The following is a 144179-nucleotide window of genomic DNA, read 5'->3' as shown; positions in this document are numbered from 1 at the left end:
GATGCAGTGCTCTTCATGTTGGGTTTGAAATTGTTTTTCTCCTGTTCCTTCAAAATGTGTTGGAAATTCTGCAAAGGGACACAAACTTAAAAACACAGCTGGCACCGTGAATAATGACAGTATGCTCTCATCGTCAGTCACAAGGTAATAAAACCTGTCTAAGCACTTCTAAAGGTCACCAAAGATTGGCTGGCAACCATCAGATGCAGACTTTGGACAGGTAAAGACTGGTTGTCTCCCAATTTTCTAGTGTTTGTACTGAGTCAAGATGTAGCCTTATATTTAATGGACACATTATTGACTATATATAAAAGATAGAACATCTTCAGGTCTGAAAAGTTCAGCCAATACCAAGTGCCTTGAAAATTCATTCCTTTTAATGGCTGGCAGGACGTGACTCTTCCTGTGAGTCCTGGGTTTAGAAAAGAAGACCATTTATATTGTCTGCAATAGGCTAGCAACCAATCACGGTGTATCTGCATGTTTCTCAGTGAGAGTTGGGATGTTCCTGAAGTGGATGGACGGATGGATGGACTGACTCCATGACACAGAGACCTACTTCTGTCATGATTTATGACCTCAAACACTTTCCTGAGAGACATGGTCTGATGTCTCATTTATTACAACATAATGTTTATTTTGTAAATGATGGATCCATGTAGTGTAAAATAGATCATGAAACATGGTATGCTTTAGCAAAATTCTTTGCCTATCGTGTCCAATTTTTAAAAAGTGGCAAGAATCAAAATGCTTATTTTGAGTCCAAAAGCCAATGGGTGGCATGTTGGGAGCTTCATCCATCTTTTATCTAGACTATATGGGACAAATATGACTCCATTCATCATAATTAAATATGATGAATGGAGACAATATAGTTATCTAGGACTCTGAAAGAGAACCAACCACCTTATTTCCCAGAATATCAAAATGTTTAACTGGGGATGGAATGCTTCTTTTGGTCTCTATATGTGCTTGACCCAATACATCAACAGAAAATAAACTAAAAGCTCCACATTTTCATTTAAGAAACAAATACAATGGGTTTATGAACCATATATACACCATATATATTTATTTTTTGTCAACAAGCCCGACTTTATTAGTTTGAACACGACTATTAAATGTCTTCAGTTAATCTTGTCAAAGCTGTTAACTGTTTTTATGTCCACAGCTTTTTGTAAAATATTTACTTCAAAGCATTAACCCACATTTGCTGTGAATCAAACCTGGTCTGGGCTTGTCTCATTGTGTTACTTTGTATAACCTATAAGGGCCAGAATTGAATCATCCTAGAGTCTAATTTATTATCAATTACTTGATTTCTGTCTGGTCCTGGTCAGATTCATTGGTAAAGTTACATCTGACAGTGAAAGCAAATCTGTTCAAGGAGTCAATACAGCTTAAAGGCTAAAATGGAACTAGTTGGGACTGAGGACACACACTATAAAGGTAGCCCATCAATTAGGTCCAATAATCTACTGTATTATCAATAAGTTGACTGATGATTGGCTTGAGACTTTTTTTTCTGTTCTGTGCAATGAATAAATGCAGAGTAAAGGGGAAGGGCAAAAATGGCTGTGATTTCCACCTGATGTATCTGCTTGACGCATGGGGGGGTGTAAGAATACCCTGATGCTATAAAAACAACTGCTTGTGTATTGTTAGGTGGAGATCGATGCTGAGTGTGTAACGGTGTTCATCTCCCCACGCGTGAGTTCATTAAAATCATCGTTTGATCTAACCCTCCTGGTCCAGTGTTGTTTTGTTCTCATTCTCAATATTCTGAACACGCGACAGTTTTGGTGATCCCCGACGTGATATTGAGGAGGGGATTCTGGAGGTGTGGACGGAGAAATCCGGGGTCCGAGGGTGGTCAGACGGACAGGCATGATCCGGCAATCGAGCTGAGTGGACAGGCGCCTTTATAAAGAGAGGTAGGCACAGGCCTGTTGATTTTATCCGAAGTGTGCTGAATTGGACGACAAAATTAAATGTTTATTCAGTAAAATTGCCGGTGAATGTATGTTTTGATTTTGGTGAAAGTCTCATGAGAATTGAAAGTTGAAATAATGATAATGATGTGTTCATCTCCCCACGCGTGTGTTTATTAAAATCATCATTTGACCTAACCCTCCTGGACCAGTGTTGTTTTGTTCTCATCCTCAATATTCTGAACACGCGACAGTACAGCAAGCTCTTTGGGTTCTGTTTTATCATATGCCTACGCTGCCAGTCATCCACATACTTCAGTGTTGAGTCTTGTTCAATGTTTGTTTGTTTTTTAATTTAGAACGTAAATAGTAAATACATTAATTTATCAAGTTACCACCTTGTCACATCTCCCACTACTTGTAGCAGTATTTAAGCCTGCTGTAACGAATGGGGGCTTGTCTGGGATTGATCTGGACCACTTTCCTTTTTTTTTTCTTTTTCTTTTTTTTTTACTTTGACCATCCCAGCTTTGCCATAATGGTCCATTTGATTCACCTTTTATTGTTTATTTTATTTTCACTTGTTGAATATGGGACAGACTTGACTGGGGGAAAGAAGGGGAGAAAGAAAGAGGGAAAGAGAAACAGCTGAGAAGAGGGACGGGGGAGAAGGGCAAAAAACAAAAACCAACAGAATGGGCAGAAAAAAAAAGAGAAAAAAAATGCATATATCGATCACCTGGATCACCTGCTGAGAAAGAAAAAAGAAAACAAGCAGAGGAGAACAAGAGTAATAGAATAAACAACATCACAATGATATATGGGAATATGACAGTAAATACTAAATATTAAACATTATTGTGCAGCACATAAGATCAACAGAACACAGTGTGCTTTGAGGTAGGAGCCAAAAAGGGTGTAGTTTGTGGGTGTGATCACCCGTGTGTACACCTGTGAGCATGGACGCGCTTGTTTTTTTTAAAAGGTTCCTTCATGTAATGATCTGCTAGAGGGTGTGGGGGGGCCACAGCCCCGTCCTCCAGGGTATGAAGCAGGTATGGAGGAGATCAAAACTCCAGACATCCAGAGGCCCCCAGAACACAAGAGACCAAGGAAGACCAACAGAGGGGCAGCCGCGCCACTGTCCCAGAAAGAGCTGAGGAGAGTCCCAGATGAGGGCTCACTCAGCAGCCGCGGAGCAGAAGCCAGGGGGATTGCAGTGACGCGCCCGTGAGCTCCGCCGGCAGCCAGCTGTGCCTGAGTGACCGAGCCCCAGGCCGAGAGGCCGGGGGCACCCCACCTCCAAAGGGGCCCTAGCAAGCCCCAGGCTCCAGGCATGGAGTGTGCATGTGTGTTCTAAGGTGCATTTAAAACCCAGGAGGGCATGGAGCTACCTGCCAGAGAGCAGTAGGTAAGCGCATGGTCCCTCCTGCTAGCCCTCAATGTCTACGTGTATTTAAAATTGAGAGGTGGGCAACGATCTGGACCACTTTCCAATTTTCCACTTTCAGTGTTTTTCACTTTGTTTCACCTGATGATTGGTTTTCACTTGAATTTAAATTGTGCTTTCATTCACCAAAACTATTACATTTACATTTGTCTCTGGGACAAATGATCATAATTGGGTTAAAATATGCCACTTAATGAAATGAATACTGCACACGCCTATAATTACCAACTGAGTTGCCAAGCAGGATTTAAGAAACATTCATATGTGATGAAACAATAACACTGATGCCAAAATGCCAACTTGTGATATTTCTTAAAGCTTTTCATTTCTCCAAGATACTAGCAAGCAATATTTGGTCATGAAGAGTCCCAAACAGAAAATCAGACATGAGGTACAAAGACCAAGACAATCTGAAAAATACAAAGGGAGAAGAAAACTATATACACACACACGCTTGGGTAAACAGAAAATAAGACAAGTGCAAACCTTCAGGGAAGGACAGAAAACAAAATTTTAGCCTGCTTAACCCAAAGTTTTGAGGAATAGTTGTATACTGTGGGATTTTAATTGGACTCACATTTTACTGAATTTAAATCAACCTTGAAAAAGTTTTTTTTTCTTTCTAAACTCGGTAAAATAAGGGCAGCATTTTAAAAATGACCAACATTGGTCAATGCAGTTGTTCCTTGAAATGCCATTCCACTGATTGCAGGACTGAAGCAAGAAACTCACTTTACTATGTATGCAAAAATGTAAATGCATAGACGGAGGCACACATGCATACATGTTTTACTTTACAAACACATCTAGTCATGTTTAAAATCACATCACTGGAAAATACAGAGGAACACACATGGAAAAGACATTGTGAAAATACTTCTGATAGAGCAGCAGGGATGCTTGTGTCTGTGGCACGAATTCCACAAAGTAATTTTCAGCCCCTTCTCCACATGCACATGAAAGCCACTGGAATAAGAAGCTAAATCGTTCCCTGCTAATCAATATGGAAACGATCACTTTGCTCATTTTTCATGAGAAAAAGTCACAAAGGAAATAGAGGCAGAAAGAAAAAGGCGGAATGGGAGAATTCCCTTATTCATGAACTCATTCTGACCATATCTTCCCTCGCTTGAGCAATTCTAATCTCTGCCCTAATGTGGTATCATGCAGATGGGGATCTAAAGCTGTTAAATGCAAAAGAAGCTCCACGAGAGAAAAAAGATAGTATGAGTTTCATTCTCATGCTCAATCAAAAAGAAGAAGAGGATTTAGGAGCGCCTGTAAAGATGTCAATTCAAGTAAAAAAGAAGATATGATGGGAATTTTGCCAGATGGAATGGAATATATGTTTGCATATGTATATCACTATTTAGTGTCCCTGCAAACACAGAGACAGTAAGTGGGTAAATGCACTGTTAGTAGAAATTTTACAAACAAGCAGTCAATAAATACAAATGCAAATAATATATAAAGAAATACTTTAGCTAAATAGAATTTACGATTAACAAATAGCATAATCGCTGTTATTGGTTGTTATCAGTGACATACATAGTATCACCAGGTCGCTCTTGCTCATTCAGTAAGAAATTATTGCTATCCCGTGTTCCATCTCTCTTAAAAACAACCACACCTGATGCAAACTAGTGTATATTGGAACTAAATAAAAGCCAAATAAAAGAAAAAAGTAAAACAATCAATTCGTTAATAACTAATTTACAAGAAAAAACCAAGTGTCACTGAGGTCAAAAGCCAAAGATTAAAAACGGTTTTTAAGACGTGTTTTAAGAGTGGACAATGGAGGGGCCTCTCTAATGTGCAAGTGCAAGTTATCCCACTAGAAAATGCCGTGTCCCCTCTGAGCTTCCTCCTGGATCTCTGTACTTCCAGGAACAGCTGGTCAGCTGACCTAACAGACCGACAGAGTGTTTAGGGAAGATGCATCTATCGGAGTATGAATGTGTGTGAGTGTAGTTAGAAAGCACTCAGTATAGAGGTAGTGCTTGTGAGAATGGGTGTGACTGGGTGAATGTAGCGTGTTGTATAGAGTGCTTTGAGTACTCCGGGAGAGTAGAAAAGCGCTATATAAGAATCAGTCCAGTCCAAGAAGCTCAGAGGAGTAAGGCAGGGCAAGATTGTGAAAGCATTTAAAAACAACAGGTAACAGCTGTATTTTGTTTCCATTTCTTTTCCTAAACTCAAAGTACTTCACCTAACCAGTAACGCTTAAAACAAGAGAATACATTGTACAGTACTATTTCCACTCAGCAGGGTGACACAGCCTCCATTTAATCGTTATATAATGTACTTCTAGTAGGTGGAGGAGGCCACCAACTGTTGATATGTATGGGATTGAAAATGGCTAGTAACAGCCAGGTGGTGGTTAAAAGCATGTGAAATCGATGAGAAACAGTCACAATGCCATTGATGAATCTCGAATCAGTTATACCTTTTAAACATGTCATTTAATCGGCTTGTCTCTCTCCCTGAGTGTGCGAGCCTGTCAGTGCTTGTGTCACATGCCCAGTCAGGGTTCGCATTATGTGTACCTCCACCTGTCAATGAATCAATGAAAGATGTGTTGCCCTATACCGCAGCTGTTTTTTAAAATATGTTTGACAGCCGGAGAGCGAACACAGCCACATGCCAGAGAGCTGCACTGCAAATCACAGTCACTCTGGGCTTTAAAATGAAGCTGGTAACTTGTCGAGCTTATGAAAGTATAACCATACAAGAAGCAGCACCATCTCTTACACACTGAAAAATCAATTATGTATTGTAGAATTTACTGTGGGATAAAAAAAGAAATCTATTGAGTCTATTATTTTTAAACCCAGATTTTCTCACCTACAAGTGGTGATGAATAAAGGTTTGATAATGCTCTTTTATTCATTCACTAAGAGCTCTTCATGATCTGTTTGTGAAGCGCATGAGGTGTACACACTGTCTAAAGTGAGTAATGAGGTGTTATTCATGACTGAAAAGTCAATTATTGGTTTGATAATTAATTATCTTGATTCTTAAATGTCCAACACTTCATTTACCTCATTTCGCTGCAGGCAGGTACACTGGCTCCTCCATCTAGTTAAAGGGCACTTGGCTGATTTTACACATCAGTTTACACATTGCAAGGACCTGTGAAGTCTTATCTTTAAACCTATTTCATAGATATTTTAGTTCTGTGTTATTCTATATTTGTTTGCTGTGCAGCACAGGACGATGTTTAAATGTGCTGTATGCAGTCTCAGCAAAGAGAAAGTTAAACCCTTAGAATGGAAGGAGAGGGGACTATCACGATGTAATAAATATATTTTACAAAAACAGATCAGATCACTAACTGGTGTTAAAACTAGTCAAATACAGCCTCAGATGAACAACAACACATGCAGTATCACACCATCAGGATCATCTTGACAGAGAACTGAAGACAAGTCTGCTAACATCCAAAGATTGGGATGGGAGAACTATCCCTGAAGGCTAAAAAAAGAAAAAGAAAAAAGAAATGTACGAAGCTTGTCTGAGACAATTCAGGCAAAAACTGATTTTCATCCTCATTAGAAATGTGAAATTTCCTTTTGTGCCTTATTTACTGATTTCAATGTATGCTTGCACATGTTTCAATAAATCACTTCAACTGTTTCCAATTTTCGTAGAACAAAAGATGAATGATATAAAGAATTGATGGGTACTTTAAACAGTATTGTATGTGGATGTCAGTTTATTGATTATTGCCACCTTATTTGGTATGGAAAATGTCTTAATTAAGTTGACATGGCATCAATAGTTGCTGTCAGGAGGACGTTTCACAGAGAACAGGAGTCAGTGGATTTTCACTATAAGATAAGATAAGATAAGATAAGATAAGATAAGATAACCTTTATTAGTCCCACACGTGGGAAATTTGTTTTGTCACAGCAGGAAGTGGACAGTGCAAAAGTTATGAGGCAAAAATTAGAATACAATAAGAATAAATACAGTACACAACTGTACAGAATAGAATAAAATAAAATACTATATACAGTAGAATAAAATAAAATAAATATACAATAAGATAAAAATAGAATACAAATACAAATACTATATACAACTGAGTAAAAATGTGTATGTGTGTATGTGTTCATTTATTTCAAAAAACAAAGCGGGGTTTTATCAAGGCGCACCATTTTTAATTTGGTGAAACTCAAAGATGACCTGGAACCACCTAGAAGGTCCCAGGTCATCTTTGAGTCAAGCAATACCACGTCCACCAAAACTTCTTGCACTTTTTAGCCTCGGTATCTTTTCTGTCAGAGTTTCAATTAAGTATTAATTTCATCTAAATGCCATACGGCTCAACTCATCACTCACACACACGCACACACACTATAACTTAAATTAACATGACATCTTCAGCTCGGTAAAATTCAAATTTCCTCCTGCCCCAGGGGCAGTGCACAATGTTTCCCCCCAGACTGCTGATGTCAGGCCTGTTCAAAATTTGGTGCCCACAAATATAAATGTTCTGTTATGTATATGGTGAGGTAATATCATAAACAATCAATCATCCTTCAACAACAATAGATGTGCAGATAAAGAACCATGCAATGCTTTCTTGTCTGTGCATCCATTTTCTTTTAAGGTCGACTTAATCTAAGGCGTTAGAACTCTTTGCATCTTTCCATCCTATGGAAATTCACAGTTCTGAAGTTGACAAACACTATATGCCAGTTACATTAAGGCCACGGATTCTTCAGATGATTAAAGTATTATGGTAGCACTTGGAAGAAAAAAAACTTAGGAAATGAAAGACAAAGCAGATGATCGACAGAAGAGTGGGAGGCTTTTCAAGGGTGTTTGGAGTGCAGCGAAGCAGACATATTTGTTTGGCTGTATGATCAACACTCAATGTGGTTCATGAAGAATTAGAAGGAGACAAACAAAGGAGACAGAGATGAGCAAACAGAGGGGGAGAGACAGCCTTCTAAACACAGCAAGATCAAAGTATTAGAGCTGCACGGTTGAAATTGCACTTTTTTTTCCCCCGGTGGTTATAATTTTGAAAATGGGGATGCGTGGCTGAAGTGCATTGTGAGGATTTACAGCACAGAGAAAAAGAGCTGCAAAAAGTCAGTGAAGAACCACGTTGCTGAATGCAGGCACTCTCACTTTTGTTCCTAATGGAGGAAGATGAAATTGTTCACATCAAACTCTAGGTCCTCTATTGTCAAAGGTGAAACTCAAGCCCCCATAATGGGAGCATCACTTTCAGTGGTGCCTGTATTATGGAGTAAAAAGCAGGAAAAGCTCTCAGTGTAATTGTGAGACTGTTTCACTGAAAAGCTCCAAGAGACAATAGTAAAAGAAGCATCTGTTTGATGGTTGCACTGATACTCTTATTTCACAGCCCATGCATTACTATGAGCTATGAAGCAGATAGTTCAATTCAAACACTACAATCAATGATGCTTTCTACAACATTCAACATTCCAACACTAAACCAAAAGTAACAATGCTCACTTGGAGAGAAACAACTTCTTGTAGATGTTTTGCACAATTATTCACCAATTGCTGGGATCACCACAACATTCTTTCATTTGGAGCATCTTTGAAGGCTACTTTGCATGTACTGCCCCTTTTTAAAACCTTTCTCTCCTTCTTGATGAGGCCAAGGGTTTACTATGCTTGTGGGGCCAAAAGCCCTTATGGGGACAAAATCCCGGTCCTCGCGAGTTTGAAAGCATTTTTCATTCTAATGTGGTTTTACCAACATTACGTGAAGTACCCTCAGAAGGTCTGCTAGATGATGTTAATGCAGCACTACGGGCAATACTCAGTCCTCTGCTGTTCACACTGCTGACTCATGACTGTGTAGCAACACACAGTTCAAATCACATCATTAAATTCGCTGATGACACGACCGTGGTGGGTCTCATTAGCAAGAACGACGAGTCAGCGTACAGAGAGGAAGTGCAGAGACTAACGGACTGGTGTAAGGACAACAACCTGTCTCTGAATGTTGACAAGACAAAAGAGATGGTTGTTGACTTTAGGAGGACACGAGGCGACCACTCACCGCTGAGCATCAACGGCTCCTCTGTGGAGATCGTTGACAGCACCAAATTCCTGGGCGTACACCTGGAGAAGGACCTCGGCTGGTCCCTCAACACCAGCTCCCTGCACAAGAAAGCCCAACAGCGTCTCTTCTTTCTGAGAAGACTGAGAAAGGCCCGGCTTCCACCACCGATCCTGACCACCTTCTATAGAGGAACTATTGAGAGCATCCTGAGCGGCTGCATCACTGTCTGGTTTGGGAGCTGTGCCATATCAGATCGCAAGACCCTACAGCGGATAGTGGGAACAGCAGAGAAGATCATCGGGGTCTCTCTACCCTCTATTGAGGACATCTACACCACACGCTGCATTCGCAAAGCCACCAGCATTGTGGCTGATCGGACACACCCCTCTCACACACTCTTTACACTCCTGCCATCTGGAAAAAGGTACCGAAGCATTCGGGCACGCACATCCAGACTGTGCAACAGCTTTTTTCCACAAGCCATCCGTCTCCTCAGCAAAAAGGGACTGACTGATAAACACGCACACACACACATACACTAACATTATCACTCAGCTTAACTCAAATACCTCAAAACATTGAGACTGGACTGACTAACCAACACAAGCGCAAACACACTGACCTACACCACCAAACCATCGCACACACCAACCTGTAAATGCTCTTTTGCACAATATTATTACTAGATATATTATATATTATTATTTTTTTTGCACTAACTTGTCTTGTAGCACCTTGGTTCCTGGAGGAACGTTGTTTCGCCTCACTGTGTATTTTTAAACTGTATATGGTTGAAGTGACAATAAAGTTGAACTTGAACTTGAACTTGAACCTACAACCACGATTACCGACACTAACAAGCTGATCTACAATACGGCAGCAGTGATCAGTGAGATGCTTGGCTACAAGTTGAACAGCGACAAGGGGCAGTACCCTCCATGGAGAAGGAGGCTAGAGGGCAAGATCAAAGTAGCACGGAGGGAGGTTAGCCAACTAACGGAGTTGCAGCAAGGTGCGACAAATAAGGTGCCTAAGAAATACAGCAAGCTGTCCATACTGAGGCCTTGGAAACTGCCAAGGAATGACTCACAGCCTTGGCCAGCCGCTTGAGGAGGTACACCAGAGAGATAGAAGGCAGGAGAATAAACCAGCTGTTCTCCACAGAACCAGCAAAGGTGTACTCTCAGTGGCAAGGGAACAATAAGAGACGGAGCAATACTGGAAGAGCATATGGGAGAAGGACGCAACCCATAACGGCAATGCTCAGTGGCTAGTGGATCTGAGGGCAGACCACAGCGACCTCCCTGAACAGGGTCCAGTAACCATCACAGTGGCAGATATCCAAGAAAGGGTCTCCAGTATGAAGAGTTGGACAGCACCAGGCTGGCTGAAGAAGCTGACTGCACTCCACGAGCGTCTGGCAGCACAAATGAACCAGCTGCTAGTTAACGAGAGACACCCGGAATGGCTAACCGAAGGCCGGACGGTCCTGATCCCCAAGGACCCCAAGAAGGGACCGGTCCCCTCCAACTACCGACCAATAACCTGCCTCAGTACTACATGGAAGCTAGAATGCCTAGAATTGCACAAGATCAATGGGACCCTAAGAGCCTTCATCAGGAACTCAATGGGGATGTGGCGTACAACACTAGAGGCCAACTCCAAGCCCATAGCACAAGTCACCATCAAGTGCGGGATCTACCAAGGAGATGCTCTGTCCCCACTGCTGTTCTGCATAGGCCTGAACCCCCTCAGTGAGATCATTAACAAGACTGGCTACGGATACCGACTACGGAACGGAGCAGTTGTCAGCCACCTCCTGTACATGGATGACATCAAGCTGTATGCCAAGAGTGAACGAGACATCGATTCACTGATCCACACTACCAGGCTATACAGCAATGACATTGGAATGTTGTTCGGACTGGAGAAGTGTAGTCGGATGGTAATGTTGAGATCACCCAATTCTTTGAATCTTTGGGCTGAAGGAAGGACAATACTCGGTGTATCAATGCTCAATCAACAATCATTTATTTCCATACAATTCAACAGTCAGAGCATTACAACGTCCGGACGGGAGAGATGCTACCAGAGGGTCAGGCACATGTCTCAAAATGGTGACGGGTTGCTCAGCTTTTTATAGTCTCTAGTGGCCCCCAGCTAGTCGTAAAAGCCAAAACATCACCTTCTTTCTCTGTTACAGCGCCTAAGTTATGACCTCGGCAGTTGTTTCTCTGCTTTCTGTAAGGTGGGGGTGTGGAATGTGGTCTGTCTCTTCTATTATCGGCACAAGGTCCTCTGCACACAACATTCTCTTCATGATTCAGCAGTATGAAATGTCAAGAAACAGTGTAACACATTCAACAGTGTCGAGTAATACAGGTCAATCCAATAGATCTAATGATTTTCACACTCTTTTAGGTCAGAAGTATAATGCAAACTAAGACTACATACTGATCACACACTCTATGTTAAAGGGTATAATATGATCTACAGCAGTATCATACTTCAACTACTTTTGATTACATATATAAGGTAACATATGATAACAGAATAATATCACAATTCCCCCTTTGATCTCTTTTCTTCAAAGAGATCACTTACAACATACACTCCAGCATTGCAAGGTCCAGTTCTTCTTGGTCCTGAGGCCCTCTGTCCCCCTTTAACGGGTGGACCATATGTGGGATGACCTCTGTGTTCACGCAGTTCAGATGCAAGCAAAGTTAGATTTACAACCATAACAGCAGTTACAGATGACACTCCCATCACTCCCCAATTCTCCCACAGCTTTATTTTGGTGCTCCAGTTTTCCACCCCCTTTTTAATGCCCCCTTATACCTTTCAAATGTACTTAGACTAGAACCTCTGTCTAAGGAGCTTTTAACCTTTATTTTTATTGCTGCAGCTACCAGTGTCTTCCAGTTGGGTGATTCTCAGCTTCTTTCTTCGACCTCCGGGGTTAGACCACCCTTTAGTCATTGCACAGTTCTGGGGATTATTCTGCCCCGATTTCAAACAAAGATCTGTGTGTTTTGGGGTCACCGCCGTGTCCCCCTTTTTGCCAAGAGCCTCTCGAACCTCGTTGGTCTGGTGTTCCTGGTTTTCGCCAACCCCTTCATGGTTATTGCTGTGTTTGTGGGATCCATCTTCTCCAGGAGCCCAAACGTCATGACACTTGACCCCAGTTGCTGTCTCGGCAGTCCCCACATCTGTCTCTGCTGTGAAGGGTCCTCACATCTCCGTGTCCCCGTCTGGTGTCCGTTCCTTTCTCTGCAAGAGACAGAAAACCAAAACACCTCTCTCCCTAGGCTTAATAATCTAATATTGTTATCCATTGTTGTTCTAATGATTCAAATTTGGTTTAAAATATTATGTTCAGGACCTATTCTAATCATAATCTATGTGTGTGTAAAAGTAATCAAAAATTAATGAACCCTTTCTAAGTCTAACACATTATAAGCTTAAGTTTTACCATAGCTAATTTATTAAACACAGAAATAACGTCTTAAGATGTTCATAAAACCATTGTTTGATGTTCGGACTCAACTTCCCCCTTTTTGACACACTCCCATGTGTCAATTCACCGGAGCTAGGCACTTAAAAGAGAAGGTTAGTGACATCATATCTCAGAAAGTATCTTCAATCCCGGACATTTCCCTTCTCCTTATGTAATAAAGTCTGTCATCCTTCCATGCCCAGGTAACTGGTCCATCCAGAGCTGTAACCTTTTGAAATGTACATACAACAAGCCAAACCACACCTTGGTCACACCAACCCTTTTCTGCCCTGAAGATGTCCAACGCCATCTTAGTCTGGACCAGGGTTGTAATAGTTTTGCAATTTTCATCAGTTTTTATTTTTATTTAGCTTCGACTTCAGATTTTCAATTTTATATCAGTTTTAATCAGTTTTTACCAATTGTTTGCTAGTTTAGTTTAGTTTTGATTAGTTACAGTTCTAGTTTTAGTTGTGTCTGCAATAATTAAGTGTAGCAAAATCCCAGTCCCATCATATCAGTCATGCTCTTGTGCTTATCCTTGGGTATTGTGACTATTAACTCTTGCAGCACCGGGTGCTCCTAATTTTGGTTCAAGTGAATTTATAAACTTTGTGAAGGGAATTGACTCCTCTGCACACTGGAATAAACATAATCAACATGATCCACATTTTACTGCGTGTTATTTCACCATCTTATTGATTCAAATGCTCCATCCTTATGTGGTTTGCGACATTATGTTTATCCACTCTGTCTCTAAATGTTTGAAGAATTTTCCAGTTTGGGGTCAAATTTTAAGAATTTGACCATAAGTGAAAGTTATGGTGTCATCACCCCCTTCAGGGCTTACCTTTCCCAGTTTTGATGATATTCCTCCCTATTCTTTGCAAATACCCCCTGTTGGTGGCGAGAAACTGTTGGTGTAGTCAAGTGGGTGCTATAGAAACAAAAGCTCAGGACAGAACAGTTATCAGTCATGTACTTCCTACAAAATTAGCATATATTGAATTTCATATTGATCCTCTGAGCATAATGGTACATTTTAATCTGAATTTATCCAAACTAAACACAATAGGTTTTCTTTCTTTACTTTGCTCTTGTTCTTTTGCAGTACCACATCCTATCAAATGTCCCTGTCGATTATATTCTACATCTAATAACTTACTATTTCAAATGAGAACCTAAATCACGTGGACCAATGTTTGTTATGGCATATCTCTATTCTGAATGTGGCCAGTCATTCATAGGTATTGTTAAGGTTTTGGCGATTTTCCTCTATAAAATTTAATTGACTTTTTTACAGTGGCCTGCTGTGGTTAATAGTAACATATTCGAGTCATGAGTGATATCAATAGTTATCTCCACTGTAGCATTTGGCATTCCCAATAATATAACATGATACCTTAATCAAAACACAGCTAATATAGCACAGTTTTCTTAATGCAAACATCAGTAACTCAAAATCAGCAACCACAGTGTTAAGTCTGCAGTTCATACTTATGTGAAGCTACAGTCTCCTCCTCCAGTCTCTCTTATCCTCCTGCTCCTGAAAAAACAAAACAAAACAAAGCGAAGCATCCACCCTTCTCTTGCTGGCTGGGTGAATTGTTTATTGGCATTTACTAATCCTAAAGTTGGTGCAGTCATTGTCTCAGTATCAAGTCAGTCAAAGCTTTTAGTCGTCAGTCCATCACAGTCCATTCACATGCATACCTCCACACACATTCATACCAGATGTTGCTGATAACCGAGTCTCACGCGCAACCTATTCGAGCCTCCATCACCAGCAAGATGACGTCATCATTTTAAAAGGAAAACAATTCCTTGTTGTTTTTTGGACCGGATTGACTCGGTGCAATCCTTTTAGATCAGTGTTCCCTATAGGTGAATTTCTCCCAAGCCAATTACAATCATGGAGAAGCGCACTTTGCAACTGTTTACAGTAATAATATTTTATAGCGCTTTAAATTTCAATCTTTCAGGCCTGGTTTAAAGAGCTGATTGTTAAATCATGAACTCACAAAATATCAACATATCACCACCGGTGGATCACACCTCTCAGATTTTCTTATCTCAGTGCACTGTAACAAAAACGAAAACAGACATAACCAACAAAATACTACTAAAATAACACAAACTAGGGCCCGTTGCAGACATGTCCAAGCATAAAGCTATCCCTCTCTCGCTTACGAGAAAGAACACAAGCCAAAGCTCACTGATAACATCAAACTAGCGCTAAGCAAAACCAAAAAATCAACCAGAAATTCACAGGAATGTTTTGCTTCCTGCCGGGACAATATTGTGTGGGAATGAGAAGCTCAGGTGCCGTAACACCTTTTGTTCCTCCTTGAATTAATCTCAATCACAGAAAATGCCGTACTCCAACCTAAACTTACACTATTAATTCATCATTTTCACTCTGTGCCACTGTTCCTCATCAGGGCTGTGTGAAGCACAGCAAAGAATTCAGTCAAGGCCTTGAGCCATAAACAGACATCACGCACAGACATTGTTTTCATAACCAAACCGTTTTAGACCTTATTCCTAAAATCTACATAAATGCCCTCTGGGTGACATATAACACATTCTAAGTAATCAATGGTAATCAATGGCTCCTCATAAAAATTATGCATTGGGATGTTTGTGTGCAGCATTTTGCATATCAGCATAAGCAAAGCATTCTTCATTGCATCAGCGTGTGTGTGTGTGTGTGTGTGTATGTGTATATGTGTGTGTGTGTCATTTCTCACTCACTCAACGAGTGCACGTGTTCATGTGTGTATTTCACTTCATTTTGAATCTGTGTGTTTGGAGACATGTGTGTGTGTGTGTGTGTTTTTTCATCACTTTCCTGTTCTGGTGTTCTGGGTAAACCACTGCCTGAAGCATGCCCTGGGGTCCTGCCCCCCTCCTTTTCAGTTTGTTTGCGACCATTGCTGCTGCTGCTGCTCAAAGTTCTGTCCGTCCTGGTTCTGACCCCAATTGGGGCAGTCCTTTCTCCAGTGTCGATGTTCACCGCAGGTGAAACCTGCATCTTCTTCTGTGTTTTTTGTCCATTCTGAGGTGCCTTCTGTCCTCAGTTACTCCTCCTGTCTCGGTCACGCCCTTTTTGCCGCCCGATCATCCGTGTTGGTCCATCACTGTCCTGCACAGTGTGAATGCAAAGTTATCAAGGTCAGCATTCTTTCGCTCGGCCTTACTTTTCATTCGGGCTTGGCGGGCGTCTCGTCACAGCTGAGCTCTGTCAGCTGACGCAGTCTGGGAATTTTCCCCCGTGTAGTGAAACGGGCCTTAGGTTTAGTGCTCTCCGTCTCGGCTGCATGAGATCACATTCCTGCAGGTCTGTTGACATTCTCAGGTCGTTGTTGTGGGTCCAGCTGTTGCAGCATTTGGTCAGTGTCACGTATGGGGGAGAGCAGGAGTCCAGTCAGCCTCGGCTTTCAGGGCCGGCAAAGCAGCCTGTAATTAAATATATATAGAGAAAAAACAAAAAACAAAAACAGGCAAAAACAAAAGCAAACGAACAGGAAAATGATGTTGTGTTGGCTGTATTACAACGAGAGGGGAGAAACACCGGGACCAGGCCCTGTGTCAGCCTTCTCTCCCCCTTTTTTTGTTTTTGTTTTTTCTCTCCCGATATAATCAACTCCTAACCCACCAAGTTGACAGGACAACATGCACCTGTTAAAATTCTTAAGATCATGTTTAAAAGCCCAAAAAGAAATTTTCTTTCATTCAGTAATCACTTGTATCAATCAATCAGCAGAAAACATGTCACAATTTGAATCTTTTACCACTAAATTTGTCATGTCTTCACTGGTTGGTCAGACCAGTGTCTTTTTCTTTGAAGTTAAATTGTTGTCCTGCAACCCAGAGAGTTTGTCAGTAATGTATTTATCCTTTAACAACAGGTGTATGTTAAGTTTCGCTGCTTTAGCCTTGCTGGAAAATCTTCACGTGTTCATGAGTGTAAGCTGTTTCTTCATTGCGTGTGTGTGCATTTGTAGGCAGGCAGGTTAATTTTATCTTTTCTCAAACTAGGCGTTACCTTAAAAGGAGCCTTTCTCTCAGATTTCTCTGCTTGTGCGTGTTTTTGTTTCACCTTTTTGTTGTGATGCTCCGGACGCCTTCCCAACCTCCACAAGTCCGTTGGCCCCAATTTTATGTGTTAAAACTTCTCTTAATTTCTCCTCTAATTCTCTCCTTGCTGCTGTCTGTTTCACAGGTGCTGATTCGTGCTGGGTGTGGTTCCCATTACCTATAATTTTGCTTCAGCCGCTGTGCTTGTGGGGGCAGTTGGTCCAGGTCCGCAGCTTCCTGTATTAACACACTAAGAGATTTATTTAATTTCATTTTCATCACATGTTAAACAGATAAGCAGGCCACACGCCTACCTTGACAGCGTAAACTGTACGCCAGTCTCCCAACACATTCCTCTCTCTACTCCTCCATAATTCTCCACTGCACACCTCTTACTATCTCTCCTTTTTATTTTTATTACACCACAGAGTAATACACCCAATTATGCCCGTCTATCTCTATGTGGCTCCAAATTCCCTCTTTATTTTAATTTCACACTCGTCAGGGGACAGGCACACAACAATTTCAACCACTGAAATGAGGAATTCAACCTTTTTATATTTCTTTACTAATCTAGACTCAACCTTTGTTCGCAAAATGTGTCTTGTTCTAGTCCGGAATAAATGTGAACCCGCGATTACGCTGCGGTCCCAGTGTTATTCCGTAGCTATGCGGGAGTCCTCAGTTCCCAAGTCGCCACCTCGGCACTTAACCTGCCTGCACATCTACAGACAGGGGGGTTGCCAAACCATGAACAAAATTATTTCCACAGGTACACTAGGCATCAACCTTTGATCCTAAAATGTGTCTTTGCTCTAGCGTCCTCCTAATCAAACACATCAACCGTCACTGTCACTGTGTTCAGACTTCACACACACAAAAAGCACACTCAGAGCGCGCCTCACCCACAGCCAGAGCGCGCCTTACACACACAGCGCGTTACACCATCAGTGTGACACACAGAGAGCACCTCTCATCAGCAGAAATTTGCACAGAAACCTCTGAGCTCAACTATTAGATCTTCTTAAAGCACACTGCACCATAGACCAAAATACCCCTTTCTCTGCGCTTATGACCGCCACAACGGGGCAAAGTCGCATCATAAAAGTGATGCTTGCATCCCCGAAGTTATACCTGACATCATAAACCAGGTTTTGCTCTATGTACTTCTTGGCAAGTAAAATTTTACTTTGTTTTATGACCGCAGCCCTTGAGACTCGACTGACGCCACAAACCACCGTCAAACCTCTATCCAATGTACTAAAACTAGCACCAACCACTACTGCACTCCACGGCCGTACCACCGGAACACGGCCGTATCATAAACCAAACCTACGGACGTGTTTCGCTTCCGCGTTGCCAGTGTTCAACTGCACCGTGAGCCAGCATCTGCTTTTCCTTAAATCAACTTCTATTTCATAGCCGGCAAGAGCCAGGACTTTACCGACACCATAAACAACTCCAAAACCTCGACTTCAATGTACTGAACTAATGGCCGCGTCTTCAGAAGAAATTCTAATGTATTATTGCTACAGAAGCCAGTATTAGACAAAATTAAATGTGGAAGGTAAAGTGGCTGCAACTAGTCCAACGTAGTATCTTATTAGTTTCTCGGTAGAAGCAGTTTACTGCAACTAGCTCAACGTAGTGTCTTATTAGTTTCTCGCGCCAAAAACCAGACACCGACAAATTTACTGTGAAAATACATGTGACTCAGCGAACAGATTAATTTGGAAAGCCCAATATGCACATTTGGTATTTATAATACAACAGGCTGTGCTTACCTTTCTGTTTTAGGCCGGCCTTCTGTTCACTTTGCCCCACGATCTCACCAAAGGCCAAATCTACACCTCCTCAGCACACCAAAGATCCGGGTCACACGGCACCAAGTTGTTGAAATCTCCCAATTCTTTGAATCTTTGGGCTGAAGGAGGGACAATACTCGGTGTATCAATGCTCAATCAACAATCATTTATTTCCATACAATTCAACAGTCAGAGCATTACAACGTCCGGACGGGAGAGATGCTACCAGAGGGTCAGGCACATGTCTCAAAATGGTGACGGGTTGCTCAGCTTTTTATAGTCTCTAGTGGCCCCCAGATAGTCGTAAAAGCCAAAACATCACATTCTTTCTCTGTTACAGCGCCTAAGTTATGACCTCGGCAGTTGTTTCTCTGCTTTCTGTAAGGTGGGGGTGTGGAATGTGGTCTGTCTCTTCTATTATCGGCACAAGGTCCTCTGCACACAACATTCTCTTCATGATTCAGCAGTATGAAATGTCAAGAAACAGTGTAACACATTCAACAGTGTCGAGTAATACAGGTCAATCCAATAGATCTAATGATTTTCACACTCTTTTAGGTCAGAAGTATAATGCAAACTAAGACTACATACTGATCACACACTCTATGTTAAAGGGTATAATATGATCTACAGCAGTATCATACTTCAACTACTTTTGATTACATATATAAGGTAACATATGATAACAGAATAATATCACAGTAACAAAGAGAGGGAAGGTAGTCAGAACTGAGGGGATTGAACTACCAGAAGGCAACATTGCAGACATAGAGGACAGTTACAAGTACCTGGGGATCCCGCAGGCGAATGGGAACCATGAAGAGGCCGCTAGGAAAGCTGCAACCACCAAGTACCTGCAGAGGGTCAGGCAAGTCCTGAGGAGTCAGCTGAATGGTAAGAACAAGATCCGGGCCATCAACACGTACGCCCTGCCCGTGATCAGGTACCCTGCTGGGGTAATAGGCTGGCCAAAGGAGGAGATAGAAGCCACTGACATAAAGACAAGAAAGCTCCTTACCATGCATGGAGGGTTTCACCCCAAGTCCAGCACCCTGAGGCTGTACGCTAAGAGGAAGGAAGGGGGCCGGGGACTGGTGAGTGTCAGCACCACAGTCCAGGATGAGACAACGAACATCCAAGAATACATTGGGAAGATGGCCCCAACTGACCAAGTGCTCAGTGAATACCCCAGGCAGCAGAAACCCAAGAGAGAGGAGGGAGACGAGGAACCATCATGGAAGGACAGGCCCCTGCACGGTATGTACCACCGGCAGATAGAGGAGGTGGCTGATATCCAGAAATCCTACCAGTGGCTGGACAAAGCTGGACTGAAAGACAGCACAGAGGCACTAATCATGGCAGCACAAGAACAAGCTCTGAGTACAAGATCCATAGAGGCTGGGGTCTATCACACCAGGCAAGACCCCAGGTGCAGGCTGTGTAAAGATGCCCCAGAGACAATCCAGCACATAACAGCAGGGTGCAAGATGCTAGCAGGCAAGGCATACATGGAACGCCATAACCAAGTGGCCGGCATAGTGTACAGGAACATCTGTGCCGAGTATAACCTGGAAGTCCGAGGTCAAAATGGGAGATGCCCCCAAGGGTGGTGGAGAATGACCGAGCTAAGATCCTGTGGGACTTCCAGATACAGACGGACAAAATGGTGGTGGCTAACCAACCGGACATAGTGGTGGTAGACAAACCGAAGAAGACGGCCGTAGTGATCGATGTAGCGGTTCCGAATGACAGCAATATCAGGAAGAAGGAACACGAGAAGCTGGAGAAATACCAAGGGCTCAGAGAAGAGCTCGAGAGGATGTGGAGGGTGAAGGTAACGGTGGTCCCCGTGGTAATCGGAGCACTAGGTGCGGTGACTCCCAAGCTAGGCGAGTGGCTCCAGCAGATCCCGGGAATAACATCGGAGATCTCTGTCCAGAAGAGCGCAGTCCTGGGAACAGCTAAGATACTGCGCAGGACCCTCAAGCTCCCAGGCCTCTGGTAGAGGACCCGAGCTTGAAGGATAAACCGCCCGCAGGGGCGTGCTGGGTGTGTTTTTTTTGTTGTATTAAGCTTTGCTTGTTCCATATTCAGTTTTTCAGCAAAACTTGTTTGAGTCCATAAGAAGAGATTCATTCTTAAATCTGGAGGAAGTTTTTTTTTTCAATAAATATTAACGTTAGCCCGCGACCTTGTTCCAGTTTTGAATTTTGGCCCAGTGTGTATTTGAGTTTGACACCCCTGTTCTACAAGGTCTAATCTTTGCAGATATGGTCAGTGAGAAATTAGTTTTTCCCTTTTTGATAACAACAGTTGCTACAATAATAGTAACAATAATAATTATTTATATTTAAATTACTTCCCCACCTCGTCTGTTTTTTTGTTTGTTTGTTTTCTTAAGGTTCAGGAATGATGGCAACAGACACTCTGGTAGCAAAGAGAATACCAGACAAGTGAGGTTTTAGGAGAACACAGTTATTTCAGCCCACCCAAACAGGGTGTCGTGTCCACTCAATTGAGAAAACTAAACATAAAAAAACCTCCCGACTGGGCAGCCAGCCTACTCCCTCCTCTGGAGTATCCCGCCGCCCACTCTCTTACGTGATCAGAGGTACAAACACAAAGAGGTCCAAAACAGACTGTTGTGTGTCTGAGCGTGTGGAGGTGTTCTGCTCTCAGCTCAGAGCAAGACCAGAAAAGCACAGACATATGGCTTGTAAAAAATAAACAAATGCATTAAAAAAATAAAAAAATGACATGCTTAAACATCTAACCTGCTGTAACTCCAGCAGCTGAGTCAGATCGTTCATTTTTCACTCTCCTCTGTGCAGTCTGTGTAGAACCAGTCTACCTGTGTAGCAGTTGTGTTGCTGTAAGATGTGTTGCAGTGCTCTCTCTCACTGGGTTAACATTTCTCATGAAACAGTAGATCATTACTGTTGTGGTCAGAAAAACAAACGAGTTCTTTAAAAATCAGTCAGAGATTTTTCCTCATTTACATTTTTTATGACTGTGCTGAAGCCACTGAGAGGAAACCCTTTGTGTCAATTAAATGTGCATTATGGCGCTGAACTGTTATTCATTACATTCTCATGTACTTTTATGTAAGCAATGTTTTTTGTGTAGCAATATGGAAATGAGCTTTTCTAATGAGAACCTTGATTTTCCCTCATGGAGAGATGCTTATGTTTCTATGCGAACTGGAGGGTGAATATAAAATTTAAACATTGACTATCACCTTGCTTTTACTGCAGCTGTAGTAGCATTGATGAAAGCAGTATTTGCAAGAATTTGGACACAAAAGGCTGGAAAGGTTTTGTTCGGAGGGTTTAAAGAGACTGCCTCTCAGTGTGTATATTAGTCATGTTATTCTTTTAAAGAATCAGTGTGAGCCCTGCCCACCTATTTTTGTTCTGGTTGACTATAGTAGACAGGAACCAGCCCTGATCCTCAATGTCAGAGGTTCCACCTGTCACTCCATAAGGGGGCTAGCTTTAGACTCTTTAGCTGAAAAGTCAGGTTCTGATTTGAAGCTGTTATTAATATATGTACACTGAGCCAAAACCAATGCACACTATCATTTCAGTGATCAGCCATGACACCAGAAAGCGGATTCAGTTAACTCAAATACCCACTAGCTCAAAAAATATCATCATCCCCTCAGTGGGCCTGCACCTAGACCAGAAAACATAGCGCCAGAGCAAAGGACTAAATCACTGGATTCCTGGGACTTGTCGAAGATTCGTCAAGCTTCACACATTTGTTTTTTTCCCCCCATCACCTATTCTACCATTTACATTCACTTTTAGGATAGGGTCTAAAGACGGGCTCTCCCCCATCTACAAGAACAAGGTGTACTTGGCTGTAGATGACAAAGGTGGAAGTGTGAAAACAAGAAAAGATTATTTCTAAGACAGACAAATGACAGGTACATGAACGCATGCTGAGAGGGAAATAAGAGCTGGGCAGGCCAAGTGACAGGAGTTTGTCTCCTTTTACGCAGGTTTGTAAATGTGGGAATGACTGGCAGCAGGAGGCAGAAGTTTCTTTGCAAAAGTACTCGCCTTACTAGAAATAATGATGTGGAATAAAAAGGTTACACATTCTGATAATGCATTTTTTTAATGAATCAGTGAGACAACATAAAAAAGATGGAAAAGAGATGATTCAAACACACAATGATGTAAAACAAAGACTGGGCGAACCAAAATTATTCTGGAAAAAAAGAAGCTGGAAATACTGGAATACATTAATATAGAAACACATAAACATTGGACAACACTGCATGGTGAGAGAACCACTTTATGACTGGGTTGGAGTCCAGAAGTGGCTCACAGGAGAGCCCCAAAAAACAACTACAGGCAACAGAAGTGTGAGAATGGGAATAATAGAAGCTGCAGTTGATGATCTCTCCTCTGATCCCACAGCTGGCATTGAACAGAAGCTACTAGGAGAGACAGATATATGACTGCCTGGCAGCACCTGTGATTTTTCCAAAGAAGGTAGGAGAACTACAGCCAGAGCTATAAATAAGGGTATATAAACAAACACTGAGAGACTTAATGTGATGTAAGGGATGTAAGTGATGAGGGATCAGAGAATATAGAGGGCACCGGTCCAGGAGAAGCTCTAGGAAGGAAACAATCTCATCTTTTTTTTGTCTGCTAGTTACACCATGAGCCTGAGGAAACACACATAGCAGATAATTATTTTAACACAAAGAGAGCAGACTCCATTATTGTCAGCACAGAAGGATCCCTGCATGGAAAATGTTTAATTTGGCTGGCACACGCCACTGAACAAAAGTGATAATGTTTTAATAAAACAAAAAGTCCAGCTGGAAGATTTTTAGTGCCTAAATGAATCCGTTAAAGCAACAAATTTGTTTTTTTTTTTATAGAATTCAGTGCAATCAAAGAGTTGTGGCATAATTTAATGTTGTAGGCCACTTTATTGAACTTTCCATCAATTTGCTTCTGTACAACGGTCATATTCATTCGTGAATGCATGTAAGTGAAATTGATTTTACGCACGTCATCAGTGACATACCCTATGAGTTATCAGGTGTTTTCGGTCTTTTCAACATCACACACCTGGTCAGGTGAGCCAGCTTAGGGCGATGAGTCACTAGCTTCTTTGTCTCATGTTCAGCTTGATGCCTCCCCAGCTATATAAGTGATGTACCTGATGGATCCCTCAAGTTGCTATATATTCCTCTGATCCTCAGCAACTTGAGGGCCTGGTAGAGTGACAGGTTGGAAAAACCTCAGCAACCAAAATCAGTGGGGTAACAATTGGTCTTCCATCTCGTAATTGGCCACTTTCTCCTCAAGCGCTTCTCCCATCCAGTTTTCCCAGGGGGCACTCCCTTCCACCAGGACCACCTGCCTGGAAGTTTGACATTAGAACCATGTCAGGCCTGAGGGTAGCCTTGCTATGATGTCCTCAGGTCGACCTTAAGCTGTCAGTCCTGTGCTGTTCCCAAAAACCTCTGTAGGGTTTGTGTCTTGTTGCATCTTCTCCCCAGCCTTGATAAAAGCAGCATTGCTGGAAAAAGACCCTTGTTCTGATAGCCTTTGCAATAACTCTCAGCACCTGGTAGTGGCGCCACTGATAACACCCCTCATCCACTGCTTTTTGAGCAATAGTTTAAGATCCTCTTCCCTGGCACAGCAGGCCTGTGGGGTTTCATTAAGATTAAGAAAATCTGGGGAAATCTCTGTACACAGAACATGTGGCTGAAACCTGATATCAAACAGCTGCAATCTTTGGGACACCACGGCCTCCACGAAATCACAGCATGGTTTTCAAAACTGCTTTTGAAAATAACTGGCAGAAGTTGCTTTTGAAAACCAGTGGCAGAAGATCCACAAATATAAGTTAAAACTCAATGATGCATTTAAGGGAAAAAAGTGCAAACAACTTAAAGATGAACTAAAACGAAGTAGAAAACTGATCTGTGGTCTGTCCAATGACCTGACTTGATATCAACTCACAGTTCAAAAACTAGCATCTATGAGGGTATTAGAGGTATATGTTACATTACATAACATGGAGAACTTGATCCATCTGCTCTGATTCCAAAGACGCACATATGAGTGGGAAAAAAAGCACTTTACGCGCCATTACATTACACGCACATCCACGCCAAATAATGGGGCAGGTACTGGGCCAGAAAATTAACAGCTCGCACACTGAGAACAGCACTTTTAACCCTTTTATTGCATTTTGGTAGTTCCAAGTTCCTGCATTTTTCAAACTAGTGTAAGTGTTGATATCGTACTTAGCGACTCATATGGGAAGCTTATACAGATGATGGCGTTTTAAATATCATGAACCTGAAATTAGAATCACTTTTTAAAGATAGCAATGAAATAGAATTAAAAAGTAAAACACGTAGAAAAATGCAATACTGACTGGAGTGGACAACAACACTAGAACTCTGTAGAAGGTTTTTACAGAAATAACTTTTGCTTGTTACAGCATGACAACAGTACTTCATTGCATTCTGCATGTATACCAGCAGCATGGTACCAAGTGATAAACTGACCTGCCTTATATCAGGCCAGAATAGGAAAACATTCAGCCTTCAACTCTTACAGAGTGAAAAAAGCGGTGATGCAATCCCGTTGCAATCATACACCTGCCCCAACCTTTTTGAAAGCTTTGGATCAAGTTCAAAATCACTGTTTTAAAATAATATAAATACAATTCATGCTTCAAAATGTGACATGTTGTCTTTTTACCATTTTCTATTAAATCTGTTTAAATAATTTGTCAATTATTCTGGCTGTATTTCATTGTTGCACGTCATCAAGACAGTTTTGGAAATCTCATTTGCAAATGGTTATAGACTTTTTCCACACACACAGTATATTTCTTTGCACTTGTTTGAGTTTAAGATCTTGTGGATGACTTTGTCCCTTCCCTCCTTGTTCCGGTGTACAGGACAGATAGTTTCAAACGAAATAGTGTATTTTAAAGTATATATAGGTTTTATGGCTTCCTCTGTGGAGAGATTCTTCTTCCTAATGTCTTCTGAGCTTCCCCACATGATAGATTGCTGCACTGTGCAGATTTCGCTGGGGAAGCTGTGCAATTATATAGAAAGCATCAGATGAGAATAGTAAAGTGGAACCATAAAACAATTCTGCTTCAGTTCTACTCTTCCACTCAGCATACCAGTAGTGCCTGATATTATTTCGCCAGTCTTGCCATGTGCAACGGTAATTTCTCTAGTGAATTACCACTTCTTGACCTTTCACGGCATTAAGAAAGGGCACTTTCATAAATTGTGTATGGAGTATTCCATCCAGCCTCTTTATCACTGATAGAAAAAAAGCAAAGGCAGCAAGACAGTTTTAGTCTGGGAATTTTGCTCTGGTCATGTAGGCAATATTAATGATTAAATTCAATCTTTCTTTTTTTTCCCCCCCTTTAATGTGCCTACAACAAACAGTAAAACAATATTTACAATAGCACCACTGACATTCATTAGTTGTGTTTACATGGATGAAATACATTTTGTTTAAAGCAAATAATATCAGTTCTTCAAATCCTGCTGACTCAGGTGCTGTATATATTTAATTATTTTTAAATAATCAAAACTCATATGCTGCTCAAATTTTAACTTATAATGTTGCTTTGGGTTTGACTTGTGTAGAAATGCCATTGTGTTGACGGTTAACCAACAGTCTGACTGACCGAGTTGGAGCCACAAGACTTGGAAACACAAGGGGTAAACTAAAAGTGGTTTTATTTAACTTAAACTAGGTGGTAAACTAATGTGAGCCAGAAAACTTGGAAAAACCAAATCAATGATGTTCAGTTAAACCATACTGCAAGGGCGAACACAACCAACGTGTGACAGAGGATAAAGGGAAACTCAGACAAAATATACACACCAGGTAATTAGGGCAAGAGGACACACCAGGGAACACAGCTGAACAAAATCAGGCTAACATTGAGCAAACACACAAACTCCCTGAGCGGTCCCTTGGACCACTGTGAGCGACAGCAGACGTGAGCACTGTGGTCACGCCAGCATCGAATCCATCCAAGTTACATGTTTTATTAAAATAATTAAATTACAGCATTTACATTTATGTTAGACTACTTTTAATTAACTGCTACAATGAAAATTAAAAAAAAAAAATCTTGTTCATGACCTGTGTAGTATGTTAACACTATTGGAAGTAAAAATAACTTTAACTCCAATTTTGAAAACACAACTTTATTTATTTATTTTGCTCTGACTTGTATTATGAGTATGAGTCTGTGGTCTGGGAGATAGTCCTGTAACTCTCTGTCTGTAAAATACAGTATATAATGACCAATGTTGGGCAATTAATAAATTGTTACTTCTTCAAAAAAGTTTTGCAAACAAAGTTTTTTGCAGCTGTTTACCTAAAAATGCTGCCAAGACTTTTTTAAAATAAACATTTCAAACTATTTACAGAACAATCAGCTGTTCTGCATCAAGTCTGATGCCACACAAATTATTTGTGCCACTCCAAAAAATAATTTCTGTCCACTATGAGATAAAGGAGAACAACAGCCTGATACCTGCAGGCCTGACAGCAGGAGATGTATCACTCCTGTAACACCTGTAACATTCAGCAGTCCCCTCTTTGTTCTGACACACACACAACAAAACTACTGACTACACTACACACTAACTACACAAGATTTGCACTAAACGTTGCAAATCTCTCACATCTCAAAACACCTCCGTCACTCCTAAAACCTCCCCCTTCCTAGTTGTTTTTGGGGGTGTTGTTTTTGCTCACAGGCAATGAGTGCTTTTGAGCGTTTTCCTTATAAAACACAGTTTTTACCATTTCTTCCTGTAGTAAATATAAACAACGATAGTATTCAGGAAGAAAACAAACTGTTAGTGTTCTTAATTTGTGGTATAGTCCACACTTTTTCCGTCTGTCCTGCTCACATCTCCAATGGTTGTACACGTTGTCATTAACGTGGCTTCTATGGGCTCAAACTGTAGTCATAAATATTTTGTACTTGTAAATCAGGATTTGTATGTGTAAAAAAGATTTGTGTGTGGACTTAGCCAAAAAAAAACCTCTGCAATTTACAAGTACGAATTTTGACTCTATTTTTCTTCCTTTCATCTGATTGGTCAATGTCATGTCAATCACAAATGTAACAATCCAATCAGAGAACAGATGGGTTTGGCTGTCCGAGGGGTGCTTTTTTTTTTAACTTATTCTCGTGAAGGACAAAACAAGACAGAACATCTTTAACTGGTCTTTTACTTGCTAGCGAGGGAAGGCAGCTATTTATTCCCAGTTACAGTTTACACAATACAACACAAGCACCTCCCATCGTAGAACCCCCTTGGTTACAAAAGACAAGGCACTGTGTGTGTGTGTGTGTGTGTGTGTGTGTGTGTGTGTGTGCCTCCTGCTCACCAAAAGGATCATAAAAGCAGGACGCTTACAATAAAAAAGGATCAAAGGAATGTCTTTGATCCTATACTGCTTGAACTAAGACTTTACAAATTTAAGAAACACAATGACAACATTCAACAATTTGACTTAACATGGCCCATGTAGACTGTGAAGGCCGGGTCCTCAGGAGGATGCAACCCATGAATTTGGACACGACCCCAGAAAGAGTAATAAGAATAATATTAAAAACTTAGGAGCTGTTGCATTGTTGAAAACTGGAATTGGCTGAGCCGCGCTATGAATTCTGGGATATGGTGGGCCATGAAGCACACGCCCGACCCATCCTTCAAATTCGGGGAAAAGGAGGACGCATTTGTCAGTTGTATTCGGAGGAGTCTACTGTCATGAACCGGCTGTGTGGAGGCAGATGAGGACCCAAACGCAAAACTCACGGAGGCAGGAACTGAACTCAAAATCACTGCTTTATTGCAGGTTTCACAAAGGAACAGAACTAAACTGGGAATGCTAATAGAAAACCATGGGAACACAGAAAGACACACAGGTTCGGGGAGAAGACATTGATGACGCGACACTGACCTGATGGAGACATGCACATAAATACACAGAGGGTTAACGAGGGAAGTGGGAGCACATGGGGAACACAGCTGACACAGATAATCGTAACGAGACAGGGCGGGGTGAACACAACATGACGCATACTGACGAGAGACTGTCAAAGTAAAACAGGAAGTACACAGAGGTTCAGACAGGAGGAGAGAGAGCACGGGGAGAACACAGACATAACAGGCTGGGGGAAACATGGAATAAAACACAAGGAGAGACAAGGGCTCACAGATACACAGGGGCACACAGGAGGTAACCAAATAAGGAACATCTTAACTAAATAACCTAGGAACCAAGGCATAAATAGGGAACAAAATACAAAAACACACAAACTAAGAATATTGGGCCAACATGGCTCAGGACCATGACATCTACGAATTTGGACAGCCTTCGTCGCGTCACTGTGACTTAATCGGCCTACAAATGCGGCCTCAGGAGGATGCAGCCTATGAGTTTAGACACCCCCCCAATCCGAAGTGTACTCCAAATGTGGTCGCCAAATGCACCGTCGATTTCCCCAAATTTCCCCAAACTGTTAATGTCAGCTATGTTATATTGCTGCCTCTGTTCGGTGGTGTCGAGCCAAACGGACTTTAACGTGTGTTTGAACGAGCTGACGGTTCACTCGTTAAGCTGAAAGAAAGATGCTTTAATCACAGGAGTCACACATGTGTCCACTGCACCATCTGGGAACTCTTCTTGTTTAGCACTCGTAATAACACAAACACTAAATCCTCCTTCTCTTGTGCTGTTTTGTAGCAGTGTGTACACCTGAGACTGTCACCTGTCTGTCTGTCCTGCACTCTCTCTTTTTCTTTCTCTCTGATTGTGTAATAAAAGTATGAACATGTGTTTATAAGTTACACTTGTGTTTTAATCCTGCAGCTTATCACACATTTGATTTCCATGTGTGACAACTGCAAGTGTCCAGAGTGAGGACAGACTGAGGGACCCATTGCTGCACATCATCTGTGAGGCTTTGCACCCCTGATGATCCACCAGGAAAACTCAGCAGTGTGTGAGGAAGAGGAGGAGGAAGAGCCAGCAGCAGCTGACAGATGGAGAGAATAGACAGACTGTTCCCTGTTTGTGAAGGACTGCTAGGAAAGTTTAGAATAACTGTCTGTCCTGAATCAGTCTTATTAGGTAATGTTCAAATTTTTTTTTATCATCCCAGTGTTTTCAGTGTGCGAGAAAGTGCTCAGGGCCTTCAAGTTACACACTATGAAAGGCAGAAACAAGTTTAATATTCAGAAACCTAAAGTATGTATCAGTAGCAGAATGGACCTAAAAATAAATGTTTGTTTCAGTTCTATCTACTCTTCATTCAAGACTTGAAGAAGAGAGAAATATGAGAAAAACCCCTGATAACCCTGGTTCAAGGAGCCAGGCACCTTACGTGATAATTATTGCTTTGCACCTTTGCTTGAAAATAAGCTAACAGTCAATGGATCATTATAGCATCTGCTGATTAATGAACAGTCTCACTACTTGTGTCTCTTGTTTTTTATTGCCTTTTGTATATTTATATGTGCTGTTCTATGTTTTTTAAGGAGTAAAGCTCAGAGGATACCTTTTTTTTCTGATGATTCAGGAAATTGGGCCTAAAAAACCACCAGGGCTGAAGGATGAGACAAAATCAAACTCCAGGATTTGGAGATGGTTTAAAAGCCCAAAGGTGATCATACTGGAGGGAAAGCAGAGAGGTGGGAGTGGCAGGTCTGAAATGGCAATAGAGTTAGTACATGGTTAATAGACCAATAGAGTTTGATTGAATGGACAGAATGGAATGGAATAGTGGCAGTTTTCAAGGCACTCATGGGTGCTTGATGTCCTCCTACATCTATATCCTACATCAGTCCTGCTTCTAACCACTTTGGTGCCCTAGGCAAGATTTTAGGTGGCCCTCCATTGCAAGAGAAATAAATTCCTCTGCCCATTTACATACACTCACACAAGAAACTGAATAGCTTTGCCTTTGACATTTTCTGTACTGTACATGTATAAAATACAATGGATTTTGCTTCTGACATGAAAGCTAGATTTGATTCAAATTCATGTCATTGCAGTGAAATGCTGATTAGCAGAATGCAAAGATGCAGTGAAATGCAGTATTGACATTGTCATGATGTGCATTTTAACAGTGATTTAAAGTTTGACGCTATAAACACACAACTAGTCTAACAACTATGATGCATAAAGGGGTAGAAAAGGAATAGCACTGTGACTGACTGTTACAGGCAAGGCAAACATTAGCTAACCAGATGGCAATAAAAACGTAGATAAATGTAACAAATGTAATACCTGCTGCCAATACGTGCTACTGTGTCTTTGTACATTTGTCTGTTTTTAAGGAGGTTTGCTGAAAGTATTGATTCGATCGATTTCAAGCTGAGCTGGCAGATGAGCTCCAGTTGCACCTAAATTTGTAATAGCTTAATTGTCAATAGCTTTTATTTACTATTATTATTATGTAAGCTATCTTGCTTTTTGGTGCTTAAATCTAACGAAAGAGCAGGTTTTAAAATGAACAGTGAAAATAAATAAATAAATAAATAAATAAATAATAGTTCTATATTAGAACGATTACATTATAAATGAGAACTATTTTCTTGACTGCTTGTCCAATTCAGGGTTTGGAGAAATGTTGACTCTTTCCATCTATAAAGCAAAATAATCTTGGCAGTCACTAAAAAGTTGATGTAGTGAAGTAACAATGACAATTAAAAAAACTGCAGGAATGCAACAATTATAGAACTAATATGTTTTACCCTGTGGACTAATGTAGCTATTACACATCTTAATGTGAGACTGGCTTGCCTGCAGACATCGTAAACAGCTGACAATAGGATGCACTTTGCAGACTGGAGACAGTGAGGTAGTAAAGCTGATGACTCATTACCCAAAAGAAGCAGTTTTTGAATCACTTGTATCACTCAACAACCTTATCGAATCCCTGCAGATAGTGTGCATTGCAGTTGTTATATTTTACAAGCCGGGGAGGGAAAGAGAGGGAGCGAGCGAATGGATCATCTTTAATTTTCCCCAGGTAGGATTTCAGTTTCTCGCTTACAGAAAGGTGAGATGGTACTTTAGCTAAAGCTGCTGAAGCAGAAATAATTGCCTACATTTATCTGCTTTTGTCTCCCGGAGAACAGCGCCAGCAGTAATGCTCGGCTAATCACTGTTGGGCTCGAGTAAAAACAGCACTGTCAATTCCAAAGGCAGACACAAAAATAGTACACACATGGCACAAGAGGCAGCATTCATCATTTGAAACATTGTGGTTCGATAGCTGTATTGATGACCTAACACACATGCATACACACACCTACTATAGAAAAGAGAGCTTGTTTTGTCAACAGTGTGTGCCCTCATGTTTTATATTTGTGCTACAACTTTGTCAAAAGTAACCACCTATTCATTTGTTTTGCAGGTCATGAAACACGGTTCTAGACTCTAACTGAATAGAGTGAAACAAATAAATAGTATAGGTATGAAATCTATGTAAAAAGACATAATGTGTGTGAAATGTTTATATCTCTGAAGGTCAAACACTCTGCATTGTTGGAATCCCACAATTTCACAAAGATACACTAATCTAAAAGATCTTTAAACATAGTAAACATACCTTGTGTGCCACAGACTGCTCCCAAACACGAGGGGACAAGTAATACCTCTAAAACACTTAAGTTGGCTTTATTAAACATTAGATCTCTAGCTGGGAAAACATTTTTAATTAATGATTTAATCACTGAGCACAGCCTTGATTTTATGTTTTTAACTGAAACTTGGTTGGACCAAAGTAACAGTGGAGCTGTTCTCATCGAGACGACCCCTCCTAACTACAGTTTTATCAGTGAGGTCAGGGCGAGCAGGAGAGGAGGAGGGGTTGCTGTCTTATTTAATGAATCATTTCAATGTAAGCAGCTATCTCCTGGAAGTTTTCAGTCTTTTGAATATGTGGCTTTACAGCTGAAGGCCCCATCCAAAGTTGTGTTTCTTAATGTTTACAGGCCTCCCAAATACTGCACAGACTTTTTTAATGACCTCAGTGAACTGCTGTCTGTGATCTGTGTTGATTTTGACTGTGTAATTATTGCTGGGGATTTTAACATTCATGTGGACAACCCTCAGGACAAAGGGACTAAAGACCTGAGTAACACTCTGGGCAACTTTGGGCTGACTCAGCATGTAACAGAGGCCACACATAATAGAGGACACACTCTTGACCTACTGATCTCCAAAGGCCTGAGCATTTCAAAGGTTACTGTGTCTGATGTGGGCCTGTCTGATCATTACTGTGTTTTCTTTGAAAGTAAAATCTCAGCCCACACAAATATATCAACAACAGTGATCACAAAACGGTGTATAACTGAACACAGTAGTGCAATTTTTAACCAGGTCTTCCCATTAACACCTGACCTGCCCAGAGGGTCAGTCAATGAGCTCGTCAATAGCTTCAATGCTAACATGTTAAATGTAATGGACACTATTGCTCCCATTAAGGTGAAGGTTATCTCTGGAAGGAAAAAGTCTCCATGAAGAAACTCCACACTGGTGAAAAATGAAAAAAGAGAGTGTAGGAAAGCTGAGCGCAGATGGAGAAAAACAAACCTCCAGGTTCATTATGACATTTATAAAGAGAAACTTCACAATTATAATTTACAACTGAGGAATGCAAGGAGGTCCTACTTCTCTGACATCATCACTAAAAACAGCCATAATGCTCGGGTCTTATTTTCTACAGTTGACAGGCTAACAAACCCTCCTGTGTCAGTGGCAGCTGAACTTCATTCGACCATGGCCTGCAATGACTTTGCCAAATTCTTCACTGAAAAAATCCAAAAAATTAGACAAGCAATTGGTACATCAACAGCAGATCCAGGATATGTACTGTGTCCACCGAAAAACTGTTTAAACACCATGAAACAGTTTCAACCTATTAACAGCAAAGACCTGGAGGACATCTTAGGTCAACTGAACTCCTCCTCCTGCTGTTTAGATGTCCAGCCAACAAGTTTTTTCAAAAAGGTCTCAAAGACTTTAGAGTCAGACCTGTTACAGATCGTCAACTTTTCTTTATTATCAGGTGTGTTTCCAGAATCACTAAAAACTGCTGTAATCAAACCTATACTGAAAAAGGACAATCTTGACAAGACACAAATGAAAAACTACAGGCCGATCTCAAATCTCCCGTTTTTAAGTAAGACCATTGAAAAAGCAGTTTCTCAACAGCTCAATTACTTCTTAAAACAGAATAATTGCTACGATGCCTTCCAGTCAGGTTTTAGACAGAACCACAGCACTGAAACCGCTCTGACCAAAGTGTTTAATGACATATGTCTGAATACAGACAGTGGAAAAATGTCAGTCCTAGTTTTACTGGATCTCAGTGCAGCATTTGATACGGTTGACCACAACATATTACTCAAACGACTGGAGAACTGGACAGGTCTTTCAGGAACTGTACTAAACTGGTTCAAAACATACGTAGAAAACAGGAAATACTTTGTATCAATAGGTAACTTCACATCTGAGCAGACAAGTATCACATGTGGAGTTCCCCAAGGTTCCATCTTGGGACCCCTTCTGTTTAACATCTACATGCTCCCACTGGCACAGATTATAAACAACAACAAAATAAACTATCACAGCTATGCAGATGACACACAAATATATATTACAATGTCACCAGGAGACCGAGGCCCTGTACAGGCTCTTGGTAAATGCATTGAGGAAATCAATGACTGGTTGTGCCACAATTTTCTCCAGCTAAACAAAAACAAAACTGAGGTAATAGTCTTTGGCGCCAAAGAAAAACGATTACAGGTCACCAGAGAACTTCAATCTATACATCTAAAAACCACAAACCAGGCGAGAAATTTGGGTGTAGTGATGGATGCAGACCTAAACTTAGAAAAACACATTAAGACAATAACAAAGTCAGCTTACTATCACCTCAAGAATATATCAAGGATAAAAGATCTGATGTCTCAACAGGACCTGGAAAAACTAGTCCATGCATTCATCTTTAGTAGGCTTGATTACTGTAACAGCATCTTTACAGGTCTACCTAAAAAATCAGTCAGACAACTACAGCTCATTCAGAACTCTGCTGCTCAAGTCCTCACTAAGACCAAAAAAGTGGACCACATCAGTCCAGCTCTGAGGCCCTTACACTGGCTGCCTGTCCGTCAGAGGATAGACTTTAAAGTTCTGATGCTGGTCTATAAAGCTCTGAATGGTTTAGGACCAAAATACATCAGTGACCTCCTGACCCAGTATGAACCATCCAGATCCCTCAGGTCATCTGGATCCGGTCTTTTATCAGTTCCCAGAGTCAGAACCAGACACGGAGAAGCTGCATTCAGCTTTTATGCTCCTTATATCTGGAACAAACTCCCAGAAAGCCTCAGATCAGCTGAAACACTCAGTTTATTTAAATCCAGGTTGAAGACTCACCTGTTCTCAGCTGCATTTGAATAAAGCACCAAATCCACACTTTAAGCTTAAATTTCAAAACTTACATTTAACTACTGATTTTATCTACTGTTCTGATTTTATCTGTTTTGATTTTATATACTGTTGTTTGTTGTTTGTTTGTTAATTAGTTAGTTAGTTTATTTGCTTGTTTTAATCAATTTTAAATCATGCTTTTTATTTGTTCTTGTTTCTAATGTCTCTGTAAAGCACTTAGAATCACCTTGTTGTTGAATTGTGCTATACAAATAAACTTGCCTTGCCTTGCCTTGCCTAATCTAATAGGATATATAAACTATAAAAATATAAGCTGATGGATGCAATGTGCATGAAATAGAATTAAAAACACGCTGCCAAGCCGCAGTATACTGTAATGTTTTTTTTTATACAAATATAAAAATATATAAATATAAAAAGACAACTGCAGCCCAATTTGTTTAATGTGTTCCTGTTCTCTGGTCCTTCTGTACTTTAAATCTCATAAGAGGAAGGTGTATTTTAACAAACACAGCCTCTGTGGTATTTTTGGGGTTTTTTTTACTGGTAAAAATGTTTTCTGTCCTCCTTCATTTTACCAACTGTGGGTCAGATATGGCTTGTGAAAACAAAAGTATCCATCCATCCATCCATCCATCCTTCCTACCTTCCTTCCTTCCTTTGCCTATCCTTGTCAGATATGACCTCAGGAGGTAGAACAAGTCATCTACTTATTGGAAGGTTGGTGGTTCAATATCTTCTTCCGCTTATCCAGGGCCAGTCGTGGGGCAGCAGCCTAAGCAGAGAAGCCCAGACCTCTTTCTCCCCAGCCACCTCCTCCAGCTTGTCCGGGGCCTGCAGAGAGATATAATCTCTCCAGTATGTCCTGGATCTCCCCCGGGGCCTCCTCCTAGTGGGACATGCCTGGAACACCTTATCCAGGAAGCACCCAGGAGGCATCCTTGTCAGATGTGCGAACCACCTCAACTGGTTCCTTTTGATGTGGAGGAGCAGCAGCTCTACTCTGAGCCCTTCAAGAATGGCTGAACTTCTCACCCTATCTCTAAAGCTGAGCATAAACTGTGCAATTTTTGGCCCATTTTGAGACCATTTTTCACTTGTGCAACCATTGTGTGGGTTGTGCATCGTGTAGTATACATGGGGTAATGAAGAGCGATTAACACCTCACAACTAGCAGTGCAGCATGTGATCTGGACACAAATGATGGAGGCCCAACTTGTAGAACTTTGGCAAGCTCATCTGAGGCTTTTTGATGTGGCCTCCTAAAATTATCACAACAGCAACAACTGTGAAAATTGTGTGTGTGTGTGTGTGTGTGTGTGTGTGTGTGTGTGTGTGTGTGTGTGTGTGTGTGTGTGTGTGTGTGTGTGTAAGACAGAGAGGGAGAGCGAGAGACAGATTTTGTGCTACAACCTTCATGTTATCACTTCATGTCATGGACATGGTGAGCACTCAGGTCACATCAGAGCATTGGGCCGTATAGTGTGAGAACATGCATCGTGACCTACGAACGTCTAACCCCTGAAATTCAGTCGTACAGTTTGAGCAGGAGCTGAATAACGCAACTGAAAAAAATCACACAGTGTATGCCCGCTTTTCAATAGGCCAGTCACCCATCAGAGGAAGCTCATTTCCTCCACTTGTTTCGGCAATCTCATTCTTTTGGTCACTACCCACAGCTTGTGAAGACAGGTGAAAAAAGTATGTAAAACAGATTTTTTTGAGAAAAAAAGAGAGAAACGTGGGGTAAAACAGAGGAAACAGCGTTGAGACATTCACTTTCATCTTCCCTCCAGTGTCTTTATAGTCTTCTTCTTCATGCTGGATGAGACTCACTACTCAATCAAATTAGAAATGACAACCGTGAAAGGTTACATAACTTTCCTGTGGAAATTCTGTCACAGACCAAATCCTGTAAGTTTGGCAAGGCCGAGATCACATACAGATCAATGACTTAAATCATCAGCTACCACAAAATCCCACTAGAGGTTAACTGGATTCAAATGGCGCTTAAGACTCAAATGTCACCCAAAACTGAGCAGCTGAGGAAAACTTCTCTTTATGTGCTGTAAATGTAGTCTTTCATGCAGGAGCAATAAATTGCAGGCAGCAATGCTTGCCTGCAATTTATTGTCCTTATGAAACATAGTTGCTATTTTAATGAACTACAGTGACTGAAAAGAAAAAAACTACAGTGAATGAAAAACAAAGACTGCATACAAAAGAAGCCAATGGGATGCAACTCATTTGTTTTTGAAACTTTGTTTGGAAACCTCTACTTTAGCATTTAGGTCCTTGACATCTTTATTATTATCATTATTGTTATTTGGGTTAATTGGCTATCAGTTAATGCAACCCAACTTGGGCAAAAAAAATTTTTTTTTTTTTAAATATGGCCTTCAGATCAGTCAGGGACGCTTTCTGTTGGGTTTGTAGAGGGAAATGTGTATTCCTCAACACCTGACAAGGGTGAGGTTCCTGCTTGTTGCCATGTAAAATCAGTCACAAACAGGATGCTGCACCAAAAACCTCCCTGCAATTGCTTCTACTGAATATAGCATACAATGATGATGATTAAAATACCAGAAGTATGTAACTATCCATCAAGATTATGTGTGCATTGAAATGTACTTCTTGCATAGTCTGTAGTAAAATTCAGCAGGGAATGAGCCACATTATAGTCAGATGTCTATTCATATAGTCTATATATGTCTATTCAATAGTCAGATGTCTATTCATATTAATGTACAGAATTCACCTGCTTGCTGCTACTGCTGCACATTCACCCAATGTATATACTACATATATATATATATATATATATATATATATATATATATATATATATATATATATATATATATATATACATATATATATATATATATATAAAAACACCCAGCACGCCCCTGCGGGCGGTTTATCCTTCAAGCTCGGGTCCTCTACCAGAGGCCTGGGAGCTTGAGGGTCCTGCGCAGTATCTTAGCTGTTCCCAGGACTGCGCTCTTCTGGACAGAGATCTCCGATGTTGTTCCCGGGATCTGCTGGAGCCACTCGCCTAGCTTGGGAGTCACCGCACCTAGTGCTCCGATTACCACGGGGACCACCGTTACCTTCACCCTCCACATCCTCTCGAGCTCTTCTCTGAGCCCTTGGTATTTCTCCAGCTTCTCGTGTTCCTTCTTCCTGATATTGCTGTCATTCGGAACCGCTACATCGATCACTATGGCCATCTTCTTCTGTTTGTCTACCACCACTATGTCCGGTTGGTTAGCCACCACCATTTTGTCCGTCTGTAGAATAGAATAGAATAGAATAGAATTCAACTTTATTGTCATTGCACATGCACAGGTACAGGGCAACGAAATGCAGTTTGCATCCATCCAGAAGTGCTTTAGTGATATAGATATATTACAATATATATTAGCAATAATATAGATATGTGAGTATATTACAGAAATGGGTCTATTATGTTATAATGTACACGGTATGAAGTATGTTGTGAATATTCTATAACTATAAGTATGTACAGGCTGTAGTGAGTACAAGCTATGTACAGGATATGAATATAAATATGAAAAACTATACAGAATATGAAATAAATAACTTTACAGAATCTGAGATATACAGCTATACAGAAATGGGAACTATGCAAGTTGTAAACAGTTGTAGGATTAAAGATTATCGAATGTACAGAATGATTATTTACACAGAGCTATACAGTAGTGCAGTTAAGATAAGTGAGGGTGTAGATAGTTTCTACAGAGGCTATATAAAGTGCTAGTGGTTGTGAGTGGTGGTTCAGTCCATGTTATTATTGTGTTTGAGGGTACAGTTGTCCATTGTGGGTGTGTGTATGTTCAGTCCATGAGTTTAACGTGGGTCAGATGTCAGGAGGCAGAGTTCAGGAGTCTGACAGCTGTGGGGAAGAAGCTGTTCCGGTACCTGGTGGTCTTAGTCCGGAGGCTCCTGTGGCGCCTCCCAGAGGGCAGGAGGGTGAAGAGTCCATGTGATGGGTGACTGGGGTCTTTGATGATTTTCCCAGCCCTTTTCAGACACCGCTTCCTGTAGATGTCTTTTATGGCAGGAAGTGGTGCTCCGGCGATGCGCTGGGCAGTTTTCACGACCCTCTGCAACGCCTTCCGGTCCGAGGCAGAGCAGTTCCCGTACCAGACTGTTATACAGTTGGTCAGGATGCTCTCGATGGTGCAGCGATAGAAGTTCACCAGGATGTCTGAGGACAGGTGGTTCTTCCTCAGAGTCCTCAAGAAGAAGAGGCGCTGGTGAGCCTTCTTGACCAGCTTGGAGCAGTTGGTCGTCCAGGTGAGATCCTCGGAGATGTGGACTCCCAGGAACTTGAAGCTGCTCACACGCTCCACAGCCGTCCCCTTAATGTGGATGGGTGGATGTGGGTCAGCATTCCTCCTGTAGTCCACGATGAGCTCCTTGGTCTTCTCGGTGTTAAGCAGCAGGTTGTTTCTGTCGCACCACTCAGCCAGACGATCCACCTCCTCCCTGTAGGCGGCCTCATCGTTGTCACTGATGAGGCCAATCACTGTGGTGTCATCTGCAAACTTAATGATGGTGTTGGAACCATGTATCTGGAAGTCCCACAGGATCTTAGCTCGGTCATTCTCCACCACCCTTGGGGGCATCTCCCATTTTGACCTCGGGACTTCCAGGTTATACTCGGCACAGATGTTCCTGTACACTATGCCGACCACTTGGTTATGGCGTTCCATGTATGCCTTGCCTGCTAGCATCTTGCACCCTGCTGTTATGTGCTGGATTGTCTCTGGGGCATCTTTACACAGCCTGCACCTGGGGTCTTGCCTGGTGTGATAGACCCCAGCCTCTATGGATCTTGTACTCAGAGCTTGTTCTTGTGCTGCCATGATTAGTGCCTCTGTGCTGTCTTTCAGTCCAGCTTTGTCCAGCCACTGGTAGGATTTCTGGATATCAGCCACCTCCTCTATCTGCCGGTGGTACATACCGTGCAGGGGCCTGTCCTTCCATGATGGTTCCTCGTCTCCCTCCTCTTTCTTGGGTTTCTGCTGCCTGAGGTATTCACTGAGCACTCGGTCAGTTGGGGCCATCTTCCCAATGTATTCTTGGATGTTCGTTGTCTCATCCTGGACTGTGGTGCTGACACTCACCAGTCCCCGGCCCCCTTCCTTCCGCTTAGCGTACAGCCTCAGGGTGCTGGACTTGGGGTGAAACCTTCCATGCATGGTAAGGAGCTTTCTTGTCTTTATGTCAGTGGCTTCTATCTCCTCCTTTGGCCAGCCTATTACCCCAGCAGGGTACCTGATCACGGGCAGGGCGTACGTGTTGATGGCCCGGATCTTGTTCTTACCATTCAGCTGACTCCTCAGGACTTGCCTGACCCTCTGCAGGTACTTGGTGGTTGCAGCCTTTCTAGCGGCCTCTTCATGGTTCCCATTTGCCTGCGGGATCCCCAGGTACTTGTAACTGTCCTCTATGTCTGCAATGTTGCCTTCTGGTAGTTCAATCCCCTCAGTTCTGACTACCTTCCCTCTCTTTGATACCATCCGACTACACTTCTCCAGTCCGAACGACATTCCAATGTCATTGCTGTATAGCCTGGTAGTGTGGATCAGTGAATCGATGTCTCGTTCACTCTTGGCATACAGCTTGATGTCATCCATGTACAGGAGGTGGCTGACAACTGCTCCGTTCCGTAGTCGGTATCCGTAGCCAGTCTTGTTAATGATCTCACTGAGGGGGTTCAGGCCTATGCAGAACAGCAGTGGGGACAGAGCATCTCCTTGGTAGATCCCGCACTTGATGGTGACTTGTGCTATGGGCTTGGAGTTGGCCTCTAGTGTTGTACACCACATCCCCATTGAGTTCCTGATGAAGGCTCTTAGGGTCCCATTGATCTTGTACAATTCTAGGCATTCCAGTATCCAGCTGTGGGGCATTGAGTCATAGGCCTTCTTGTAATCAATCCAGGCAGTGCACAGGTTGGTCAGTCTGGTCTTGCAGTCTCGGCTGATTGTTCTGTCTACCAGTAGCTGGTGTTTTGCGCCTCTGGTATTCTTGCCAATTCCTTTCTGTGTCCCGCTCATGTATTGACCCATGTGCCTGTTCATCTTAGCCGATATGATGCCTGACAGGAGCTTCCATGTAGTACTGAGGCAGGTTATTGGTCGGTAGTTGGAGGGGACCGGTCCCTTCTTGGGGTCCTTGGGGATCAGGACCGTCCGGCCTTCGGTTAGCCATTCCGGGTGTCTCTCGTTAACTAGCAGCTGGTTCATTTGTGCTGCCAGACGCTCGTGGAGTGCAGTCAGCTTCTTCAGCCAGTAGGCGTGAACCATGTCGGGCCTGGTGCTGTCCAACTCTTCATACTGGAGACCCTTTCTTGGATATCTGCCACTGTGATGGTTACTGGACCCTGTTCAGGGAGGTCGCTGTGGTCAGCCCTCAGATCCTCTAGCCACTGAGCATTGCCGTTATGGGTTGCATCCTTCTCCCATATGCTCTTCCAGTATTGCTCCGTCTCCAGCCTTGGTGGTGCTGTTCTCTTATTGTTCCCTTGCCACTGAGAGTACACCTTTGCTGGTTCTGTGGAGAACAGCTGGTTTATTCTCCTGCCTTCTATCTCTCTGGTGTACCTCCTCAAGCGGCTGGCCAAGGCTGTGAGTCTTTGCTTGGCAGTTTCCAAGGCCTCAGGTATGGACAGCTTGCTGTATTTCTTAGGCACCTTATTTGTCGCACCTTTCTGCAACTCCGTTAGTTGGCTAACCTCCCTCCGTGCTACTTTGATCTTGCCCTCTAGCCTCCTTCTCCATGGAGGGTACTGCCCCTTGTCGCTGTTCAACTTGTAGCCAAGCATCTCACTGATCACTGTCAAAAGACGCCAACACCACAAGCGATGATGATGCACCTGATAATGCGTCACACATCGTGTGTAAAATTTCAAAGAAATAGTTTTATAGAATATATTTGTCATAGAGACTTTTTTTTAGAAAAAATCCCAGGCAATAAATATTTGTTTTTCCTCTAATGGTTTATCATGGGAGTCTACAGCAACCAATGCACCTTTAAAGTCAGCCTCAAGTGGCCATTTAAAGAACTGCACTTTTGTTTTTTAGCAATTTCGGTTTGGCTTTTTTTTCGGTTTTTGCTCCTTTGATCAGCTCCATCACCTAGTGGGGGTGGGGAGTCATAGTTTGGTCCCACCTTCACTGTTGTGATTGGTGTGGGGGTAGGGACAGGCTTAGGGCGTCGGGGGGTTCCCTGGGGGCATCTTCCTTGGGGGGGCTCAACCCGGGGTAGCGGTCATGGCCAATTAGGGGCTCTGTTGGCTCTTAGGTGACGGTTTCCTCGTGGCTGCGTGCAGCGGGGCTAGGGGAGGGTCTGTGCTGACGGACGTGGGTTACTGACCTAGTAGCCTGGCTGCCCCTGGGTGGGTCCGGGATGGGCGTGAGGTTCTGGGGGCGCTCCGTCTCTGGGGTGGGGCCCTGGCCGGGCCTCGGGGGCTTGGGTCCTGGTTGGTGTGTTGCCGGGGTTGTGGGCGGGTGGGTGTGTCGGGGCCCAGCCCTGGTGCAGGGTGCCGCCGATGCGTCAAGCCACCTGGGGGGCTCTTCAACTGGTGGGGCAGGTTGTCACATCTTGCAGGAGCTTTCCTCTCCTCAGGAACTCTCTGCAGGGGGAGCTGGCCCCAGGGAGGGGTTACCTGCTCCTCCCTTCCTTCCCTCCCCATCTCCAGCTGCCTCCCTCTTCCCGCTCCACCACATCCACCCACACATGCAGGGCCTTGGAGTAGGGGTATGTCACCAGGGTGCAGAGGAGGCTACCCCCCCCCCCCCCCTGTCCCCTTCTGGCTGCCTCTGCCTCAATTTTATCCCACAACTTAGACATTCACATTACTCACACTCTCATTACACATACATATAGGATCTTGGGGGTGGGCACGATACACGGAATCCAAATTACTATCAGGGTGTACACCTCACCCCTGGCGTCGTTGCCCACCTCTCAATTTTAAATACACGTAGACATTGAGGGCTAGCAGGAGGGACCATGCGCTTACCTGCTGCTCTCTGGCAGGTAGCTCCATGCCCTCCTGGGTTTTAAATGCACCTTAGAACACACATGCATCGACACTACAATGAGCAGGCGGAGGGAGGTTTGGAGTCTTCTCTCACCCCCGTTCTCTGCAGCCTGCTGGAGCGGGGGGCTAGGAGGAGGAGTTGGCCGTCCGACTGGGGTCTGGAGTGTGGGGCCTCCCTGCTGCTGCGGAGTCGGGGCGGTCTGCTTCTCCCCACCGCAGGGAAAAGGGTAACACCACCTGGGTCTGGGTGCAGTTCCCCCCTCCAGGGGCAAGGGTACCTAGACCCGGTTTGTAGAGTACGCTTGGGGAGTGTGATCGTGTGTACAGCGTCTCTTTATGTCTGTCTCCACGTCGGTTGAGTGTGGAGTGAGTGCATATGAGAGCATGAGGGTGGGAATGGATGTTTGTATATGTGTGTGCCTGTATGTCTGTGTCTATATGTCAGGTTGGGTATCAGACGCCACCTCTCTGGGGACATCTCAGGCCCTCCAAGGTTTGGAGGCCTATCTCCCCCACCACCACTTCCCCTGCCAGTGGCGGACTCCCTCAGACATCGGTGCGTTGGTGGTTCTTTGTGTCCGGGGATGGGCGTCCAGGTACACACCGGCTCACTCCTTGGCGGCCGCTTATCGGGGCCTGGAGCCTATCGAAATTTTAAACAAATATCCTCATTTGTGGCTCTCATTTTTCTTAGAAACAAAAATTAGGTAAAAAAAAATCTGGTAATTGTTTGTTTTTACATTCATCAGGTCCCAATCAGCCCAAATATCAAATATAATTAAAAATGCATGCCGTGGAAGAGTTCGGGTCTTAGGAGGTTAACTCACTTTAACACTACTATATTAGTGAGGAATTGTGGGCAGAATTTCCTATACTTTGATAACAAGGTGGAAGACTGTAGTGGCATTTTGTAATTGAGGCTTTTGTTTGTTGTTGCTCCAATGGGGAAAAAAAATCTAGCTGAAAATGTTCTGTTTATTTGACCTGTGGGTTCGGATTTCATGGCTCAGTTCCTTGGAAAAGAATGATGCATCGGTAATTGCTTATCAAGGAAGTCATAGCCCAGCCCTTTCTGAATGGGCCTTGTTAATGGCTTTCAGCAAGGAAGAGTCAATCAGTGGTTTGCCATTAGAGGATAATAATACCCCCATTTCCTCTGCTTTGATGCTCTCCAAATTACCTTGATTTTTTTCCCCCAACCTCTTTCAAATCCACACTGAGAGAGTGACATGAGCAGGAGGGGTTATTAAGCCTAAATCCCCACCACATTGAGAGGTTGCAAGGTTCATCCATAATTCATGCAGGAAGACGGAGAACAGATTGAATTGTCACAACTCCGGCCAGTACAGATGGAGAGAACGAGAGAGGAATGAGCTGTTCTCCTTTTTCTCAGCGTCCAGATCAGGAATACAAAGGACGCGATTAGCGGGCAGAGAGGGTCAAACTCCTGGCTTCAAGTCCACTCTGTTAAAGAATGTAGCTAATCTTCATTTAACTTAAACTAGCTCTTTCCAGTCTGTGTATGCTCTGTCTGTGCCTGTCAAATTTGGGGGTTATAGGAGATTAGAGTAGCTTAGAAATGAGGATTTGTTCATCGTGTGTGTCAGAGGTTAAAAAAGGGAGCATCAACTGACGTTTGAAATAAGAAGGGATCATGGGGCAGTTTAAGGTCAGGAAGAGGTGATCAAAATTTCAGTCACAAATTTCAGTGTTTATCAACTGAAAAGAAAACCTTTACTCTCACTTCTGTACTGACCAGCTTTTTTTCACTGTTTAGCTGGTTGAGTTGGGTCGAGAGGCTTTAGATGACTAACTATTGTACAATCGTACGTGGTTAGAAAACAAAGCAGGGCAAACCTGGGGGGGGGGGCACATGCAGAAGTCTTTTTTTTCATTCCTTGCCTTCATTGGTCACCATCATTTGCATTTGAAATAAATAATGCATAAATAAATAAACATGACAGGAACAGACTGTCAACAAAGTGCATTCTTTCTAATATATAGCAACTGGCGATTCATCTGACTGCTTAAGGATATCAAATTCTATTCAGTCCAAGTCTCACATGGAGCATTTGCCATCTCAAGTCAAGGTGTGAGAAATCAATCTGTGATGGCTATTGTATGCATCTTTAACATACAGTCTATGGTGACATGAACTCAAATGTATAAAACTGACTGGTTCTTATATAATGCCCTTCTAATCTAGCTGAGCACTCAAAGGACTCTATAGCCTACACCGTGCCTCATTCACACACAAGCACATTTTTCAATGCTCAATTCACACTCTGATGGATGCATAGTAGAGCAACTTGGCATTAGTATCTTGCCCAAGGATATTTAGCATGCACGTTGGAGCAGCCAGGAATCAAAACTCCAGCCTTCCAATTAGTAGAGGACCTCCTGAGCTACAGCCACCCAAAAATGATGCTTGAGTGTTTAAAAAAATTACTTAAAAATCAGTACATTTAATTATTTATGCATTTATTGTATGCTATTGTTAAGAGATTTTCTACATTATACAATATAACCAAATCTCTATAATACAATATAATCAAGTGTGCCTTATATTCTGTGTGTTCATATGTTTTCACATAACCAAGCTTATTGTTAAAAGAGAACATAATGCATTCCTTACCTCAGTGTGTGATGTCAGATAAGCATGATATACTTCTGCATCGTTATTTTCAGTGTATGTGTGCAAGGTCAGATAAGCTGAGATAATGCCTGACCTCTCCCCTTTCTGTTAAAAGAGGAAGTACTATGTAACTTACTTTCACTATAAATAAAGAACCAAGCCTGCGCTCAGTGTGTGTGTCTTCTCAGAGGCATTCACACCCGTGCGCACGCTTTCTAATACTCTCTGAGTCGGTCTACAGTGTCTCATTTCTCTTACTTGTGTTTGAACAAATGTCTACCCCTGACATTTATATGCAGTGGAAGTTGTTGATTGAATATGATCTGCCTTAAGTGAAAACAGAAAAAAATGGTGTACCCAGCTTAACAATAAAATTCTGACAAAAAGAAATGTTGTAAAGAGGGAGAAAAAAAGTCAAAGCAGATACCATAAAACATATAAAAAGAGCAGACGTGTAGCTCAATGTGGAGCTACACAGGTCACACTGTTTTTTGTTTTTTACCCCCGAAAAATTATGTAAATTGCATGGCACAATTTTAATGACTAAATTGCAAAAATATGGCTTATGTAGCAAATGTGATACTAATTAAAACATATATATGCAGATTAAAATTTAATATATTATTATATATTCTGTCTAAAGGTTCAACAAAAACTCCATTATCAAGAAATTAAAGATTTCTGGCAGTTATTTTATTGTTCTGGTTTTAAAGGGCTAAAGAAGACTGTAAAATACAGGCAATGTGCTCTCATTTTAGTTTGATTAGACCAAAACAGTTAAATATGAGATCATACAGGATATTTGATGAACACAGAGTGGCAAGATCTCATCACATCTCATCTAATTTCATCTCATGCGGCTTCATAAAGTGATCTGGGATCATGTTTCTTGATTGTGGTTGCTGTAATTGGTAAAACAAAAAAGAAAAAAAAAACCTGTCACCTTCTGCATGAGCTCAACTAGAATAGTGGAATGTCTCATTACCAGGCCAGGCTCAATCATCATTTGTGTTAATTAATGAAAATTGATGAGGGACTGACATTGTTCATAGTGCATTAATTATGTACATTGACTTCCTCTGTCTGCAAATGCAGCACTAAGAAAAAAGGATAAATGGAAGAAAGAATACGGGAAGAGTTTGCAAAGGAAATCACTAAAATAGCAGCAGCCCTGTGTTTCTATTGTTTGATTGATAGAATTAACAGGACTTTAAAAGGACAAAAACACAGTACATGTTGGAAAGCAGAAGCAGGTAAAAATGATACCATGAAATAGTGTAACAGTACACATGAAGTCACCCTACATGTTAACGCTATGCATTTTTTTTCCTTTTCATCTGCCATTTCACACTTTTACGAAACCATGAAAATGACCTGAACCCTGCCCCAGGCTTTAGTCATTTTCTATGTATTACATGACATGTGAACATGAAATATGCCTGAAGTGACTTTCTATTTATAGCCATTCCAGTGATACAGAATAAAAAAATCCTTCACTACTGTCACTACTGGTCTTTAGTTTCCATTGTCTTTGAAGAACATCATAACATGAGTCCTAAAGGCTGCGCTCCCGTTTTAGTGGGACTTTTCAGTTTGTTTGCTGGGTGAGATCAGCAGGCAGGACATAAGAGGGTCACTGTGAGAAAAAGAAATTGCTGTGTTTATCAAAAAGAAGAATTGAAATGGCTCTTGATGTTTTATCTTTTGTTTTATGTTTTATTGCATACCTGATTATTAAAACACAGTCAAACATGAGCAACTGGGGTTTCCCACCAAGCCGTGGTTTATAAAGTGTAGCAGGTTTTACAGAGCAGGAAACCACTGGAAAATTGCTAATTAGCCTTTCAAAACAAAAGCATCAATCCAGTCAATAAGAATTAAGCTAATTGTTTACTGCTCTGCTACATTCATATCTACTGTATTGAAAAGACCTACTGACTCCGATTGCTATACTTTTGTTAACCTCGATGACCAATTAAATATAATACTCGTAAACTTAAAAAAGAAATACAAAGAAAATATTTCTACATATCGCAGCGATTCATAAAGACAGCAGGGTCTGGACGAAATGTCAGAAGAAAGCGTAGCCAATTTGGGTCTTTCAGAAATGCAAGGTGGAACATTTTCTGTGTGCCTTCCTGCTGTGTAATTCTACACCGCACACGGAGAGTCTTCACACTGTGCAATTTGGTGGATTTTTTTTAACACCAGTCAACCCCCATTTTCCAGCTTGCAGGAACAATTGTTCAACAGCTTCAGGTTAAAAAGGTTAAAAAAAAAGGTTAAAAAAAAACGAGACTTTTGAGGCAGTAGACGTTTCCTCAAGCTGCTCTACCATCTATGTCTTTCCACTAAAAACTATGACTTTTGTAGAGAAAAGCACCATTTGTGCTCAAGCTTGAAAGACTCCTGACATAAATGCTCATTAAATGTCTGGTCACATTCATATCTGCTGCTTACAAACTAAAGATGTGATTCAATGTCAGATATAAAATGCCTGTGTCCACGTTTCACACAGGAAACTACAAAGGCACAAGAAGCCATCTACATAACCGTTTTCAGATCCCACAATGTGACCTTTAATGTAGTGTTGTGAGTGCATCATTGAGAGATGGAATGAACTAGAAAGAGAAATATGGCTTTCTGTCGCTGAAATCTTGAAACTGGTTTGACATTCAAGACAGAGTATAATAGAAGAGAAAGGATTCATTTGATATAATCTTCAAATGCCACCATTCGTCGCTCTTTGAAAGTAAGTTTTTGTCGTTAGACCAAAGTGAAAGCGTTTCGTAAGTCGTGTGCTTTTATTTTGAAACTCTCACCCGGATGTCCCGGCTGGTGGGGTATTAGAGTTAGCTTAAAAGCAGCTCGCTCCTCGAGTCAGAGCGAAACTTGTCTCCGCTTGGAAAAGTGGTGAGACGGGACCCTGCTGTTCGCACCGCCGTTGCTTCGCGCGCTTTCTCCCGCAGAGATGAGGCGGAAGGAGAAGAGGCTGCTGCAGTTCGCCGGGCTGCTCATAGCGGCTCTGTTATTCCTCCCTAACGTCGGGTTGTGGTCTTTGTACAGGGACCGAGTGTTTGACAACTCTCTCTACACAGTGGATGCACCGATACAGGTAAGAGAAGCTCGGCTTTAACGCTCCCCGTGTCACGCAGGGGTGCTAAGACTTTAAAGGCAGTCTTAAAAAACATACATGCATCGTGTTTCCTCACTGTGTCCACTTGTTCTCGGTTTAAAAGACAAGCAGGGAGACGGTATAGCCTCGGTTTATTCTCGTTGAGACTGGGACATCTGAAACAAAGAACACACTCTCATACAGGAGACTTTTAAACTACAGAAAACGCGTAAGAATTCACTTCAAGTAAGGAAAATATGTAATCCAATCTTCCGTATATGTTGTAAGATCAGGTTCAGGATAATGTAGTGAGACGTGAAACACAGTGTAGCACAGTGTTGCTTAAGGTAGCCGTCATTCACTCAAAATAGTAAGACGTGCAGTAGAATTTGCAGAAGAGTGAGATTACAAAGCAACCCTCGCCTTACTTTAAAGCCTTGTAAAGTGTGGACAGAGCGTAGCTTCAGTAGACTGGTTGAGAAAGGGAAATCTGAAACAGAGAAAATATTCATATAGGCGACTTTAAAAGTGGGAAATATGAAAAAAAGAAAACTAGAAAACTATTGAGAATATCCACAAGACACATTCTTTTACCACTATCTAAAAAAGAAACATAGAATAAAGAAACCCATGTGTTCCCAGGTTCAGCACCATGGAGAGCGTACAAGCGTTGCTCAGGTTCAGCACCATGGACAGAGCCAAGGCACCTAAAGGATCGCAAGACAAAGTTTGTTGGGTGTTAGGACGATTTCAGCACTATTGCTTTATTTCAACACATTAAACAATGAGATGTGTAACAGTCTGGCATTCAAAGTTAATCATCTTCACTGTCTGGATATTGATTGTTTTTCTGTGCTTAGCTTGGTTTTAGTGTAGTGGAACTGAGAGTTTTCTTTATGATGAACAAATGTAGATGCTTTCATTGTGGGATTATACGTGCTTCAGCATGAGCTTCCTGGCAGTCAGCTTTGAATCCCTCATTATTGATTAATATTAAGGAACTAATTTGTTGGCATGTCATGTGAAGAATAATAAGGAGCATCTACCAGATCGTAAAATTATATTCATGACTATTCTTTCTGATTGGTGAAAGTGCTTTGTCTTTTAAAACCATGATGATCCTGGTTGCTGTAGTGTCTGTACTGTACTCTATTTAAAAGAAAATGCAATATTTATTTTACTAAGGCTTCCACACCTGAGAGGCAGGGTACAAAAATAAAATAAAATAATAAAGGTATGCGGCTGGCGTGAGGCATCTGCTTGACATTTCAGGCACTTCCATTACAATTCAGCATTGTTGTAAAGTTATAAACATGGAGGATGTTGTAAATTTAAAAACTGTTTTTCACTCTTATTTGACATTGAGGTGCCTTTATTTGAGAATCATATGTAGAAGGCATGTATCGAGTGAAGAGCACAGCAACACTGGCTTCCTGCCCGTCAGTCATTGGCAAACGCTTCGATGCGCCTCACCTCTAATAAGAGAGACAAGACGAATGTTTATGCAGCAAGCTTCCAGTAGTGTCAAGGAGGTTCTCTTTTTCTTTCTTGTAAATTATAAAATGAAAACAGAGGAAGGCTGCTAATGCTCATACTGCTGACAGGCTTTTGGAATTTAAAATCAGTCCAATGAAATTTTTGGCTCGAATTAATTTTCTCTTGATTGGTAGTCCTTTAAGTGAGAAGAAGTGGCTGTCATAAAAAAAGCTTCAACATTGCAAATTCATTTAAAACTTTTTCATAGTATTTAGACTCAACATATCCAGCGTCTCTGTACATAATACTTTGACAAAACCATTCATTCCTTGATGTGTGAGAAGAAAAGCCACATGTTCAGCGTCAAATTTACACTGAACGCATGAAATGGTTTTTTTTTTTCTTTAACATTCCCTCAGTGATGAAGATATATCAGCTCAGTTTCTCTGAGGGATTAAACAACATTCAAAACCATGAAGTAAAAATGACCACTTAAGCATGATTTATGTGTAGATTTGTGGAAATCCAGCCTGCGTTAATGTTTTTGCATTCAGTCATCAGTGTAAGGTGCCCAATCACAGCTTTCCTGTTATTGATGCTTGCATTGATTTCTGTTCCATTCCCACTGTTGCAATGGAGTAGATGAGAGCCAGTGATTAGAATTGATCATCTACTGCCTGACGTATTCAGTTCCCTTTGACTGAACAGAGAAATCTACCTCTTGGGCTGTAGCCAGTGCCAATTATGAAAATTTGAAGTTCACATAGTAGATGTAAAACTGAGCAAGTTCCCCTTTTTTTTTTTTTTTTTAGCATTAAAAACACTTGTTTACTGTCTGGCTCTAAAAAGAGTTTGGCCTGTCTGCATATTTTCCCCTTCATAAGAACTCTGACTGGTGTGAATTTTATAACTCATCCACCTGGATGCTGCAGTGCGGGCTGTGGCTCATTTTACCGATAGCCGTCCCGATACATGAATGAATAAACTGGATGTTTCTGCCACGTCTGTGCTGTTGGTACCTGTTGAAGCCTTTTAATGTACTTATCTGTCTCATATTATAGTCAAAGAAATCTGAGCTTCAGTTTTACTCAATGAAAATTTATTATTTTATTAGTTTGCAAAAATGATCAGTAGGTCATCTGCATTGTGCCTATGCGTTTTGTAGATGCAGCATGACTTTTGTCTTCACAAAACAACATGTCAGGGGCAAAACTGCTAATTCAAAACTAGTGGGTGATCTCACAGTAGCACAGTCCATTTTATATAGTGCCTATGACAGAAAAGGCTTCCTTTCCATTTTTCAATTTAACAGCTAAACAGTAGGGGAAATATTAGGGCTACTGAAGATTAAAATAATAATAATAACATGAGTTATAACCCTGAATTTTAGAGATTCAAGTTGTAAACTTATGAAAATAATTACTTAAGAAAAAAAATTGAGTTTTTATTTTTCACTCAAGGATTCATATGCTGAACTTAGTAAATACGGCTTTTACTTAGTAACCTCCCAGTGACTGAACACAGAGAGCCAGACCCCTATTTCAATAAGGAGAGATCACGTGGAAGAATTGAACATTATTGAGTGAGATAGAGGAATTAATGTATTTGGCGATTAGACTCCAATAACCCATCTTGGAAGAACAAAATTGCAATGTGCGTTTGCATACATAAGATTTTCTGGACGAGGACAGACATTTGTTTAGAATTCTTAAAGATGTCGAAGCAAGCTCCTTTAAGTAATTACTTTGGTGTTCCTCCACCTCCAACGGATGCGCACATGCGGACCACTTATGTGCACCCCTGTATATAAACATCCATGACACCTTTCATGTTTCTACACCTTATAACGGCAATACAAAATGAAATATATTAATCACACGTTCTGTACATAAATATTCCGTACATAAATATCAATAGTGTGCTTTCCTAATCGTGTCTCCGTGGGAAAAAAAAAAGAAAAAAAAAGAATTTAATTTAAGGGATCTCCAAAAGTTGATTCTGTTCATCTGGACGTAGCGTTTTGTGGGAGAAACGTTTCGTCACTCATTCACGTGACTTCTTCAGTCTCAGCTGACTGCAGGTTTCCCCAACCTTAGAAACAGTACATTTGCATAATGACTGAAACCAGCCCACTGAGGAACAATGGGCTGGGAGGTCAGTTCCTTAATCTTAATTATGCAAATTCTCATGACCATTGATCAACAACCACTGATCAATGGCCATGAGTACCATTCACAGAGAGTTGGGGAATGGCTGCAATCACAGCATTGTAATTTAAGGGAATTCCTGACTTATAAAATATATTCATCTAAGGAAAATGTAATATGCAACTATGTAAGCAACAAGTTAATGGGGAATATTTGTGCATTAATATAGTGTGGTAAAAACCAGCTACGTCAAATCTCCAAGTCAAAGCCCTATATTCCACATAAAGACCTTGAAAAGCTTATCCATGCCTTCATTACTTCGAGACTGGTCTATTGCAATTCTCTGTACATGGGCCTCCAATTCTCTCTCTCCTCCAGCATTTGCAATTAGTTCAAAATACCGCAGCACGCCTCTTAACTGGTGCCCAGTTACCCAGCAGACCTTCTCGACGTGTATAGCCCCAAGAGAATGCTCAGATCCTCTAACCAACTGCTCTTAGTGCAACAAAGGCCCCGACGAAAGACTAGAGGGGACCGAGCTTTCGCACCCAAACTCTGGAATAATCTTCCTATCAATGTCCGCATATCAGATTCCATTCAGTCGTTTAAATCATGCTTAAAAACTCACCTGTTCCAGCTAGCTTTTGATGCAAATTAGTTTGGACTTCCACCTGGTCTCCAGTTGTGCTATGTAACTGTAACTATAATTGTTTTTAACTTGTTTTGTTGCCTTTGTTTTAATCTGCTTTGCTACCTTGTGTGAAGCACTTTGATGGACACTGTCCTTTTAAAATGTGCTATAGAAATAAAATATTGATTGATATTGATTTGCAATTTTTATGTAATTTAGGTATATGAATCTCTTTGTGGTGGTTTTTGTCAAAATGTATTTCCTCTGTGTAAAAAAAAAAAAAAAAAAATCATATCATGCTGCGAGAACATCAACATCAGAACAATAATGCTGTCTGATTTACTCACTTGTGCTGCGTTCATGTCATGTGGGATTGAAGTTAGAGATGGAAAAGCTTGTCATTTGCCACTTAGATGAATTTACAACATCAGGAAACTTAAGAGGTTTGTGCAGTTATAGATTTGGTAGTGTGAATGTTAAACAACACCCTGAATACGCAGGGAGGCGCATAAAGTGTTAATTTTGCATTTAATTCCCTTCATCAGGGATTTTAGTTAATATGAGCTGTCTTATTGTTTTTCTTTTTATGCATTTGATGTATTGGAGCTCAGAAAAATCTGAGTCATCGATCACGCTCGCTGTTGTGAATTAGGAAGCCAGTTTACTCCCACTTGACATAAAGTGCCATTATTTCTGTATCATGTGTACTGAAAGGCATGGACTGAGCGAAAAGGAGGGAGACAAACGGGTTAGGCTGCCAGCACATCATCATCCAACCCTAACATTTATCTTATTTTAACCTCTAATGGCACAGAAACTCCTTTACACTGTTGGAAACCGGCTGCAAACATTCATCTTGTCTTCTGTTTGTTTCTTGTAAACTTTTAATAGCTAAAGACAAATGGAACAAAAAACAAATAAGGGCAAAAGGAAGGAACAATATGTGTGTCTGTGCTCGGCGTCTGAGTGCTCCCTGTGGGCTGTTATGGCTTCACTGAAGTAGATAAAAATCAATACTCTAATCCCATTCAGGCTTTTCCCACATAAGTCTTGTTAGAGACGTTTGTAGCTGATATTTTCTTCCCCTTGTTGGTTTCTGTCTGCTTCACTTGTCGACTACACATCGCTTAAACCATCAGAATGAGATCAGAGTGTATTCAATACAAAAAGGGTGAGCCACATTCTCATTCATAACCAATCTGTCCCACGGATGTATTAGTTATAACAGGATATAAATGAACAACATTTACATTTATTGTTTTTTTTTCTTAGATGGATTTACCCAGGGAGCCGGACATAGAAGGCTTTTCTGGTGCTATGTCCTCATTTGCACTTTTTCATATCCACATTTTTGCATTTCTGCTTGACCCTCAGTCATGAAACCGTAAAGAGTAACAAAACATCATTTGGGAATTCTCAAACCACTACCCGGACCCAGGACTCATTTCCACAATTTATGTGTAGATTCAGTCACAGCTATAATATCTCAAACTGGTACAATTAAAGCCAACAGTCTTTCCACAGCTTTGCACCACCAAGGTTAAGGATTTCCACTTAAGGAGCATGCCTTACATTTGATTTACACTGAACAGAAAATTACTGACATGCTTACTGTGGGTCTTCTTCCCTTATTTTTATCTCTTAGTCAGTTCGTAACCTCTCAAACCCTTGCTTATTATTCGCTTGAAAATATCCCAGAATTTTGTCAATAACAACCGAAAGTAAAAATGTAAGGTAAAAAATGGACAACCTTGGGCTCTGTCACTGAAAGACACTTGGGGAAGCTGAGGCACACTGATGTGACTTAACCTAAAAATTCTCAACACTGACTCTGAAAACATTTTTTTTTTTGCGATATGTTGATTTTTATTCCCTATAGATTTGGTTGTCAATGCAGTAATATGTAGCCTGTTCTTATTATTAATAATAATAATAGATACTTTATTGATCCCCATGGGGAAATTACTTGTTTTTCTCTGCATTTGACCCATTCACTCAGTGAAGCAGTGGGCAGCCACTGGGCGCCCGGGGAGCAGTGTGTAGGGACGGTACCTTGCTCAGGGGTACCTCAGGGTAGCCGTTAAGTGGATTCGAACCGCCGACCTTCCTATCATGGGGCGTCCACTTTACCTACTGAGCTATCCCTGCCCCACATTTACTAGTTTAGTAGTGAAGAGTGGGCAGGAAAGAGGGGAAGAGAGAGCGGGAGAGGGCATGTAGCAAAGGGCTGCTACATTTCAGCCATGTAACATGTGGCTTCATCAGTGACCTAAACTGATACATGAGAACCTGAGTGGTTTTCAAGGAGAATGAGGCAAACTCTTCCAAACTGGGATGTAAGCAATATGTTTAAATGCAATATGAATGCAGTGTGAACGAATGCTCTGTGTTTGAACCGTCAGCCCTACTTTCACCGAGCGCTGAATAAGACTAATCACTTAATGCGACTGAAAGCTTTGGCTGCACCTGTTGTTCCGCACTTCAGCACTTTGTCTATGCTTTGTTGCGTAGCGTTGAATTTTCATTTTATTACTATGCTGAAAAAGTTTTATTCTGAAAAGAAACAAAAAAATCCACTGTTTGATTTAAAAACAAAATGGCCTTGAGATAACTGTACTCACCAGTGTGGCTAAATGCCTTTCAGCAGCACAGTGACAGCTCTTTCTATTAAACCAATTGATTTGCTCCTCTTAACCATACCGAGCATTGATCGCTGTAGTGAAGGAAGGAACAACCTGTCTCTGTGTTCTCTGCTCAAAAAAGAGAACCCAGCATGACTGTGGCCCTGCAAATCAGCCTAAGTCGATGCTTCTAATGGGGCAGATAGAGAGCATGTGGGATTAGGGAAGCCAGTGCAAATCACATCTGTTTCTTTAGTTAGTGGCAGCAAAGCTGAAAGGCAACATGCAAAGCAAAGTTACTCATCTGTAGTACGAGTTCTGCTGACGGGGTGATATTTAGGATGGTGTGGAATGGAGGACTGCAGGGTTGCCACTGCAGCTGATGGTCATCTAACGTTGAGCTTCATAACCAAAGACACAGAGGTTCAGTTTATTGTGACATTTTAATTGAACCTGAGCTCAGTCATTACTGCAGATGTGCTATGCATCCATGAAAATAATTTTCTTTCTTTATCAGTGTAACACTTCGCGTATTTCAGGAAAGTTGATGCATGTGTCATTCCTTATTTATTGCTGAATTATTGCTTGTTTCCTCTGTGATATGAAACATCACAGATTCCAGTTTGTAGTGAGAACGGAGTTACGGACTCACCTCAGTGATTATTTAAGCTTTAATGTAGTGGAAATTCTTCAGTTGTTGTTGAACATTCATTTGTTTTCTCACCTGGAGGCAAACATGCTCACCATTTTAGTGTACTTCTGAAGCTTAGTGCTGTTCTGTGCTTGGGGGCTGATACTGGGGCCTTTCTGCCAGCTTTGCCTCTGGCTATAGATGTGACAGGAAGCTGCTCTTTGAGCTTGCAGGACCAGAAATTCTGTGCGGTGACCATTAAGTACTGCTTCTTTGCTGCTTTCGTCTCCCTCAGACATTTTAATAAGGAGCTTATATGAACAGCTGATGTGAATTCACACAACAACCAGTGAAGGCTGCAATCCCAGCATTTCCAGCATATTATGCAGGGTGTATTTTTGTGGTATTTGTCTTGTAGTTTTTCAATAACTAATGGGTTTTGAAATAACCGAAACCATTGGAAATAAATACAGTTTAGTTCATCCTGTTAAAAATAACAAACGACATTAAATTATCTTTTATTGTTTGTACCTTATATCACCCGGAGATGATGTTTCTTGTGATTTGGATTTACATATATAAAACTGAATTGATTACTCATTGAATTACTTTTAACCACTGTTTTGTAAAGTAGTGGTTAGCCTTGCCATCCCACTACACCAAGATCAAGGGTTTGAATCCAGAGCGGGCTAGTGGATACCTTTTTGTGTACAGTTTTTATATTCTTTCTGTGCCTATGTGGGTTCTCTCTAGTTATGTCTCATGTTAGGCCTCAGTTACACAGGCCTAGATGACCTGCTGGCAATCTCTGGTTGTTAGGGAAAAATGTGTCTAATCCTTGGTGAGTGATTGGTGGCTGTCCCTGGGTGGAACTGGTTACAAAAAGGGTGCTAGACCAAAAATGTTGTTGTGAAGTTGTCGCTAGCAGATTGTCAAAGTCACCTGTGGTTTGCATTGAAGTTGGTGAAACTTGAAAAAGTGTGATACAAACTGGGAAGAGAACATTTACCTTCAGAGTAATAGTGGTACCTTTTTGGTTCTAGTAGTAAGGCACCACTTTTACTTTGAAGGTGAACAGACTCCAGGTTCATAGGTTAACTTATGGTTTTAAATTGGTTGTAGGTATAAATGTGAGTGTGAATGACTGTGTGTCTCTATGTGTTGGCCTTGGTTTCAGCTCCAGCTACCCTGCAGCCATGAAAGGGCCAAACGGCTAAGAAAAAATGACAAGACTGCAAAGCACCAGACTGATCACACTGAAGTCCCATTAATACAATAGAACCTCACAGTTAGAGTGACTTGTCTAGCTTAGTTCAGTGGATGGCAGCTACTGTAATGCATCTCGATTTATTTAGATTTTTGCTGATTCTGAAGTCGAAGAGCCAAAAAAACCTGCAGCGTTGATTTGGCCCAGAGTTCCATCTGCTTACAGCAGAATGGAAGCAAGCACTGGAACAAGCAAATACCTTTTAGCAGTAGTTTATGCATAAAATATATTAACTTGCTCAGTAGTATTAAGAGCAGTTTAAAATCAGATATCTGAAATGTTTACCAGCTGGATCTGTCAGCAGCTTACATTAACATCCTTTAAGCTGTGTGGGGAAAACACTGCATTCAGCTCTTTGGTGATATCAGAACAGTTTTAAACTGTTTCTTAATGAGGACTATGGAAGTTCTTTTTCTGTGTCCAAATATCCAGCTGACGTTGTATCTTAGTTTGAATCTCCTAGTGTGTCCTTTTTCTGTTCTTTGTTGCATTGTAATATGAAACATGAGCCGATACAAACTCTACACACTGAAATAAGTAGTAGACAATACAGGCAGACTCCTGTGGTGCTTGGAAATGTAATTCTACAATGAGTCTGTTGTTTTAAGGCTTTCTTACAGCCTACAGTATGTCCATTTAGCCACGATAATATTTGTGAGATAAGGCTCTGATAATGAGAAAAATAACTGTTCTTTGCAAACGAAGCCATCGACTGAAGCACTTTTTGAAAGAGTAAAGTAAGTCCCTGCCAATTTTTCCATGTTACTTTTGGGAAAAACAACAAACCTTTGTCTACATTCCACATATTTTCATCTTTGATTTCTCTCTGATTTGACCAAAGAAAGGAGCACAAGACTTTATTTGGTCTTCATGTTGCTTGGTGGGAGCAGCAGGCGGTCCAAAAAAATTCTGTAAGACCAGTGTTTGCGTCGTAATCCATCAATATCTGAGCAGAAAGTTTGAAACCACAGGAAGCAGAGAACTCCAGGAGTTCTGGCCTCTCTGTGGTCCTCTGCCTGCTCTCTCCATCTCAGCAGGACTTTGGATAATGACTCCTTTTGGGAGATAATGGACTGTGCAGTGGCCTTGCTGAGCTCCTCTGCAAGGGGAGTTTGGAGTGCCTCGCTGCAGGGATCACTGTCGGGAGGTCCTCTGCCTCAAGCTCATGTCTAGCTCAGATGAGACAGAGAGCAGAAGCCTTGAAGGATTTGCATGTGAGTCACAATGAGGTTAATCAGCCAGAAGCATAGTCTAGATCTTTTGCAACTTACCTGAAATAGCAGAGTACGATTTTGTAACTATGGCTCTCAGGACTCAAGTAACATAACAGTATTACTCAGTGGATACCTGAAGTGTTGCTCAAAGTGTTGTTTAAAAGCTGTGAGTTTTGTAGAGTGTGTTAGCTGGCAAAGAAAAAAACAAGCACAAAGATACTTTATACACAGAATCACGACCCATTAATTACCTTTGGTACTTCTGATTGTACAGTTCTACGATTGTAAGATGGAAATGGATTTTTAAGTGAATAGAGAAGTTGCGCTTTCTTAGAAGATGGAAAAAGGGATTTTGACCCTCTAGCTCAGATCAACTTGTCTGTCAAATGCCTAAATATGATGGAGGAGAAGAAGAGGGTAAAGCAAAACATGAAAAGCAGGTAATTGTATCACATGAGGGGAGTATTGACCTCGCACATTGAATTGCCAGCACTGTTTTTTATCAGATGCACTGCTCAGCTGGTAATACTTTATTTTTCTTAATGCCAGACAAAAGCAGTCCGATAGCGTTTATCTGTCTTTCATTTTCCCGCTGACTGTTTGTTTAGAACAGATCAGAAAGTGGTAGAAAATCAGCAAACAATCTGTTTTCAAGTTGGAGGAAGAACATTTTTTGAGCAAGTCCAAGAGACTCTGGTAATGATGGTAATCTTGAGCCATCTTATGAAAAAGGAAGCATAAAGCTTATAATAAAACTAGGAACCACTTTTGATATTTATAATCTTTATTACTAGAGGGACATGAAAATACCTGAAAGCCTGAAGTTTGTGACAATGGAGGAGGCCATTTTTGTCATGGTCCTGGGTCGTTGACCCAGCATTTTGTGTTTTGTGATTGTTTTCCTCTGTTCTAGTTATTCTGTGCCCTCCCCCCTTGTGTCTGGTTCGGGTTCTAGATTTCCTGTTTTGTTCTGAAAGTCTGTGTCTGTTGTCATTGTGTTCAGCTTGTCTCCTCCGGTCCTCATGTGTATTAGGTTCAGCTGTTCTTCCCTCCTGTGTGTGATTACCTGATTACCTTGTGTGTATGTATATTTAGTGGGTGTCGGTCTGTGTTCATTGTCGGCTCGTCTGCATTTATCCGTGTATCGCTGTGTTCTATGGTGTTCCTGTCTCTGCTTCTCTTTCTGCCCATCGCCCCTTTTGTATGGTCTCAGGTTTGTCAGTTAGTTCTCCCAGTTTAGGTTTCTTCAGTTGTTTTGTCATACCTCACTGCCTGTTTCTGCCACTACCACTTTGTAAATAAACATCATCAAAACTGAAAATGGTAACAATATAAATTGCCCTCTGGGAGGAAGTCGGTTATATTTTTTTGGATAGATAGCAACTACAGCATGAAAACATTCATCTTGCATCTAATATTTGCTGCTTACAAAGTATTTTTCCCATGTTTGTGGGTAAACATTATTCAAGTTCATAATTTCTTAATATTCCTCTAAACTGTATGCATTTGTGACAGGGAACAAAGATGGAGGAAGCTGGTTCTGAGTCATTCAAACACAGTCACAGAGTTAAGTGTCTCTGATGGTGAAGTCAGACAAAAACTCACTTCCCTTCCATTTCTATGTTTAGCGGGGCTAGACATACGCTTGGAGTTGTATATTGATTTGCCTCCTTCCTGTGCTTTTTGTGCAGCTGGGTTTGATCGCAGGGCTCTCCAGTGTCTAGCCAGAGGTAGGAAGGTGAGATTGAGGTCTCGCTCAGGGACTGCTTGTTTATGTTCTTGTTTTATATAATAACAAAATAACCAGCTGCAGGAAGACCTTTAAAGCTATACTTTTTGATACTGGTTTCTCCTAAACATAGTAGCTGGAAGTCGTTATGTTGTCTTTTACAACTGAGATGTATTATATGTATGTTTGCCTTTCTAACTAATTTAAACAATAAAGCACAATGTATATTTCCAAAACGAATGAATGCTATCATGAAGTATGAAATATATTTCAGAATGCTTGTTCAGGACAAATACATCCACTGTGGGAACCAGACTGTGAATTTTTAAGAGTAAATAAAGTAAAATAAGTGGCTGTTGGGTGTTGTGGACGTTTTCCATTAAATAAAGCCTGCAGACGAGCGGTGAGCAGTAGCTAAGACTCATTAATCAAAACACAAAGAAGAGAAAAACCAAGCTTGGTGGAGAGCCTGCATGACCGCGGGGCAGACGGTCAGCAGAGTCTTCCTGAGCCTAACATGGTTCTCAGTTAAATACCTTCTCCAGGAACAAAAGGCAGTACACAGCTGTTTCACACCTTAAGGTTCACACTCCCTTGCTACCTCCCAGAGTCCTCAAAGAGACAAAAGACTCTTCCTGGGGAGTGGTCTGCTTCCCCCAACTTCCTTACTACACCCCCACCATTTGTCTTGCAGTATGAGTGTGAAATATGTTTAAATCCAGTAGCACCAAGGCATCATACAATAAAATAATCTGATTAATACATAAATAAAATAAATTCCTATACATGGGCTTTAGAAAACTTACCTCCAGCAAACCAGACTATGTTTCTCTAGACTGAATGCCTATCATTTGTTAACTTCTGGTACAGTCACTGTATATGTGGCTTAAGTCTTCATGTTCTGTGTGCTGATCATTGTTGACAAATATATAACTTAAATCAAAAAAAGAAAAATCATCATCAGATTATATGGATTAGTTTGCGTTTCAACACTTTTATTTATTTATTCCCGCTCAGGCCGACATTCCAATATTTAACCAAGCTCACAGCTTCCAATACCAAAACTCTTACCCCTTTTCCTGCTGATTCGGTTTCAGTAGACATGTTCTTTATGTTCTTACACAGATCTCTGTAGTGATGTAGTGTGTCTGTCTGACTAACACATTGATTAGTTATCATCCTACAACACTGGCCAGCAGCAGTGATGATGGTGAACTTCTGCCCTGGACATTCAACTTTAGATCCATTTATTTTCAGCACAGATTTCTATTTAAAGCAAACTTGGAAACACGAGAGACACAGTCAACAGCCAGAGAAGTAGTTTTCAATTACATTAGGCATTTTTTCAATGGTGCGACAAAAAAAATATCTTAGGTCGCACCAGTGCCACCAACTGTTTGAGTAACGAAAAAAAAGTCTCTGCAACTCTCCGTGTGGTCAACAACAGCCACACATTATGCCCCTATTGTGGTGTAAACCAATCAGAGATAATCAGGGGCGGGACCTCTCTGATTGGTCATGGTCCAGATATTCATGTAGTGCGTCTGTACATTTGAAAGTGCAGGCGGATAGAGAATTCAAATTCAAATTCAAATTTTATTTGTCACACACACGCAACCATACACAGTATGACATGGGGGTGAGTAGCTTGAATAAAGCGATATCGATTCATTAAATCCTGAATCGACTTTTAAATATAAATGTATTTTGCCAGAATCTCAGGTTAAAGCTCATAAAACAATTTCAACGACCACCAAACAGCAAATGAGAGCAGATAAATGGATTCCACACAAAGATGTAAACACAGAGCGTGGACGTGATGCATCGGAATCAGCTTTCTCACTCAACGGCACGTAGACGGACACGGTGTCGGGGCTGAAAGCTGACAGCTCACTGATTCTGATGCACCAGGTCCGCGCTGTGTGTACGTCTTTTTTGCGTTAGATTCTGCGCTGCAGGTTTTGTCTCTCTCCAACCAAAATTCACTGAACCACCAGCAAAAGAAGCAGCAAACTACGCATCTCAAACCTCTGTTTTCTGCATTATTCATTCGCTTATAACCCACCAGTCTACCGCTGTTTACAGCGCGGTGAGCCGCTGTCCTTTTTTTTTTTTTTTTTTTTTTTTTTTTTTCTTAAATGACCTCGGACAAAGCCTAATTTCTGCTGTTCAATACTGAAGAAAACTTTTTAAAATTATGCAAAATTGCAGAATATTTTGAAGGTTATCTGTTATATAAAAAGCCAGGCCAGGAAAATCTCCTTCATGTTTTTCTGTGTTTTATTCTCAGTTACTTTGACACAAAGCATCTGCTGTGATGCTCACAATTCTGATGAAGTCTCACAAGTGTCAGTACTGTTAAATGATCAGAATTATAATATTTCTGACTGTCTGAGGCAAAATTGAATCAAATCGGGACCTTGTGAATCAGAATCGAATGGATTATAGAAATCAGTGATGACACCCAGCCCTAGTGAGTAGCCTAGGCCCGACATAAGTGGATGTAGCTATGGGTAATGAGAAAAGATGAAAAGAACCATTGATAAGTTTTTCATTAAGGCCTGATCCGTCCGAAATTCATAGCCAGTGCTCTGACACGGAGCCATCAGTCTTTGAACGCTTAAAAAGGACAGTGTATCCAGAAAGCATATTATATGTCGTGATAAATGCACCGCCCAAGTGTCCCCTCTCTCCATTGCCTTTCAGCGGCAGCCAGCAGCAAACAGGTCGTCAGAGGAGGCTGAGATGATGATTAGGTTTAACATTGTCTACAATATTGCCAAAGCACTTTAAGCACAAGCACAAGATTGTTAGTTAATCATTGTCTGTACGGACAGCAATTTTCCACCCCCAAAGAAGTGCACATGTAAAACTGCGATGTTAAGCGATGCGGTTGAAAGATTTGGGTGCGTCTAACTTTTGTGCTGGTGCGCCTGCAGCTGTGTCAGAAAGTTAGTGTAGAGCCCTGTTAGGGAACTGAAATGAACTTAAATCAAAATGTGTTGTTTGTTCTGAAAACCTGTCCGATATAATCTGTTGGAAATTATTTATCTGGAGTTCAGGGAGATATTGCCAATTTTTAGCAAGGTCTAACTGCCAAGCTCTTAAAAAGCCATTAGAAATAACAGTGGTTTTAAGATAGTGGTGGTGATACTGTATTTTTTTATTTTATTTTTTAGACACAGACAGCAAACCTGTGTTTGTGTTCAAACCTATGGTGAGTTTAGAATCACTAATAAACGCAGCCCCTACGTATGTCTTTGGACTGTGTCAGGAAGGCAGAGAACCCACGCAGACACAGGGAGAACATGCGAGACTAATTCTAAGCATCTGGACTGTCACTGTCAAGATGTCACATGTTCTGCAAAGACTCACCTAAGCATGTTTTATATTCTTCTGGTGAAGTTGTGTGGCACAGGGCCGAAACATTTCTGCAGAGAAACACGTGACAGAACAAAATGCCACTGATGGTCTGAAGTGAGGTCGCATGTACTTTCTAAACTTTCTATTAAAACACAGTGGAAAACTTTGCGAATCAAAAGGTCTGGCACAAGAGATTTGAATGTCAAGGTTCATTTTATTATTATTTTTATCAGCTGTAACGGTTGTTGCTCTGAATGCTGTCTTCCTCAAGAGCACCGTGGTAGGTCTTATCTGAATAAACCTCACGGGTATTGTTTGTATTACTTTCAGTATGCCAGTTTCTATATCAGTACATATTCTGGGCTGTTATGTCGTATGACTGCAGAGAAGAGGGTAAAATTAATGTCGGCACTGTTTCTTGGCAGAAGTGGACATTAAATCAAAACATTGTACCAAATTTGATTTTCTTTTTTTAAAGGGCAAATACAAAGAACCCTGTTGTTGTTTACATTATAATGTAATATTGGCTCTCTCACCAGAAAGCTGTCAAGAAAGTAAGAACAGCTTGACTGGAGTCTTGTGTTGTACGCGTGGTGGTTAGTTTAAATAAATCCTGATTTAAAAACATCTAAAATGTATGCATACAATGACAGTTTCAACGTCCTCGAGTGGAAGTTTGCTTCTGTTAGCTGTCATGTTGGTCATTTGGTCATTCTTTTACAGTCTCTTATTTTCCACTCAGTCACCACATTTATGTCATAGGACACTTCAGCCCATTTGTAATGGTGACCTCAGACACGAGACTCAAATAGACTGGATTATCAGTTTAATAGAGAGATTCTGAGGTCACTCTGGGTAGCTGGTCTGACTCTGGAAGAGAGGAGAGAGCTATTAGTACAAGAAGTCCAAACAGGGAGATTCTACAAGGAAAGTCCAGTTGGTGAGTGAGAGTGCGGTGAGGGAGAGGTCACTGACTTGTTTTTCCACACATTAGGAGTACATTAGAGGGTCACCATAATCCATGTTTCAGCCACAGGATCTCACATTAGAAATAGAGGAAGACACGGGAGTTAACACAGGCAGTTAGAACGTTCTCAGAGAAATATAAAGCTCAGGTCCTTCTGGACTCGGGCAGAAACTGGAAAATGACAACAAACCAGTGCAGGACTAGGAGAGGTTTTTTTTTTTTAAAATAAAGTAACCAGTGATGAGAAAAGGTTGGAACATTGTCTAAAGCTGTTCTGCTGCATAAATCAAATGGACTTTGTGCTAAGGAGCTGGCAGGTCAAAGCCAGTTTCCTTTCTGGTTTGACTGAGTTAAACTGTTCTGACATGCACCCCCACTGGGTAATGTCTAAATAAGTGCAAGGCTGCATTGCATGTGTGGTAATGACTTAACTGTGTTTGGGAAGCATACAGCACTGTTTGAAGTGCTGTATGTAAGAGATACACGATGAAGAGAGCAGTGCAGTATGTGAAATAGCTTACTTTCTTCCCCTCTCTTAACAAAAATGTGAATTTTGGCCTAAAAAGAACAGTTTTTTTTTAACTTGGCTACGTGTTAGTGCTATGGTTAATCCAGTGGTCGATTGCTACTTTATACTGCACCTTGAATAATTATGTGTTAGAAAGTGCAGAAAAGTATTTGTGCCAGTGTGAACCTCATCTCTGTGATGATAGCCATCAGAAACAGTAGCAGCAGCACACACAGCAGGGAGGCAGCGAAAACTCGGAGAAGAATAAAGACAGCTGTGTTTACTGTTTTTCTTTTTGAACAGAGCTACTTATAGCAGCTTGTATGAGACGGCTGCAGTTGATGCGTTTGATGCTAAAAAATACAACTGAACTGAATCTTTTTCAACTGTTGGCGTGGGCAAGCAAAGGTCAGAAATCCCTGTGGGTTGTGTTTAGTTACTTAGCAGCAGGTGAGGCGCTGTGAGACACAAGAGAGTTCTGGTTGGGTTTACTTGAATCTTTAGAAAACAGCTACATGTCTGATTTCAGTGTGTTGTGACTGGACGTTGTGTTGTCATAAATATAAGGATTAAAAAAATGTAATTTAGGAGCCTTGGGATGAATAAAGCTCAGAAACTGGTTGGTTTTGGTGAAGAAGGATTTAATTTTGTAGTTGGCAATAAAAATATTGATGATACATCAAGCATTGTAACCGTATTCTATCAGAATTATTATATATAGTTATAAATTGTGACTTAATTGTTTTTAATTGACTTTTAATTGTAAAGATTAATGTACGTACTTTGCTATTGTAGAATGATACAACCTATTTAATTGTAGCGTGTTGCATTTGTTGTAAAACCTTCAGCGGTAATTGTTTGGCACAGACCATCCAAATGTGAATCTTGCTGGTAGCATGAAAAAAAGACTGATTTTTCTGAAATCAGCCTTAATAAGAGTTCAAAAACCAAGGCAATAAAATCCAAAAACCAGCAGACAAAATCAGGGTTTAAACACATATTGACGGCTAATCACAGATATCAGGGAAATGCTGGTAAAACTAGATACATGTGACACTAATTAAGGATGAAGAAAAAGTAGAACATAAGTAAACTAAATGCACAACGCTGGGGATGGAGAGCTACAAAATAAATCTGCAAGTAATTCAACAGGGACACATCTAACACAGAGATGGACACATAACAACAAGAAACAAGAAGACTCTAAAGAGACTAAGCTAATAAATACAAGAACATGAGTGAACTTAACAAAAAAACCCTAAACAACAGAACTTAGAATGTAAAAATAACAAAATTCCATCTCCAACAGTAATCAAAACTAAAACAGGAAGGAGGAGAGTTGAAGAGGCAGGTTCAGAGAGGTGACTCAGCCACAGGACAGTGCAAACAAGCAGTTCAAGGTGTCAACCAGGGGGACAGGAAGAGCAGGGGATCGACCTATATGAAGGGCAGTTCAGAGGGTCGACCTGGGGGCAATTTCTCAGAATATATGCTGCTGGCATACGTCACTGGAGGTGGCAGAGACCTTCTGAACAGCCGGCTGGTGACAAAGCAGATAGGCCAATGATGTTAAAGTTGGCACTCAGGCTTAGATAACATTGGATGCCCTAGACTCAATGGGATAGCAGCAGTCGAGTCTTACCGACAAAGATAGAAGGATCCATGAAAGCAAAGCGGTACCCTCTGGCTCAAGCAAATTGGGACCCTTGACTGACTTTCTCGGAACACCAACTCAGAAAATTCAGATTTATTAGGTGGCTTTGGACTGTCCGGTACTATTTAGATTCTGTCATGATGGCAAGAGAGAATCTAAACAGTAAGGGCTCCCCTTTTCTCTGACCTGTAATGTTCAGTACCCGCATGGTCCCTTTGGTTGTCAGATATACAGCAGACGGTAGGAAGAAAGAGTGGACTAAGCTGTCACGATGCATGTTGCCCAAAAGCAAGATGCAGAAACAGAGGACTTTATTTAGGTTAATACAGAAAGTTAAAATGAGGATATATTAACGGATTGTGACAAAGGGAAGACTGCAAACACTATGAGAACCGATTAAGGATGGCTAACAGGCGAGAAATGAGATGCAGGTGGAAGTAATTACACAGGTGAAAACAATCAAGAAAAGAAGGACAGACAGGAAGTAAAACTGACATGATAAATGACAGAAATGGTATTTAAAGTAAAGCTGCAAAAATGAAAAAGAAAAAAGCACAACACAGAAAAAGAAGACGTCACAGACACTGACAGAAATAAACTCAAGACAAGATGTTAAAGTCAATGAAACATAATTCAAAACTCTAACACTAAAAAATTAAAACAAGAATAAAAACTCACTAATGTAAAACAAGAATTAGAAGTGAACCGGTATAACGAGAATTGAAGCTTAATATACTAGGATGAAAATGAATGCTAAACAGGAAACCATAATTAACAAACATCAAAACATGATGAAATCAACAGTAAAACCAATTAGAGATCAAAACTTAATAATAGACAGTTGCAAAATATGATTGCGACCTTGTCATTAGCAGGTTACATGTGTATTACCACAGGCCAGAGGAAAAAAAATCCCTACAAACTATCAGGGGAAATTTATTTTAATGCAGTTGACTTCTAAAGGTACATTATTTTCATTTTCTGGCTTGTCTCCAGCAGCTCATGCAAGAATATTCTGTACTCATTGCAGTCTGGTATTTGCAGCTGGGTGGGCGCATCATCATCATCATCATCATCATCATCATATACAGAATGATGGTGATTTCCAACTGAACCATATTCAATTGAAATGAAATAAATTGAAATGTGTGCACCTTTATTGTGGGAAGGCAATGGATATTCCACTAGAAAGCTGGGTTAATGTGGTGTCCAGTTCCATTTCCTGCATTATTGTGTTGAGTGATTACGACAGCTTTTCTGGGATTTAAATTCCCTCGGCTGTTTGTTCTTTGCGTGGTCCTCTGCATCTGCTTCTGGAGTGCACGTGCAGGTGTGAGAAAGCGGTAGATATGGGAAGAAATGGAGCAAGAAGAAATAGATTTTTTTTTCTTTTTTAAATTCCTTTCTGTCTTTTTGTTTATCTCAATCAGCTTCTCACCCACATCTTGTCTCTTATTTTGCATGTGTTTATGTGGTGTGCCTGGGCTGAGGCTGAGAAAAACAGCATAACACCTAGGCAAAGTCACACTAAGATTCTCGCAGAGACTCAGATTACAAAAGTTTCTCATTCTCCTTGTCTTGTTTTTCAAGGTCTTGTTAGAGCAGAAAGCCCCAGTGGAATATCACGCCGACGTGTGCTGAAATTTTAATCAAAAGGAAATGGGGCAGCGCAGTGTCGCTTCCTTTCAGTGGGAAACACACAGATGGACTCTAACTGCCTGTCAGGTCCTGGCACGACACACTGGGAGAAAATATGAACCAAAAAAGAGGAATGAGGATGGAGTTTGAGACAATTAGAAAAGTTAATGCGAGGTTTTAGCTGGCAGCTCCAAATCGATGCTAAATTAATTAATTTAGTGATGTGCTCCATCATTAACTTCAGCTGGAAGGAGGCGATGGTGTCTTTAATTCAACAACCTCATTGCAAAAACAATCAGGTTGCGGGTTTTTCAACAGTGATTCCACCAGACATTGCCAGATTCAACTATGGCTAAGACCATCTTCATTAGCATGATTTGGACCTATATTTTCATCACGAGTAGGGCTGCACGATTTTGCATAAAATGAGAATCACGATTTTTTTTTGGCTTAGAATTGAGATCACGATTCTCTCACGATTTTCTTTTCCAGTATAAATATTTATAGCGCTTATTAACTGCACATCAACTTCGTAACAGTTGAAACTGAACATAAAAACAATAAATGTCTCACGTTTTGTTGTTGCCGCAAAATGTTGTACTGCTTGAAATTCCGTCTCCACTGTTGCTCGACACTGCGTGTATAGAGCAGGTAGTGCAACAATAGAAAAATAGTCGTGGGACGGCACTGTGTAGCGTTTGTCTAGGATGTTGATCATTTTCCTAAATCCCTCGTTTTGCACAGTGTTGATGGGAGCCATATCTTTGGTCAGGTGATAAGTGATAGCCTCCGTTATTTCTTTGTGCCTGCGGGAGTTCGACGGGTATAGGGAAGCGCTGTATAAGGTTCCCGTTATTGATGTTTGGGTGGTTGACCGGGACGGATTTTCTCCTGTCACTTTCTCGTCTTCCCTGACGTGCTCTCCGTTGTTTTTCCCCTGCTAATTTTAGCATCACACAGCACAGCTTCTGTATCACGTGGTATAAGGCTCCACCCTTTTCATTTGTTGAGCAGGAAGAGTGAGCGCTTGTTTTCATGCAGATTACGTCCCGGATCAAAATGCGGTACAGTCGTCGTTTTTTTTTCTTTTTCTTTTTCTTTTTTTTTTTTTAAATCGTTGTCATTTGGAAATGAGATCGCACATAAGTATGAATCGAGATCGCGATTTTCTAACGATTAATCGTGCAGCCCTAATCACAAGTATTAAATTTAAGAGAGAATACAGTTTACTGGGAACTATCATGCTTCAAATATTTACTGTCTCAAATAATGCTTGAAGGACAAGGCAGTGTTTAACAGTAGCTCCAGTAGTTTTCTTTGGTTTGGCAGGTTTCTCTTTAGCTTGTGTTTAGCTTTTTCTGTATTATTGTTGGTTGGCCGAATTCTGGCTTTAGCAGCACGTTTCACTTTGCCTGCAATTTGCAGTTCTATTTGCATTCACACTTAAATCTCAGCTGTACATTCACTGAATGCTTAATTAGGCATTGCAGATGGGTTGGTCACATCTCATAATGTGCAGTCTGATATAACATTGCTACAAACCACACCCTCAATAAAAAAGACTAAGGAAACAGGTATTATAAAAAAATGAATACCTCTCTAACAGTGTCACTAAAAACCATAGTTTATTATCATTGTAAAAGCACATGAAATGACTGAGCTGTTGCATTAAATTGAAGCTTTACAGTCATTTAATTTTAGAACTGAAGAGTTCAGCTGTCAAGTCTGTACACAAATAAAGGAATTGGTAATCTTGTGGTCGATATTTAGTCTCGTTGGTCTAATGTATGAGACCCCTTCTTGTGTATTTCACAGAATGTCATATGTTAACAGTATTTTCACTCCCACTCATAATTCCTTTAACTTCTTGAGAAAAAGTTGAGATTAGTCTCTCGTCGTTAGTGTGTAAACTTTGATAAAATGACGTTTTGGAAGAGACAGATGCCTCTCACTAATGCCATAACCTTATGCGTCCAGCTCAGCCGCCAACGGACACCTTGTGGGTGAATGACTCATGCGACCGGCTTTGAGAAAACAGCCCTAATTGATGCCCGAGGAAAGAGAACAGTTGAAAACAGTTAACTTGAAAACCTTCCCTGAGGTTTTTCCACCTGTCATCACCACAAGTTGGAGAACTTCAGTGACAATAAATGATAAATAAGCTTTTATGTAGTGCTTTTCTAGTCTAATCGACCACTCAATGTGCATGACACTACAAGCCATATTTAGATGGAAATTCATACACTCAATTCATACAATATTGCATTAAGGGCAGTCTTTGGCTTTCAGTACCTTGCCCAAGGACACTTTGATACGTTGGCTGTAGAAGCCAGGACTCAAACCACTGGCCTTTCAATTAGTAGATGACCCGATTTTTCCCTGTCTCACAGCCGGCCAAGTTCAACTCCTAATCAGGTTCCCAGCGCCAAGAGCATGAATCATAATGATTTTGGTAACTAATTTTTTTCCCCTAACAATCTGAGTCTGGCATTAAGGATGATCAAACATGTATTTGGGGTCAGAGAGTCATATTTAGTCATGACCTTTGTAATCATCTGGGCTTTTGTCTAAATTGGTCCATCCACTGTGATTATATACTTTGTTTAAAAATGGTGTTGTAAAATTGCATACTATATTACATTTTTGGGATAAATTATTAAAGTATACTTACTGAAATACAGAGGATATTGGCTGATTGGCTGACTGTGTTAACACTGAGCAGAAGAGCAAAGAGGAAATAAACGAACAGCTGTACATTCATCATCGTTGTTTGTCTGACTCTGCTGTGGTATCAGCTAACAGCCTGGTTAATAATACTCCATGCAGTCAGACTTATCATTTGTATTAACAACAATTCACTAATTGCATCCTCCCACGGAGCTAATTGATTAACCATTGTGCTGTGATCCTGTAATATCTCGAGACACTGAGAAGTCATTTCTAACGCGGGAAGAATTTTGTAAATGGCTGTTTTTTGCATTTTAATTCTGTGTAGAAAATAATGGCTTATGGTGATAAGAGTGTGCGTATGTGATGACAGGAAAACTGAATGTCATTTTCTGTGTTATACAAATAAAAAGCACATCCCCCTCCCCCTCCTCTTTTTATAAAGCCCCAGCTGTCAGCAGTTGTCTTTCCTTTAAGAAGGAAAGACAACAGGAAGGCTGGCGAGATATAAAAAGCGTGAATTAACCATATATTGTATTTAAGCAGTTTTTGATACCAATATTACTGTTTAACATCCAATAAAGTGAACATCCTTTGCACTCTTCCTCTAATATCAGTTGCACTGCGTCTATATTTAAGAAAGCACTCGGTTTTCTATGGAAACATATCAACATAATGACAACAATAAAATGCTTCAGCAAGCTTTCTTGAATGACGTTCATTTGGAATACTTGTGTAATGATTTTGAGGAAAGATCCATCATTGGAGCCATTTGTAAGTGATAAAAACTTGACATCCACATGGTAAGTTTAGCTGAAAAGTTGTGACGCAAGTCTTAAAGGCTTTTATGTTTTTTTGTACCACTGCAGTGGTTGAACCAGCTGCGTAAGGTCACTCAGGTGGGACTTGACGGTGTGCGGCGGATCGACTGGCACGACTACGAGGCAATAAGGAGAGATGCTGCACGCATGGGTAGGTACAAACTTTTTGCTGATGCTGCTGTTTTTCAGAACATCTGCTCTGTTTTAGCAGAAGGCCACACACATACACTAAAACTCTAAAGTTGTGCTGCTTTTCTCTTAATTCCCTCGAAGTGGATTTCTCACTCATTCTCAGAACCAGTGCGAATCAATGCTCTAAGTGCTGTTCTGAGTTCATTATTAAACACAGTTAATCTTGTACAACAAGACCTCGAGTGGGAAACATAGATTATCATCCCTTTTGAAATCTTTTTATAGAATTACATTGTAGTTATTATGGAAGAAAATTAGTTGTTTGAGCCTTGTTTGAACTACCACATTAAAGCATATAGAGAAATTAGAAATATGCAAAGTGAGTTCAGCTTTTTCAGGTACCCTTGTTTAAAGATTTAATGAGTCATTAATTTTCTCAATAGACAGTGATGCTCTTCAACAGCTTGGAGAAAACAGCATTGATAATAAAGACAAATGTAAACATCCTAACATCTCAGATGCATCTGGTTAACCTTCAAACATCTAGTCTACAAGCTTAAAACTCATACATGCCATTGTTGATACGGTTCTAACACTGAGGAAAATGTCTATACATTCTGAAGCTTTAATGAATAGAAAATCCTTGCACTTTCATATTTTTAAGGAAAGAATGACATAAAGGTGCAATCTGATGTATAATATGGGCATGAAAAGAAAACGTGGGAGCTAGATCAGTTAAGTTCGTCCCTCAGAAAAGCACAGCATCCCTATTATCAAGTGTGTGTGATTTATTCGAGCTGGTTGGCCTACAGACATGTGGTGCTTCATATTGATCAAGAAAAGATTAATTATATCTGTTTTTTTTTTTTCTTCGGTTTATGCAAAGTCGGGTATGAAATTGCAGGCTAAGAAAGGTTTGCAGATATCCTTCTTCCCATCAGGGCTTTTCAGTCCCTCCTGGAGAATGCTTGAGATGCTCTCAGGCTAGATGAGATAAATAATCCCCTCGGTGAGTTCTGGGTCTACCTTAGATTTTCTCTCAGCTAGGTATCCCCAGAAAACCTTCACAGGAAGGTGCTCAGGAGGCACCGTGATTAGATTAGATCTCAGTTGGTTCAGGCTGAACCAACTTTACTCTCTCTTGGTGTCTGAACTCTTCACACTATTTCTAAGGCTTAGCCCAGATGTCTTAGAGAGGAAATTTGAGATCCTGGATATCATTGTTTTGGCCACTAACCATAGCTCAATACTACATATAGTTTAAATGTAGATTTACAAAACAAAAGCTTTACTTTTCAGCTCAACTCTCCTATAATCTTAATGACCACTACAGCGCCTGTGTCATTGCTGACACTACATCTCATGCTCCACCTTCCCATAACTCTTGAACATGACCAAAAGATCTTAAAGTCCTTGGATATACTGTACCTTAAGAAGAGATCCAACAGATGATTTTCAAACCTTTCATGTGCCTTGTTCTGCAAGCAACATTAGTGAACCCCATGAATGTCCTCTTCTTATATGTGCACAATTTAGGAGGGCACATTAAAGCTTCTTATACAATGGAAACCCTTCAGAGTGTTTGCAATCAATGCTTGACATTATTGCATTCAAGTCACTCATTCACGCTCTTTTTTTTTTTCAGCTCATATGTAAATTCTCAATAAATAAAGACCAATATTAAAACAGAGAATAATACACTTCCAATTTTCTTCCATCTATTTCTTCTTTTTGCTTCTTCTCCTTAGCGCAGACCCATGATCAGCTGAGTGACTGTATTTGCTAACATAATGAAAGTAATGAAAACGATAAATCTGATGCCAGAAAGACCACACAAAACAACCCCCCAAAAAATATTAAAAAATAATTTGTCTCTGTGTGGTTTGTATTTGCCTGAGGAAGGCTAGAAATCCCAATTTCAAAGATCTTTCTAATAACCGGGAAAAGTACAGAACTAGGTAGAAGAGGGTTTATCGCTGAAATGAGCCATTAAAGTGAGGAGTTATTTTCCACAGTTGTTACCTTCAGGAATATAGACAGATCATTTCTGCCTAATGGAACAAGGCAGTTCAGTTTAATTTGTTGCTCTTCTCTGACTACAGAGCGTCTGTGCGCCTGTGTGTATATTTTTGTGGAGAGCATTGATAAGTGGCTAATGAAACAAGCAGCACAGTGTAATTTGATGCACTTTTGATATGAGCTTAAGCTTCACAATGTTTGTGCATTGATAAAGATTACAGAATACGATTAGGCACACAAGTATGTGTTCATGTCAAACATCTGAACTATGTGCTGAATATATGTATTATATAGTTACTGTACAAACACTTGATGTGTCATACTCTAAACAATTAACTGATTAGCCGATATTGACAGCTTGTTGCACCTTGTTAACACAACAGCCATGAACTAATTATATTCAAATTGAAGACTATTACGTGGGAACACACAAGGCGAAAATATGCATTTTTCTCATACTTTGGAAATTCTTTAAATTATAAACAATGAAATATGAGGAGAGTGTCCACGTCTGGAAATGATTCAGCAAGTTAGAGTTGCATTTTTCTTTGCAGACCCAAGTTATGCTGAATAAATGTCGGCTACGTGCTTCTTCACTCACTTCACTCAAGGTGCTAACATCATCAGTACGAATAATTAGCCACTCATTAATTAGGTGCAACAGAACAAATGTCATCCCCATTTCTACCATTTAATTGAATTTAAATGAATTTAAATTGAATTGAAGCAATCCAAACTCCTTGCTCTCCAAACAACTTTAGCTAAAACTATTTTTTCAAACTTGATGAGGAGTAGATGGAAAGCCTAATGCAATATGACTGTAGATACTGTTGGATCTCAGTGGATTTCTGCTGAATATGATGCTTTCTGAGGCTGAATCTGTATTTTTTTTTCCTGTTTGACTTTTGTGCCGATGTTCTTTCTTCTTTTGTTTACTTTGCAAACATTATGCCTTGGGCATATAATATGGTGAATATGATATAGTAAACCTTATCACTGCTGTACAGATGACATTCAGAAAATACTGTACATTTCTTTATGTTTGGATGGCAGATAATTTCTACAGTTTTATTTAGGTAGTTCTGCCACTTTAGTCCCCAAAATGCAAGAAAGTATTTTCTGCAGAAAGATACGAATAGACACTGCAGAATATTTCTCATGTGTGTTTTTGGTTTGTTTTTTGTTTTTTTAATTATGCAGGATTGCTGAGCCTGGTTTGAGTATATTTCAGGCTAAGACGAATGCAATGATTATGCTTACCATTTATTTATATTTTGATGACTGTAATTCTGAATTCACTTGTACCAAATCATTTTTTTAAATGTAGCTGCTAGGTTCTTTGTGTGGGCTTAAGCTTTAGCACATCTTGCTGTCTTCCCATCAATATTAAAAATTTAGTTCAAGTTTTAATACTTTGTAAAGTGTTAAACACTTTGATTTTACCTTCATGTCTGATATTAATCTACTTTCTTTAATACACAAATATATACTTGTTTGTCCTAGTTGTTCAACAACATAAATGATAACACTGACATAGACAGACATTATTGTTACAAGCTGGAAAATCAAGTGTTGAAAAAAAAATACAAGTGTGTGTGTGTATATATACATATATGTTTGTTATTCAAATGATTTGAATAACCAAGAAACAGGGAAAAAAACCTCCTTTAAAGCCAAAGAAACAACACAGTTCTGGTTATCTATTAAGAATATCTTTCAGAGTTGCGTACCTCATATATATTAATAAATAGACCTTATCTCAATCCTATAGTGATGTATATTCTTCAAATATAAACCTTGACAACTTAAATTTTGGAAGTACTTAAACGACCACTTGAGGCTAGCTGCAAAAGTAAGTCCAGTCTTAGAGAACCATATATTAAAATGCTGAACTTGAAAGCAGAAATAAACATGTTTACAGCCTAGTTAGATCTTATAAAAGGTGATTTTGATTGTTAGAAAAAATCTCCCCTTTTTATGTCAACTGTGCATGATATTTTAACCTCCTAGGACCTGGCGTCCACATATGTGGACATCACATTTTGGGTTATTTAGACCAAAATACTCAATTTTGCTCTACAAGGGCCTGATATCCACTTACGAGGACATTATACTGCTACTGTTCTATCGAAATTTTAAACGAATATCCTCATATGTAGCTCTCATTTTTCTTAGAAACAAAAAATAGGTAAAAAAAAGAATCTGGTAATGCTTTGTTTTTACATTCATCAGGTCCCAATCAGCCCAAATATCAAAGAGAAATTAAAAGTGCATGCCGTGGAAGAGTTCGGGTCTTAGGAGGTTAAAAAAAACAACTTATCCTTTAAAATGAAAAGTTATGACTTGGACATGGACACTTTGAGTGACAGGTATGTGCTGAATTGGTTGCTAACTGTTTGAGAGGTTTCATGTTCGAGGTACCGAGTTGGACTTCTCTTCTGTGTTTGTGGTGTTTTCGTTTTTAATGTGTTATTTTTTCTTCTCTTTATTTGTTGACCTATACATGTGTGTTTGATAGGTAATGGTGAGCAGGGGAAGCCGTTCCCTCTGACAGAAAATGACAGAGTCGACCAAGCCTACAGGGAAAACGGCTTCAACATTTATGTCAGCGACCGAATCTCTCTCAACCGCTCTCTCCCTGACATCCGCCATGAAAAGTGAGTTGCGTGTCTGTGTGTGTCTGTGTGCACTTCAGGTAAATGGATGCACTCCAAAGCCAGAAATCGAATCTTCTGAGTTTTTATTGAATACTTTGGATTTCTGATGTAGTCATCCTCTCCATTCAAATGTTGTTTTTCCATGAATGTCCATTTCTTTTAGACTGGGTTCTGAAAATAAGCAAAAGCAAGCAATATTTTCTTTTAGAATTGAAGGCTAAATTGTTCAGAGTTAAATCAGCATGTGTGCCCTCATTACTCACCTTGTGGGCCTCTTGTATCAAATCTACAATGAAACTTTGGAAAATGAAGAACAATTTTGAACATAATGTGTTTTTTCCTCCATTTTTATAATGCCTTCAAGTCCAAGAGGAGCCTGAAAATGATTATGTGTTACTGACATGCATGTCTACGATTAGATATGACAGATGCCACTGCATGGATTATTTGAACTGGTGTCTCGCCAGAAGTGTTTATAAGAAGCCAACATTTTGACCTATTTAATAAAGCCCAAAGAATCAATTCATCTTCTCAGGAACAGCAGGTCACAGGGAGCATGTTTGGTTTAGTGTTTGTCAGGGATTACTTCTGGGGCTTTGGTACACCAAGAAAAAAGTGGAATTTAAAAAAAGAGAGAGAAAGAAACAAGAACCTGTCCAGACTCCTGTGAACTGTGTGCTTCCTTCAAGCATAGACTGGCATTGTGAAAGACCTTTAATCACAGCTTTGCTTTTACCTGACGAGAACTTTCCACTGACTCTTGACCCTTCCTCCTCCTTCATGTGGAAAGCAGCTTTGAAAGGAAGCTTTCAAAGCTGCTTTCCACAAGGACTGTTTCTTTCTTTTAGTGTTTGTAGAAGCCGTTCTTTCCTTGACCTGCCACATCTCTTGTGATGACCTGTGTTTTCCTGCTTATACTAAACGTGAATCTATCATCACAAAACATCCCCGCATAGTAAGCTAATTTCTTATGCAAGTATGCACTTTATTTCCAAATCCAACTGGTGTGGATCTACACAAAGAAAGAACGAGTAAAGGTACACCTTACACAGGTACTTATTCTGTATTCTGAGCGACCACATTTAGTCTGATACTATTCACAGTTACTTTCATACCTATGAACACTCTCTTCCGATTTGAAATCACTATGTTTGAAGTGTGTTTAGATTTAGGAAGGTCATAAAAACTTCAGGTGTTTACATGACAGCTGCTGCAGTCATCTTGGTTTCGTGGGGCTGTAATTGAATTATTAGCATGGTAATATCTTAAATGAAGGAGTGTCATTGATTACTGGTGCTGCTCCAACTGGCTGCCATCATTCATCACTCCTGTGTGACCAATCAGACAGACACACCTGTACCCAACCCCTCCACCTGGTCTGCCCTATAGGCACCGTCTGCCTCTTAGTGATTGGCATGTTGTCACTGCCCCAGAGTCACCCAGTCCCAGACCTGAGACTGACACATTTGATTTCTGCACACTGAAAAGATTTAATTGAAGCACACACTTACTCCTTCCCCTTGTGGAATTGAACAAGGTTTGTTAAGATTCGTCGGCCAGCTGCCTGTCGATCAGTCAGCCTGCCTGTCTCCCAGTGTTCTTATTTGAATGAATAACACGCAGGCTGATGTTCAACACAGACATTGATCGACTGACACAGTTCACTACACACTTACACTTTCTCTCTGTCAGAGCAGGAATATAACTGTCCTCTTATGATTAACACCTCTGCAGGGGTCCTGCCTCTTGCTGCGATGCTAATGCACAAGATGGAAGCTGCAGCCCATCGTCAGAGCACATGTTGCCAGCTGATAACTGCTCTAAGTTCAACTGTCCCTGATACAGGAGGAACGTGTCGGTGACATTCTTGACACGAGTAATTAAGTATGTATTTAGCAGCATATCTGAAGGTCTTTGCTTTAGAAAATGTCACAAAGCTGTCATCCTAGCTCCAGTTTATTCTCTTTGATCACATGACTACCTTGGAACACATGACAACCATGTAAATATACATGATGAGAACAAATTTGTAACCTTTTTTTATGCAACTCTCAATTAAAGATTAGATCATTGGCTTTAACCAAAAAGCTTCAAAAACAATTGATCTAAAATGATGGTTGCACTTTTAAAACATCATGAAAGTAAATGTGAAAAAATGAATATAACACTACAATCTCTGATGTAAAGTCCACAATACCTCCTGAAGACCAACAGCAGACCAAATTTTCGATGTTTGTAAATCTGAGCTGATGAAAGAAGCTCTTATTGGATGGATGAAGTTTAACAGTAGAGACATGAAATTTACTTTGAAGTTCCTCTGTCAAAAAAAAGAAGAAGAACACAAAATAAACATGTGAATATAGTCAGATTCGCTCAGCCGGTCACTTTTGTGAGGCTCCGGCTTCATCACAATCTATTAGATGTAACTAACTTAAAGCGTTCCTGTCACAGTGCCTAACTATTGTACTTGCACAGTCACTGCTTGGTATGTTAAAGGAAAGGTTTCTAGTTCTTAATGCTTCTGTTTCACTGACTAAACAAGGCTGGTAAAATTACTGACAGGCAGTGGAACACAGCCTTGTTTTTCCCTATTCATACTGTGTGTTCCACATGATATGACTTTAGGTCTTTTGTTTCCCTTTTCTTTCAAAGACTAAAACCTGTTAAACTCAGCAGTTAAAGTATTCCAAAAGAAAAACTCAAAATTAAGATTAGTTTTGTAACAATATAGACTGATGTCTCATTTTTCTGTTAAATGTAAAAGAATTTAGACACTTTTATTTCACTTCAATGTTTAATTAAATAGTGCTGAAAGTTCTACAGTGTTTTTGATAAGGCCAAAGCCTATTAACATCCCCTTAGTGATCATGATCATGACCATAAAAACTAATTTGTCTTTGAAAGCATGATAAGGACTTGTTTGATAGTTCTCACTGGATTGACTAATACTTCGAACAATGAGAAAGCGAAAGGAACTCAGTGAAGATCTAAGAAGGAGAATTGTGAATTTACATGAGGTTGGAAGGTCTTTTCAAGACATTTTTAAACAACTGCTGATTCCAAGCTCATCAGTTCAAACAACTGATGAGTACAGGTTACAGGTTATGTGGATGTGTCACTATGTCTGGGAAGACTTCCAGAACTCTGCAAATTGTCACCCAGTAGTGCTGGTACATTGCATAAATGGAATAATAAATGACTGCCTTCAAATTCTTGCAGGCTAGCATTACACTTCTAGAATGCTCTTCTCAAAGCTTCAACCTCAAATTTAAATAATCTACCAATTCTGAAAAGAAGAGTGGCCAAATATTCAGACAGAATTATGCCAGCTTGTTGATGGCTAGCAAAAATGTCGGGTTTTGGACAAAACTTGCCTCCTTACTAAGGGACATTCAACCATAAAAGAGGTCTCGGATGTTGTTCCTGGGATCTGCTGGAGCCACTCGTCTAGCTTTGCGGTCACTCCATAGAGTGCTTTGATACCACTGGGACCACTGTTACCTTCGCCCTCCACATCTTCTCGAGCTCTTCTCTGAGCCCTTGGTACTTTTCCAGCTTTTTGTGTTCCTTCTTCCTGATGTTGCTGTTTTTCGGTATTGCTACGTCTATCACTGTGGTCGTCTTCGTCTGCTTGTCCACCACTACTATGTCCGGAGTGTATTGGAAAGCAGTCCTTGAAATTGTTTTCTGCTGTTCTTTGTTTTCTTCTTACTAAGAGGTGAACAAATGCAATTGTCTCTGTAATAGCAGATGATAGAAAGGGAATTGAGTTGAGCTTTCAGAGAAAATTGCACCTGTATTTCAGTGAAATGAGTAGAGCTGCCATCTGCTCACCATGCCCATACACATTCATTTGAGTGCTGATATATATACATGTTCTTTGTGACCTGAGATGTACTGAAGAGACAAGTGTGCAAGAAAAACAAAAAACAGAATGATTCCAGGCAGTATGCAGGATATGAATAAGATGCTCTTGTCCTTTCTTGAATACGCTGTGTTTATATATGTATTTGCAAGTGTGCTACATCTATTTCTATTTTGTCTGTGTACGTGTGTGTGTGTCTAGCTGCAGACAGAAGCTGTATGCAGAAAAGCTTCCCAACACCAGTATCATCATCCCTTTCCACAATGAGGGCTGGTCATCTCTGCTAAGGACTGTTCACAGTGTGCTCAACCGCTCTCCCCCGCAGCTCATCACAGAGGTCATACTGGTGGATGACTTCAGTGACAAAGGTAGTGAGAGCTTCTCTAAACTCTGAAAGGTTACAAAGAACACTAAGCTGTAAAAGCCCGATATACCGTGCTGTGGGAAAGGATTTGCCCTCTTTCTGACTTTGTTTCTTACATATTTCTCACACGTGCAGTAAATGCAGTATTTTAATGAAGGTTTCATTTTCTTTTAGAGAAAAAATGCTCTAGAAACCTGCCTGGTGCCACATGGAAAAAATAATAGAAAACCCGGAAATATTTCTAGAACTGAAGAGAAAAATCTGTCTATGAAAAGATGTCTGTAAAAGTTGCTAATCTGGTAAAAAGCCTACCCTCAATCTTACTTGTCTGCATGGGAATGAAACATGGAACTTGGGAGTTTACATACAATCTTTCACCTTTTTTAACACATGAATGGGAGTATCGAGTCGAGATGTTGTCCCCAGTTCCTTTTTCTAGACTATATGTAACAGATACTTTCTTATAACTTTTCTGTATTTTTGGTCAGAGTGTGCACACCAACTAGCCTTCTTTGAAAGGCCAGATGATAAAGATGATAAAGCAGATGATAAAGATGCTGGTTAGATGAGATGGTTAGAGATCACGATATCCCTCAACTGTCTGAAATGTTATGTTTTCACATATTTCTCAGATAATATCCTGAAGATTTTAAGGCTGCAAAGCAGCTTCCTTGAGCAAGACACTCCATCTTAAAGATCAACCAAACAGTGTTTTGGTATTTGTTCTACTGTCATAACTCTACCTCAGTTATGCATTGATGTAGTTCCCAGCAAATACCGAATAGTTCCTGTTCCTAATGAACATCTGTTCACCCGTACAACATAAGGTTAACACATGATTGTGATTACATTCTTATAAAATGTCTTCATTTAAACTTATAATTGGCATAGGATTAGCAGTATACATTTGGCTTTGAATGTTTCTTCAACAGCTATTTGCGGTAAATGTGTTCTGCTTATCATCGCATAGATTAAGGTGTCTGTGTGTGTGTCTGTGTATGCATTTCTGTGTGTTTCCTCTCACTCTTTCATCAGGCCTTTTAAAGTGTTTAACTCCTTGTTAATTAGCGCTCTTTGTCACGGTCCTTCGTCGAAGGATGTGTTTACCTCTCGTCTCCACGGTAATGAGATGTTCTGCTGCCTCAGACTCATTTAAAGGTTACCACCCATCAGAGCTCTGAGACTAAACCCTCCTCCTGCTGCTGCCAAGTGGAGTGGAAACAATAACGATTTCAATGTTCACGTTTCTGGACGCTTAAGTCATTTCAATCAAAAGTGTTATTGTGCTCAAATATTTGTATAGGTAAATTAAATGTTGAGTGGATTTCAAGCCTTCGAGTTTTCCAAAAGATGACACATAATTAGAACCATTCAAAATCATCAGTAGTCCTAATTTCAGTTTGGCAGGAACATGTTTTTTCAAACAAAATCAAGATGTCCTCATAAATAATGCAACACACATATTTGTGATTGCGCTGTTTCCTTGTAACCTAAGAAGCCAGAGCAGCTGAACATCCAAAAAGCAAACAGAAACTGAAATCACTCCATTTTCAGGGTCAAGCTACCCACAAGACGCTCCACGAGGTCCTCTGTCAAGGCCCTGTGGTTTTATTATTTATTTATTTATTTTTGGTGTAGTCTGGCTAATCAATGTTACAGATGCGCAGCTGTACAAACTCCATTGTGTATAAAGCTATTGATGGATCAGTATCCATTTGTTTTGATACATGTTGAAGTTGTGTTCCAAAACAAATGGCTAAACAATAAAAACCATACTGGTGTTTTGTTGTGATACAGCTATTCAGAAAAAAAGATATGATAAGATTTTTTTTTTTTGAATAAGTGAAGCAGTACATTAAGACTGTCTCTTAGAAGCCCTTGTAAATTGGTTTTTAATTTTAAATTGACTTATAACAATCCAGTGAAGTAAACTTTGAAGTAAAAGATGTAATAGATACATACAAAACATAGAATAGCTAAGACCTTAAATGTGTCCTATATCATTCCCCTCACACAACCTGACAGGTGGGAAGCAAAAAAAATTTAGTTTTGTGAAGGGAAAAAAATGGGATGGGTGTGAGCGCTCATGTCATCAGGATTGATGGGAAAACATTACACAGCCACGGGGAAGGGTTTTAACCTCTGCAGACCGTCTGCTCTGACGTTCCTTCTAACCACTACTGTCATTTGATAAGAAATTAGTTTGGCAGCAATTAAGGCTTAAGAGGCATGAGGCCAAAGTGAACTTCAGTTGCTTCAGGTTTCTGGTTGAGTAGTGTTACAATGTCAAAGAGAGTAATCCTGGACCGATTCTGTGCACACACGAAACGGTGTCAAGCTTTAAACCCTCGTATACAAAAAAATATATATGGAGAGGAGGAAGAGGAAAAGTCATTTAGTCTGAAGTAAGTGTGGTTCAGACTTATAAGGTAGTTATTAATTTCTGGTTCACACATTAATTTTATGAAGCTCAAAAATAACTCAAACTAAAAATGGAGGATGAATCAATGATACCCATGTCAGGTGTTTTGTAATCGCATGTGTATGGATGAATGTCAATTGATTATTGTTAAAGTGAGTATAAAGTAAGTTTGAGGATTTGTGTGGTAAACATGGCACTTAAAAATAAGAGAAAGTGTTCCTAAAGAAGGCACAAACAAAATAAATGAATAAAAAATGAAAAGTGTGAGTCAAATCACAGTCCGGGGTGTGTGATACCTGTTCACATCAAACTCCCCACGCAAGGTTTGCTCATTTTATATTCTTTTTTTATTCACCAACTTAAGTGTGGTAAAATTAAAAAAGCAATTATTGAACAAGGTTAAAATGATGTTCAAATCCTTCCCATCACGTTTGGGTCATAGGCTACAACAACACACACATACATAATTTATGATTTTGTTGAGTGGGAGGAAAGGATGTGGAAGTTATTCTCCGATCACCAATTTTCATCTGAATGAAGGAATAAAACAGTTCAGCTCTGTCCACTTGTTGGTTAACAATGATAATTTTAGTAATAATACACATTTAAAAATAATCATAACAATTATCTAAAAACTGAAACTATTTTTGGTAGCAGTTTGCAAAAATTAGGTTGAGCTACTTTAAGGGTTTTTAGCCGATTTAATGAGGTTGTATATAGCACAAGTATGACTTTAAGATGCGTAGAAAGGCAAAGTTAACTCATCCTTATAGCTTTTTTTTTCGGCTTCCTGTTTTGAAAATTGATAGGAAATACAAGGGGATCTAATTCTCATTCACCAAATAGTAGCCAATCAGTCTGCATGAAGGTATAAAATACACACTCACAAACAGATGGTATGAAACCCTCCAGGTGAGTTCTGTTGATGCCGAGTTACCTCTCTATGCTTAACGGCAGCTACAGAGCCTGCAGTCATACTAATGTGGTTACTTCAGTCTGTACCAGCATTTCTTGTAACAGTTATGCTGAGGCAAATTAAAACATGAGGAGGCAGTTATTTTTAACACTTTGAAGTTTGCCTGCAAGGTGTGTAAGATTACACATGTTGTAATTATAGAAATGACCCCCAGTTTATATTAATGCAATCATTAAAGGATCTCCCTCAGCCTTATTTTCCACATGAGATTATCGCTCTCTTATCAGTCTGCTGCAGATGTTTGTAGTTGTTTACAGTCTTCCAAGTCACTTTTGCGTTGACCAGTTTTCAAATATGAGTGGTAAGCTCATATTTTATATATGTATATAATTTGAAGAAACTAGAAGTAAAAGGTAAAAGAATTCGTGGTCATATAATTGAAATCCAGCAAAGAACAAGTAGTTCCCAGTAGTCCAGTTCCTTGGAATTGTGAGCCTGCTTGCCTTTCAATCCCACTTATTGGTTCTTGCACTTGGGCTACAATCATCTGATTTCAGTTTGTGTATCAGAGGAGGAAAATCCAGTTGTTAAATGAAGATGTAAAATCCCTGCTTCTGGGGCCAAACTACACTGCATTCATTAGGGATTAAGGATGTTGTCTTTTTAACGTGTTTTAACGCTTGTATCTTGTTCTATTTAATCTGAACAAGGCCCTAAAAGTAGTCAGTGATCACTGTTGGCCTCTCTGGGTTTTTATTATCATCACTATCAATTTGAAGTACGTTTTAAAGCCCAGTTTTTAGTTACTTCTACAAAGTAACTACAGCCCATCTGCTCATGGTTTGCCAGACATTAAATATTTGAACTGGTCAGAAAGGAATCATTCTGAGGCTAGCAAGGATGGATACATGAAGCTGAGGATCAGGAGTTTTTCATAGCATGTAATTCAAACCATGCAGCAGTATATTAATGTATTGTGGATGGACTATTTCAGTTCTCCTGACTGAAATTTGGTGTGTTTTCAGCATCTTTTTCCTGCCATGCGAACCATGCAATTGCATTTAATCATAGCTCAAAAAAGTTAGCATTCATCCTCTAGCTTCACTATGCTAATGTGTTTATTATATTATCCTAACTCGCCACCACTTTACACACCCTTATTATTAGCTAGCCTAACTTCAGTAACCCTACAAACATCACTGTTGCTTAGTTTTCTGTCTTCATTTATGTCCAAAGTGATAGCAGAGCTGTACGTTTTAGTTTTCACAAATCCCTCAGTCAGAAGTTGTATATCATTTTTAGATGGAAACTAATAAGCTAAATCGTTAAACTTCATAAATTTTCATGGATGCCTGGATGTTAAAACTTTATTGTTACACTTGGTAGAGCAACCGCAGTGATCAATATATTAAAGATGAAAGAATTCAGAGGTTTTTTTTTTTTTTCTTTCTGTCTCAGTGATCGCGTAGTGTTTGAGTTTGGGAATTGAAGAGGAGTTTGGACCCAGAAGTGATGTTAGACTTAAGTGCTGGACAGCGTGGAGATCAACATTACTTTTATTTTAATTGCACAAAAAGAAGAGAATGCAAACAGTTGCACAACAGTTAGAGTTACACAACTTCTGTTCCCTGTAAGCACCATCACAAACATGCTAAGGTAGCTAGAAAGCATGCTAAGCTAGCCAAGAACCCAGAGTGACAAAGCTGAGTGAATGCTGAGTGAAGCCCAACAGCCAGACACTGAACTTCAACAAGTAACAAACTGATGAGCAGTCAGGCTGCAGGCTCCATTTCTACCTGTTCATGTTTCTATAGTAGAATCACTGTGGTGATCGCTTTGAAGTCTCTTTGTGCTAGTTTTCATCTTTGCTTTGTGCTGTCGGTTTTGTGTAATACAGAAACTGAGAAAAATCATATATGTGTCCTCATTAGAATAAGGATTTTTACTTGTGTGTAGGAACATAGCCTATAGGTTTATATTGTTAAATGGTAATTATAAGGCAGTTTGTTGAGGTCATTTTACAGAGTAAGTAATTTAGTGAATAGTATAAAGAATTAGCTTATCCTGAGAGTAATTAAATACCCAAATGTATTACTTTTAAAACAAGTGTTCTGTGTAATATATGTAATAATTACTTTTTTGAGTAATGATATTGGGATAACATTTTGCTATGAGGCACTACAAGATATGACAGAGCCTCATCATTCACCAGTTTCATTTTTAATTCTGCCTTTTATAGTAGATAGAACAAATATAATCTCATTCCAGGCTCAGTATTCTCATTCCAGCATTGTGAGGAAAACTGATAAATTGCAATGGTCCACCCTAATCTAATCACTAAACAGCATATGACATCAAAATAGCTTATGGACTATTAACACTGTGAAATTTTTCCATTTAGAGTTATAAAGGATAAAAGAAGACCTCCAAGCAACTCTCACGAGTTGTGCACTAACGCCAGCATTAGCTGCCATCTGTTTCATGGCACAATAACTTCTTTTTGTCAGGTGGCATTTATGTTGGAGAGGTATCATAGCAACAAGAGCTCCAGTGGTATGGTTAGAAATTGGGTGTGAGGGTGAAGGAAAGCACCATTTCACTTTTTTGAAACTGCCAAAACTTAACTGCCTTCCAAGGAAAAGGTAAATTTCCATGAAATAACCCCCTGCTATCAAATAGCAGTGAAAACATCAAGAGGCAGCACCTTCATTTTCTTTTTATTCCCTTAATTTCCGCCCTGAAGCAGATTTTGTGCTAAAGCATATGTTACCTTCCTTGTATATGGCCTTACCCATTGTGAGGGAGCCAACCTCCAGTCTCTCCTCTCTTGAATTTCTTATTTTTAATTTAATTTAATTTAATTTTTTATTTAATTTTTTTATATCTATTTTTTACATTTCTTCAGATTTCAGTTGAGGACAGGGCAAAAATGACCCCCCCGCAAATCAACCTCTGCCTCTCTCAACCTCTCATTGTTACCAGTCCAGTATATCCAGTCCAGTCCAGTAATTGTATAAAATGTGACTAAAATAAAAAAAATGCAGTAATTTGCAGAGCATATAAATATTCATCTAAAAGATCATCTTTGACAGGCAGATTTTCTCTGAAGAAAAGATGTGCGGAAGTTCACCAATCTGCATGTGCACCCAAACAATGTTAAAGGATATCTGAATAATGTCCTTCAATGTAAAATTGTGAAGACTTATGCAAAAGAGTCTGAGAATCTGGAGAAATATCTGCACACAAGGGTCAAGGCCAGAAATCAAAATCGGATGCCCGGGATCGTCAGGCCCTCAGTAGGCAGTGAATTTTTTTGGGGGTATTTTTGTTTTGCTTTAGTATAAGCTCTGCTTATTTCATCAGGACAATGCTAATCCACAAAAAATACTAGACTACAACAGAGCACAAAAACTCACCTAGAATAGGTCCACATGTGGCTCATGTCTGGGATTAAGTAACCACACCTAAGTAACCAAAGGGTGGTGGCTAAGGCTAAAAGCTAATCAACATAAAAAGTCCATAACATTATCATTAGAAGTACTGAGTCAGATGGATTCCGACATGATTATTTCAACATTGGAAATCGATTCAATTCTCCAACTGTAACAAAGTTCAACAGTTTCACCTCTGCTGTGTAAAGATGGTTTCACTCAGTAAAAGGTTGAATTATGTCGCTTGCAGCTTAGCATTTGCGGTTGAGCATGAGCGATGAATGCTGCTGGTGGAGCCCAAGTCATTTCACGGATTTATGGCCAGACATGGCAGGGAAAGTAGCTGTAACGTCTCTCTCTCTCCCTCTTTTTCTCCCTCATTTTCTCTCTCTCTCTCCCTCTCTCTCTCACTCACACTCACACACACACACACACACACACACACACACACACACACACACACACACACACACACACACACACACACACACATGCAGAGAAGAACAAAGAGCTGCCTCCGTTCTCCTCAGATCAAGGAAGAGAATCTATGGAAGACAAAGAGAGGAAATGCATGTACAGTATGTCTGCTATATGTAAGCATTACAATGTAGAGCTGTTAGATCAAATCAACAAAGCTCCTAAATCTGTCTTTATTTCCAACTGTAGTCACCATTACAGCCTAAGGGTCAAGCCCCACCTCTGCTTTTCATTCTTGGACTCTTCATTTGGCTTTCTAAAGCTTTCTAAAAAGACAGATTGCATTTGTTAGGGCTAGGTTCTATTTTTATGTTTGTTTTTGTAAGTGAAGCAAAAATTATATCTCTTTATAATTTGCATAGTCATTTTTGAGAGCATAATTACTTCAGTCAGAAATAACAGGCCCGAGATGTTTCAAATTGTTAGAGAGGTGAAATGAATCTTTCGTGGAGAGTTCATCAGATATACAGGAGACATCTATCTCCAGATACACATAGAATTTTGATGAATATAAATGCAGACTACATCGATCATCTTTACACATGCCACACTGTTCTGATTAAGTGGATGTGCATCAATGCAAGTTATTATCTGGCAGTATTTCAATAGGAGAGACTATTTTAAAGTAAAAATATCCATCAATATAACTTTTCAGTAGGTAACTGGAATCTGATGCGATGCAACATTTTAGAACAGAATCGCATTTGAAGGCAGGACCAAAGGGAAATTTGGATGGGACGCCCCTGATAGCCTGTGTGATTTTTAGATGGAGATGAGGAGGGTTGTATGACAGACAAGCTGTAAGGAAAGGGCTAATTGGCTCACAAGGAGAGGTGACATACAGTGTTGAATGACTTTACTTGATAGCATGGAAATTGGGAATAATAATAAAAAATGTATCCATAAATTTAACTCATATCTCCAAGAGGAATGAAGATGGAATATGAGAAAACAACTCTTCCTGCTTGCATATGTGTAAAAAAAAAAACTACCTGAATTACATTGAGTGTAACTGAGTTTCCCCACCAATGGTCATGACAATTTACATATTAATGTTTAAGAAACTGATCTCACACCCCACTGTTTGTTAGTGGTTCTAGTTTCAGTTTATAGCTTTTCAGTTTTTAGTTACAAAGTACCATAATGTCCATAATATCATTGAAAAAACTTTTGGTAATTTTCAATATTGCCACTGGTTCATGACTTACGCTATTTTGACCTAAAACCAAACAACCAATGGGTTATAATGGGTTAATAAACTTTGAATGTTCATTTGTAGCAGAGGAGTGTGTCCTTGTACTAAAACCTCAACCCAAAATCCCTAATGTACTACCTTTTAAAAAAAAAATAAAAAATTTTTAAAACAAGAACTGTTACAACCTTGAAAGAATTGCTTTTAGAGTTTAGTCATCCACTTGTTCTCCTATTTTTCGATGACTACTGAGTGGAGAAAACAGATGCAGTAGAAAACTTTTCATCTCATTCTAACAACTACCTTGGGTAAACTACTTGCCATGTTTTGATAGGTCTCCCACTGTTGGTCCAAAAATAATCTCTATGGTCAAAGAGAAAAAGCAGCTTCGAATTATTAAGTGAAATTATTATAAGAGAGAGTAATGGCTGTCAAAGAAACCTGAATAAAGAAACTATCTGAAAACTCTCTAAGCATGATTATGAGTGAAAAATACAGAAGATAAAACCTAGCCTTGAATTGCCTTACAGCAAAACTGCGTCATTGCTCTACCCTCTTGATCCATGTCTACCTGGAAGCTCTTTCTGATGCTCTGTTGAAATCCTAATAACTGACCTTCTGTGCGTTCCGCTCATGTTCCGCAAGCTTTAAACTGTAGAGAAAGCGACCTGCAAAGCCTCTCCAGTCTACTTCCACTGGATGGCAATATCCTTGCCAACATTGTCTTGGCAAAAAGCCTCTGGTACTTGTCCAGCTTACTCTCAAAAACCTCAGCTATACAATCTTCCTTGCACATAGTTAATTTTATCAGGGCATGCTGTTTGAAGCCACTAACAAAGTTACAATGTCTGGTTGCAGGGATGTTGATGTGATATGTGGGAGAAGCATAAGTTGTTTGGTCTCTGTCACTTTCTGCAATTCTTTTGTAGTGGAAAGAAAACCAGTGGCAGCTCAAGATTGGAGTTTCAGTTTCTCCTGCCTTGACTAATATTACCTACTTTATGGGGAGACAGTGGGGCCTGATTATTATTATGGCTGAGAAGAGTCCCAGCAATTGCCATTAGCATCTGGTGATGGTCCAACCGGTAGTGACCCTCCCCTAGGGCTTCTTGGCAGCTGGACAGGATGTGTTTGAGTGGACAGGAAAGTGTTTCAGTCAAGGTTTGTAGGGCAAGGTAAGTTGTCATCTACAGCTTGGATTGAAAATTTTATGCACTGGGACTCTGCTCACCAGATATCTTTTCACATTCGATTACGTTCGTCCATCTCATCCAAGCTACCTGCTGCTTCAGGACTGATTTAGACTTCTGCAGTGAAACTTTATAAAAGTCTTTTTAATCTAACTGTCATTGCCAGCATTTATGCTTGTGTATGAAACATGTGTTAATGACCTTGTGGTTATGTCCCCAGTATTAAATATATGGTGTCAGCCATGAAAGAAAGAAATACAGTGCTGGGACATAGGTCTCTGGTTTTGTTGTGATCATTTTTTATTTCCTCTTAGCAGCTAACATATTTGACCCTCAAGCTTTTCCTTTTCTTTACACTTTCCCTCATGCCCATTCCAATACTTTTCAGTCTCCCTCCAGGAATTTGCTGACATCTGTGAGTCCTTATTTTGAGGCAGTGATTACTACTCTCTCACTGATCCCCTTGTGGAGAAGCTGCTGGAAATACATAGGAGTACACAGTACGCAATAGAACAGGTCATTGTGGGCTGTGCTGACATCTCGACATGTGTAATTACATTTCTTTGGAGGCACACATTAGTTTGTGGTGTAGATTGCATTGCATCATAGGGTTTCAGAGATGTTTGTCATTAGAGGAAAACAGGAAACCTGAAAAAGAGTGGCATACACTAACATGTACCTATGACATAGATTTAGCACAGAAATAAATAAAGTAAATATTCCATGTCATGCCTGCCGTCCTGTTGGTCCCATTGACTTTAAGGTTATGTGACTTAATGTATATTCAAAGTCTAAATTTGTGGGTTTTAAGCCTTACGTCAGGTGTGTGTCAAAATATAGTGGGGCAGACAAGACTAGATATACAGAAAGGTCTGATTGTTGATGTGGCACAGGTGAACAGTTTGGGGACTAACAAGGCAAGAAGACAAAGACCATGCAAGAAGTGACAGATGCACAAGAAGACCGCAGATTAACAGAGGAATACAGGACACATGATTTAAAAAAGAGAACATGAAGCAACAGGTGAATATGCATAAAAATGAAGAACAGTGCAAGTACGCTTAAATTTTTGGTAGAGTCACTTTTTAAATTCTTTTGCTGCTTTATCAGGTTTGACTGATGATTCACCACATGCAGGTTTTTTTGAGTGACAGTGAAAATAAAGGTAGAAAATTTTGACTGATGAAAATGCTTGTTGGTTGTCATCAGGAGTCTGTTCTGTAATTTCTTCGGCTCTCTTATTAATACTCTGTTGCTTTTTTCAGTGACATTGATTTTTATTCTGAATGAAAAGGACTTGTGTCTCAGAATTACAGCCAGAATCAAACCCTGAGTTCTATTCAGTGGTATCACAATCTCACTGCACATCAGCTACTCTGTGATGGAGACCTGCCATTGGCAGATTGATCGTCCAATTATTTCCCCACTTTCTACTCCCTGATGGGATCAATTGAGCAAATCACTGCAATACTTTATTTCAAATAAGGAGTGGCCTGTACTCTGTAACTATGCAGAGCGACTTTTGATCTATCTCCAGTCAGATGTTGAGGCGGTCTGGTGGTCACATAGCAGGGCTTCCACAGCAGGCAACAGTACAGCCTCCAACCTGCAGCAACTGTAGAGCTGACCACAAGAAGCCTGCTGCTAAGTTTGCAGAAATATGTCACTGACAGATTTTGATTGTGTTGCGATGGAAAATGATTCCCAAATGTGCCAGTGTGGTTTCACAGTCCTGCCAGTCTCAGCTGCTTGTTGAATGAAACCAGAAACATTTTTGCACCTGCCCAGTTGCTCTTGTTGTCAAGATAAAGCAGTAAATAAAAGAAGGCCCATTTTTCTGCCGGCTGGAATGATGACAACAAGATAGAATCTGATGCTGTTTCATGTTGTTTTTTTAATACTGTGAGTCCAGCCAAAGAAAAATGTGACACTAATAGAGTCTGAGTGCTGAAATCTGTCAGATTTCCACCATGTCTCAGTTTTTCCTCTATCTTTATTTATTTTCGTTATAAAATTCAACAGCCTTTCAAATGTGTTTTCTTGTGATTTGATTTGTTTGTCTTTTTTTTTTTTCTTTATAAGAACGTTCTGGTGGTGGATGGGTTCCCTCAGTACTTGTGTTTGTTTTTATTTTGTGTGTATTTGGATATTTTGTTGACATGGTTGGTTACTAATATTGCAAGCTATTAAACATGGCGCAGAACAGCAAACAAGAACCAACTCGGGCTAGAATGAACTGGACCATTTTCAAAAACATACAGAATTTCTAACATTGTTTCTTTTCAGCAAGTCGACTGAAAATCAGAAAAATAATAACATGTAGCTGCTCTTCAAGGTTTTTATAGCCCAGATTAGCATTTTGCTAATTGTAACCTATCCCCACAAGCTGCATGTCTTTGGACGGTGGGAGGAAGCCGGAGTACCCGGAGGGAACCCACGCAAACACGAGGAGAACATGCAAACTCCACACAGAAAGACCCCGGCCTGATGGTGGAATTGAACTTCTTGCTGTGAGGCAACAGTGCTAACCACCGTGCTGCCGCTTTCTCAAGATCAAAAATTATAATTACCATTATTTTCTTGGGTCTTAATTATTTGCACTAGATTCCAAAGCAATATGTCCTGGAGTTTTTAAGACATTTGAGGTGGTACACAGGCTGACTCATGCACCTTCTGACCCACTGACATTTTTTGGCTATATATAGAGAGACAGATACTGGAGCGATCGTGGTCAAAGAGTTGGCAGTTTGTCTTGTAACCGGAAGGTTGCCGGTTCGAGCCCTGGCTCGGACAGTCTCTGCCGTTGTGTCCTTGGGCAAGACACTCCGCCTACTGGTGATGGCCAGAGGGGCTGATGGCGCGATACGGCAGCCTCGCTTCTGTCAGTCTGCCACAGGGCAGCTGTGGCTACAACTGTAGCTGCCTCCACCAGTGTGTGAGAGTGAATGAATAGTGGAATTGTACAGCGCTATATAAATGCAATCATTATTATTATTATTATTGTAGATACAGTATATAGATTTAGCTATGGGTATTATATAAACATTACTGAATACACAATCAGTTAAAATTTTGGAACAGTCTAGTTAGATTTGTTGTTTTGGCTGCCTGAGAAAGCTACTGTCAGCAGTGTCAAGCTACAGTCTTATCAACAGTAGCAGCCTCACCATCATGATGGAGCAGTGGGGAGAGGAAGCAATGGTGATGAGGAGATAGGAGATGATTTATGGGACAGGCAGCGATGGGGGGTGACTAAAGGGGGAGAAAGAGGAGGCATTGCAGAAACACAGAACAAATTTTGCCATGTTTATTCATTCAAGTGTGTGTGTGTGTGTGTGTGTGTGTGTATGTGTGTGTGTGCGTGTGTGAGTGTGTGTGTGTGTGTGTGTGTGTGTGTGTGTGTGTGTGCGTGCGTGTGTGTGTGTGTGTGTGTGAATGAGGGTGAAGGGAGATAATGAGGTAATGGCGCTCAGTGAAGTGTGATGGAGATACGCGGGAGAGAGTGATATGAAGAGGGAGGTTGAGAGGGAGACAGACGACAGAGGACAAAAGCAGCTAATTGAGTGTTGCCATTTAGAGATGTGGAGCCATCACTGGGAGCTGATCGATTCAAACGTCTTTCTGAAGAGGAGACAACCAGATAAGTCATGCTTACTGTGTGAAGACAAACTAAATGAAATATACTGTAGCGCTGCTATTGTATATGCTGGCCTCTGCGTTAAGTTATAAACCTGTAAAATGTAGTCTTGGCCTGCCTTTTAAAGCAGCATACCATATTCACTTCTTTTTAAGCCAACCTTTAGTGCCTTCCTTTCTTTGCTGCTGATTGAATAAGTGATATGTTCTTCCTATAACTAAATTGAGCTCTTCTAAAAACTGAAAAACACAAGTACAGAAACACAATTTCCATCCTTACAAAGCAATGGGGAGGAATATTTGCCATCATGATACATTTTTTTTTGTTTGTTCTCTCTTTTTCAAAGTAGTAATGTCATAATATGGACATTAAAAAAACGTTAAAGTGTATTTCTTATATCTAAGTAAGACACGATCAAAAATGAATGAAGTAAAAAGGCTGATGGTGAGTTTAGAAACAATATGATGAATGCACACAAGAGTCTTGTGGCAAGATACAAGGGTTGCTTGTTTTATATAAATAAAGCCATTCCTTGTACAAACCCACATTTCTTTTGTTATATTTGTTAATCTCCAGATGAGTGATACTCATTCTAAACAAGTTTTATTTTCACTTGTCATTCCCACTGATTTTTTTCATATCTACTTAATAAAGTAGCACATTTAGATGGAGCTTATGAAACCAGCAGACTTCCAACTCTTGCACAATTAAAGGTTCAGATTAAAGATAACTATGAAGAGTCGTAAAAACAAGCTCTCAATTCTGAGATTGCTAGGGTCAGTAAATTATGCAAGATTGTTGTTTGACAATTTTTCAGCAGATGCTAGAAGATCTGTGGAAAGCCTACATAAGCCTAACAGGCTTTAATACATACAGTCTTAAAGTATTATTATTATTATTATTATTATGTAACCTTCTTTTAGTAAGATGCTATTGTGTTTACTTTCAGTTACACAAGGATCTCTTTTATTACTTGTGCATTATTTTTTTCAGTAAGTTATCATCTATAATAAAATAATTTTTTTTCTTACTGACAAATCTCTGTCTTTCAATCTTTCAGTGAGGTTGTGCTTTGAAAAGGGAAAAAAAGGAAAAAAATCAAGTTGTTGTGTTTATCTGTTTTAATTTTGATCTTAGATAATAAATAAATAAAAAAACAACTACACATCACAGTGGGTAATTTGTATACTTTTTTTCTTACTGATTTCTGACAGTTATGGTTTTGTCAATGTACTTTAAAGCTGTTCATGTACTTCGATGGCATGCCTGTGGCATGAGTAAACTCTGTTTTTGTAAGGACTTGAAGGACACTGTTTTGCAATGGAAAACAGGCTGGTTCTGAGCTCCTTTGTGATTTCTTGCCGCTGTGGCATCTGAACTATGAATTCCTAAAGTAACAAAAAATGTTCTCAAAATACAATGTTATTATCTCACAGTCCCAGGTGCCATTTAAAAGCTTGACACCCGATTATTGTCTGTGTGAACCTCTATTATGTTATTTTATTCTTTCCTGACTCTGTGCTGATTTAATCTGTTTCTTTCCTGATTGCAGTGTGATAGTGATCAGGACAGTGTGACAGTGTGTTGGTGTGATTATGCTCTAAGATCACTGATTTTAATAAAGATTGAAATTGTATTTGGTAGAAAAAGGAACTTTTAAAAAAACCACACTTGCATCTATAACTTGTTCCCGATGCACTGTCCTATGCTGACTTGTTAAAGGGTTATGCCATTGACGTAAAACATGTAGTTTCTTGAGGGCCCTTTGGCATCACATGTAAAGGCACTGAATACATCTGAAAATAATTTTCAATGTGCAAAGTTTACAATGTGAAAAAACTTAATGTTGGCAAGCTGTTGGTGCCAAGCAGCAAAATGTGAAACTAAAATGTGACTGAAAACAAAGTGCAAAAGCACAAAGCTCGCAAATGAGACAAAATCTGTGCTCCCCTGCCTGTGAAATCTTTGACTTGCAACCAAACTTCTGCCATCTAATAAGGACTATCCATCCATCCATCTGTCCTCATCCATCTGAATATCGACTGCTAGCTTTTTCTGCAGCCAGCGTGTCAGGTCCCCAATGAAAAGAAAACAGCTTGTGCAGATGTGTACCACACCCTCAGCCTTTGACAAATGGAAGTATAAAGGCAGCCATTCTTCTGTCTGTGCGCAGACTGTGTTCAGGATGTATCTCACGTCATCAGGCCAGACCAAGCTCCTTACTATATAAAATAAATAAATTAATAATTGTATTCTGGTTAGTCTGTCTACATTGTTTGATCTACTTTGTTTGAAAGCAGTGATTGCTGCCAACTGCTGGTTTACAGTGAGAATTTATTTGCTCGTTGTTATTGGTAACAGAGGCTTCTTCAAATTTCTTAAAGGCGTACACCACCAATTTGGCATTGCAGCAAAGGTTGAAATCCCAGTAGACAGTTTAAGTCTTTCAAACTTGCTGCAGCAGAACAAGAGGTGTTGTTTTATTCATTCAGTGCATTTTCCTGACTTACTTTCCTCACTTCAGCCCTAGCCAATGCTGACTCAAGAAATTACTTAAGGAAATTCATCAGGCTTTCCTCGGAGTAAAACAGAATGTGAAATTACATGCAGATCAGCGAAACACTGGTCGCAAACTTGACATCATTTGTTTGCCGTGCACTTCCTCGTGCTTCCTGTCCCTAACAGTGTGGCAAAACTGACCTACAATAGGCGCAGCCACTCCCTTGAGAATAATTTATTTCATGAGAGAAAATTGACAGAGTGTGATGGAGTTCACAAGGGCACTGGAATATTTTGCTGGGGGAATAAACAAGCGGCTCCAGTCTTTGGTGGTGTGCCAGCGCTTCTAGGGATTAATCCACCACCCTGAAAACAGCTCAGTGTGCCATGTTGGACCTGCTGTGTTTCAGCATTAATTGATTTTTTTTTTTTTAATCCATTAGAAAGGATGTTGCTCGTGTGTGGACTGCAGTGTTGTGTGTTTGACTTTGAGCTCATAGGCCCTACGACTTAAAACCTGATCTCTCTTCGGTGCAAATATTTTTTTTATTATTTCTTTATATATACTTCATGAGAACATTACAATATTAGAGTGCTAAAATGAAAAATATCCAATAAAAAAGTAACCTTACTTAATAGTAGTTATTTTTAGCTTTCAGAGGTTTGTGTTTTAGGGGGCGGGAAGGGTGTGTATGTGTTACATCTTGGTTACATAAAGTCAGATATTCTTACGTTTTATTAAGTATTAGTATCCTTTAAAACAATGATTGCAGCCTTTCTGGAATTCAAGCTAACCCATATCTATATGTGAGACAACACTAGTTAGTAATTGTAATTTCTGGGATTTCAGTTGAGCAAAGATTAGTGAATTTACAGATGTTATAAAACAATTCAGCAAAGTGATGGATTTGTGGGCTATCATTTTATTTAATTAAGGCATTTTAATAATAACAGTACAGCTAATATATTCAAAGGATAATGCAGTGACTCACTAGTCCTATGAGGAGGCTCCACTTGGTCAGTGTTTAAGTTCATGAACCAAAGTAAGACAAACATAATCCACAAGTTTATTCTGACACATTTGACATTTTAACCTCATGTCATCACCGAGACGAAGGTACGGTGGCTCTGAGAGGTCAAATGCACTGCAGCGTGAAAAAAACACCAGCTAATAGATTCTATAAAAGCACACAAAACACAACTGTTTTTTTTTTAAAGGTCACAACAAAATTAAATAAATACAAAATAAGAAGAAAGCTCACAAAACACAAGGGGAGTCTTTTGGGGGAGAAAATAATGTGAGGGAGCAGCTGCAGAAGTGACAAGCTGTTAGCAAACATGCTTCTACAATATTATATGAATCATGCAAATAAAACACACATTAACTGTATCTTTTCACAGATGAACCCTCTGGTCTCACTTCCACAGTTGTTCCGTCACGTTATTGTCTCCCCAAAAAAACCTCTCCTTTTTTCTGCTTTTGCAGCATTTTTCTGTGTCATGGTGTTTTCTTAAGGTGCAGTGTGTTTGATCTCTCAGGGCCACCATACAAAAGCCTGAGGGCTGCTGTCATGTCTTTCAACTTCTAAGCACATATTCATGTTTGAGTTTGGCCCTATGTGAGATGATGAAAGATGGCGGGAAAACTCCAGGACTGTTCATGTAAAATGTGTGTGACAGACTCCAGGGAGGTAAACTAACAAAAATGGATGGATAATATCACGGGAGTTCAGGTGGAATCCACTCTGTGCCAAATAAATAGGCTGAACTCCTATCACCAGCCTGCTGTATGATGAGTGATTCATGCCTCTGCTGTATACACTGTGAAATGGCCCCAACGCCTCAGCCTTCCAGTTTCCTCTGCTTCACATTCTAATAAAGACTAATGTGTTTGCCAACATCAGCTCACTCTCATTAGAGTGATTAATTGCCTCCTTGGTTATGGTAAACAGTACGAGCTGTATCACAATTTATTGAGGGAAAATTAACCAATCATAATTAAATGCTCTGATCTGTCTTCCTCACCTCTCCCCATACAAGCTCTCTTCACACATGGGGTGAGTGTTCTTTGATTAATTTTGCCTCGGTTCCTGTCATTGGAAGGATGATGTAAACGTTACTTTGAGCGGGGTGAGTGTTCATAAAGAGCAAGAGTCAGCCTTTTAATGGTCAGTAGTTAATGGGTTGATTTATTGCATGAGCATAAAGTGAGGAGACTCTGCTTTTTCCTCTCAGTTTGATGCTGACCTTACAGAGACCTTCCGCCCTTGTTGCAATGTCACATTTTATAGGGTGTAGGTCAGCTGCTGTGTAACATGGGCTGAAAGTAATGATCTTCACTGCAGTCCAATGGAAGGCAGGAAGGGGAAACAACAACATGAAATTCAAGGAAGGGCAGAGAGAACTAATTTAGGATTAGTTTTTGATGGAATAATAAAAAGTAAAAGTCTTCAAACAGCAACATCAAAGTGGGCAAAACATATGAAGTAAATGTAAAAAATACAGCAGCATGTATACATCAGATTAGATTGTATTAAAAATAGAATAAATATAGTTAATCAGTTGTCCAGTCAATAGCTGACTGCATAACCACTAGTTGTCATTGGTTACAGTGCAAAGAGGATTTGCTTGGAGTTGCAGATCAGTCAAAGTCTTCACCAAAAGGATATAGAACATAAAGGCATAGACTTTATACGCCATAGTTAGCCATTAGCTTGTGAAGCTCTCCCCTGAAGCCTCAATGTTAGATGTAAATGTTGGTTTCTATCACTCAGAAGTGACCATTCTCTGAATGTCACTCATCAAAACTGGATTGACTTGCTTTTTCAAGTGAGGACTGCAGTTTTTCATTTGCTAATAGCATTTAGCTATTCAAATAAGTAACATAGTACTTCTTGTTTGTGTCATTCAAAGCTTCATTCGTGCAGTAAATGGTGGCTATATGGATCGGTGCAAAGACAGTATATATATATATATATATATATATATATATATATATAACACCCAGCACGCCCCTGCGGGCGGTTTATCCTTCAAGCTCGGGTCCTCTACCAGAGGCCTGGGAGCTTGAGGGTCCTGCGCAGTATCTTAGCTGTTCCCAGGACTGCGCTCTTCTGGACAGAGATCTCCGATGTTGTTCCCGGGATCTGCTGGAGCCACTCGCCTAGCTTGGGATTCACCGCACCTAGTGCTCCGATTACCACGGGGACCACCGTTACCTTCACCCTCCACATCCTCTCGAGCTCTTCTCTGAGCCCTTGGTATTTCTCCAGCTTCTCGTGTTCCTTCTTCCTGATATTGCTGTCATTCGGAACCGCTACATCGATCACTACGGCCGTCTTCTTCTGCTTGTCTACCACCACTATGTCCGGTTGGTTAGCCACCACCATTTTGTCCGTCTGTATCTGGAAGTCCCACAGGATCTTAGCTCGGTCATTCTCCACCACCCTTGGGGGCATCTCCCATTTTGACCTCGGGACTTCCAGGTTATACTCGGCACAGATGTTCCTGTACACTATGCCGGCCACTTGGTTATGGCGTTCCATGTATGCCTTGCCTGCTAGCATCTTGCACCCTGCTGTTATGTGCTGGATTGTCTCTGGGGCATCTTTACACAGCCTGCACCTGGGGTCTTGCCTGGTGTGATAGACCCCAGCCTCTATGGATCTTGTACTCAGAGCTTGTTCTTGTGCTGCCATGATTAGTGCCTCTGTGCTGTCTTTCAGTCCAGCTTTGTCCAGCCACTGGTAGGATTTCTGGATATCAGCCACCTCCTCTATCTGCCGGTGGTACATACCGTGCAGGGGCCTGTCCTTCCATGATGGTTCCTCGTCTCCCTCCTCTCTCTTGGGTTTCTGCTGCCTGGGGTATTCACTGAGCACTCGGTCAGTTGGGGCCATCTTCCCAATGTATTCTTGGATGTTCGTTGTCTCATCCTGGACTGTGGTGCTGACACTCACCAGTCCCCGGCCCCCTTCCTTCCTCTTAGCGTACAGCCTCAGGGTGCTGGACTTGGGGTGAAACCCTCCATGCATGGTAAGGACCTTTTTGTCTTTATGTCAGTGGCTTCTATCTCCTCCTTTGGCCAGCCTATTACCCCAGCAGGGTACCTGATCACGGGCAGGGCGTACGTGTTGATGGCCCGGATCTTGTTCTTACCATTCAGCTGACTCCTCAGGACTTGCCTGACCCTCTGCAGGTACTTGGTGGTTGCAGCTTTTCTAGCGGCCTCTTCATGGTTCCCATTCGCCTGCGGGATCCCCAGGTACTTGTAACTGTTCCCTAATTTCCCTCGGGATGAATAAAGTATTCTGATTCTGATTCTGATGTCTGCAATGTTGCCTTCTGGTAGTTCAATCCCCTCAGTTCTGACTACCTTCCCTCTCTTTGTTACCATCCGACTACACTTCTCCAGTCCGAACGACATTCCAATGTCATTGCTGTATAGCCTGGTAGTGTGGATCAGTGAATCGATGTCTCGTTCACTCTTGGCATACAGCTTGATGTCATCCATGTACAGGAGGTGGCTGACAACTGCTCCGTTCCGTAGTCGGTATCCATGGCCAGTCTTGTTAATGATCTCACTGAGGGGGTTCAGGCCTATGCAGAACAGCAGAGGGGACAGAGCATCTCCTTGGTAGATCCCGCACTTGATGGTGACTTGTGCTATGGGCTTGGAGTTGGCCTCTAGTGTTGTACGCCACATCCCCATTGAGTTCCTGATGAAGGCTCTTAGGGTCCCATTGATCTTGTGCAATTCTAGGCATTCTAGCTTCCATGTAGTACTGAGGCAGGTTATTGGTCGGTAGTTGGAGGGGACCGGTCCCTTCTTGGGGTCCTTGGGGATCAGGACCGTCCGGCCTTCGGTTAGCCATTCCGGGTGTCTCTCGTTAACTAGCAGCTGGTTCATTTGTGCTGCCAGACGCTCGTGGAGTGCAGTCAGCTTCTTCAGCCAGCCTGGTGCTGTCCAACTCTTCATACTGGAGACCCTTTCTTGGATATCTGCCACTGTGATGGTTACTGGACCCTGTTCAGGGAGGTCGCTGTGGTCTGCCCTCAGATCCACTAGCACTGAGCATTGCCGTTATGGGTTGCGTCCTTCTCCCATATGCTCTTCCAGTATTGCTCCGTCTCTTATTGTTCCCTTGCCACTGAGAGTACACCTTTGCTGGTTCTGTGGAGAACAGCTGGTTTATTCTCCTGCCTTCTATCTCTCTGGTGTACCTCCTCAAGCGGCTGGCCAAGGCTGTGAGTCTTTGCTTGGCAGTTTCCAAGGCCTCAGGTATGGACAGCTTGCTGTATTTCTTAGGCACCTTATTTGTCGCACCTTTCTGCACCTCCGTTAGTTGGCTACTTTGATCTTGCCCTCTAGCCTCCTTCTCCATGGAGGGTACTGCCCCTTGTCGCTGTTCAACTTGTAGCCAAGCATCTCACTGATCACTGTTGCCGTATTGTAGATCAGCTTGTTAGTGTCGGTAATCGTGGTTGTAGGTATTGCCCGTAGTGCTGCATTAACATCATCTAGCAGACCTTCTGAGGGTACTTCACGTAATCTTGGTAACCGGCTACAGGGGATCCAGGTTTCAAGCTTGGCCATGATCCTATTTTTCAGGTCAGTTCCTCTCGCACTCAACGATCCTTCTCCTATCGCACTTGGGGCTATGTACCCAATCTCGGGTGGGGGTGATGATATCTCCCCCCTGACCTGGCGTCCTGACTCCTCCTGTGTTGTACCTCGTCAATCTCTAGCTGTGAGAGCAGTCCCTTCTTTCGAATGTTGGAACACTGAGCTACTAGTTGTTTCGCCGTCATTGTGGATGTTGAGTGGATGCCTTCTTGTTCCAGTAGCCCACTTTTTGTCAGGGTGCCCTGGTTCCTCAACACCTGATCCGGGCGACGCCCGCAGGGGCGTGCTGGGTGTTTGTTATATATATAATTTTCTTAAACCCTACGACCATCTGCGAAGAAATACAGTTTCTGTAAAAAATCCATAACCATTTATAATCAGTCGTGTTAAAATACTCTAGTAGTTTACAAATTAGCCTAACAAGCAAAAGATCCCCAGCTTAAGCTTGGGGGGAAATAGGATTGTTTCAGGAAAGGTGAACAGGTGAGACACCGAAAGATGCAAGAAATAGTGTTTAAAAAAAAACATGAAATCTTGACAAAGAATGTGCGATTCCCGTCACATCCTCCTAGCTGTTTGTTGATGTGACTTGTTGCTTTTCCATCCATCCATTTTCAGCTGCTCTGATGCTGGTCCACCTGAGCACCAGTCTAAGCAGAGGCACCCAGACCTCCCTCTCCTTTGCCACCACCACTGGTGGGCGGGGTGACACCGAGGTGCGCCCAGGGCCTAAGAGGTACCCAGGTGATATCCTAATTAGTTGCCCGAACCACCTCAACTGAAATGTTCTACTCTGAGCTCCTTTCCCTATCAACATGACCAACCACCACTATCCCATTTCCACCGCGATCTCATTCTTTTGGTCACTACCCAGAGCTTATGATGATATAGGTGAGGGTAGGAACGCACATCATCTAGAAAATCAACTGCCTCACTCAGCTCTCTCTTCGCCACAATTGACCAGTACAGTGTCTGCATCAGTACTGATGGAAACACCAATTCATCTGTCAACCTCCTGCTCCACTTCCCTGCTGCTGTTCTAAAGTGCTTCATCTTCTGGAAATAAAACAAAACAAAGATAAATAAATAAAATCCTGGAATATTAGTTGGGAGAATGAGGGTTGGGTGGAGATTGTTTTATTTACCAATTTACAGTCTTTTTAATGTCTGTTGAAAGTTTAGCTCTTCTTTCTTAACCTTTCTTCATATTGAAAATATAAAACCATCTGCAGTCATTCTTCCTTCCACTGCAGGTCATCTTCATGTATTTAAAAAAGGCAGCAGGCAGAGCAATTTTATATTTCTCTTCCTCTCCATCAAATTCAGCTCAGTACGATTTCTGCATTTGGCATGAAAGCAAAGAGTTTCTAAAGGATGACGTTAAAAGGTCAACGTTTCAGCTACTCTTAGTCTATCTGTCTTCTTCTTTAGACAGGCAGTATTGTGATTGTTTGTAAAGAAGCTGTCAAAACCATATGTCACGTTTTCTGTACTTCAAGAAGGTTTTCTATTCAAACCACTGGGCTTCTGCTTTTATCCTCAAGAATGATCACCTAGCATTAAAACATGACGTTAAGGGATTGTGTATAAATAGCATCGTTTGTGTTTAATGTCTTTGTGTTTTAGGCTTTTTGAACGTGAAAAGGTTAGGATTGGGGATAAGGTCAGGGTTAGGGCATCTCATGGTGTGAAATGCCAACCTCATTCAGGGCATCAAATACTGCTTTTGAGTGTTAGTAATGGCATAAATCTAGTGCATCAGGGGACCGACAGAAACCTTGTGAGGAGTTGATGCCATATCTGCAGTGTTTAATGCTATGAAAGGGTGTATTTTAACCCAAACTACACTGTCATCCCAAACCTAGCAAACTAACAAAGTTTATGGTGTTTTAGAGCCTAAACCAAAGAAAAAGTAAATTAACAAACAGGCCTCTAAGCGTCATCTTCTTCTAGCTGACGATGTGTGGCTAACACAACTGCTGTCCCCGAAGCTTCAAATTCCAATCTTCAGTGAGGCTGGTTCTCTCCTACGCATCTTATGCTCATCTTTTACCAACAGAATCTGACAGAGCATAGGTATTTGATGTCCAACCCATTGGATAATCAACTGTGATTCTTCATGTCATAAAATTGCACGAAAATAACCTAAATTCAGACTTGTTAAACAAAAAGGCAGCTTTATTGGCAGAAGGCCCACAACAAGTCTGTACAAAAATCCAAACAAAATCAACAAACAGTAGTTTGTTGATTTTTCTTGGATTTGGATTTCAGAATATATTCCATGCTCCAGATTACTCAAAACTCTGATGTCGGAATTTAAGAGTATTGCTTCTGGAGTCCAAGTTAGCTCGTTCCAGATAAAGTGACGAAAAAGTTTTTTGCGCTTAAAAACATCACTGGATAGAGCGTGGTCAGTATGGCTTATGTAGTGAGTCACAAATACACAACAGTGACAGCATAGATAGATATAGAAAGTTTCACAAATTTGCTATTGTTTACATCCAGGGCCGCCATCTTGGATGTGCGCCATCATGAGTGTGCATGCATCAACAATGCATGCAACCTGTTACAGTTGCTCCTGCTTTTCTCTTTACTTTAACTTTTTCTTACTTATTTTTTGTCCTTTACTTTGTTCTTAATGTTCGTCTGTTTAATAGATTTCCTTTCAATTATGTGGCTAGAGAGTTTTTGTTCTACATAATTTCCTTAGGGATTAAGTGAAGGATTCTGATTCTGAATGGATTGTTAACTCTTGGTTGAGTGGGAAATCTCGGAACTCAGAAATTCCAACTTCCTAGTTATTCAGGAAAGCGAAACCTACAAAGGACGAGCAGAAGACAGGACTCTCTTTACTCACACAGACACAATGAAGGCCAATCAGGGAAATGAGACATGGGAGCACACAACAGACACAATCCAAGAGGAGAAAGTAAAACTGAATACAAAGCACACGAGCCAAATAAGTACCAAAACAAAACAGGAAATAACTAATGCAAAGGTTAGATATATACCTACACACAGTAGCTTTACACTAAAGAAATGGAAATTCAAAAACTCAAATCATTAACATAAGTCAGAGAGAAACACTCTAAATAATCACAAAAATACCCCAAGACCATGACACCATAACAGAATTAAGTGTTCTCATAGAATAATCCATGATATCAGTTGGGTAAAATAGTATTTCATACTTGTAATGCTCTGGTTTGTCAAAATGTTGCAATTAATTGTACTTATTATACAAACAAAACAGCCCAGGCCACCTACACAGACAGTCATACTAATAATATAAAATATCTCACATTTTAGGTTAGATTTTTTTAAAGGCCTTTAAATTTTGTATGAAGAGCATTAAAACGTAACAACGAAAAAAACAAAAACAAAGCCTTCTCTCTTCAGGGAGACCATTATCCCAGCCCATTTCAATGAATAATGGTACTTACACTTAACTATGCATTTACAGATCATTGACATGATTACAATCAATGACAGACTGAATTTTAACAGCCAAAATGTTTCAGCAGTCTTTTTTAGCAAATTGCAGATTGTTCTGCAAAAAATGTGTGACACATCTTAACCTAACCAAATGTCAGGTTATAATGCGCTTTTATTCGCTTGTTACATTTTAAGTATAAAGAACTATTCTTTGAGAAACGTTGTGAGTATGAGCAAATATTTGTAAAGTTTATCTCTTTATAGTCATATATTTATAGCCATATGTGCAAGCAATTGTCCAAATGAGATCTTAACAATGAGATTTTCACATTTCATTGTTCGTGCATCTCCTGGCAGCCGGTTTTGAACGCTGTCTGATCTTGCTCATTAAATGGATTGCTAGAGTTGTTGTTTTGTCTATTTCCTGAACTGAGATTACCGTCACTCATGTTTGCAGATATTTGTCCTACATAGGTAAAACATCACAGCCCTGCATCTCATCAGTCTGATTCGTTGCTCCTGTGGTTAAATGTTCTGTCTGTAATTTCTGCATTTAAAATGGCAAAATCCCACAGGCAGAAAACTGAAGCAGAGAACAGATTTTTTTTTTCTTCTTTTTGAAGATTTGTGAAGTAGACACAGTGAGTGAACAGTAAAACTTTCCTATCCCCAAACTTTCTTTTGGTACCTCTGCAAAAAAAAAAACAAAACAGCTGTTGTATAAACTGCTTATTGTGTGCAGAATTGCACTGGGTTGGAGTGTATCCCGGCTACCAGCATGGAGCATGGGCAGGAGGGAAGGTAAACTCAGTAGGTCGCCAGTCTTTGTGTTACATGCCAGTTCTTGATTCAAGGAGAACCAAACTGCAGAGATAGAACTACACAGACAGGCTGAACAAACAAAAAAGGGAAACTAACTGGAAATGGTGAAAGGTAGCAGATGCAAATCTGATGGCTGCTGATTCTACCAAAGAGTAATTCAGATAAAAATAAAAGAGGACATGCAGGAAGGTCAGCAGTTGAACTGACAAAGGACAGATGGGAGCGACAGGATGTTACTGTCTGAGTGGGTGAAGGGCAGGTCGAATCAATTAGGACTGAGCACACAATCACAGGAGCTGGAAAACAAAGACTACAAAGATGCACAATGAGGGTGATAACCAAACAAAACAAGAAGTGACAGAAAAAGAAAAATCACAAGACTGGTACACACACATTCACACATTTACTCACACAGATACAGAGAAGATGTAACACCAATGGATGGACCAAGGAAAAACTAAGAGCACTGAAATGTTGTTACTGGTAATACACACAGCACAACTCTTTCACACTTAAGAAATACATTGAGAGAGTTCGTTGTCTATGCATTGTGGACATGTGTCCCTATTTAAATTTTCTACTCCAAACAAAATGATCAATGCTACTATAGTATTTATTTTAATCCTGAACAAACATTTGCAGTACAAAACAAAGGACAGTGCTGTGCTGAAAAACTAAATGCTCAAGCATATGCATCAGCTTCTTACACAAAGCACGGTGATGAAGGATTTTGTTGTTGAGCTTGATCGATGTGAAGGTAAAGTGTGAAAAGAATGAAAATAATTACAGCATGTACGGCTTGTTGCAGTGTTCAAATGACATTAAAATATTGTATTTAGAAAACTGAAAATATGAGAGTCTTTCCTTTCTTGGTATTGATAAAAAAAAATTACGACTTTTTGGTAGCAAAAAGTGGTCGATTGGTTTTAAAAGACTAAAAGTGATAAAGAATCTACTGAAGCAGAGTGGTCCTTTACCTCAAATCATCTCTACCTTCCTCTCTTTGCAGAGCACCTAAAGGTGGCACTGGAGGAGTACATGAAACGGATGCCTAAGGTTCAAATCTTGAGGACGAAGAAGAGAGAGGGGCTGATCAGAACTCGTCTTCTTGGAGCCGCTGCTGCCAAGGCAGAAGTCATCACCTTCCTGGACTCACACTGCGAAGCTAATGTCAACTGGCTGCCTCCACTGCTGGGTGAGAAACACGCTTGCACACATCCATCCAGCAATCATGAGGTGCCGATGACATATCTCCCATCCAAAAATCGGTACGAGGTCTTATACCAATATTTGCAAGCCAGATAGGGTGTTATTTCCACACCCAATAGCAATTCAGTCTGACGACTTCCTTCAAAGTACGACATCAGACCACATTGTTGTAATAAAAATAGCAAATGCATGTGATTGTGATCACGTAGTTATGATAGAGCTGCCATGATATAGGGTTCTAAGGATAAACATTACGTTTAAAAATGAGTTCATGTATACATAAAATGTGTACATCATAAACACTGCAGTGCGTATGTAGAGTTTCAGACTCACTTAATAGTTTATCCAGGTTTGTTCCCGTTCACATTTCCAGTGACTAATATTCTGCTACCTCAGCTACTTTCTTTATGGTTGACTAAAGTAAGGTGACTACAAATGAGGCCATTCACTTTTCTGTTGGCACATTTTTTTCAACATACTGAGACTCATCTCCCACAGCAGTGCCACTGAAAAGTGAGACACCACACAGGTGCAGTTTGAGAAATAAATTCATAGTTTAATCACCAAGTTTTTGTCCGTTCTTGCTGTCTCTCGTTCACTGTTAAACTGCACTACTGGGTCCTCGCTGTGACTCAGAGCTGTGTCCACAGTTTGTAGCCTAATGATATTTTGTGTACAAGCTAACTACAGCATATATCATTATAGTAATGGTGTTTACTTTATATATCAGTTGTATCCACCAGCTTCTTGCACACTCCCAGTTCACATTGCCCTCTTGAACCATTAAAATATCAAAAATATAAGGATGAATTTCCACATTTTCTACACAGATGTATTATTATAAATTATTTTGGCCACAATAATAACATTTACTGCATTAAACAAAAAAAACATGTTTACAGACGTTCTGGTAAACAACTAAAAGCCAGTCCAGGCAACATATTAGAGTCATTCAGCATTTGAATATTGGCTGAATGTTTAAATGTAGCACTGTGATTTTCATGTAATAAACAAATAAATTAAATAAACAAAAACGTCCTGAAATTTCTGTTTTCCAAAACGTTTCACTTTCAAAAATTGCTCCAAAAATATCACTTAATTTCCAAAAGAACATTTCAACCTTTTTGACAGTTTAATTTTCAAATATTTTTAAATTACTTTACTTTCACAAATATTCAAATTTTCTTAAAAAATAACTTTTTGTTTTAAAAATGCCTCACTTTTGCAACAAAAAGGACACATCTATAAATGTCAAAATCTGACAAATGTCAATTTCCAAATTTCATCGCTCTCGGAAAAATGTATCACTCCCAAGGTCACGGAGCACAGGAATGTACAAAGTCACGTTATTGCTGCAAAATTGCTTTCACTAAGAGAGAGCCAATCATTCTCAAACACAGAAATATATGCACACACACACACATGCACTCACACTATCCCTGCTGCGAGACTGAGTGCTTCCTCTTCTGGCTGATGGACTTGCTCACTACCTCATTCTCACTTTATCAATTACCTTTTTCCATTAAGGACCCATGTTCAACTCGGTTTCCCAGCATGGCGCCATTCCCAGTTGGAACCATTTCACAGCAAACCTTATGACCCATGTTACCTCTCTGTCAAGCTGTTTACACATCAAGCGGGAATAGGACGTGTGTCTGCCAGTGCGTAACATAAACAAGCAGCCATGTTCATTACAGCCCACTGTGGCACTTTGATTGTTGTCAGGAGTGAAAGAGTTAGGACTGGAGGCTGTGGAAAAGTGAACATACTGTAGTTGCACTGCAGGTTTGCATTAGGTGCAGCAGTATCATTACTTTGAATTGGCAATTATGAATACAAATATTGATATGATACATGCTTTTCATCTGAAAGAGGAGCGGAAACTATAAATATTTTCTGTATTTTAATAATTGTTGAATCCAAATATAAAGTTACCGTATATTGTTTGCTGTAAAAAATTCAAACTCAGGTATAAAGCTGCATTTTTAAAAACTACATCTGTGGTGGACAATTTTCCTATCCCCTTCTGGATCATCAAAGACCTTAACTTATGGAGTGCTGTTGCCAAGAATCCGTTCACAGCTGTATCCAAATGTAAATGTTATGTGGAAGTTAGTAAAAGGAAGAACACATACACTCACACTCATATGGCAGCAACTCCGTGCATTAGGCACGTAAACATGGACAAGAAGACCTGCTGAAGCACCATCACAATAAACTAGCTAGTCATAGATATCAGTATTTACTAAGTAATAAACGATATTGTGCAGCACGCAAGATAGACAGCGCACAGTGTGCTTTGAGGCAGCAGCCAAGAAAGCTTTAGTCCGCGTCTGTGAATACCCATGTGTGCATACCTGTGTGGATCAGCATGCTTGCATTCCAAAGGTTTCTCCATGTAATGATCTGCTAGGGAGTGTGGGGGGGCCACAGCCCCGTCCTCCAGGGTGTGAAGCGGGTATGGAGGAGATCAAAACTCCAGACATCCAGAGGCCCCCAGAACACAAGAGACCATGGAAGACCAACAGAGGGGCAGCCGCGCCACTGTCCCAGTAAGAGCTGAGGAGAGTCCCAGATGAGGGCTCGCCCAGCAGCCGCGGAGCAGAAGTCAGGGGGAGTTGCAGTGACGCGCCCGTGAGCTCCGCCGGCCCCCAGCTGCGCCTGAGTGACCGAGCCCTAGGCCGAGAGGCCGGGGGCACCCCACCTCCAAAGGGGCCCGAGTGAGCCCCAGGCCCCAGGCCCCGACAAGCGGCCGCCAAGGAGTGAGCCGGTGTGTACCCGGACGCCCACCCCCAGACACAAAGAACCACCAACACACCGACACCTGAGGGAGTCCGCCACCGGCAGGGGAAGTGGTGGTGGGTGGAGATAGGCCTCCAAACCTTGGAGGGCCTGAGGTGTCCCCAGAGAGGTGGCGTCTGATACCCAACCTGACATATAGACACAGACATACAGGCACACACAGACACAAACATCCATTCCCACCCTCATGCTCTCATATGCACTCACTCCACACTCAACCAACGTGGAGACAGACATAAAGAGACGCTGTACGCACAATCACACTCCCCAAGCGTACTCTACAAACCGGGTCTAGGTACCCTTGCCCCTGGAGGGGGGAATTGCACCCAGACCCAGGTGGTGTTTCCCTTTTCCCTGCGGTGGGGAGAGGCAGACCACCCCGACTCCGCAGCAGCAGGGAGGCCCCACACCCCAGACCGCAGTCGGACGGCCAACTCCTCCTACTAGCCCTCCCGCTCCAGCAGGCCGCAGAGAATGGGGGTGGGAGAAGACTCCAAACCTCTCTCTATTATTATGTTGCTCTTTGTTGTTTGCTGTCTCCTCTGTTTGTTTTTGTTTGTTTGTTTGTTTGTTTTTTGTTTTTTTCTCCATACAGGTGACCCAGGAGTTTTTTTTTTTTTTCTCTCTCTTCCCCCCCCTTCTCACCGTCTCTTCTCCCCTTTGGTTTTCTTTCTTTCTCTCCCCCTCTCTCTCTCATTCATTCCCCCTGTCCTATTTATTAAAAAAAAAAAAAAAAAAAAAAAAAAAATGACAAAGGATGAACTGAAGCTCTGCCATCACGTAATGTTAAAAAAAAAAAAAAAAGAAGACCTGCTGAAGTTCAAACCAAGCATCAGAATGGAAAAGAAAGTTAATCTAAGTGACTTGGTGTGGTTGTTGATGTCAGACAAGCTGAGGATTCACTATTGTCTATAGAGAACATACCAGGGTATGCAGAAAAGCATCTCTATTCTATTCTGTTCAATTCAGTTTTATTTATGCAGTGCCAAATCACAACAACAAACCTTAAGGCGCTTTATATTGTAAGGTAGACCCTACAATAATACACACATCTCTGAATACACGACGTGTCAAACCTTGAAATGGGCTACAGCAGCAGAAGACTGCACCAGGCACCCTTCCTCTAAGCCAAGAACAGGAAACAGAGTCCACAGTCCACAATGTGGACTCCACATGGGCTCACCCAAACTGGATATCAGGACTGGAAAAATATCACCTATTCTGATAAGTGACTGCACCTTACCTGAATATTGTTGCTGATTATTTTCTATCCCTTTATGAAAACATTGTACTCATCTTCTGCTGGCTCCTTCCAGCAAGATAACACACCATGTCACAAAGCTCAAATCATCTCAGATTGGTTTCTTGAACATAACAGTGTTCAAAATTCACTCTACTACTATGCTATGAAGAATTAAGATGGTTGTGAAAGCAAAGGGAGGTCCAAGGCAGTAAAGTAGCCGGTGAGTTTAGATACAAACAAAGGAGAGAAAAAGGGGATAGAGAGGTTATGACCAAAGGATGAATCTCTAAACAAAAACTAAATATTATAAAACAAACAGAGGACCAAACAGAACAAGGGTTAACCAAGACTGAGTTTCATTTATTATTGTCCATATCACAACATACAGCAAATAAACACGTAACTTGTCTTATTTTTTATTTTTATTTAACTCACATTATTCAAATGGCTCTCTATGTGCATCTCACAGATCGAATTGCCCAGAACAGGAAGGCTATTGTATGTCCAATGATTGACGTCATCGACCACGACAACTTTGGCTATGACACGCAGGCAGGGGACGCCATGCGAGGGGCGTTTGACTGGGAAATGTACTACAAACGGATTCCAATCCCTCCAGAGATGCAGAGGGATGACCCCAGTGAACCCTTTGAGTGAGTAACGCAAGTTTAAAAGTAGTGCACTTTAAATCTAATCAGTGACTTAAAGCTTTCCTTCCACGGCATACCTATTTCATTTAAATATGCATTTAGATTTTGAAGGATTTTATTTAAATGACCTAAATGATGAATGATAAAATGACAGTAATTGAAGTCCACTCCTCTAAAATGCTTTATTGTGCATAATCTTCTCATTATCCAGGCTGAGCTGTTGAAAGTCTCTTTCTAATAAAGGCGTATGTCGTACTTTGTCTTGTGAGTAAAGATGATGTTGGTTTGTGAGGCTTATTTTTTCCCTACTCTGGTGTAAGTGAGTTGCCAGGATCACACAATCACTAATGGGCTGCCCAGACAGAAAGTAGACATGATACGGGGAGTGAATGTCTCTATAGAAATGATAATATTTTTAGCAGGATGCCTCCCATCACCAAATTGATACTAGTTTACTGTATTGATAAGGATGTTGATACTTCCATTAAGAAGATGACTTTTGTTTGCTTTGTTTAGAATTTTCACTTTCAAAATATTGTACTTCAAACAGTTACGTAAGATGCATTCACTCCTACTCCAGTAATGTTACTGCTGGATTTTTAAAAAGAACGGCGGAATCAGGCATATATATCGGATGTTTTTTAAAGTGGAGATCAGCTCTTATTTTTTTGTCTGCTTGAACATAAGTATTGATTACAGTAAAATATTTTTAACAAGGAATACTTTGGCCTACTAGCTGTTTGCTAAATTATGCTAGCTTAGCACAAGGCTAAGTTTATCAGATAAGCCAGTTTATGCAGAATATGAAAGTAACACAAATTATATCAAAGTTCTGTAATGCAAACTGCCCCTAACTATGAATACATTCATTTTTGTGGTGAAAAACATTTGTGTAATTTTGTATACATTTTTAACACTGTAGAATGTAAATTGATTCCACTTTTGTTTTTGCTTTAACTAAAACTGGTCCGTGTATTTAGCCATGCTGATGAACAGTCTCTCCGCCTCTAGAGGTGGCCTAACGCAGTCTTTTTATGTATTTTCTATGCTTGAGGTATCTGTGTGGGGTTCTGAGTCATCCAGTCATTGTAGTTCTAAGCACTTAATTTGAACGCAACCTGGAGCTAAAATAGAGGTTTGAATGTTAAGTAGATAGAGCTACGATGCCTGAGAACCTCCATCAGCTTGTAAAACTAAAACCTTTCACATGAGAGGTGAAAAAACATCTTCATATTCATTCATCCATCCATCATTTATCCAATTGGCTCACTTTAAATATTGACAACACTTTTTCCCTTCTGTATTTAGTAATGATGTACAGACATTTTTGTCTCTTACATTTATGTTCCCAAAATCCGTGCTCTCACACATCAGATGCTGCACTGGAAGTCAAACCCTCCCAAGAAGACACTTCACTGGTGCACTGCAGTGCTCATCTAACTATACAGAATATAGCAACAGATGAACTGAACCGTATGCTTAGTGGTTCTCTTATGTACGATCACACTGTTATAGAACAGCGCTTCACGAGTGAGAACATCTAGAGACAGGTGCCAGATACCCATTTGTGATGTTTTTCCCTTATGAATATGTATAATCTGTGTTTTGTAGGTTTGGGACACTTTAACAACCACAGGAAACAATTTTTGAGGCTTTATGTTTTCGACTTGTCTGTCCCCTTCTCAGGAAGTCCTCAAGGGAGCTTCTGCAAGTTTGGCTCAAAGTTTCACTTGGACACAAGAATGAAGTGATTAGATGAACTAGAAGGATAACTAATAACCATTAGAATAACTCTGCTTAAATGTCAAAAAGTCAAGGTCATTGTGACCTCACAAAATACCGTTTTAGATGTTAAATGTAACATGTTACACACATGCACAGACATGCATGTAAAATGCAATTTGACTGGTTGGCATGCAGCAGCTTTTTGGTAATTCTGCTTTTATGACTGGAGCAAAACAAAAAAAATCCACTGGTTTCCCCTGCTGTATGTTGCCAATGTGTCCAAATGTGACAGTGTGAGAAAGAAAGATGTGTTTCTGAGGATAATTGTGACACGACAAAGTGCTGAGCTTTCTTAATTAAGACAGAAGCTGAAATTAGACTGGCAACTCCGTCTCAGCTCCTTTGCTTCACTTTGTCTCAGCTGTAATTAAGTCCTTACCCCCACATTTTTCCACACTGACTATGCTCATATTTACATTGATGTGGATTTAGACCAATGGTTTGGAGCAACACTTTTTTTTCAGGCAGCGTTGTGTAATTTGAGTTTTTTTTCCTTCTTGCCCTGTCGGATCAAACAGAATCTCTTAAATCTTGATTGATGTAGGCGTAAAACACTGTGTAAATAACTGTGTAAAACACCTTTTTTATTAATCCCTCTAATATAGTCAGTGTGTAGAAGACTGGTTATATATTGGGCTAAAAAGTATCATCATATCATATCATCTGTGATATGATAAATCATGATATGTAAGTCTTTGAGACTCGAGGCTGTTTAAAGGTCAAATATAAAGTAATGCAGAGAGAATCCAAACAATTTCCGCTTGACCAAACACTTAGTGTGGGAGGCTGGGTCCACGACTCAGCATTTTGAGTTTATTTTGTTTTTTTGAGTTTATTTTGTATTTCTGGTGGTTACATTGTGAAGTTCTTGTGTTATTATTCTATTTAGTGTTTAGTTAAGTTTTGGTGTAGTTATGTTTCTTCTCTGTCTCCTTGTTTATGTGTCTTTTCTGTTTTCCGTGCAGTCTGTCATGTGTCTCATGTCTGCGTGTTCCATGTTGTCAAGCTCATGTTGTCTTGTCTACGTCCCTTTCTTGTTCCTGTTTTATTGTGAAGAGTCTGGTGTTCCATGTTTAGTGCGTTTAGTCGTACTTCATCTCTGGCATTCAGGCTCATTTGTCCCCGGGTGTTTTCACTTCCCTCATTACCCTCCTGTGTATTTAAGTCCCCTGTATCCCTCTGGCTTTCTTGTGTCTTCATGCTCCTGCTCAAGTTCATGTTTGTGCTCTTGGTATGCCCCTGTTCAGATTTATGTTTATGTATTTGCCATAGTTTTCATGTTTAGCTCTAGCTTTTTCCAGTTTAGTTTAGCTTTTGGTCTTTGCCTTAGTTCACCATTGTCCAGTTGATTTCTAGGTTTTACTACCAGCCTAAATAAATGGCTCACCTTTTGTTACCCTTTTGTTTTGTCTTCCATACGTATGCTTTTGGATCCGCTCCTCAAACACATTGGCCCACCTGACTGTAACACTTGGTGAACACGGGGAGGAAAAACACCCATTTAATAGGAAGAAACCTCTGACAAAGTAAAACATGATAAAACAGCAATTTAAAAATCTAGTTGATTGTTTTTGGCCTGAAACTAACATGACAAGAGAGGGTTGACAGCATTGCAATAGACAACAAATGTCCCAGGACAAAAAAGTGATTGTGCAGGGACAGTTTCCAGGCAAAATATTCTTATGCTGATAGGTTTTTGTGATTAAAACAACAAAAGGGGAATTTAGAGACCCAAGAGGCATACCAGTGTTTTGTAGGAAGCATCAAGCATCAGGTGACCTTGATGTGCTGGCCAAAGCAGGGATGGACCGAGTAAACCACCAAGTTTTCAGTATTTCGTTTAATATTGCTGTCATTGAGAAAGAAAATCTGTTAATTTTATTACACTGCACTTAGGCATTCGTTTATCATGTGTGTGCATTGTGGAGCTGTGAGTGCTAATTTAGGGTAGCGTGCCCCACAGAGGGCACAGGAAGCATAAATGTTTTCATCACGCCAAATGGTTTTTATTTTAATTTTAAAAATGAAGGACCGTAAACAAGCTGCACGAGTGTTAGAGGCAAACCCGACACAGTGTGCCCAGAGTAATTATGATGTGTTAAAGACATTAAACAGTGTTGGAGAGGAGTACAGAGATTTCTGTAATCACTGCTTATTCATTCATTTAATTATTTTCACCCTTGAAGAGGGAAAACTGCAGAAACCTGGCTGTTATCACCAAGGGACTCATATCTGTGCTCACTGCTCACGAGGTGTGAGAAGCCCTAGAGTGTTTCTCACCGCTGACAGTACAGTAGCTGCACTGTTTGCCTTTAATTGATCCTCCTCAGGGACGACTTTGGCAAGAGCAGACTACCTGCTGGCTCACTCACCTCCGATTTCCACCTGATGAAAAGCTTGTAGCTATGACAACCTGCGTGTACCCGCGAGTGTGTGTGCTGTGATATTTCTGCAGTGAAGTGGACCGCATCTCGTTTGGGGGATAGAAAGATGAGAATGATGCGCTTCAGTGTTTGATTGATTTAGTGCTGCACCATTTGGGGTCAGGTGTTGAGTGGAAAGTTGTGGGTTAAAGATCGGATCTAGTTGGTGAAGTTCTTCACAAGAAATCTGACGTACTCTTGTGTTTGTGTGCCTACCTGCTGCCCCAGTTTTTGTGCCTCAGGTGTGCAGCAGCAACAATCATGTATAGCAGCCACATAACAGCTAACAAGTCTCGCGCTTAGCAGCACAGATCTTGACACAGCAGACAGAAACCACAGTGCTATAGTGGGTTAATTGGTTTTGTACTGTGCAGAGCATCTTCATTTTCTGGTGAGAAATGGGTGCCACTTGGAATACATGCACTCTGACTTACTGTCTGTATTCCTCTGAATATTCTCACTCGTTTTATTTTTGCTTCCAAAAGTCATATACCATTGAAAGCAATTACCAGCTTAGATGTTTTTTTCTTCAAGGCCACAAAAACAGACTTTATGTGATTTTGGTCCAAGCACTGTTGGAGCTGTTTCAAAACTGTCATTTTCTCCTTATATTCTGTTAGCAGGTGGATGGTGAGCTTCGAGCCATTATACTTCTAACAGTTCCATTTCCGGTGTATAATTTGTTGACTAGGTTGCTTAGTTTTGCATTAAAAAATCTTGTGTAAATGTCAGAGTTCATGATTCCCATGAATACATACATACCAACACCACTGCAAGAAAAGCAGCTGTAGATTTTGCTCTAAGGGTGGCCTGAAGGGTGAAGGAGGGAGTCAGTCTGGTTGAAAACCTTCTCTAGACTCCACAAGAAAACTTTTAATGCCACATTCAAGCATATTAAATTTCCTTTACCTGTCCATTGTAGATTTAATTCACTATCAAGTTAGATGCTGAACTTTATTCATATTAGAAGGATGCATGTTTTCCTATACAATCAACTCTTTTTTTTCTTCCAAAGCATGTAGTTTCATTTTTTAAAAAGTGTTATTTTGTAACAGTTAAAGATGGAGCTGGTAGATTTTTGTTGGGAGTGGGTTAGGGTTAGGACAGGAATAGAAACGAGTTTATCAGAGCAAGAGCTCTGGTTGTGAACTTTGGAGACAACGTTAGTGAAGTGAAGCTGAGTTGGTCTGGACATGTGCAGAGGAGGGATAGTGGATGTAATGCATAGAGGATGTTGAATATGGACCTGCTAGGCACTGAGAAGGTTTATGGATGTATTCCTTTTCAACCTGTATGTTTTATAACCATACCTGGACTTGTAGCCAATGTTCCCTCTAAGCTGCGCACGTGCTTGCGCACTGCTGGCACGGTCTCTGCGAACAGAAAATCTGCGTTGTGCACACAAAAAAAATCTAATCTGAATTGAAATTAAGATTAAAACTTTAATAATTCTGTTTTGCGGTGTTAGTCAGTAAGTGACTGGCTGCTCATTAAAAGTAAGGAAAACCCTCGAAAGCACTCTCCACTGTGAGAACAAACAAAACCAAAACAAACCCCAACCCTTTCCTATTGGTTGAAAAATGTGCCATGTCGACCAATCAAAAAATGAGATGTGAGAGATTTGTGACGTTTAGCACAAATCTTGTGTAGTTAGTGTGTAGTGTAGTCAATAGTTTTGTTGTGTGTGTCAGAACAATGAGGCGACTGCTGAATGTTACAGGTGTTACAGCAGTGATACATCTCCTGTTGTCAGCCCTCAGGTTTCAGGCTGTTGTTCTCCTTTATCTCATAGTGGACAGAAATGATTTAATTTGTGTGGCATCAGACTTGATGCAGAACAGCTGATTGTTCTGTAAATAATTTGAAATGTTTGTTTAAAAAAAGTCTTGGCTGCATTTTTAAGTAAACAGCTGCAAAAAACTCAGTTACTTTTTTGAAGAAGTAACTATATAATTAATTGCCCAACATTGGTCATTATTTACTGTATTTTGCATTAAATAGAGCATTGACACGTGTAATACACGTCTTTTAACCATGTCATTTTACTCAACAAAGCTGCCCTAACTGACCTTAAGTACTATACTAACCTACACATTATTCATGAAACGGGTCTGAAGTAGCGCTGTATTTATATGCACTGTTGATAACATGTTTGTCATTTTGAATAAATCCACACTTCGCCTCACACAAAAGGTAGGGCTGTTAGATTTGTCTGTTTAGATGTTGTCCTTGGCAGGATTGATATTACTGTGATGCTTCTACTCTTTATGGATAAGTGAGGGGTTTTAAGTAAAAGCTGTTCACGAAATGCAACGCAAGCAGTGACTGTTTGTGTTACATTGGGTCTTTTAGGTCACCAGTGATGGCAGGTGGACTGTTTGCTGTGGATAGAAAATGGTTCTGGGAGCTGGGAGGATACGACACTGGTCTGGAGATCTGGGGAGGAGAGCAGTATGAGATCTCCTTTAAGGTAAATATGTATAGATAATATTATCCATTATATTATGTTTTTGACGTTAAATTGAGGATGTGAAGCCAGATTATATTCTTGCCTGTAACCTGTTTGTTAATGGTTCTGTATGGAGCCACTCTGCCATAGTTTTAGCCTTTCATGATTACATCAGTTCAAAAAATAATAATTAAATAAAAGATTGCCTGCAAATTAAAGGTGTTCCCAGACAATGTTATAATCCTTTCATTGCCCTCCGGCAAATCTATAAAATACTAAACTTTTTTTTTTTCAAAAGGACCAAGGGAGTTGTTTTTGTTCTGGCTTTGGGGGTCAAGCTGAGAGTGTATTTCTAATGTTTCCTTTTAACTCTTTTAAACACGCTTCAGCCACATCTTAACAAGCTCAGACAGCACTGAAAACACTCGTAATGCCTATTTACTTTTATGTCTACTTTAGCGTCAACGCTGTTGACAGAGGGGGGTGGTGGAGGTGGTAGGAAGATGTCCACGGGAGTGTTCTTCTCCTCTCAGCAAACATTTCTGTGATCAGATTCATAGTAGAAGAAGACAGAAACACAGAAAATCCCTTTGTGTTTCTCAGAACCAGATAGAACAAATAGTTGTGCACACATTTATAACATCAGTATGTTTCTCACACCAGCTCAGTGAATCACTACACCAGTCCAGCCATTATTATTATTATTATTATTATTATTATTATTATTATTATTATTATTATTATTATTATTATTGTTATTATTGTTGTTATTATTATTATTATTAAAGCTTAAAGTTTGCATTATTAGAAGTATGGTCACTAGGACCGATGAATTGGTGCAAAGCACAGACTGTGGCCTATAAAAGATGTGTCCTGTGTTTGGAGGCTTTCATTTAGCTGTGTATCACTGCCAACTTGGTTGTTTTGGAAACAGAAGTAAAGTGAGCTTATTTTCATGAGCAAAAATCACTTGGAATAACTGAACATGAGATATAGAAATTAACGTATTTGGCGATTAGACTCAATTACACATGGCATAGCAGAACAAAATCCCAGCTGTTACAGGATTTACGATGGTGGTGGTGAAGATGAAGACTGAGGCTTGGGCGGAGCTCTGACTGAGGTGCTTGTGGAGATGGGTTGCATGAATGAGAGTTTGAAAGGGAGAAAGAAATGAACACACGCAGAGCCTGATTGGCTCAAGGGCAAGGAGATGATTGGACTAAAGTAATGATGACTGTGTTGAGATTGACGGCGTGGGAAAGTGGTAGTGATGTAATGAACAGAAAGCAGCTTAACACCCAGGAAAGCAGGCAGATGACTGATTAGGGAGCTTCCTTAGTGAATTTACGCATAAGCTTCATTTAGTATCAGAGTAAGTTCAGACCACGGTAAGTTGAGCCACTCGAGTGAAAGAGAACTACTTTCGGCTGCCCCTTTAGACACAAGGCATCACCACAGCGGGTAGCTTCTTTGATTTATCCCATCTTGATGCAACCCCAAAGGTATTTGTGTCTCCTCCTGGGATCAAAGCAGTTTTCTTTTCCTTGTTAATTGAATGTGTAAACCAATCACTGAACTGGACCTCTTGATTTTGTTCATGTTTTCATTCACATTTTTATCAATTTAATTATAAAAATATAACTAATAAAACATATAGTCTTTAGATACACTATATATTATGCTTTTGACTACATCTGCATCTGACTAAGCTTAGCACAAAAGTAAGGACATTTGTGTTTGGTTGATTAACACCAGTCTAATTATCCTTAAATGGTACCTCATTTGGAAAATTGCATTTGTGGGTTGAGAAGCAGCTTTGAATATGTGGGTTGCACCCATGAAAAACTTCAAATCAAAGATTCTATTGACTCCTGTTGGGTGTCATTTACTGGATTGGATTATTGAACTCTTAAGAAACAAGACATACTGGCAATTTACAAATGTTTTCATTTATTTATTCACTCAGTAGCATCTGGAAGAAACATTCACAGCCACAACAGCTTGGCACTTCATCCTCATGCTGGTCACAGATTGCTTTTGTCAGCATTTGTCACAAGTCCGCCAATGTTTTCGTGTGAGTTACAGATTAGAAGCACCGTTACTACAAAGAAATAATCAACCAAACACATATTTCTGTCCTTTTTGTGCTGTTTATATGCCCATAATTTTTAAAAATAACACTAAGACACTGTATAGTTTCTATGAAAGGTGAAAGCATCTACAGAATCCTCAACATTGTGTGTACCAGGCTGTAAACATGCTTTTTTTTAATCTTGATTGAGTTGGGTGTAGTACCTTGGGAGTCTGAAATGGGGAGACTTACCTGCTTTTGGAGCCAGCTGTAAATGGCCATGTCAGACAATGATTCTTTTAGCGCTTCTGTGCTGGCCTTATCTTTTAACTTAAGGTTTACTGGTTAGAATTAGATTATAGCAATGCGCTCATTTGTCAAAATTTTTGGTTTCTGACTCCAAAAAACAATGATAAGAACAACCGTCTGGGGTCTAAATTTCAAGAAACCAATGGGTGAAGTCACTGTAGGTATATAAAGTTGTGAATATAGGAGAAGGAATTTGCCCAATGCTTACCATAAATGACAACACTATACAAAATAAGAAGATGAAGAAGAGGAAAACTGATGTACGGATGTCTGGGTGGAAATAAAATCGGTTTCTGAATGACTGATTAATTCCAAAAACCAAGGTCACCTATACCTGGATACCCATGCGTCATGATGCAAAAGTATAATCCATTTTTAAAACTATAATATGATGGATTGTACTGCAGTTGAGTGTCTTTAGGTCTGAACAAAAGGTGAGGATTAGAAGCCGGGCATGTGAAACAAATGATAGGCCTAGACTAATGCCATCAATGGCCCAGGGCTGAGCCTGGTGAGAACAGCTTTTATGTTTTAATACAGTTTTCTGTCTAACTTAAGTAATCATTAAGATAATACCCTTTACCAAGGTTATTATTTTGGTCAAGATTATCACTATTAATTTTTCCTATTAGCGCATGCCTTGCTGTGCCTCTTAAGTCTACTTTATATGCTCAGATATTCAATTTGGTTTCCTTTTTATTAAGATCCCCATTAGCTGATATAGTGCAGACAGCCAGTCTCCTGAGGTGAGAAGATTAACAGGCTCTCATACTAATCCTTACAACCAAACTGCTGCTCCCACAGACAGCCGGGCCCTGCTTGCATGTGAAACACAATTACTTTACTCAGTGGTACAGTTAATCTAAAGCTCCATCCTGGTGACAGCGGTGTGGGAACACCAAGCATTTCCAGCTCACACACCAAGATAATGTCAGAACATAAAGGCCCAAAGAGCAGAAGCAATGTGACCTCACAGGGAGGGTGAGAGGGACAGTGCAGGCATAAAACCAACTGCGGAGTCTTTATATTGCTTCGGACGAGCTTCATTTATGCAAACATTTGGAGACAGAGCTGCTCTGGAGGCAGAAATAATTAAACCTCCATGGATGGAGCCAGAAAAGGGGTATTTGTTCAAAGAAAACATTTGCCAACTTCCAAATAGTTGGCAGGGTAAAACTTTTCTAAAAACATAAATTGAAAAAAAAATGTTTTTAAAAGAATGTTATTTCATATTTATGGATTTAGCGCTGGATGGACATAGACAGCTACAGACTAACTTTTCTACCCTTGCCTGTGATAAAATCATCTTATTGAAAGAATAAAAAGTACACTGGCTTTCTGGTTCTTGTTTCCACGGCAACATCATCAAATAATATGTATTTGCTCATATTATGTTTGATGTGGATTTTTCCCCTTCCTGCTTATTATAGTTTTTTTTATATTGGTCTTTGGTCAATTAAATTTACTTGTGATTTCAGAAAATCACAATAAAAGTCAACTCAAGGGATGAGATCTATAATATAGACAGAAATATAACTCATCCCTTTGGGGAAACACGTCGTGATAGATAGAAATAAAATAATAAACAGGACAAACTCAAACTTTGGAACAGAGAAAACGTACAGCTAATGGATGGAGAGTAAGAGAAAGGAAGAGATGGAGAAGTGCTCAGGATGCCCTGTAGCAATCTATAGTAGGCCTGCAAGGTAATAGTTCAGGTGACCCTGGTCCAGCCTCTAGTTGGTTGAAGAATAATGTCAAAAGCTGATGTTCTGTTTTGTCTGCTCACTGTGAGGTTTTCAGGATAAGATTGGGCAAATTTAACTTGATTCTGGTTTTGACAAGAAGCTTCTGTTGGGGAACTAGCTCTCTTTCTAGGTCTTCTTAAGACTCTTGCTGCAGTGTTTTGGATCAAGTGAAGGCATTTCAGAGTGCGTTTAGGGCAAGCAGATTACAGTTGTAACAAATGCTTGGACTAGTTTTTCAGCATTACCCTGAGACGGGATGCTCCCATTTTTATAACGCTGTGCAGGTTTAAAAAAAAAACTAAAAAACAAAGAAGCTGTGTGAGTGAAAGGACAAATCTCAGTCAAAGACTATTCCGAGGTTCCTCAGCATGCCAAGGTAATGCCATCCAGTGTAAATCTAGTCCAGGTGTCACGCCAGACTCATAAGGCATCTCATAAAACATCCTGTTGAAAGAAAACACTGACACACACACACACACACACACACACACACACACACACACACACACACACACACACACACACACACACACACACACACACAAACAAAGAAAAAAAAAAACCACACAAGGTCAGTCCATTCAGATTGTTGTTCTAGTCCCAGAGCATTAAAATGCAATTGATGCTATTGTATACTGACTTTAGATTTAGTGCTGCAAGCATTTTGTTAGATCATTATTATTCATGCAGTGGAAGCAAAACACATGACCAGGCCACTGAAACACAGAAGAAAATCAAACTGTATGCATTCATGTTTTATTTATTCTTGGACACGAGTACAGACAGCTCAAGTTCTTGTTGCACTTTAAGTCAGTGCTGGATTTTTTTTCTTGCAGCAACATATTTTATTTATGCATTTGGAGTGAATTCAGTGGTTCTGTAGTTTCTTTTCTTGAACTGAGCTGTGAACACTCATGTGAGCAGAGAGACTCTAGCTGTACTAGAGTGACAGTGATAACAGCACAGGGTCATGAGAACTTCATGCCTGGACGATATATGAGTTTAATGTTACTTGGACCGTGAAACACATTTTCATGTGACGAGATTACACGCCTCATTAATGAAAGTCGAGCTGCTATAGAGGAACATTAACTGGCCTGATAGCGCTTTTTCTTTGTAGATTTCTAGATAGTCAGTGGTTTTGTCTTATTGTTTTAATGTCTGTAAGCTTAGTCTGCAAGTTTAATTAAAATTTGAGCCCCGAATGTGTTTAACCTCCTAGGACCTGGCGTTCACATATGTGGATATCACATTTTGGGTTATTTAGACCAAAACAATCAGTTTTGCTCTACAAGGGCCTGGTATCCACTTACGAGGACATTATGCTGCTACCGTTCTATCTAAATTTTATATGAATATCCTCATATGTAGCTCTCATTTTTCTTAGAAACAAAAATTAGGAAAAAAGAAAAATCTGGCAATTCTTTATTTTTACATTCATTGGGTCCCAATCAGCCCAAATATCAAAGAGAGATTAAAAATGCATGCCATGGAAGAGTTCGGTTCTTAGGAGGTTAAAGTTTGAACCTGACATAGAGAGCCAGAGTAGGTTTTATGTTTTGGCTTGAGCTTGACTGTTAATTCCTGCCCTTGGAAACGGCAGTTGGCAAAACAATTAAACATGTTAATGTTTAATGAACGTCTTCATAATGAAAAGCAAAATACAACTTTCAAGCCATGTGTGCCAAGGTTTATGTTAATTGCTTTCAGAACCTGAAATATTTACCTTTTGTTGCCAACCAGATTGTCAGTTTAATATTTTTAGACTGTCAGAATAATTCAAAGTATATCAATAATTCACTGGCACACATTAGTGTCTCAAAGTTAAAACCCAACACAAATAGATTCATGTCTTTATGGCGGTTCCTACGGGATAGGTATTTCATCTACTTGTATTGCAAAAGCGATATTAAAAACTGCTAGAAGAAAAAAAAGTGTTGCTATGCAGGTACTGCTAAAAATCTCATAGAGCAGCCCGTAGAAAATGATTCATCCATTGGAAACCAAAAATATTTTTAATGTATTTTAATCACTAAAAATCCTTGAATAATAATCAAACTTGTTTGAAGTTAAACACTAAACATTCCTTGAACATTTGGGATTCAATTACCGGCTTCTATTTTTCCTTGCCTCCTGTAAATTCACTTAAATTTTATTTGTTCGGCACCAAATCACAAGAACAGTGGCCTCAAGGCAGTTTTTTGCAAGGTAAAGACCGTACAGTAATTCAGCTGCAAACCTCAGAGTCAGACAATCCCCAATGAGCAAGCATGTGGCGACAGTGGGAAGGAAAAGCCCCCCTTTGGCAGGAAGAAATCACCAGCAGGCTCAGGGAGGGGCAGCCATCTGCTGTGACCAGTTGTGGGTGAGGGGATGTAGACAGGACAAAAAATAAAAAACTCATAATCATAAGGTGAGAGTGAGGTCACTTCAAAATCCACATTTCGAAAAATGTTTTTCCTCACATAATCTACAGTTTGTGTATGCTAGCTTATTGATTTTGGTTCTAGACCAGGCCATATGAAAAGCTGTGCAACAATAAAAACATCTGGCAGAATCTCAGATTTGCACATGGTGCTTTGATCCACCAGCAAAGGTAATTCTGTTTTTGCTCTGTTTTATTTTGATTTGCTTAAAAGTTTAGTTTTCACTTCCCCATAAGTTGCTGGCTAGGTTTAAGAAAAGATCAGCTTTTTGTTTATTACATAAACACCTTAGCAGCATTAACATTAACTTTGAAAAAATCCATTAAATAGTTCATTTAAATGTAACAGCAAGAGATTCTTTAGAAGCATCCATATGTGACATGTTGCTACTGAGACATGTCTGAGTAATACCATAACTCAGTGCCAAAGGACACTGCATATTTTTGAGATGCCTGTGGGTTTGATGAATTGACAGCACTTGATGACTTGGAAGGACAACTAGCTGATATTTCAGTCTTCAGCATTTGAGATGCAATCTGCTCTACGTTCCTCTATAGTTTCAATGTTATCATCTCTGCAGGGTGGGAGCCACTGAGCCACACATCTCAGGAAACTACAGAAAAAAATTCTTTGTATCTACACATCTACATATGAACTGCTGTGTAGTAATAGGTTTACAGTTAGAGATCGGCTCAGTTCATTCAAAGGGTTTGCCGCGATCCTTCAACGATTTAAAAAACGCAAACTAATGAAATGTATGTCTGTATAACTAGAAGTGATGTATAAAACATGTTCTTTTCCTTCGCTCATGTCTAAGTTGTCAAACTTTCCCCACGTTTAGCCTGTTTAGTCTCATATTAGCAGACTTTTTTGCAGGACCAGCAGCACTACTACTCTTTCTCTCTGCCTCTCTCTTTGGCTGTCTTCAAACTTGTGTTGATAGTATTTACTTATGTTTCAAATGAGCTTCTCATTTCTATTCATTTAGTTTTGCTAAAACAAAACCCATTTTCCATCCTGCCTGCTGTATTTAAGTCTTTCTTTTATTTCTCGCCCCTTTCATAGCCTCCCTTTCTTCTCATGGTCTGTTTTCCTCATTGAAAGCCAAGTAAGCAAATCATCACAGTTGCCTTTGTTATTGCTGGAGGATTAAAATGAAGACACACTGTTGAATGTCTCTGTTATGTCAGATAGACAGCTAAAAAGAAAAAGAAGCAATGATGCTTTGTTTTTGCTTCAGACAACACTTCAGACAAAGGTACTTAAAAGCTATTAAAAAAGTAACAAAAATGTTGTTTTCCCATAAAACGGCAGAAGTTTTAGTAAACCAGTTGTGTTTTTTGAATACCAACAATATTCTAATAGTGTCGTAACATAAGCATTGTATCAGTGATTTGTCAGAAAGACCTTTTCTCATCTGGTCCTCCTTCTTAGGTGAAGTCAGGTCACCATCTTGGCATAATTTGTTTTTGTGCCCCCTGCCTCCTCTGCTCTGTCCTCTCATCTTTATTACATCTTCTCTCTCCTGTTGGTCTCCCAGGATTTATAAGCCTCTTCGAATCACTGTACCTTATTCCTCCTTCTGCTCAGCCATCAGTCTTCTGCTCATCTCTGTCGTCATCTCCTTCCTTCACCTTGCTTTACCTTTGTGCATCTCTTTGAATCTTAAAGAGCAAAGCTTCTAAACACCATAAAGATTCATCAGATGAAAGTATTCTTTCCCTCTCTTTGTGTCTCTGAAGCTGTGGATGTGTGGTGGTCGGATGGAGGACATCCCTTGCTCCAGGGTAGGACACATCTATAGGAAGTATGTCCCCTACAAAGTGCCTGGTGGGATCAGCTTGGCAAAGGTAATTCTTCTCACTATGTGTAGTGGATCAGTGATGGATTTTCTGCATACTATAAAAGCAAAATACACAGGCTCTAACATTACTTCTGATACATTTAAGTCATAGAGCAACAATTTATTGTATTCTATAAACTAGTAGAGAACTAGTCAATGAGATAAAAAGCCTGATCAATTAAAGAAAATCCTTTTTTCCATTCCAGGAGCTCCTTTTTTCATTTTTTAAAAGACTAATAATTCTGATTTTACTGAATTACAGTAGTATATGGTAGTATAATGCTATAATATCCTAAGGAGTACTAGAAGGAGTATTCAATCTGGATTATGGTGCATCCCATCACATGCTTGCTCACACTCACCACCCCCTACCCTTTAAAAAAATTCTTATTGTTGCCAGTAAGATTTTTAATAAGGAATGAATGATTAACTGTCAACCAGCATGCTTCAAACAAGAGTAAACATTTAGGTAAACAGATTTTTGACAAACTAGTGTTTTGTTGTATTCACACTCAGGGTTTAAAAGCAATACAGAAACATGATTTTTGGATCTCTGCTAATTATGACGTTATATGGAAGATGGGATGTTTTTAGTAGATATGTGTAAGTGTGTATTCATAAAAGTACAAACACACACACACACACACACACACACACACACACACACACACACTGTAGCAACTTCTGTGCCTCTGAAGTCCACTGAGCAGTGAAGCTGAATGTCCCTGCCTTTTAAATGAACCTTTAGCTAATTAACCCCAATAAACAAGTAAACAGAAACATACATTAACCCTGCATGTAAACACACATGCTATACATTTGCATGCACACACAGAGTGGTGCAGGGTTTGTATTTTCTGCATCCTCTGCTAAGTACACTACTCTTTCATCTCAGTGTACTTTACAGTCTGCTCAGCATTCACTCATAAAAGACCACCAGGCAAGAGGCAGAAATATGCAGGGTATCCACTATCTACAACTTATAGCCTTTCCAGGTGCTACTGTGAAGAATGAGCTTAAGTTCTTTTGTTATTTTTTTTTCAGCACCTACACAGAATAGGAAATTGTCTAAAAGTGCTTAATCATCTGAGGTGTAGCCAAACACCATTCATTATGTATGCCTCTGCTCTCAGCCTGAAACATGGCTCGGTATAGCTCAGTGTGTAGCTGAAAGTAACTGGCTTTGTTTTGTTTTTCTGAGGAACAGTCTCTAACTTAGCTTCATTGAAATGTTGATGTCCCTGAATCACCTGACCCTTTACATAAAAGCGGATAGTTCTTTTTTTCCCGTTTGTTGAGGTATCATTTCAATCAAAGCTGAATCAAAGAGAGCACTCTATAGGTCAGTTTCAATATATGTAGCTCAAATACAATGGTCAAAAACGGCAGCAATAAAATGCCGTTGTCTTGGCAGATTCCTAGAGACAAATATACAGTAAAAAAAAAAAACCCAGCATACTAGGTAAACATAGTTCACACCAGTCCATGGCAGCTCTCCATATAATTGGTCTCACTGTCAGGAACTAAAAGACCTATACTAGGGTACTTGTTTGCAGGTGGAAACACAGACAGCTTCAGAATCCATTGACACAACACATAGTTGATGCATTAAAGCAGTGGTTCCCAGCCTTTTCTGTGCCACGGACCGGTTTATGCCCGACAATATTTTCAAGGACCGGCCTTTAAGGTGTTGCGGATAAATACAACAAAATAAAACTAGTACCAAAAAAAAAAGAAGGTTTATTCATAACACACGTGAAAAGATGGAGGAAAACCGAGTTAACAATAAAAACGATAACAAAATAACGCTGAAAACCGTTAAAAACCCTGAAAACCATACATTTCACACCTGAGCCTCAACTGTCGCGGCTCGGTACCAAACGACTCATGGACTGGTACCGGTCCGAGGCCCGGGGATTGGGGACCGCTGCATTAAAGTATAAAGCCACAACAAATTGAAGAGAATGGGAATGTTAAAGTTTGCATTACTCATAAGTGGACCCTTAAACCTTTTTTATGACTCCCATTATTGATAATGTGTTAGAGGTTCCTATTGTGTGAAATTTGAATTGTCTGCTAACAAAAAACTATTTTAAAGAATTAATCCAACCATGTGAAACTCCTTTTAACTTGATTTCAGAATCTAAAACGTGTAGCAGAAGTTTGGATGGACGAATACGCAGAGTATGTGTACCAGCGTCGACCTGAGTATCGGCACCTGTCTGCAGGTGACATGACAGCGCAGAAAGAGCTGAGGACCCGATTAAACTGTAAAAGCTTTAAGTGGTTTATGAATGAAGTGGCCTGGGATCTTCCCAAACACTATCCACCAGTAGAACCTCCTGCTGCTGCTTGGGGAGAGGTAAGAGCTGGATTAGTTCATGAAACTGCTTTCATATATGTAGAGAAATTAAATAAATAGATGTATGCATAGAGATACAAACTAAAAAATAAATGAAAAAACACATCTGGAAAGGTTTTTGTGTGTACAATGAATATGGAATCGCTAAACTGAATACATGTCTGCAGTTAGATGTCATAATAAAAAATAATAAATACATTTTAAAAAATCTGTGAATCCAACTTTGTTCCCATTGTGTTTTCATAATTCCAGAGACTATACAGGCATAGGGTATGTTTCGTGTTTGATTTTTCATTTAGAATCCCGGACAAGCCCCCAATTGTAACCAGCTGGCTCAAGGAACATGACTCCACACAGTCACATCCAGCTGCACTTGGTCATACATGTGTAACATGCCTCTGACATCTGCTGCAAAATTCCCTATTTCTCCAATCCATTAACTCCCCTTTAAATAGCCGAGCATCCGCCTGTAGCCACAAAGGGAATATTTACTAATCACTCACCAATTTTTGTACGCAAACTATTTGCTGAAAGTAATTAGCTCAGAACCTGGATGCTAAATTGTATTCTGCTGCTATAAATAAATTCAAATAGATATATTATATAATACTGCGGTGTGTAGCTCAAATAAATCATTTAGTATCAGAAAACAGACAGTTAATGAGCATGTTTCAGTTGTGCTGCAGAGAATATTTTCGTGGCAAAAGCAAGATGAATAATTATATCAAATCAAGATGAAAATTATTACAAAATGTATGAAAATTAACTCTGCGTAATGAAAAGGTCAAAGTATTTTTCCAGCTTTCTTTTGAAAATATCGTCATCTTCTAGTTCCCTGTTTGTTGTCTGGGAATCATGTTTCATGCCTTAGGGCTCTTTTGCTAACTCATTTCATGGAAAGAAAAATTAGTGTATTCACAATATTCAGATTCTGCTCTCAATGTACCCAAACTGAAGCCACAGAAGTAAATCTGTTGGAAATATGAACAACTCTAGTTACCCTATCCTATGATCAGCCAAAGCCAAAAATAATTTCTTTTAGGAACAGATTACCAAAGTTTGAAATTTTCAACAGACTTAACAAAAATCTATAATTTCACTGTAAAATTTCATCATGAATGTATTATGTGACTGTAACAAGTTCACGAAAAACTAGCTTAAGGCAGGAAAATCGTTTCTACTGGTTTCAACTTGTAATGTTTTGAGGGTTTTTTGATTTAAGAAAAATAGATTACTGATAAGAATTGTTAAAAAGGTATAAAGGATTGAGGTACACGCTAAAGAATTCTCAGTGGTATAAAAAGACAAGAAACAGTGATGAAACACGTTTGCAATAACACACTATTTTTTAGTATTTTTAACAAGCTGCAATTCCTATCGGTGCCTAGTTACACTCCTGGAAGGCAAAAAATGCCTCCAAGCCTTTACATGTGAAGTGCACAAAAAAGAACTTAAGAAAAAAGATAAAACTGAAAATCAATCTGCTGACTACAGTCAGTGTATGGATTTACTTGTGTAGGACTAAGAGCGGAGATTATACTGTGTATTGTAATCTCAGCATGTTTATGGGTTTCTGGTTTATGTCAGTTTATCATAGTTATATATGTGCTTTTCAGATACAGAATGTGGGCAGTGGAATGTGTATGGAGGTCAAACACTTTGTGTCAGGGAGCCCCATCCGCTTGGAGAACTGTGTGAAAGGCCGTGGTGAGGTGGGGTGGAGTCACGGACAGGTAAGGGCACCCTCTTAAATGAGCTTATTGGGTTTTCAGTTCATATCCTAAAGCCTCTGAGATGATGTTCTAGCAACATGATGGGTTGTTAACAAGCTGTTTTTTTTTCAGGTAAATTATTTTCATTTGTTTTCTTACTTTAGTAGCATGTTAATGAAAGTGTGTTTTTACCAACAAGGTATATTAAGGAGGAAAAAAAAACTAAACAGACAGACAGAAAGTGGACCTTTTTAATGTCATGCTATTCATTTTTAGCCAAACCCTAATTGGGCTAAATTAAACAAACAGCAAATAAAAAAGAAAATTAACAGGTGGAGAAAAGACGTCGGTGTCAAAATAATACTGCAAAAGAACGATCATTTGTCCCATTATTTAAATTGTTATATTTGAATTACATTTGGCCCTGTCATTTTTATCCTATAATTGTACAAAATTAAGTCTAATCACTTAATTGAGATACATTTTAATAGTACTATTAATTCAATTCAATTCAATTTTATTTATATAGCACCAAATCACAACAAAAGTCACCTCAAGGCACTTCATAGATACAGAGAAAAACCCAACAATCATATGACCCCCTATGAGCAAGCACTTCGCCGACAGTGGGAAGGAAAAACTCCCTTTTAACAGGAAGAAACCTCCAGCAGAACCAGGCTCAGGGAGGGGCGGGGCCATCTGCTGCGACCGGTTGGGGTGAGAGAAGGAAAACAGGATAAAGACATGCTGTGGAAGAGAGACAGAGGTTAATAACAGATATGATTCAATGCAGAGAGGTCTATTAACACATAGTGAGTGAGTGAGAATGAGTTACCTCATTCTAACTTTTGCAAAGTGATATGCTTCCCTGTGGAAAAACAGCTTGTTTTTTCAAAACTTCTAATTAGAATGTGGTGACCAAATGTGTACAGTTATCACATCCATAACATTTTGCAGCTTGTATGGTCATAGGGTGCAGTCCATATGTTTTAGGATGGCAAAACATTTTTCTTTTAATATCAAAAGTACAATAAAAATAAAAACTGGATTTGATTCCAAATGTTGAACTTGGATTTGGTAACAGATCATAGGAAATGAACTCTTAATGGGTGAGACAGTAAAAACTTTAGTGACAAAAGGAAGTGATTCATATGTGTACTGTATATCTTAATTGATTAAGTGTACTGTGGTTTTGTACAGCATTACTACTAAAAAATGTATCATCATCCACAAACTTATGGACCTGAGTGTAAATGTAACCTCCAACTATTTGGGCTAGATCGATTGAACACTGATGTGGAGAAACTATTGTATAAATCAAATAAATCCAAAATGCTTATTTTATCGGCTTTACTATCTCTACACCATGTAACACTGCAACACTACCATAATAACCCCAATTTCAACAAGAAAATCAATCTGACAGAAAAAAAGGTAGAAATTTCACGTAGACAAAGGAAGGACAGTCAGATGTTGTTACAGCTCAGATGTGCTCCCTGCAGGTGTTAACATTTGGCTGGAGGGAGGATATCCGGGTGGGTGACCCCATACATACAAGGAAGCTGTGCTTTGATGCCATCTCCCACAGCAGCCCAGTCACCCTGTATGACTGTCACGGCATGAAGGGAAACCAGCTTTGGCGGTACAGAAAGGTATGATGAACAGAAATAGAGAAATCCTAGAGTTCACTGCTTGTAGAAAATTAGTGTATTTACTAATTCATCCTATTCAATGCTCTCCAACTGTCCTGGCCTTAGGAAGGTTTTATATTTGTTAAAAAGTCACCAAAGTAAAAATAAAAAAATAAATAAAAATTGAAATGTCAAGTATTTCAGTGTGTGCCTGGTAAAAGGTCGATAGACACTTTAAATTTTGCAGGAGCAAAGTGTAACATCCTGCCGGTAGTAATGCGTACATATGCCATATAGAACACCAACAAGTTTGAGAAATAGGTTTAATCGTTGTGGAGTATAAGGCTTTAAAATGTGTATTAATCACAGAGTATTAGATTTTTCTCTTTGTATAAAGAAGGAAATAAATGTCCTGTGAAGAAGTTAGCTTCTTGTATAATATGTATATGTTTATCTTTCCTCCAGGATAAGAGTCTGTATCATCCCGTTAGTAACAGCTGTATTGATAGCAGTCCGAGTGAGCGGCGAGTCTTCATGAACACGTGTGACCCTGCCTCTCTCAGCCAGCTGTGGTTGTTTGAAAGAACCAACACCACTGTGCTGGAGCACTTCAACCAGGGCACCAACTGAGCTTACTGAACAGTGAGATGACACGTCTTCCAAAAAGAACGATCATGACTCAAAGGTCATCTTTGTTCAAGTGAGTCTTTCTGAGGGAAGAGATGTTTGATTTTGTTTTGAAATGGACAAATTACTTTGCTTTTTAATTTCTCACACTGTTACTGTAGTGGCCTGAAGACTCGTGAAATTATTGGTAGTACATTTTAGAGTATACTTTTATGTTAAAAGTGGTCCTTGCCTGGCTGATAAACATAAAACACCATACAGGGTTGTATGTGTTGCTTCCAGTAGTTATGTTTGCAGCCAGCATAACCGGTGTAAGGCAACAGGGTCAAGGCTCACTACAGAAGGAAAACATGCTCATAAATCATAAAGCCCTGGTCACACAGACCTTGCTGCACCTGGGCAACCGTCAGTCAGTAAGGAACCTGTGTGTTCCCCAACCAGTTTGCAAGTGGTTGCTGGCATTCCCTAGGTGAAATTGGTTGCAAAAAGATACGGTGCTGTACCGAAAATCTCTTCGCTATAGCTTTGTTCTCTAGCATAATGCTGGTGTCTTATGTACTTTGCATGGAAGATGCTGATCTGCCTGCAAACATTTGCCAAAACTTCACAGTTAAACTGTAAAGTGTGCGAAGCAAACCCAAAATCATGGCCGTTCACACTAAAAGTAAAAATCGTGACTTTTTGACTTTGTGGCCTGCAGTGTGTTAATCCTATGATTGATTTTAAAGAAGTTTACTCCTTTAAAAAATATTTATATTTCATGTCGCCCAATGTGATGAACATTTATTGATGCAACTTCAATAATATTTAACAACGGTGAAGAAACTAGACACGAAACCACCATTACGATTATCATTAATGTTTTGCTAGTTTGCCTTTTTTTTAACTTCCTTAAGGATTACCCAGTAAGCCTGTTAAATAGAGCTATAATGGTCTCAGAATTTATGGAACCTGTATATCTTCCCTTTGTTTCAGTGTTGTCAAGGTATGAATGAAAGCTACAAGTGAATAAGACACAGCTTTCCAGACATACCCTGTGGTACAGTGATCTAGTGCAGTCCCTGAGAGCTGAAGAGCTGGTGGGACCACAAGCAGTGACATCCAGAATCCGATCATGAAGCGCAAGCTTGTCGTGGGAAAGGAGATAAAAGAAGGACATGCTTGCCTGAGCACCAGCACCCGAAACGCTCAGTGAGTGCAAAGACACAGTTCATTTTAAAATGCCTATTATAAAATCTGTGATTTTGATAATATTTTGATTCTGTTTATCGTCAGGATGGGAGAACGATGGTGAGACCTGACTGCCTTGTGGAAACCCTGAAAATGTGGAGCTTTTAAAGATGGAAGACTTGGACCTCAAAAATGTATAAGAGGAAAAAACTTAATTTGACTGCGGTAAAAATACTGATACTGATGCCGATACTGCTGGATTTAATGGATGAGCTATCCAGTTTTTATTTCATTTATTTATATATTTTTGTCAATGCTATCTTTTTACTCACGGCCCCAAGTTCTTTAAAGGCACAACTTGAGAAAATGAGGAGGGACAAAATCCTGCACAGTGTGTAGATTTACTAAAAATATACTTTTTTCAAAGGCACAAAGACTTTAAAGTGAACTTTTTTGTATAATGTTATAAACAAACTAAATATTACGTGAACATCATTTCAAAATGTATTTTGTGTTGTCTGGTAAATTACAGGTAAAAACTTCTTTTTTAAAATTATATTTTCATTAAATGTTCTGCTATGCTAAACTACTACTGAGGCAAGGTTAAGCAGTTTTCTCATGTGTACTGATTAACAGTTGTAAACCAACAGATATTTATGCCATTTACAGAAAACAAAAGTGAAGTTGCACTTTGCTTGTTTGCATGTGTTGGCAATTCTCTAACAGCTAAAGGAATTCTCAGGGTACAGCCCTGTCTCCCAAAAGTTTCATTATCATTTTATTGTTGATTTCTAAACAAAATGCAAGAAACCAGTGTGCACTCTTTTAATTCAATTCAATTAAATTTTATTTATATAGCGCCAAATCACAACAACAGTCGCCTCAAGGCGCTTTATATTGTAAGGTCGACCCTACAATAATACATACAGAGAAAAACCCAACAATCATATGACCCCCTATGAGCAAGCACTTTGGTGACAGTGGGAAGGAAAAACTCCCTTTTAATAATAATAATGGATACTTTATTGATCCCCATGGGGAAATTACTTGTTTTTCTCTGCATTTGACCCATTCACTCAGTGAAGCAGTGGGCAGCCCACTAAGCAGGCGCCCGGGGAGCAGTGTGTAGGGACGGTACCTTGCTCAGGGGTACCTCAGGGTAGCCGTTAAGTGGATTCGAACCGCCGACCTTCCGATCATGGGGCGACCACTTTACCTACTGAGCTATCCCTGCCCTAGGGAAGAAACAGGAAGAAACCTCCAGCAGAACCAGGCTCAGGGAGGGGCGGCCATTTTTTCATAAACACATCTACAGATCATTCGGTCAGAGAGGTCCAGAATTGGCAGCACAGTGGTTTACAGCATAAGATTTTGGGTTTGTACCTCTCCGCATGGAGTGTGCATGATGTCCACATTCTTGCATAGATTTTTTTTCCAGGAGCTCAAATCTGTTCAGATCTCTATCATCAAAAAATATGCTATTTTTAGTCGATAGTAATAACTATCTTCATCTAGGAAACTCTTGCAAACTGGATTCAAAATCTCGGGATTTCAGGACTCTGGTGCACAGCCTGGGATCCTCATGCAAGGACCTGCTGACTGTTTTCACCTCATGCTTGGAGACTAAAAGGGACTCTGCAGTTGTGGAATGACCAGCCGAACTGAAGCACGCTACATAGTTAGCTTTAAGAAATATTGTTAATTATTTTTTAAAATATTTTTTTCTTAAATACACAGTATTTTATTACTGACTTTGCACTTGTGTATCGCATGATTCTACTGTAAGTTTTATTACCCTCTGCTCTTTTTATAGTTTATCAGCGTGTTTTTATTGTGTATAAAGCTGTGAAATGGTTTTAATAACTGCTATACATAGTTAAGTTGTCTTTCTTACTAAACTATTTTTAAAACTTAAATTGGAGCAAAGGTTTCACTTTTGCATTGCTTTTTAAAAAATCTTTTGCCATTTCCACTAGTTTAATTTCACATAGTTCAGGTTGAAATAAATCATATCACAACAGTGGCTAAGTTAGAAGCTTCACTTCCATTTTCTCAACTATCATAGTGATGAGTTGTCTCCACCATCAGCTGCAGAAAAACATGACATTTTAGAGAAGAAAGAAATAAAAGACACATATGCTGATTACTAATTAACTTGCAAATGTGACACATGAGAAATTGCATGCAGAGATGAGAAAATTGTATAGTTGTATAAGAGTGTCATTTTTAGTAGACAAGCCTGCAGGCAGAATATGTGCGTCAATAAAATGCGTATCAGTCAGTGGTGCCAATAAATGGTATGCAAAACAGGCAGAACAAACAACAGAAATCCATTCATGTAACTGAATAAAAATACAATGAACAGAAGAAAAAAATCAACTCAAAACTAAGCACTGTGTTCAACCTGTTGGATAAATTCAAATATGTCCCAAAATAATATGCAAACATTGTTGCACAAACTATATGACTGAAAGGAACAATCATACCATTGATATACCCAATCTGTGTGAGAAACTAGTCATTTTTTAACAGAGAGAATATGTTCCCGGCTACTCTAGAGTAACAGGCAACCTATGGATAACCTATGATCAGGCAGATCCTTGACTCAGCACCTGTATATGTCTGAAAACATCTTATTGGAAATCTGATAAAACAGAGGTCACGCAAACTCATCATCTCTGCTCAGTCTGGGGATAAAACCTGCACAGCAAGCTAACAATTATCTGCAAAGGACAGCAGCTGCTGAGGCCCAAAGTTCATTCGGCACTTTCACTTTTTTATTGACAGAGTGAGTCATCAACCTGAGTGGCAAATCCAATACCTGAGTATGGTTCCCGAGAAATTATTGGCTGTCTAATGCCATCAAGGTCAGACAAACAGTGGAAGCCACTGCAGAAATACCCCTAACCTGGAGATTTTTGCATGCAGTGAGGGTAGAGTAATATTGATGAGATGAAAATGAAGCAGAAATGGGAGAGTAAGTTAGGATGAATTATTAAACTTCTAGCATGTACTTATTCTATCTTATCATGGAGAAAAAACAAAACAGTTTTGCTTCATGAATACAGTCATGAATACATATTTGTGCAGCTGCAGAATCATATAAACAGTACAAGTATGAACAAATTCTTAAATTTAGGCAGAAGAGTTGAAGACCCAGCATCCAATAAACATATCATGGTCATCATTAGACATATTAAAATGCACATTTTTACACCAATTTAGAGCACACACATACTGTAGAGTCCAGCAGATGAATTCAGCTGTGATTAATCAGGGAAGTTTTATTTATTTATTTTTTTTAAGTTCATTGAAGATTCTGTTGCTACAAAAACATGACAAACATCACAAATATTAGTTTTTATACAGTCAATATCTAAAATGACTGAAAAGACAGGTGGGTGGCATTTTTCTTGATAGTTATGAATGGCTTCACAGAAGCCATGTTTTGCATTTTTCTTTATTAAAAAATATCAGATTTGTTAAAAGCATAAAAAAACTAAATACTGACCTTTGTTTATGAACTGAGACCTTGGAATAACCAGCACTCCATGCACCAATCTAAGTAAGCACCCAGGCATATAGGAGACTAACAAGTTCTTCATAAAAATCAGAACATGGCTATTTAAAGCTTAGTAAGATTTTAAGATCAATACAAAATGGAATAGGCAGCCACTATAAATTTGCTGATACTGGAGTAATATGTTCATATTTCTCAGTGCCAGTTAAAATCTATTTTGTTTTACAGAGGTAGTGCTATCATATCTTAGACCGAGTCAGAAGGGATATGTCTTTGAATTTGTCCTTTGTCTTTCTTTAATGATCAGTTAAATCTATATTGTTTTGCCATGTAATCAATCTTACCTTCACAAAATAGTGGACAAGCTCTTTGGTCTTTCTCATGTGAAAATAGCATTTGAAATACTTTCATTCCCTTTATTATCTTCAGAGGTGTTGTTCTGACTGAAATGTTGACATTACAAACTCTGCACAAATCTATAAATAATCACAAGCAAATGGCAGATAATCTTCAATATAGTAATCTTTCTTGTAAGTTTACAGCCACTTATTCTGGAGCTATAATGCACTCTTTTGAACCAGTAGCACATTCAGCTTCACATTCACCTCTATCATATTATAACCCTGCAATTGCTCTCACTGCTTTTTGATGATGTGTGATATGAATAGTGCACAGCATGAAATGTAAAGATGCAAGCTAGAGACAAACCCTAAAACAAAAATGTGATGAAAGAATAGGACCATTTTTCTCCTTTAGAGTCGAGATATATCTTGTCAATCTTGATAATATATTTGCAGAACTAGGTCAGGAGCATTTATTTTGATGTGTATTAACCAGGGTAATAAATGTATTAATCACATGTAGGAGATAAAGCTTTTAGAGAGTCTTGAGTGAAACTTGCAATGATCCCTTACGAAAGTGCAGTTTTACTCTGTGGGGAAACACTTCCGTCTAGTGTGACTGCAATATCCCAAATCTCCTCCTTGCCTAAGATTTGCTCCGCGAGGGAGCTGTGGAAAGTGTGACAGACCAGTTCTGCTCATAGCTGAATAATTACAGCTAACTTGCTTCCCCACAGGGCTTTGCTGCTATTAATGGCCCCGCTGTCACACACAAATGGAAAGTCATGACTGTAGTGTCGCAGTGGCACCCTCAGGCCACCAGAGACCTGGTGGCGATGTTTTTGAGCCAAATCCTCCACAAGCTTGACTGTTTGGAACACAAAAAAGCACATATTAGTTTCATCCTTAAAGCTTTTTTAGGTGATGTGACACCGAATGAAAACAAACTGCTTGTTAATTGCATATTAAGAGAGGATCTATTTTCGTCCGGTTGTCACAAAGCCAAAACCAAGTTTATTTTATGTGCATGGTTGAATGAAAGCCAGAATGTGTCTCTCACATAATCATAGAAATGTCTTGTGTTGGTGGATTGCTGAACAATCAAAGGAACAGTCATTGGCAGAAACATTTAAAGTACAACTTTTGATATGATACAGTCAGAATTAGTGTTACACCTTCTTCATCATCATCACCTCTTCCGGGTAAAGCTTTTCTTTTTGTTCTTTTTTCCTCATCTGTCTGAAGCGCAGTCATGCAGTTAAATGCCTGTTGTTATATTTTCATAAACCCCTTCAGTCTGGGTGAGTAAACTGCTGACTGAAGCTGTAGAGTAACAGCTTTTTGACAGCGACAAGCAGAAATTGCACTTTGTTGTACAACAGCCAGTTCCTTGCTGGTTGTTGGCGACACATATGCTACCGCCACTTCCGTCTTTTAACAGATTTAGACAGTATGCTATATATTCTGTTCAGGTTGCCTGAACGCCAGGCAGGTGTCCAAATGCAGCTCTCATGTACAGGAGCCAAACTGCCGCTAAATGATTCTTCAGCTCAGAAAAAAGATTATAATTTACATAAAAGAAACGGCGTATGCTGAATACTACTCACTGTTTTTTTCTCACCCCCTGACAGCTGTCTGAAACTATCACAGGAATAATGCTTGCAAGAGAAATGATCAGAAGCAGAGAGCAAGGGGCAGATTGTTATGGCGATAACATATAATTCAAGGTACTTATAATATATTAGTAGTGCAGCATGTTAGAGCACACTATAGCTAAAACTCAAAACACTGTGTGTTCTCATACCACTCTATCAAATAGCTTGAAAGTGGACGACTTTGAAAAATGTAGATTTAAAGGTTGGAAGGGTAATGATGGGTACAAGTCACAAATTTGTCAGCAGAGAGTTTTGCACTTTGCCTCACACTGTTTTCATTTGCTTCCTGGTTTTGGTTAAGGAAGGACCTTTTTTTAAAGATATATCCTTTCACATCATCTAAGGAGCTTGGAAAGAAAAGCGCCTGAACTTTTTTAAGTTGACAGAAGACGTTTCACCTCTCATCTGAGAAGCTTCTCCAGTTCTAGAGTCAAATGGTGGAGAGTTCCAGATTTAAGCTCTGTGGGAGTGTCCCCCCAAGAGGGACAATGGACCCCCTAATGATCCAGAACTGAAATGAAGAAGCTTCTTGGAGGAGAGGTGAAACGTATTCAAGCAACTTAAAGAAGTCCAGACGCTTTTCTTTGCAAGCTCCTTAGACTACGATGACCTGGATGACTGAGAACCTTCACAGACATATCCTTTCACATCATTAATACTGTTTTTTGAAAAATTGCCCACAATGTGTATAATGTGAGTCCAGTGGACTTTTACACGTGTCTACACGTGAAAAGCTACACTCAACAAAAATATAAACGCAACACCTTTGTTACTGCTCCCATTCCCCATGGGATGGACGTAGAGACCTAAAATTCATTCCAGATACACAATATAACCATCCCTCCCAAACAGTGGTCACAAATCAGTCCAAATGTGTGGTAGTGGGCACATCTGCTATATTGAGATAATCCATCCCACCTCACAGGTGTGCCACATCAGGATGCTGATCTGACATCATGAGTAGTGCACAGGTGTACCTCAGACTGCCCACAACAAAAGGCCACCCTGGAATGTGCAGTTTTTTGCGCTATTGGGGGTCTGGGGACCCAGAACCGGTCAGTATTTGGTGTGACCACCATTTGCCTCATGCAGTGCAACACATCGTCGCATGGAGTCTATCAGATTGTCAATTGTGGCCTGTGGAATGTTGGTCCACTCCACTTCAATGGCTGTGCGAGGTTGTTGGATATTCGTGGGAACTGGTACACGCTGTCGTATACGCCGGTCAAGCACATCCCGAACATGCTCAATGGGTGACATGTCCGGTGAGTATGCTGGCCATGCAAGAACTGGGACATTCTCAGCTGCCATCTGCCCTGAACAATGTGAACCATGATTCATCCGTGAAGCGCACACCTCTCCAACGTGCCAGACGCCATCGAATGTGAGCATTTGCCCACACAAGTCTGTTACGGCGACGAGCTGGAGTCAGGTCAAGACCCCGATGAGGACGACGGGCATGCAGTTGAGCGTCCCTGAGACGGTTTCTGACAGTTTGTGCAGAAATTGTTTGGTTGTGCAAACCAATTGTTCCAGCAGCTGTCTGGGTGGCTGGTCTCAGACGATCTTGGAGGTGAACCTGCTGGATGTGGAGGTCCTGGGCTGGTGTGGTTACACGAGGTCTGCGGTTGTGAGGCCGGTTGGATGTGCTGCCATATTCTCTGAAACGCCTGTGGAGACGGCTTATGGTTGAGAAATGAACATTCAATGCACGGGCGACAGTTCTGGTTGACATTCCTGCTGTCAGCATTAGAGATGGACCGATCCGATATTACGTATCGGTATCGGTCCGATACTGACCTAAATTACTGGATCGGATATCGGAGAAAAATAAAAAATGTAATCCGATCCATTAAATATCACGAAAGCACCTCACAAAACTTGCAACACGCCGTAACTCACCTCAGAACGTTAGCACGTCAGAGCAGTAGGCATCACGTGATAGAGCGGCTGTGGCATGCGGGACCTGACGGTGGTCTGGATAGCATGTGGAGCTTCGCTAGCAACCTGGCATTTCATCTCCGACAAAGTTATCACCGAGAGAAGTAAAGCAAGTGTGTAAGTCCATCTCTGAATGTTTGTAAAGCATTCCTGCGTTAAGCTTAATGAGCGACTGCCTCTTGCTCGCCGGCTGCTACTTCAATCGTGAAACTGCTTAAATGATCAGCTGATCGGCTTTTCTGTTGCGAGTCCATCTCTCTTGTTTGTTTTTGGGCCACTTTGCACCAGAAAGAGGAAACCAGCGGCTGAACAACAGCAGCACGTTTAAGCTTGATCAGCTGTTGTTAGAATGTATTTAATATTACTTTCTACTCGAGGATCTTTTTCTACGTAGCTGACAGCTGGTAACTGTGCAGGGGCGGATCTAGCAAAGTTTAGCCAGGGGGGCCGATAGGGCATTAACTGGGAAAAGGGGGCACAAAGACATACTTTTCTTTCTTATTCTCATTTAAAATGTCGAGCTTTTAATAAATAATTATCTGACACCCAAAGTTTTAATTTGATGTAAAATGAATAGAAGTCAATTACTGTATATAGTAACTATTAAGTCTAATATATATAGTAAGCTATAGTGCTTTTTCCTTTGGGAGGGTACCATCTGTGCAGTCTGCAATTTTGTTGAAGAAAGATGTTGAATCTATTTAATATTTCTTGAAAAATAATTGATTTCTGTGCATTTTTTTTTTACACTGCATCAAATTAAGGTTGATTACGTCAATTAAGCATCATGAAGTGGCACGTGAGGGGTGGTTCCCTATTTTTTATTTATTTATTTTTGTTGTTGCTGGGAGTTGGAACCCTATTAGTTAGGTTGCTTAATATTTATGCTAAGTACTCTTTAAAATACCAGAATAGGGAGGATGGTGTAGGTTTAAGTTTATTAGATTGATCAGTATTGCTGAACTATAAAATATTTTTTTTGTATACAGGTATAACAGAATAGCTTTAGTGTAGTTGTTGTTTTAAACTTGAGTATGAACTTGCAGACTTGCAAAATGCAGCAAGATATTTTAAAAAACA

At 40.1% G+C, this 144179-nt stretch overlaps 1 protein-coding gene across 1 annotated transcript; it reads left to right on the top strand.

The window, feature by feature from the left end:
* Positions 1-48870: 48870 nt before the first annotated feature.
* Positions 48871-137665, top strand: LOC113030056 (polypeptide N-acetylgalactosaminyltransferase 10-like). Its single transcript, XM_080307339.1, has 14 exons — positions 48871-49161; positions 72544-72646; positions 77165-77303; positions 81370-81536; positions 108189-108374; positions 112903-113086; positions 119644-119761; positions 128040-128147; positions 130281-130502; positions 132119-132235; positions 133717-133866; positions 134311-134545; positions 135448-135663; positions 135748-137665. Exons 1-12 carry the CDS (start codon positions 49018-49020, stop codon positions 134473-134475), a joined length of 1803 nt encoding a protein of 600 aa, XP_080163465.1. The 5' UTR covers positions 48871-49017; the 3' UTR covers positions 134476-134545; positions 135448-135663; positions 135748-137665.
* The last annotated feature ends 6514 nt before the right edge of the window (positions 137666-144179 follow it).

This window comes from Astatotilapia calliptera, chromosome 10, assembly GCF_964374335.1.
Source record: "Astatotilapia calliptera chromosome 10, fAstCal68.1, whole genome shotgun sequence".
NCBI classification, from domain to species: Eukaryota; Metazoa; Chordata; class Actinopteri; order Cichliformes; family Cichlidae; genus Astatotilapia; species Astatotilapia calliptera.
The sequence above is the reverse complement of the archived record's forward strand: the minus strand, read 5'-3'. Positions and strand labels throughout refer to the sequence as shown.

Excerpts from the sequence above, each read along its gene's own strand:
- LOC113030056 (XM_080307339.1), top strand. The coding sequence starts at position 49,018 with ATGAGGCGGAAGGAGAAGAGGCTGCTGCAGTTCGCCGGGCTGCTCATA. Across the intron at positions 108,375-112,902 it reads CTGGCTGCCTCCACTGCTGG|ATCGAATTGCCCAGAACAGG; the intron begins GTGAGAAACACG and ends TGCATCTCACAG. Across the intron at positions 119,762-128,039 it reads AGTATGAGATCTCCTTTAAG|CTGTGGATGTGTGGTGGTCG; the intron begins GTAAATATGTAT and ends GTGTCTCTGAAG.